Source organism: Cibotium barometz, chromosome 39, assembly GCF_041138505.1.
Source record: "Cibotium barometz isolate CiBa-2024 chromosome 39, ASM4113850v1, whole genome shotgun sequence".
NCBI lineage: Eukaryota > Viridiplantae > Streptophyta > Polypodiopsida > Cyatheales > Cibotiaceae > Cibotium > Cibotium barometz.
This window is the reverse complement of record NC_141084.1, coordinates 36,499,917-36,644,095: the sequence shown is the minus strand read 5'-3', so window position 1 is coordinate 36,644,095 and position 144,179 is coordinate 36,499,917. Positions and strand designations below refer to the sequence as shown.

Sequence of the window (144,179 nt, the reverse complement as noted above, 5' to 3'; positions counted from 1 at the left end):
CCAAAAAAGATGACGTTGAGTTATATTTTTCCAATAATATTGCTTTACTACCTAAATAACAATATGTCTGAGATGTTACTTTTGCTGGTGTTTGGACCTGTCATAAGGAACAACGACTCTTTTACAACATGTTGGTGAGTGAACATGCTCCGCACGTCACCGCCAATGGATGACTGGCGTCAATGTGCTGATAATTGCCGCATAATGAACTAGAGTTGATGGTCTTGGATTGTAAAAACCTTTTGTAATGGGTATGGTACTCGAATAAGAGAGGGGTGACTTGATCTCAAGAGAGTTTGAGCAAAGGCATACTGATAGCTTGTACTGTATTATTACTGAAGGAATTCATACCACTTTTGTGTTGAGTTGCATATGTGCGTTGTCCAAAAGATAATGATATATGTGGTGTGTGTGTTTCATGTAAAAAAGTTTGTTCATGGATGGCTTTGCTACCTAGTAGGCTCTTCTGATGCCTATTCATCACAAGCTTTCTGGATAGTACTACTGGCTCGTCTGGCCTAACCTCTAGAATGTTCCCATTGAATGTAGATAGATGCTAGGCTATTTTTTCCCACTCATGGCATTGGGCACATGATGGATAGCTTGGTGATGCCAGATAAGTGGTCAATAACCATTGAAGTGTTGAGACTATTGACTAGACAACGACATTTTTGGGCAATCTTGCTAGAGGGATCTGTTTGTTAGGATCTTTGCCACACAAAAGAATCAAAGTACCACAAGTGCTCGCATAAATCAAGAATTAGTAACCAACTCCATACAAATAAAAGATTCAAATGTATTAAGCATGGATATGAAAATAAACATGAGATAAAACCATAGACTTGAAAACATAGCGTAGACGACATCGCCATCAACAAAGGGTTGGGTTAAATCTCCCCCCCTCATGCGTGCTGGCTCCTTTCCGACATGAGTATTTTAATCATGTATTACCAAAATAGCCCTTGAGCCAACGTGAAGCTTTTGCCGAAAATAGGGCTCTTTACTTTTTACAAAAATGACCAATCCTTCTAGAGGATGTTCACACACATCTAGTGAGAACCAAAAATAATAGTGAAGCTCTAGTTCACACGCAATACACCCATGCACATCGGTGTACAAAAATATTCGAGTACAAATAAATGGCACGCGGCCAACCAAAAATAATGAAGTATAACTCATAAATGTCGAGGCGATGTAAATGCCCATGCACATGACAAAACCCATGCGACACCTCGTTCGGTGACCCTTGCACACTCATGCCTATGTGACACCTCATTCGGTGACCCTCGCACAAGTATGACGCCTCATTTAGCATCCTCGTACTCATCACCTATACTCAATAAGTCAACATGTTAGGTGAGGCAATCAAACACCAATATCAACAACACTAGCATGCGTACACATGGCATCACCCAATCACAGCATACATAGCATAGACCTGCAAAGCATATGCCAATCGCATCTTACAATGTAGTATTGTAAGATGCCAATCGTATCTTACAATGTAGTATTTATTATTATGATATCACTCACAATACTAATTGCAAGCATGGCACAATGGTCAGACGGGCATCCCCAATAGACCATAGAGGGTGAATTATGTAACATCCCTCTTGCTCGGGTTAGAAAACTCACCTTAGTTGCGTGTTTGATAGGAGTGGATTAAGTCAAGACATGTGCGGAAAAACCGCTCGGGCATCCAACGAGCATCTTCTCTCGGATGGTTATTGAAGGTCAAAAGATATTTATTATAAACATTGCTAGTTCTTGTAGTAGTCTGCTCTCATGGTCAATAATTGCATCAGGTACTAACTGCTCTTCATCATCAACTAGCTCTGGAGGTTCTTCATAAATAGGATGATTAGGTATTGGTCCTTTAAATGGTCTCAATAGACTAATATGAAAGGAGTTATGAATCCTCCAATGGGATGGAAGATCTAGTCTATAATAGCCTCTTTAACTTGATCATGAATAAAGTCTCTGGTAAATTCATCAGCAGCTTCTATAGTGCGGGAAAGACGAGTCATCGGAGTGGGAAGGGTCTTTCCATACACTATCTCAAACGGTGCCTTCTTAGTGGCAGAGTGAGGAGTGCTATTGTAGGCAAATTGGAGAATATATAAATATTTATCCCATTGCCTAGGTTGTGATGAAACATAGGTTCTAAGAAGGTCTACTATTGGTCACTTCAGTCTGGCCATTAGATTCAGGATGAAAAGTAGTAGAGAAATCTAATTTTGTGTCTAAATTATCAAACAATGTTATCCAAAAATCGCTACAAAATTTAGAATCTCTATCTAACATAATCTTTAGGCAAACCATGATGCACAAATATATATATGCTTTAAAAATAAATGAGCAGCTTGATGAGCAGTCAGTTTCTTTTTACATGTAATGAAATGAGCCTATTTGCTAAATCTATCAATGACCATACGGTGCTCGGGCTCTCGGTCGCCGAAGATACCCACACGTGCGTCGAGGAAGAAAATGGAACAAGGTGTTAGAGTTGTTTTCTGAACTCGGGCATGGATTTGGTTGATTGACCTTGCTGGTCCTCCAACGGATGAGTCCATGGCTCTTTTATATAGATCTGTTGGTTGATCTTGCTGATCTTCAATGGAGAGTCTATCTGGATTTTTATAAGTGAATATATTTCCGGGTACTATGAGCTAGGAACTATTGAAAAGGCCCCTGAGTGGAGAGGTGGTGAGCGTTCTGGTTGCCAATGATGCCATAGGTACACCGATGAAGGAATGATTGGAAATTAGAATTCAACCGGATATTTTGGAGGATTATGATCAGTGATACTATGGTTTCATAAAAAGATTGTTTTAAAGAGAGCTGAATCTATGAAAAAGGCAATTTCATATTGGGTGGGTAAGTGGTGTGACTATCTTGAAGTTTGCATGAAGCGCCGGCTAGGGGGTCTGGGAGCTCTTTTCTCCCTGGTACTCGGGACAAAACATTACCAAATTCCTAAATGGATCCTATCACTATAGTGGTTGGGTGGTTGGCTAACCCATGGGACTGGATGGGGTTAGGCTGGACTGATGGATCCCTAAAATGAGACTCAATTCTGTTATTGTACGATAGATGAAGTAAATCTCGAACAATCCTTGTTCTATGGAAAAGAATCAACGGCTGTGCCCCTTGATGAGGAAAAAAGCGTTGGTCTCTATGATCTAAGTGCAAGTCTTTTCCTTGATCTGACCATGTGACTTACCGGATCCGTTTGGTTAGTTAAGGCTCTTGACTACATTAGAATAAAAATATTCTGGAGGAATCGCCCGTGCTTTCTGGCCGAGGGAAGTTTTTCCGGTTGGGTTTTGGAAGAACCGAGGGATTAGTCTCTTGTCTGGATATCCTTGGGCGAGGCCCCGAGTGAGCGGATCTGCCCTGCCAAGAAGTGAGGGGCAGGGATCTTTCAGCTGGTATCAAGACGAATTGGCTAAAGTGGATCAACCGAGAAGCCAGAGATGTCAAAAATTTATGAAGTAGCAGTAAAAGGTTGTAATTGTGTGATGAAATTCATACAAATTGATATTCAGAATGAAGATTCATAAATAGGTAATTGGGTCTTCAGATGGAAGTACTGCAATTGTATGGAATCCCTGACTTGCTTGAGGACTAGACATGACCATGACTACCTGTATATACCAAGGGTATAACTGCAGCTCTTTACTAGCAGTATATAGGAGTAAATCTAAGAACTTGAAATTATAAGTAAAAATGCTATCTAGATGATGAATTCGAATGCTGGTTGATATGATTTTAAAATTTTGGTTGAGAATTGATGAGTTGATTTGGATTCTGATTGAAAGATGATAATTCTTGAATTCTAGTTGAAAGAAGATAATTCTTGAATTCTAGTTGAAAGAAGATAATTATTGAATTCTAGTTGAGAATTGATGAGTTGATTTGGATTCTAATTGAGAGATGATAATTCTTGAATTCTAGTTGAAAGAAGACAGTGAACAAAACCACAATGAGGATGAATGGGATGAATCCCAGTAATGATGTTAATTATTTGGAATGGCGATAATGACTTCAGCAAATCACTATGAGATTAGTGGATTGTGCTGAACAGATTACTGCTGTTAACACTTGACCCAGTGGATCAAGTTAAGGGATGACAAATTAAAAAACCTCCATAACTAAAATTCCCATGGAGGAATGTTCAGATATAATTTCCAATCTAATGGACCATTATTGTGTTAAGGATATGAATAATATATTCTGAATGAATTGTTATCTGATAATGAGTTTTATATGTTCTTCTTTAGAAGGGATCTTTATCCCAGGATTCTGTTGGGTGGACGAGACTATAAGGAACCCCAGAATAAGTTGGATCTTAAGGGAAAGAGTTGTCCTCCAGCTATGAGATGAGGAGATTTCGAGTTTTTTAAGTGGGGTAGGATGTAAGATTCCTCCCTCCAGCTTTTGAGGTGTAAAGGAGTAAGAACCTCCACTTTTGTTCTTGAAATTATTCCCCTCTCTGGAATAAAAGAAAGATCTTGTTCTACCCTGTTTTGACCTGAAGAGAGAAAATGTCTAGAGAGAGATAATCCAAAATTGAGATATTTTTGGATATAAAAATCCTCCTAGTGTCTAAAATGGTTTCCCCTAAAACAAAATTTCAAAAAGAACTTTCCAATGTGCATTTGGAATTAATTGAAAATGTGTATAAATGATCTTAGCCTAAGGGTCAAGATTTTCAGAAATTTTTGGATTATGGTCCAATTAAGGTTCTTATAAACCAAGTGGATTAATCCAAGTGTGGAGATGAGATAAATCCAAAGAATAAAAGAAAATACCCAAAAATGAGTAAATGCTCACATAAGATGGAGTTGACTGAGTACAAGGTTTATTAGTTAAAAACTATGCGATATTACTAAAAAAATGAGATATTTTGGTATAATGATACATTTTTGACACCTTGGTAAGGAGGGGGGAGACTTTAAGGAGGTGCCTATTTCACACATGTGAATGAGATTTTAAATAAAAAATATTAAGATATTTTTATCTCTCCTCTCTCCTGGATCAAACCAAATGAAAAAGGGAGCCAAACTGATCCAAATCTTGTCCAAATTCAGCCAAACTGAAACTGGAAAATTCTAGAACTTAGTTGGACTCAGTTAGTGGCCTCCCTCACCTATAAATAGATCCTCATTCTTTTGTATTCTCATATGTGAACTATACCATGCTAGTATTACATTAAAATAATGACATTTTTTATTATCCTTTAAAAATCCTCTACATTTTGCAGAGATTGGAGCTTCTCTCTCTCTTCAACCTTCCTTGGAGCTTTCCTCTCAACACACTGACCAATTGATTGGTTGGGGGCTTCTTCTAAGATAGAGAAGCAAGCAAAAACAAGAGGTAAAGTGTAATTTGATGGTTTTTTTCTACTATTCTCAATGTTTTCATTTCTCAACCCCTCTCAAGCTTGAGAAGTTTCTAGTTAAGTATTTATAATGCAAATCAAGCTTTTCTTAAGAGTTGTAATGAATAATTAAGAAAAGTTTATCTTTATGCTTAATTTAGGATATATTTTTTATGTATATCTCTCTCTCCCCAAAAGAATGGTCATTCCTATGTCCAATTCTCTATTCAAATGATGCTTCTCATTAATAAATTCTCAATTCACAAATCAAACTCTAGGCTTGTAAAGCTAGAGGTTAAGAAAGTGGTTTTTTATACTTTTATGCTTCCAAAATTATGATACTCTTATAATTTAAATCCATAAATTGGATTTAAGTTTAGAAGATAGTTATACTATCATAATTGTATTACTAAGTTTATTCTTTCCAAAAATATTAAAAATTATCAGTAATAACAGCAGCAGAGCTATGGTAAAATTTTTAAGAAATTGATACATAATTAATTCTTATGCATAATGTGAAAAGAGGGCTTCCTACCATATTCTAGGATTGGTCATCCTATGCTAAAAGAATGAGTTTCATCACATTCAATGGAAAACTAATTTTTAAGGTTTATGCATAATTAAATAATTAAGAAAAGAGAAAATTATGGTAATTTTATTTAAATAATAAAACAAGAATTCCCATGACATTTGGAATTCAATAATTTAAATGGGAAAAGTGGAATCCTTAGCATATTGGAATTAATGGATATTTTAATTAAATTTAAAGAGAAATTTTAGATAAATTTATTTTATGCATGAGAAAATATAAATGATAAAAGAGAAATTCCCATGACATTTGGAATTCAATCATTTAAATTGGAAAAGTGGAATTCTTAGCATATTGAAATAATGGATATTTTTATTAAAGAAAAGAGAAATTTTAGATAAATTTATTTGATGATAAAAGGGAAATTCCCATGACATTTAGAATTCAATCAATGAAATGTAAAAAGAGGAATTCCCATGATATTTGAGATCCAAGAAATTAATTGGGAAAAGAGGAATTTTTAGCATAATTCAAATTATGAGTATTTATCAAAAGTGGAGTTTTGAGCATTATTGGGAAATATAGGTAGAATTGATTTTTGTAAATCCCATGAATCTTTTACTCAAAAAGAATAATATTAAATATATTTCACTTGAGAAAATTAAGAAAGAATATGAAAATATCAGTTGAGAAAAAGAACCTTTACCTAGGCCAAGCAATTTGGCAGAAATATTAGAAAAGTCCATCGGTATAAAAAATAGAAAATGTTACTAAATGTGAAATGGATGTGGATGTGAAAGAAGAGATGAGAATGAGATGTGAGGATATGTGAAAGGATGTGATATAAATGAATGTGGATGTGAATGAAGAGATGCGAATGAGATGTGAGGATATGCGAAAGGATGTGATATAAATGGATGTGGGTGTGAATGAAGAGATGAGAATGAGATGTGAGGATATGTGAAAGGATGTGATATAAATGGATGTGGATGTGGATGTGGATGTGATAGGATGTGATGTGATGTAAATGAATGTGGATGTGAAAGGATGTGATGTGATGTAAATGGATGTGGATGTGGATGTGATAGGATGTGATATGATGTAAATGAATGTGGATGTGGATGTGGATGTGATAGGATGTAAATAAATGTGGATGTGGATGTGAAAGGATGTGCTGTGATGTAAATGGATTTGGATGTGGATGTGAAAGGAAGTGATGTGATGTAAATGCATGTGGATGTGGATGTGGATGTGATAAGATGTGATGTGATGTAAATGGATGTGGATGTGGATGTGATGTGATGTAAATGGATGTGGATGTGGATGTGAAACGATGTGATGTGATGTGATGTAAATAGATGTGGATGTGGATGAGATGTGATGTGGTGTAAAGGGATATGGATGTGAATGTGATGAGATGTGGATGAAATGTGATGTGATGTGAAATGTGATGTGATGTGAATATATGTGGATGTGGATGTGAATGTGAATGTATGGATGGATGTGGATAGACGTGCATGTGAATGTATGGATGGATGTGGATAGACGTGCATGTGAATGAATGAATGGATGTGGATGAATGAGATGGGAATGTGTATGGATGTGATGAGATATGGATGTGACGTAATGTGGATGGAATGAATAAGATATGATGTGGATGTGATGTAATGTGGATAGAATGTATGTGATGGTATGGGAATGCAATGAATGTGATGGATGTGAATAGATGCGATGAGATGTGAATGTGAGGTGATGTAAATAGATGTGAGTGGATGTGATGTGATGTGATATGAAATGGATGTGATGTGTTGTGATGTGAATGGATGAGATGTGATATGAATGGATGAGATGTGATGTGAATGGATGTGATGTAAATAGATGTGAATGGATGAGATGTGATGTGAATGGATGTGATGTGATGTGATTTTAATCGTGATAGATGTGAATGGATGAGATGTGATGTGGATGGATGTGATGCGAATCGGGATAGATGTGGATGGATGTGATGTGATGTGATGGGAATCGGGATAGATGTGGATGGATGTGATGTGATGTGATGCGAATCGGGATAGATGTGGATCGGGGTAGATGTGAATGGATGAGATGAGATGTGAATGGATGTGATGTGATGTGATGTGGATCGGGGTAGATGTGAATGGATGTGATGTGATGTGATGTGATGTGGGATATGGGTAGATGAGAATGGATGAGATATGATGAGGATAGATGTGGATAGATGTGATGAGATGTAATATGATGTGATTGGATGAGAATGGATGAAGGACGATGAGAATACATATGATTGGATGTGGATTAAGTAAAGTGAATTGATTTAGAATAATGTGGAATAACGAGAAATGATGTGGAACGATGTGAAAAGATGAGAGTTTGTTTGAAACTGTATATATGACCTGTTTTTAAATGACTGTTTTATGTCAAGAATGTTGGGGAAGCATTTTGACCGTCTTGTGAATCGTGGAGACCTAAGTGATAAAGTTGTAGAGTCAATGGAGGACGTCTTGCACATAGCAAGGTCGACCGAGGTTTTGAGTAGTTCGGTTCGATTTAAATGGTGAGCTTCCGATACGGTGGTAAGTGATAAAGTTAGAGTCAATGGAGGACGTCTTGCATAGCAGCCGAGGTCTTGACCAGCCTCAGTTTGATTTAAATGGTGAGCTTCCGGTACGGTGAATGAGGGACCAAGGAAGCGGCCTATGAGTGAAGCGCTAGGTGACCTGCGAAGGATCCTAGAGGGTACCGACCATATGATGCTGGGGCTCTGGGTCCTCAACGGATGAGTCCATGGCTCTTTTATATGGATCTGTTGGTTGATCTTACTGATCTTCAATGGAGAGTTCATCTAGATTTTTATAAGTGAATATATTTCCGGATACTATGAGCTAGGAACTATTGAAAAGGCCCCTGAGTGGACAGGTGGTGAGCATTCTGGTTGCCAATGACGCCATAGGTACACCAATGAAGGAATGATTGGAAATTAGAATTCAAGCGGATATTTTGGAGGATTATGATCAGTGATACTATGGTTTCATTAAAAGATTATTTTAAAGAGAGCTGAATCTGTGAAAAAGGCAATTTCATATTGGGTGTGTAAGTGGTGTGACTATCTTGAAGTTTGCATGAAGCACCGGCTAGGGGGCCTGGGAACTCTTTTCCCTAGTACTCGGGACAAAACATAACCAAATTCCTAAATGGATCCTATCACTACAGTGGTTGGGCGGTTGGCTAATCCATGGGACTGGATGGGCTTAGGCTGGATTGATGAATCCCTAAAATAAGACTCAATTCTGTTATAGATGAAGTGAATCCCCGGACAGTCCTTGTTCTATGGAAAAGAATCAACGGATGTGCCTCTCGATGAGGGAAGAAGCATTGGTCTCTATGATCTAAGTGCAAGTCTTTTCCTTGATCTGACCATGTGACTTACGGGTTTGGTCGGATCAGTTCGGCTAGTTAAGGCTCTTGACTACGTTAGAATAAAAATATCATGGAGGAATCGCTCGTGCTTTCTGGGCGAGGGAAGTTTTTCCGGGTTGGGTTTTGGAAGAACCGAGGGATTAGTCTCTTGTCCGGATATCCGTGGGTGAGGCCTTGAGTGAGAGGCTCTACCCTGCCAAGAAGTGCTACTTCCGTTTCCTAGCACCCTTGAATTCGTTGCGCATAGGGGGCAGGGATCTTTCAGCTGGTATCAGAGCGAATTGGCTAAAGTGGATCAACCCAGAAGCCAGAAATGTCAAAAATTTATGTAGTAGTAAAAGGTTGTAATGGTGTGATGAAATTCATACAAATTGATATTCAGAATGAAGATTCATAAATAGGTAATTGGGTCTTCAAATAGAAGTACCGCAATTGTATGGAATCCCTGACTTGCTTGAGGCCTAGACATGATGGTATTTACCGAATAATTCCAAGGACCGTGACTACCCGTATATACCGAGGGTATAACTGCAGCTCTTTACTGGCAGTATATACGAGTAAATCTAAAACCTTGAAATTATAAGTAAAAATGCTATCCAAATGATGAATTTGAATGCTGGGATTGATATGATTTTAAAATTCTGGTTGAGAATTGATGAGTTTATTTGGATTCTAATTGAAAGATGATGATTCCTGAATTCTAGTTGAAAGAAGATAAGTTGAACAAAACCACAATGAGGATGAATGGGACGAATCCCACTAATGATGTTAATAACTGGAATGGCGGTAATGACTTTAGCAAATCACTATGAGATTAGTGGATTGTGCTGAACAGATTATTGCTGTTAACACGACCCAGTGGATCAAGTTAAGGGATGACAAATTAAAAAACCTCCATAACTAAAATTCCCATGGAGGAATGTTCAGATGGAATTTTCAGTCTAATGGACCATAGGATATGAATAATATATTTTAAATGAATTGTTATCTGATAATGAGTTCTATTTGTTCTTCTTTTAGAAGGGATCTTTATCCCAGGATTCTGTTGGGTTGATGAGACTATAAGGAATCCCAGAATCAGTTGGATCTTAAGGGAAAGAGTTGTCCTCTAGCTACGAGATGAGGATATCTCGCATTTTTTTAGTGGGGTAGGATGTAAGATTCGTCCCTCCAGCTTTTGAGGTGTAAAGGAGTAAGAACCTCCCCTTCTGTTCTTGAAATTATTCCCCTCTCTGGAATAAAAGAAAGATCTTGTTTTACCTTGTTTTGACCTGGAGAGAGAAAATGTCTAGAGAGAGATAATCCAAAATTGAGATATTTTTGGATATAAAAATCCTCCTAGTGTCTAAAATGGTTCCCTTGAAACAGAATTTCAAAAAGAACTTTCCAATGTGCATTTGGAATTGATTGAAAATGTGTATAAAGGACCTTAGCCTAAGGGTTAAGATTTTCAGAAATTTCTAGATTATGGTCCAATTAAGGTTCCTATGGACCAATTGGATTAATCCAAGTGTGGGGATGAGATAAATCCAAAGAATAAAAGAAAATACCCAAAAATGAGTAAATGCTCACATAAGATGAAGAGTTGACTGAGTACAAGGTTTATTAGTTAAAAACTATGAGATATTACTAAAAAAATGAGATATTTTAGTATAATGATACATTTTTGACACCTTGGTAAGGAGGGGGGGAGACTTTAAGGAGGCACCTATTTCACACATGTGAATGAGTTTTTAAATAAAAAATATTAATATATTTTTATCTCTCCTCTCTCCTAGATTAAACCAAATAAAAAAGGGAGCCAAACTGATCCAAATCTTGTCCAAATTCAACCAAACTGAAGTTGGAAAATTTTATAACTTAGTTGGACTCAGTTAGTGGCCTCCCTCACCTATGAATAGACCCTCATTATTTTGTATTCTCATCTGGGAACTATACCATGCCAGTATTACATTCAAATAATGATATTTTCTATTATCCTTTAAAAATCCTCTACATTTTGCAGAGATTGGAGCTTCTCTCTCTCTCTTCAACCTTCCTTAGAGCTTTCCTCTCAACACACTAACCAATTGATTGTTTAGGGGCTTCTTCTGTAAAGTGTAATTTTATGGTTTTCTTTACTATTCTCAATGTTTTCATTAGCATATTGGAATTAATGGATATTTTAATTAAATTTAAAGAGAAATTTTAGATAAATTTATTTTATGCATGAGAAAATATAAATGATAAAAGAGGAATTCCCATGACCTTTGGAATTCAATCATTTAAATTGGAAAAGTGGAATTCTTAGCATATTGAATTAATGGATATTTTTATTAAAGAAAAGAGAAATTTTAGATAAATTTATTTGATGATAAAAGAGGAATTTCCATGACATTTAGAGTTCAATCAATCAAATGTAAAAAGAGGAATTCCCATGATATTTGAGATCCAAGAAATTAATTGGGAAAAGAGGAATTTTTAGTATTATTCAAATTATGAGTATTTATCAAAAGTGGATTTTTGAGCATTATTGGGAAATATGGGTAGAATTGATCTTTGTAAATCCCATGAATCTTTTACTAAAAAAGAAGAATATTGAATATATTTCACCTGAGAAAATTAAGAAAGAATATGAAAATATCCGTTGAGAAAAAGAACCTTTACTTAGGCCAAGCAATTGGCAGAAATATTAGAAAAGTCCCATCGGTATCAAAAATAGAAAATGTTACTAAATGTGAAATGGATGTGGATGCGAAAGAAGAGATGAGAATGAGATGTGAGGATATGTGAAAGGATGTGATATAAATGAATGTGGATGTGAATGAAGAGATGAGAATGAGATGTGAGGATATGTGAAAGGATGTGATATCAATGAATGTGGATGTGAATGAAGAGATGAGAATGAGATGTGAGGATATGTGAAAGGATGTGATATAAATGGATGTGGATATGAATGAAGAGATGAGAATGTGGATGTGATGTAAATGAATGTGGATGTGGATGTGATGTGATGTAAATAGATGTGGATGTGGATGTGGATGTGAAAGGATGTGATGTGATGTAAATGAATGTGGATGTGGATGTGATGTAAATGAATGTGGATGTGGATGTGAAAGGATGTGATGTGATGTAAATGGATGTGGATGTGGATGTGAAAAGATGTGATGTGATGTAAATGAATGTGGATGTGAAAAGATGTGATGTGATGTAAATGAATGTGGATGTGGATGTGAAAGGATATGATGTGATGTAAATGGATGTGGATATGGATGTGGATGTGAAAGGATGTGATGTGATATAAATAGATGTGGATGTGGATGTGGATGTGATGTGATGTGGTGTAAAGGGATTTGGATGTGAATGTGATGAGATGTGGATGAAATATGATGTGATGTGAATATATGTGGATGTGAATGTGAATGTGAATGTATGGATGGATGTGGATAGACGCGCATGTGAATGACTGAATAGATGTGGATGAATGAGATGGAATGTGTATGGATGTGATGTAATATGGATGGAATGAATGAGATATGATGTGGATAGACGTGGATGTGATGTAATGTGGATAGAATGTATGTGATGGGATGGGAATGCAATGAATGTGATGGATGTGAATAGATGTGATGAGATGTGAATGGATGTGAATGTGACATGATGTGAATAGATGTGATGTGAAACGGATGTGATATGTTGTGATGTGAATGGATGAGATGTGATATGAATGGATGAGATGTGATGTGAATGGATGTGAATAGATGTGAATGGATGAGATTTGATGTGAATGGATGTGATGTGAATCAGGATAGATGTGAATGGATGAGATGTGATGTGGATGGATGTGATGTGATGTGATGCGAATCGGGATAGATGTGAATAGATGAGATGTGATGAGAATGGATGTGATGTGAATTGGAATAGATGTGAATGGATGGGATGTGATGTGATGTGGTGATGTGGATCGGGGTAGATGTGAATGGATGAGATGAGATGTGAATGGATGTGATGTGATGTGATGTGGATATGGGTAGATGAGAATGAATGAGATTTGATGAGAGGATAGATAAGGATAGATGTGATGAGATGTAATATGATGTGATTGGATGAGAATGGATGAAGGACGATGAGAATACATATGATTGGATGTGGATTAAGTAAAGTGAATTGATTTAGAAGAATGTGGAATAACGAGAAATAATGTGGAACGATGTGAAAAGATGAGAGTTTGTTTGAAACTGTATTTATGACTTGTTTTTAAATGACTCTTACAACTTTATCACTTAGGTCTCCACGACCTCATTCACAAGATGGTCAATGGAGGACGTCTTGCGTAGCAAGGTCGGCCGAGGTCTTGACCAGCCTCGATTCGATTTAAATGGTGAGCTTCCGGTACGGTGGATGAGGGACCAAGGAAACGGCCTATGAGTGAAGCGCTACATGACTTGTGAAGAATCCTAGAGGGTGCTGACCATATGGTGCTCGGGCTCTGGGTCACCGAAGATACCCACGTGTGTGTTGAGGAAGAAAATGGAACAAGGTGTTAGAGTTGTTTTCTTAGCTCGGGCATGGATCTGGTTGATTGACCTTGCTGGTCCTCAATGGACGAGTCCTCAAACATTTAATGCACTATCCATATTGCTTCTCAACATATGCTTTAAAATCTCTGAACTTTCCAAATGCTTCACCTTTTTCCTTTAAGAAGTAGATCCATGTCATTCTACTATAATCATCAATGAAGGTGACAATATACTTGTAAATAGATCCATGTCATTCTACTATCATCAATGAAGGTAACATAATACCTTGCAACCATTTATGGATGGGGTTCTTTTGTAGACACCAAATATCACTATGAATGATTTCTAAAGGCCTCTTGCTCATTTGACCATCCTTTGGAAATGGAAGTCGTGCCTGCTTCCCAAACTGACATGCATCACATACATGATTGCTTCCATCATACTTGAATCTTGGCAAAACCATCAACAATCCCTTTGGTTTACATAGAATTTAGCTTTTGGATATTCACATGTCCAATCCTTTTATGCCACCTATCAATGTCTTGCACAATACCATGGCTATGTGAAAACATGTCTGATTTTATCTTCGGAATACCTGCATCCAAAGTGAATAATCTTCCTTCCTTTTTTCCCTTTGTGCAATGAGCTTACATCCATTCTTGAAGTCCTCAATGAAATAGTCATACTCATTGAACCTTACTTGCAATCCCTCCTCAACCATTAGACCCATGGATGTAAGATTCTTAGTGATTGATGGCACACCGACATTGTATTCACTCTCCCATCATAAATCTTAGTGATTGATGGTGCACACAATCCATCCGACATTGTATTCACTCTCCCATCATAAATCTTCAATGATACACTACCAGCATAAGTAATGAGATGTTGTGTGTATTATATGTCGTAACCACATATCCCCGTGTTTGTGTGGACTTCTTTCTATCAAATCATCACCATAACATGTCATATGGTTTGACGCACCAGCATCCATGTACCAAGTATCATCTCCTTCACTACGTCGTGAGTCATAGTGCTCATCACATGATTCATTGCAATCAAATGATCTTCATTCCCATGGCCTGCATTGCTAGAGGATGCATAGTTACCATGCTGATTTTTTCCACCTTGCAAATCATTTTTATTCTTGTTAAATTACTTGGCAATATGTCCACTTTTACCAAAATAGTGACACTCAATGCCACTTCCATATTGCTGTTGAGGTTTCCATCTACCTCTTTCTCTAGAATTTGATCTCCCTTTGCCTCGAGAATATCTCTCTACCTCCTTGTGCACCATATGAGGGCTGGAAATTCTATTATTGTTATGGTGGTTTATCATGCCAACCATCCCCACATATACATTCTCTAAATGAGGATCAATAGGCGAAATATGGACTCTCATTTTTTCCCCTTAAGGATTTCCACACCTCCTCTCTCTAGAAAAATGGGCTCATATGGTGGTGAAGTTCTTGCAAATCAAATCAAAAGTTGGCGGAGATTCTTCACCATGAGCCCATTTTTCTAGAGAGAGGAGGTGTGGAAATCCTTAAGGGGCAAAAATGAGAGTCCATATTTCACCTAATGCTCCCCTTACTTCTTGCACCTCTTTGTGTGTAAAATGCATGGTTCCTTGCATGCCCAATGCTACTCGATGATGTACCCAATACAAGCTTCAACTCTTCTACAATAAGTAGTAAAATCAACTCTTCAAAGTTTGGGGGGTGACACCACTTCTCACAATGATAGTGTCAAACGATTTGAACTCGTTGTCCAAGCCTTTCAATATAATAGTGACCAAAACCACCACCATCATCCATTGGTGCGTTGATAGATGCCAATGAATTTCCACATGCTTTGATCTCCTGCACATAATCATGCACAAGTCTATTGTTTTGTGTTATACTATGCATCTTTTTTTTTAAAATTGGATCTTCTTTACCTTTGTGTTCGTGCACATAATCATGCACACTTCTATTGTTCTGTGTTATACTATGTATCTTTCATTTTAACTGGATCTTCCTTGCCTTTGTGCTTGTGTCATACATCTTCACCAATGTATCCCATGTATCTCTGGGATTTTCGGCATTCTGGATATGATAAAACATCTCATTTGCCACTTAAATCGAGAAATAATGCAACACCTTGAATACTCTTTCTATCTAGTTCTTATGTGCTATAAGTTGTGCCAGAGTTACATTAACTGCAGTAATCCTTAGCTTCGTCTCTTCACCTATATCTGGAAGTTGTTGGTGTCAAGCTTTTCACCACCAAATTTATCTAGGCCATCATTCATCTTGGCCAAGCAAAATGCTTCAATAAGCACACTCAATCAATCAATGTAACCAATGTGGTACAATGCTAACCACTAATACATATACATGCACAAATCCTATCAAGATTTTCACCAAAAATTTTATATGGGCCATCACTCATCTCGACCAAACACAATGCTTCAGTAAGCACACTCAATCAATCAATGTAACCAATGTGGTACAATGCTAACTAGTAATACATATACATGCACAAATCTTATCAATGTAGTGTCACCACTTGTACATTCACTTGCTTAATGCAAAAGCATTCCTGAAATCATTCTCAAACCATGTACATGTCCACATTGCACTTGTATATGCTCATTTTCTCCATACATACACATATAATTGCATTAGGCATCAAAAGTAGAAGCCTAAAAATTATCTTGCCAAATTTCTGTAAGCTCCAAATCAATCCCCTCTTGCATTAAGCATCAAGTAGAAGCCTAAAAATTATCTTGCCAAATTTATATAAGCTCCAAATCAATCTCCTCTTGTAAAAGAACCTATAAATCAGCTTCTCAAGAGCCTTCCAATACCATGTAGCAATAGCAAATACTTTTACCAATCTAAATGTATACATTTCAATTTGTCAAGTTCAGCCTGTTGAGATATTGAGCTCAACTACTGCTACAGCAGTGGACATTGATGACTCGCCTGGGTGATAGCTTCCGCATCTACACCACTGGCATGGTTGGTGAGATTATGGGTGATATGCGGCCAGTGGGATGACAGGTTGTGTGACAGCCATTTTGGATTACTAGAGACTGGCACAGTTATAGCGCCAGCTCATTTAGTCTCTCCCTCTCCCCCACATTCTCTTTATGGTATCAGAGCCTGGTTCGTGTGAGAGCTAAGGAGGCAAGCAAGAGGCAAGAACAAGCAAGCAAGGAAGCGGTACTACACGAGTAAGAGCACCATCATCTCTTTCCCCTTCTTGGTTTAGGTACAACACCCCCTCAGTAGCTCTGGGAGCTACACATGTCCGATTGAGAGGAGCTATCTTCGAGGGAGCGGAGCTACAAGGTAGGTATACCATCCTGTCGGACGTCTTTTCATGGAAATTCACGTTTCGGGTCCCATTTTATCACTGTAGGGTATTTTTGACAGTTTCCTAAAGGTTCTGGTAGAGAACTGTTTCTGCTCGAAATCTGGTTATTGTAGTGGAGCAGTGCATTTTGAAAGTACAGACATAGTTTGCACATGTATTGTTGATACTAGGTGTATGTACATGTACTCTGGTCACATTTGGTGACACACAAGCTGTGCTAAAGTACTGCTGCTGCTGCTAGCAGTTATAGGAGATACTACTGCATTACAAGTTGCATACAGAAGTTGTCTATTTGTAGGTTATTTGATTGTGCAGGAAAACATGTCTGAGGAGGGAATTAATCAGATTGTTAGTGAGAATCTGGATAAGAATAACTTCCATGCCTGGAAGTTTAGAATGACCAATTTCCTAATGGGTTAAGGATTTTGGGATTATGTTGAAGGAGATAATGAGGAGCCTCTAGAGTTATTTAAGGAGAATGCCACTCCTGCAGATATAAAGGCATTCAAGAATTAGAATTAGGGTGCAAGAAAAGTCATGTACTGACTTTCAATTAGTGTAACAGACACTATGATAGGACACATATAGGATGCAAACACTCGAGCAGTTGCATGGCAGAATTTGGTTCATATATTCCAGACTAACACAAAGGCAAGGAAGTTGCAGTTAAAACAAGATTTGCATACTGTGGAAAAGAAAAGCATATCCATCAATGAATATGCCTTAAAGATCAAGGGCATTGTTGAATCCCTTGGGTCTATCAATGTATCAGTGGAGGATTATGATTTGGTGAGTGTCTATCTAAATGGGCTTGGCAAAAGAGTACAAGCCATTCAAGAACTCCATTGCAGTTAGGGAGAATATTCAAAACTTCTGGGACTTGATATCTATGTTGATCGTAGAAGAAAAGGCTTTAGGTGAGGATTCATCTTCACAAAGCAAGAACACATCGGAACATGCCTTCTACTCTAATTCAAGTAGATACAGAGGTAGAGGACAATGTGGTGGCCGACAAGGAAATCAGAATTCTGGACAACAACAGTCATTAGGGGAAGGTTGAGGTCTATGGGGGCCCTTTAAGCTTCCATATTATGTTTTTAAGTACTTTTGCTTAAGGACTCTAAGCATACTTTGACTAGGCCTGACAAGGAGATCTTTATGCAATCATTATTTGAATTTCTATTTTTTCAAATATATATTTGCTTGAGCTAAAATGGGGGTAACTTTTTGGTTTCCCCAAATTCAAAATGGCTGGAAAGCCTTCCCTCCTCTCTTCCCTCCACGTTTAGGTCCCCCCCACTTTCTCTCTCTACATTCTCTCTCTAAGACGCCCTCGTTTCTCTACCACTCTCTCTCTTCCCCTTTCTCACATTTGGGTGTGCCATGGCTCTGCATCTCTGATTAGTAAGCTTCCATAACCTCTGAACTTCCAAATGCAGATATCTCACACTCTCTCATCCTCCATGCCTCATCTTTTTATCATTTTCTGCTCTCTCTCTCTCTCTCTCTCTCTCTCTCATGTCTTTCTCCCATTGAAGTGCAAAAAATCCCTCTGTCAACCTCCATAGCTTCAAAGCTTACCATTTTCCATTCTTGCATTGTTTACCATACATATCCCCTACTTCTGTTTGCAATCTACATCTCTCTCTCTCTCTCTCTCTCTCTCTACTGCATTATGCTGCAAAACCTCAATCTACCATTTTCTATGCCTCTTGCCATCTTCCTTGTCCTTTCTCCTATTACCTAATCAGAAGATCTATGACCTTCTAATATTTTTAACAGCAAAACTTCATTGCACTCTCCTCAGAATACCCTATCCTCACTCTTGCATTGTGTTCTACAAGAAGCTCTTTTCAGCATTGCCTAACCCTAAAGAAAATGCCACTTGAAGATATATCTAACAGAGCACCAAAGTTCAGGTTACATGTAGATTTGGCTGCTGAGTATGCTACAATCCGCAGCACAAAATCAAGTGGTGTGACCGATGTGCCATTGGGTACTCTTCGATCACAAGGGCCAAAATGTATTGACCTCTGGACGAATGGATTCATATACCCTATTGACCCGCTCACCAATGCTCCACCTCATTTTGTTAATATCACTACATTTCTTAGTTATGTAGGTGATGGAGCTAATGGTCTATTTGGCTATTGTAGGAGGCTTTCTTTTGTTGCAGCTCAGGAATCGCATTCAAGACTGCATTTTCGAGGCTTATGGCTTGAGTTGCAAAAGCAACACAAGAAGGACATTGATAGGCTTGAAGAAGTGGTGAACAACTTGAAAACGCAGAATCAGGAGCTCCAGCAGAACAACTTTTTGCTTAAGCAGGCCTTTGATACTGAACGGGACAAGGTGAATGCAGCCAAACAGGATGCACGAAACAAGCAACGACATCTTGCAAGCCTGAAGAAGCTTCCAGTAGGCTTTCGACAAACGAAAAAGAAAGCGTCAGTCCCTAGAAACCTTGGCAATCCTAAGTGGAGCAAGAAAACGTCGTGTACGAGCAACAAGGTAACTTCTATTCTTGCCATTGTTTTGCAGGCCTTTCTGTTTTGTGAAACATATTGATGTTATTTTGTATTTATGTTCCATGTAGAGATATTGCTGGGGATATGATGGGATATGAAGGTGGTGCTGAGGAATGTAGAGCAGGCATATTGAAACATGTTGTTAAGTTATCAGACATATATAAGCTGCTAGAAGATCCCACATGCAAAATATCTAAGCAAATCCGAAACAGAATTTCTGGAGAGCTGCAAAATATGGTAAGCCCCATACAGATTATGGATGCATGTGATAGTGCTGGTGTCAGTAGGAAGGGATATGAAGCCATCTACAGGGTGTTTACACTAGGTCATCGTGCTAAAGGTTTTCTTCGACCCATGCTACCAACTCCATACAGTGTAACCATGGCAAGAAAAAGTGCAAACTCAGAAATTGCGACCATGTTAGGTGGCTACCGTCATGTGGAGGATGCTCTGCCTGTATGTACTATAAAGGTATTTGAATACAACAAGTACAACAATGTCTTTATTGATTTAAGGACCCTTCAAAGAGCTATGATTTCTTATTATGGTCTAAGCATTGAGGAGTGCCAAGGTCAGGCTGTGTTTGTGTTAAAGCTTGATGAGTGTCAAATTGTAAAAGGACGAAAATTAGAAAGAGTCAGCCTAACACTTATGAACAGGGCTATCAAAGGAAATATGGAACAGGATGATAATCTTCTTGACTGTAGTGCACAAGCCTCAAATTCCAACAAGGGAAGTCAATCTCAGGGAAAAGATTACTATGGAGTGCAATCAGAAAAGAATATATGGTGGTTGGCAGCATTTGAGCTTCCACAGGAGACGAATGATACATTGCGATGGTACCTTACCCGAACAGGCATCCCAAATGTCATATCATTGCAATCAAAAGGAGAAACTTTGCATGTGGAAGATGTAGGAACATTTACAGTTGAGTGGCACATGGCAGGTGATTTAAAGACATTGAAGTGTATGCTGGGATGCAAGCTAGGAGCAAATACTTTTTTTCCATGTATTTATTGCTGCCATTCAAAATCAGAGTATATTGATCGCGGCAAAGCTTCAGGCAAGGTTGCAGCCACCAAGACGACCAAATCTCATGCAAAGGGCAAGAAAAATGTACAACCAACTTCAATGAGTGCAACGCAAAACAAAGATCCAAAGAAACCTATGCAGTGGGTTAATGGCATCATGAATTGTAATACCAATTGTCCGCCTAATCGTGATCAAGAAGATATCTCATGGAGCCCTATATTAGAGATTCCACTTTCTCGTGTTCATATTTGCACGCTTCATGCTAGGTTACGCATAATGGAAAAATTACTGAAGTTACATATCAATTATGCATGGAATATGGAGCCTGAACATCTTCGCAACGAATGCATCAGTAAGCTGGAAGATGTCCTTTCAAGTGTGGAGCTTCATGGTGGTGCTGTAAAGTTGACTAAGGATACTAAAAAGTCAGGACCGGGTTAGGATAATCCAAACAAAATATGCATGGGTGGGTCCAAAGCAAGACACCTTCTCTCAAATTACGAGGGGTACAATAGTCACACAAAATATGAATTATGGAAGGCCATTTGTGAATGCACCACTTATCGTGGGAATAATGCAGAGCTTGGTCTCAAGCGGGCAAGGCTGTGGGAGTCACTTGACAAAATGATTCAATTGCTAGAAAAGGCTCCACTTGTTGCTGAGGAGATTGCAAACTTGAAGACTGCAATACATACATTTACTCAGCAAATGGTTGATGCATGGGGAGAAACACATATCACCCACTATATGGTATTTACCTTTCTATCTATTTACTGATATTAATCGCCAAATAGTAAAATTCTGATATGATCTTTGTTGCAGCACATTATATTTGTCCACGCACAGTTTTTTCTCGACGAATATGGTCCAATGGCAATTTGGAGCACCCAAGGAATGGAGCGCTCTCATTATCAAGCTAAGGCAGCATACTTTAAGAACACGTGACATGGTGGAGGTGGTAAGGAAAAAAGTAATGCCTTGCATGAGATGTTTAATTGGTTTTATCGCAGTTTGGGAGGTCGACGCCGACAGAAACCAAAAGGGCAGGTGTCATTATTACGAAGGGTTGTAAAAAATGTCAATCTGCAACGAGCAATTGCATGGCGAGCATCAAGTGCCGTGCATGGGATGCGTGAGTGGTTCGCTGCGCGGAGGCGTATGGGTCGAAAATGGGTTCCATATTAGAAAATTATAACCTTTTTTAAGTTAGAGCTTTTTTTATTAATGTCGAGATTTTTTTTATTAATAAGTTTTTTTTCAAAAACTATATAAACCTGTGAAAGTGAGTTTTAAAATTACATTTTCACGTTCATTCACTCGTGTAAGTCAATGGATGGCTAGAACTAAGCACACTGCACGCAAAACTGAGAACCCAAACGTACCGTCTGGTGCACACAACTTAATACACGCAGTAGCCGTGGCACAGGCATTTCAACAAGTGCAAAAACGTATCAAAAAGAAGCATACAAGCATGGACAGAGAGGTAGAGACCCGACAGGAAGATGTACAGCCGGATGTGTTCTCAGGACTGGACAATATTGAGGATGTCTCCAAGCAGCCTGGAGACACCGGCTCATTTAGAGCCACGCGTACACCATTCCCCCGACCTCTCTCAGAGGCTGAGCAGCAGGAGCGTGTGCTGGAAGAGCAACAACGCCAGATTGATGAGGAGGAGCATAGAAGAAGAGAGCAACAGCAAGCCCTATTCCCTCAGCAGCTACAAGAGGAGCTAAGGGTCGCATTTGAGGAAGACCAGGAAGCACTTCTGTGTATTGAGGAAGAGCAGTTTCAACAGGCTGCTGACTTCTATGAAGCAGAGGAAATAAGCCATCGTGAAGAGCTGGATAGGCTCTTAGCACAAACACTACATGAGGAACTTGAGAGGCGTCAGCCCCCGTCTCCACCTAAAAAACAAAGAATAAAGATTCGTGTCAAGAGAAAGAAGGAACGTGCAAACAGGCAGCAAGAGGTGGAGATGGAAGAGGAGGATCGACGACAAGTAGAGGAGCAAAGGGAGAGGGAAAGACTGGAGCAGGAGGAGCAAAGGGAGAGGGAAAGACTGGAGCAGGAGGTGCAAAGGGAGAGGGAAAGACGGGAACAAAGAATTCAAGAAGCACACAGATTAAAACAAGAACAAGAAAAGAAGAAGGCAGAAGCAAGTAAGAGAAGACTAAATCTAGATCCAGCCGAGCAAGAAAGGCGAAAAAAATTTAGAAATGATAGACAACCATGGGAAGAGAGGTCGCATCCACCACCACCGTCTGTAGCCAACAAGAAGAGAAGATGGAAACCAGGGACCGTGGCTCTGCGAGAAATCAGAAAGTACCAAAAGAGCACAGACCCCATCATGGCGAAGGCCCCCTTTGCAAGAGTTGTAAAAGAAGTCATCGACAAGTACAGTGATGACAGGGTCACTCGGGTACAGAGTACGGCACTGGGAGGCCCTCCAAGAGGCGTCAGAAACAATTTTGGTCTCTCTGTTTCAAGATTCGGTGCTGTGCCATGCTCACGCCAAAAGGGTGACCCTAAAGCCTGTTGACATGGCACTTGCACTACGTTTACGTCAAGATAAAGCGCTCCATAAGGAAGGCTTTATAGGATAGGATTAAGCTTTTAGGCGGCGGCCTTTGTGCCTTTTGTAATCTCGACATTGTAATACATTTTTTTGAATCTATAAGATATTGTCAATGACTCGTTAACCAACGTATTCATTTGTTTCAACTGTTATAAAAGCAGACATTTCATTTCTTGTACTGTTGTTTGAATGAGAGAAACTGTTGATCATGTATTAAGAGCCTTAGTTAAACAGGAACAAAATTTATATTACTGATAAGGTGATTGTGAAACATTATCTTGTTATACGTGGCATTGTTGTTGGCATTGAACAGAGGATCCTTACATAGTGCAGAAACAAAATTATATTGAATTTATTTTCGGTCCGAAAAAAAGGCTTAAAGCTCAATAAGGCCTAAGAAAAGCTCAGGGACAAAAAAAAAAGTTATTTGGGGCTCAAAATCACCTGGTGAAGTTTGGCATTAGATAGAACATTTTTTAAAAAAGCAACAGTTTTCTTTTTTTTTATGGTTCTAGGCAGAGTAATCATAAAAATAAAGTGCACACAATGCATTTTTGTGTGAAAAAATGATCAAAAAAAGGGCTCTGCGCTACGGCGCGAATTTAAGCCTTGAAAGGCTGAAATTCGCGCCGTAGCGCACAGCCCTTTTTTTTAAATTTTTTGACTCTATCCAGCATTATGTGCACTTTTTTGATGAAAAATATGCTTACAAATATCAAAAAACATAAAAAATTCTGATTTTTTAAAAATTGTTCAGATTTTGTACTGCTAGATTTCAGCTTGATGTTAAGTGACATTCAAAGAACAAATATTTGATCATTATCAATGAAATTTCCTACACATTCACATGCCTGCCAAAAGTTTAGAGGGCACAGTGCTGACACAACAAATAAACAAGAGAAATGGTTCAGACTTCTTAGAAACATTACAATTAAAAAAGTATACATTTTGTATTGATTTCGTAGAAAGAAAATTACAAGTTCCTGAGAAGATTTCTGAGAGCTTCTTTAGCTTCATCACTCTGTGTGGTTTTCTCACCTAGGCTATTAGCTATAATAATAGGATTGGTTACACCTTTGGAGATTGAAGTGGCACAGTGGCTTAGCACGTGGCCTGTGTAGTTGCCTGCAAATGTGTACATGGCTGCCTCCCTGCTAATAAGTATACATTTGTTTGCATTACTTGCTAGCCCATCTTCGGTGAGAACCCCACTTAGAGCTTTACACTTGATGAGCTCTGCTTGTGCCTCCTCAGAGTACTCTAAATGGATTACTCGAATAAATGATGGAGAGAGGCTAGGAAGGTAATGAATCAGGGAGGTGTCTCGTCCATCGGATTGCACACGAACTCCACCTCCACGTGCAGCAAACTTGTCAAAAATATAAGCTTTCTACAAGAGAAAAAAATCAGGTGTTAGTAATAACTCACTTATAAATATGAAGGCACAACTTTGATTTAAACCCACCTCAATGTCATCATCACATTGGCTAATGCGTGGGTTGCATATGTCTATACTGCTTCCACGCTGCTCAACTGATGTATCTACATGCAAGCGTTTTTGTGGTTGAAATGCGTCTTGAGGGACACTTTCATACTCTGCTGCTACATTTTCTATAGCAACAAGAGCATTGGAAACAGTTTCCTCAATTGTACGTTCTGTATCATAACCTTGGAATGCTAGCGCTTTGGTAAGATCATGGTCATCAAAATCAATCTGTACACCTGCAGTCTGTTGCTCAAGTGTGTCTTCTTTGCAGAAACCAGACCCAATTGCTAATATGCTTAAGGCCTCATCCTCCCTTAACCCCAAGGATTTACAAATGTCATCAAGGAAAAGAAATTCCTTGTTATCCATGATGATGGGATTCAAAGTGGTTACATCCAACTCAGGGATCTCTTCCACAATTTCATCCCCTTCGAGGTCACGATGAGGCTCTTCATCCTCAGTTGACCCTTGTTGGAGAAGCACCAAGGCCATGGACGCTTCAGCTTCTTCTGAGAAAACCTCTTCCACCTCGCCTTTGGATTCCTTCACAAGAGCTACTTCCTTTTTCACTGCCTTTCCCTTCTTTTTTTCTGTATCCCTGGCTTCTTGCAGAAACAGTGCTAACGTCATATCCCATGAAACACATGAGAATAAGGATTTTAGGGTTACATTTGACTCTTATAGGTGACTTGGCCGTTCACACTTGGGCGCCCATACATGGTCGGCCGACCCTAACCCTTATCCTACTGATATCCAAGGTGCACCTCTCATCGGCGATCACCCAATCCCTTCATCCTTAACATATGGTGCCGACAAGCCCGGCCCATGACTCAGAATATTTAAATTAATGACGTAAAATATAGTACGTCGCAATGTCCGCCATGGGTTAACATGCCCCCCTTCCTGATGTAGATTCCGTCCTCGGAAGCTATGGTATGGTAAGCTCGAGAGGGTTGTTGTGGTAGACCGTCTGCAAAACAGGGAAGTAGAGTGAATGTATGCTGGAATTCAAAAGATATAAAGTGATAAATTCAAGCATGTGAGACCACAATGGATGTTGCTATGAGAACTTAGTTTAAGGGTCACATGAGTGAGCTAGTGTAGCAAATTAATAGGAGTTTAAAATTATTGAAAGGAATTCAAGAGTTAGCAAGGTGTCAAAGGTTAATCAAGGTTTATAACTGGCCTAAGTCTAGGAAAATAACCAAGCTTAATAAATAAACAGATGACCACACTGTGTCTACTCTAAGAACAAGTTAATACCACGCGTCTAGGGACACAAGAAACATCAGAGTTACAGGAGCCTTTTGTCCTTTTTTTTTTAATGCACGTGATAATTTTTACACACAATGGCGACCTTCCTAAGGCAAGACTAACATCGATCCTGGTACCATGTTTAACACAAGGCATTATCCAGGAATCTATTAGCTCACTTTAGGCAAGGCTACCCCCTACTAACCAAGGCATCGGTTTGGAGTAGAATACTCCTCGCCTACCAAGTATCAATAAGGCGATAGGCCAACATTAAAGCACATCATAGACTTGTATTGCCATTTATTGTAGGCTTTTTTTTTAAAAATCTATTTCTTTTGATCTTTGCTCCTGAATTATAATTTGTCTTGCATCCTTTCGACAAAGGGGTAATAGCTATGTCCTAGAGGTCAACACACACATGGCCAGGTGTCAAACATTAAGATGGTTTGACCCTAGACCTAAGACAATCGTATTCCAAGGTTAACTAAAGATATCATGCTGCCTAGGAATATTTCCAATAAAGTTAAGCTCATTAATGATTTACACTAGCATGCAAGGAACTTCAAAAACTAAGTAGTACATTGACAATTTCCATGTGGTCATGCCTTATAGTTTATGAATTAATTGAATAGTAAAAACGAAAGAGAGTGGGTATGGAAGAATTACACCTGTAATTGGAGATCTCCTTGATTTGACAAGACAGCTTGCAATTTGATGCAGATATATTTTGATGAACGTTGCGGCAGTCTCACGACTTGAAAGCGAACCCACCTCAAACTTTTCAACCTGTTCAATCAACTAACAAGCACTATACCTCGAGAGGCACATCAGTGTGAAAATTTCAAGACTTGTTTAAGGAATCTAAACTAGAAAAAACTTGAAAACGCTAACCTACCTACCAGTCACCACACTACTACTGAGGATACGGTAAGAGGATGTTGTAGAGTCCTGGCTCTAGCCCTAAGGCTAAGCCTCTATCCGCATCATCCAAACAAATAAAGTCAACCTCAGTAGTGCCATGAGTTTCATCCGTACATTCGACATTGTCAGATATTTCCTTTTCATTTTCCCATCCACATAAACTCATCAAAAATGTAACCATGCGAGGATAGTCATCTTGTGGAAAAGGAAAGTATTGGGCTATCGGGGATATGTCCTCTACGGAGTAGGGGTCAGTCATGGTCAATAGGCAAATTAGCCATTCTAATTCCTCAACATTTTCCTCTCTGGCTAGTATATCTATATGATCCCATTCAGTTTCAATTACAGGATAGCACATGTGGAATATCTAAGAAAGGTACAAATAATACCTCTCACCAAAGGTAGGAGTGGATGAAGTGTATGATGATCGGGCATCTGCCATATCTACAAACACAGATATAGCATCAGTAGGTTTATGAGGACAGGACAATCTAGTTCTTGATTGTATACGGATATTTCTCTTGTTTTTGTGCTCTTGCTCTTTTTACTATTTTTGGTTTTTCTTTTCTTTCTTTGTTTGTTTGTTTTTTTACTTAGGATTCATTGGGTAGGGACGTTGCTGGACTGGTTTAGCAGTGCTAATCATTGGAATCGTGTGTTGCACCACCGAAGGTGGAACACCCTTCATATCATGATATGTCCAAGCAAATATATCCTTGAATTCTTTAAGAAGCTTCGTAAGTGCAGCTTCTTCCGCCTTGGTGAGGTCTTGAGCAATAAAAACTGGTTTAGACTCCTCACCCGGATCTGCTGAGTCTATCTCCTTAACTACCGCAGGGCCATCGTAGACACCGCTACTCCCATTGGTAGGCATTCGTCGTTGGGCTTTTGTGTAGACTACTTTACGTTCCCCTGTGGTGAATGATTTGAAATGCTCGGGTGCGGGGTGTAAGTCTGCTGGTTCTTGTTGTGCCCGATTTTTTTCTTTTAATTCCGCCTCCTTTTGTTGTTGAGCCAACTCTTGGTTTTGCCGCCTTCTTGCAGTACGACTTAGTTTTGGCTTCTCTTCGATTTCTAATTGGGCGACGTCATGAGGTTGCGGAATACACCACATGACACTTTGGAGGTATTGTCCCCAATTATCCGCTATCTTCCGATGAGCGTCAAATGGCTCCTACATAACTAAGCCATTATGAAGTGGATCTTTCCTTGTTTATTGCAGTGCGTACATTAGCTCGATAGCGTTGGCGCTTATGTCTCGTTTTCTTCTTACCAAGTTTTTGATTTTTGTTTCTATCAGATTCGGACTCACTTGGTCGATCTTCACTTTCGGATGAACTGCAGGAGGCCACTGTCCCAGGCCTTGAGCACCTTGCTTCCACATTTGTGTGAATATTTGATTCATTTTCCCCATCAGGCTCAGGGTCAGTTTCTTCTTGAGATTCATACTCAGAGTTGCACTGGTCAGAGTCTTTGCTACTTTCAGTGTCGGTGGAGTTTGCCACGTTCTCGCCATCAGGAGTCATGTGCATAACACCTATCATGTTTATTGGCACTAACGGTGGCATATCTTGCCCCTCAGGTGTTACCCAACTTGTGCCTCTATTTCCCCATGTGTCTATGGTTGCCGCTAGGTGTACCCAATCCACGTTATCCGACTCAGTCATACCCGGTAGGACATCCATGTAAGGAGAATCTTTCCCATCATCAGTCTCTTTTTTGCATGTATAGCAATACCTTAATGGGGTGGAATGAACAGTGGTATCCGATCGATTATCGATGATAACCTTGCTTCCTAAAGGATGTGCACGACCATTCTCAAGATCAACTCGAATGACAGAGTCCTGGAATTGTAGGTAGACATGGTTTTTCGACCAGTCATGTACCATTTGTGCTTCCCTCATGAAAGGACGTCCTAAGATCATTTGATATGACATAGGATGCTTTGGAGAAATCCATTACAATGAAGGTATGTTTTACCTTGTATCCTAGGACCTTGATCTTGAGGTCCCTTAACATTCCAATAGGTTTAGCTATGGTTCCGTTTGCCATCTTAACCACTATGTTTGTGACTTCGAGGTGAGGCCTTCCCATAGATTCCCAACAGTTTTTAGTCACAATGCTCACTCCAGCACCACCATCAAGGATTCCCTTTAGAGTTAATCCCTTGGTAGTAATGGGGAGGGTGGCATTAGATTCGTCACCTTCAAAGTACTGTCCCAACTTGTTCACAGGTATTTCCACGACCGAATCTTCATCAAAGTTGGGTTGTAGATCCCAATGCTCCCCTTCATCTTGAAGCGTGTCGGGTCTATCCATATTTGCAAATTGTGGTAGCCCTGCCTTTAGTTCTCCATTGAGAAATGCCCGAAGAGCTAAGAATAGCTCAGGATCTCCGTATAATTTGGATATGATCGTGGTTCTGATCTCAGAGGACATGAAATCCATTAGCTTAGACACATTCAACGGTACTTTTCGAGACATCGCCCCTTGACTAGGGACTGGTGAAGATGGAATCACTTCCTCTTCGATGGGGTCAGGCATTCCCTCACTAAACATTCTTTCAAGCAAAAAGGGTGTTTGCCCACTTCCTGATGTTCTATCCTCACTTTCTTCTCGAATGATACTCAGTATAGCTAACGGTTTATGGTTCCTGTGAGGCTGAACTTGCGTAGGAAACACTGTGTCTGGAATTTTGATTTTTCTCGGGTTTGTCTCCAGTTCTCTTTGTGTTTCTTCCACCAAATCCCTTAAGTGTTGCACTTGTTCAATCTCCTCAACTGGGTTTGGGTAAGTTCCAATCTTTTTCTTGAGGGTTTTTGGCCCACGTGGCTTGTCTTGGGTAGTCTCAGTCAGTTTGGGTGGTCGAGAGGGCATTAACTGACTTGGTTATGGGGCCGAGGAAGTTTCCTTCTGTTTCCCCTTATTTTTGTACTCGCTTGATTCTCCTTCATTGAGCTCCCGAGTGGGTTCCTCCCTTAAGGTAGTGGCTTTGGTCCCCATGGTTTCTATTGAATCAGAATCATCTTCAGGATCATTCATATACATGGGGTCGTCTCCTGTCCCTATGTTGGTCTTTGAATTGGGCTTGGAGCTCGTGGCATTAAGCGATCTCTTTCGTCGTGTTTTCTTTTTCTTTGCCTGAGCGATTGATGCAGTATCCCTCTCTTCAAGAATGTAGTTTTGATTTTGAAGCATTGACCGTGTAACTACATTCGCGGGTACAACAGGTGTGGTTCCTCATGCTTGGTTGGTGACCTCAACCAAATTCAATGGCGTAATCTTGGGTGCATTAGGATTATGTGGACATTGAGCGATCAAATGATCTATGCCACAACGATTACATGTAAGTACCGGCATTCCCGATGTGCTCCCTTGATTTGGTTGCGTTTGAGTGGCGATCTTCTGTAGCCTATTAGGGCACTCTGCTACACGATGCGGTCCACCACACTCGTAGCATTGAAGAGGTGGTCTCCTTGCCATGGTATTAAGGTTTTGCCCCCTTGTGGCGAGAGCAGCCGCTTGATATACAGGCTTAACTTGCCCGAAATGATCCTCCATGTAGTACTGGGAAATCATTTCAAACGTATCAATCCCGTATGGAACAGTGGGGTCTATCTCCTCTTCATAATCCCCACATGCACTATGTGACTCACAACCCATCTGGTTTACAGGGGTAATCCTTGGATGTGGAGGTTGTGGTCCTAGCACTGGCGGTGGTAACGGCACAGACTGGACTACATTCGGATTCCTTGGAACTATGTGCTGTGACGGTTGCTCGATAGGTTGTGCAGGCATTAGCGCGGGTACTTGAGGTGTGTTTGACCAAGCTAGTGGTGCCTGGTTTGCCAACATTCGCTTAAGTGTTAGGCAATCTTTAGATTGATGGCCATACTTACCACATGCATTGTAATTTCCATTGAATTTGACTCTAAATGTGGGACATTCACTCGTGCTATGTGGTCCTAAGCACACCGAACACCATTGTTGCTCTCTCATTGGGTACATATGGCTATTCTGAGGAGCTCGATTACCCCTAAAGTATTCTTGGAGAGCCTTAGTAAGGTCGGTCACAGACATTTCAGATATCTTGGGCTCCTTGGCAATAGGTTTTACCGTCATTGGCTCGTGCCCAGATACTTGCGAACTAACGGATTTTGTTTCTGAAGACACCTTTTTACCTGCAATCATCAAGTTGTCTTCTAACTGGATTGCATTGGCAGTGACTGCTTCCCACGTTGTAAGACCTCTAATGACTAGGCCATTGTAAATGTCCTTGTGGCGCAATCCTCGGATGAATCTATTGAGGAGTTGGTTGTTATTGAAGCGTTCATCGGGAGTGCAGCGAGAATTTAGATGCTTCAATCGACTTATAAAGTCTCTCACTGACTCCCCTTCCTCGCGTTCAGCTTTTTGGAGTTGAGATGCTACTCCCCAAAGCACACCCTCACGTATGTATTCTTTCAAGAACAATCTCTTGAGAGTGGGGTAGTGAGTGCGCTCTTCAACCCTTAAGGTTCGATACCAATCTCCAGCCTTCCCACTCAAGGTTAAGCCTAGGGCTTTACACTTATGCAGCTCATTGTGCTCTTCCAAGGAATCACACACGTGTTCAAAGACTTCAATGTGCTTCCTAACGTCCTCGTTACCACTGAAGTTTTGAGTGAGCTTAGCCACTTGTACTGCCTTGCTTCTAGGTTCTCTCTCAGGCATGCCCCGCATGTTTTCTGCAATGGATCGTCCGATCGTCTGAGCAAATGCTGCGAGATCACCTAAGTGAGCAGGCATAGTTGGTGGAGGCACTTCTGGGATAGCCTGGCTGATAGGAGTTGGCGTTGGTCTGAGTAGGTTGGCAAATGACGTAGGATATGATATGTGGCTAGGCCTAGCTCCTCTTGGATAAGGGTGGTGATAAGGCGGTCTTGGAGCATACGCCATTGGCATACTAGGAGGCGTAGGAGCTACATGGGCATGAGTAGCAATAGGTACATAAGGCCGATAGGCACTACCATGCACTGTTGTAGGTACTGTTCCACTAGGTAGTGGTGTTGTACTAACTACAGTGGTAACAGGTGCACTTTCTGTCATGCTCATCATTGGGGTAGGCATTGTGGATTCCCTAATGGAAAGTTGAGCCAAGGTTGGAAAGGTAAAGTTACTGCTCGTGGGCTCAACCTGCATTGAGACTCCAGGTGAAACAACATATGAAGGGTCTATGGGACTCACCGAGGGAGTCTCCAATTGTGATAGGGTTGGTTGTTTGGCCTTGCCCATATCCAAAAACCTCATAGGGCCAGTGGAAACTAGGTCCACTCCTCTATTTTGCCTCTCAATTTGGATAATTCAATGAATAACATCACATATCATTTGCTGTTGCTCCTCTAGATTAGTGGTGCTAGATGTGGATCGTAGGACTTCCAACCAACCTACATGGTATGTGTAACCCGTGTATAGGTCCGTTAGAGTCTCTGTGTGTAGATCATATTTCCAATTTTCATTGAGAAATATCCCATCTAGACTTGGTGTGCCAAACGGTTCTCTTGAAGTGGACGCAATGTCACTTCTTATGGATTGGCTTCTAGGGGCCTCTACTTTAGGAAGAGCATCGGAATGTGGTAGCTCAGTAGGGCCCTCATTAAACGAAGTGGGTAGAATATCCACATGGACACTCTTTGGGAGGGTAGGGTCTACATAAGATGTGAATGGCGAATCTACTACCCCTCCTTCCTCATTTACTTCGCTTGTCGCATGTTTAGAGCGTGTAGCTCTACTAAAGGTCTCTATTAGACGACTAAACATGCTAGATCCGGGTTGTGGAGCCCACACTGGCATGTTTTGGCTTGTCTCCTCAGGGTTCTTGGTAGGGTGCTCTTCCATGGCTTCTGAGTCAGAAGAGGATGAGTCACTATCCACTATTCGTGGATCTTGGGTTGCACTCCCTTGGGTTCCAGCCGAAGGCCAAGATGCCAACGTGGAGGGATGGTGTGAGCCTGCGTAGACTGAAACGCTTTCTAGTGGTTCAGGCTCTAGCACCCGACCAGAGCGTAGATGCATGTGACGTGGGTACCCTACGTGCGTTGGTAACTACCCTTGAAACTCACACAAGTGGTTTCTTAGGTGTTTCGCACCCCGTTTTTACTTGTTTTTGTGTTGTTTTTAACCCGTTTTTGACCCCCTTATCTACGGTCGAACTTGGACTAGGGCGTGTGATAGCTCGAAACGAGCGTATCGTTCAAAGGGTCCTAGTGTGCTTTAGAGCACCGTGTTTGCCTATCCAGAGCTCCTGTAGTCCTCAAAACAGTCCGTTTCCTTTGGGTCTCTCTCTCTCTCTCACACTCGCAGGAGAAGGAAACCAAAGAGATAAGGCAAGAGCACTCTTGTATTCACAACACATGAGAATAAGGATTTTAGGGTTACATTTGACTCTTATAGGTGACTTGGCTGTTCACACTTGGGCGCCCATACATGGCCGGCCGACCCTAACCCTTATCCTACTGATATCCAAGGTGCGCCTCTCATCGGCGATCACCCAATCCCTTCATCCTTAACATATGGTGCCGACAAGCCTGGCCCATGACTCAGAATATTTAAATTAATGACGTAAAATATAGTACGTCGCAATGTCCGCCATGGGTTAACAATTATCCATACCATTATCCATATCTTCAAGTGCGTATGTCTACTCAGCCATATTAGCATCACCAACATCTACATCATCATAAAAAAGTTAATTCTATCAGACCCTCCATGTCACACTCTACTACATCATCAAACAATCCTGCGCCAACTCCATCGTGGCACCCTTAGAGATGAAGCAACCTTCACCTTTGGCTCTCCTGTAATACTTCCAGCACACTTGGGACCATCTACCTCTCCATAGTAGATTCTTCAACAACTGAGCAATTCATCATCCCCTCACCAACATCTCTTACCTGCATCTTTGGATCCATAGTTATACTAGATGCATTCTCTTCAACTTCACAACACACTGTTCCACTACCTCAGTAGCTTTTGACAGAAGAACGATCTACAACTTGCACACTGACTCTAGCAAGACACATATCAATCAAATCAAACATAGCAATTCTACCTAGCCTAGTGGGTGGCATACCAACCTTTTGTCTCATCTTCCTCTTTTGGTACAAAGCAGTCTTCATGGCTTCAACAAACGTACATGGGTCTTTTAACTCCACCTCCTCTTTGATTCTCTTAGTCAGTAGTTCAATAAACTTGTCCTTCTTCAAAAAGTTAGGAGGTACCTGGTTCTCTCCTACGCTTCAACATCCTCCTCCAAGCAGCTCCATATGTCCACAAAATCTGACACCTCTTCATTCTCTCCTTGGGTCAACCTACCCAACTCCTTCCACAAGTCCTTAGGGCTGCCAACTTTATCAAATTTCCTCTTTAGGGATTCCCTTAGACCATCCTAGCTTCCTATATCAGCATCTGTGAGGTCATACTCAAACTAATCCCTAGTTGCATCTTCTAATAGCAAAATCACCAACTTAAGCTTTTAGGCATCCTCATCTCTGTTGTTCCTCAGAGCAACCAACTCAACACTCCTCAAAAACTAGGTGACATCCTCACCATTTTGACCTCTAAACCATCATGAACAAAACAAGCCATTGGCCCTAAGTTGATTAGCAAACTAGGTGACATCCTCATCATTTTGACCTCTAAACACATCATGAACAAAACAAGCCATTGGCCCTAAGTTGATTAGCAAATGGACTCCAACCTTTTGACCAAAGCCCTTAACAAAAGCCTTCTAATCCTTAGTGGGGGAACCAAACAATGTGTGGTGGGGTGATGGCCTCTACTACACCACTAGTAGGCATACAAGAAGAACACACAGTGGGATCAAAACTGGGGGACACCCAAATCCCAGCTCCAAAGGGCACTAATTAGACCTGCACTTGTCTCTTCAGCCCTCCAATTGACTGAACAAGTCACTTCTACACCCTCCCAACCTCCATGTTTGGCACCTTTGCCTCCTCCAGCTGTCCTCCCACATCAACACTGACCTCAAAGATTCTCTACTCTCCTTCAAGGTCAGTTGAAGTTGACCTTACATCCATAGCCCCAATACCTTCCTGGTCACTATGCTGACCTCCTTCTCACCCTTCTTTGAATGAAATAGATTGGGTTCTGCCTCAACAATCTCACACAGAATCGACTGACTCAAACCCTTCAACTAAACAAGAATCTTCTCCATGTATCCTTTGACATCCCGCAGGCCCTCAGGCACTTCTAAAGTTAATCTCACAATGCATTGCCTAATTATCTTCTTCTCAAGGTAAGAGGACTTGTGTAAGGTTCCTCCTTAGTCCCTAAATATATATAAGTTCTTCTCTCAGTCCCCTGTAATCATCCCCTATTTCAGAATGCAAGAAAATATTATTTTTCTTTGTTCTTAGCCTAGAGAGAGAAAATATTCTAGAGAGAGGTAATACAGTTTTGAGATATTTTTGGATATAAAGTTATCCCTTAAATTTAAGATGAATTCCCCTGAAACAAAAGTTTAAAAGGATTTTTTCTAATATGCATTAGAAACTAATTAAATATGTGCATTAGACACCTTAGCCTAAGGGTACCCATTTTCAAAAAATTATGGATTAAGGTCCAATGGGGTTAATCCAAGTGTTCTAAAGGGCCAATGGGGTTAATCAAAGTGTTGGAATAAGAAAAATGGAAGAACAAAAGAAAATCTACCAAGAATGAATTAAAAAAAATCCTTTATGCATCTTTCTATGCACAAAATCAAAATTAATGAGAATAACTCTTTTCAAATAAAAATAAATTCCTTTACGCCTCTTTCTATCCATAAAATCAAAATTAATGAGAATAACGTTTTTGAAATTAAAATAAATTCCTTTATGCATCTAACTAACACAAGAAGATACCTGAGCACACTCCAAGTTCTTCAAACCAACCCAACTGACAACTCCAAACGTCCTCCCAGGTCAGCTCTAACATCCCATAGCTTGGATCTTTACTTATAAACCTTTAGCTTCCCTTAGCTAACTACACAACTGACTGAACCTATCTAAAAATGCATATTACAAATATTTTTATTATAAAAGTGTTATTTTCATTAGAATTAATTTCTATGCATCAAAAGATGCATATTGAAAATATTTTTATTATAAAAGTATTATTTTCATTAGAATTAATTTCTATGCATAGAAAGATGCATATCAAAATTTTTTTATCATAAAAGTGTTGTTTTCATTTAATTTTGATTTTATGCATAGAAAGATGCACAAAGGAATTTATTTTTAATTCAAAAGTGTTATTCTCATTAATTTTGATTTCATGTATAAAAAGAAGCATAAAGGAATTTATTTTTATTTCAAAAGTGTTATTCTCATTAATTTTGATTTCATGCATAGATTTGATTTTATGCATAGAAAGATGCATAAAGGAATTTATTTTTAACTCAAAAGTGCTATTCTCATTAATTTATATTTTATGCATAGAAAGAGGCATAAAGGAATTTTTTTAATTTCAAAAGAGTTATTCTCATTAATTTTGATTTTATGCATAGAAAGAGGCATAAAGAATTTTTTTTAAATTCAAAAGTGTTATTTTCATTAATTTTGATTTTATGCACAGAAAGATGCATAAAGATTTTTTTTATTTCAAAAGAGTTATTCTCATTAATATTGATTTTATGCATAGAAAGATGCATAAAGGGAATTTGTTTTTATTTCAAAAGTGTTATTCTCATTAGTTTGGATTTTATGCATAAAAAGATGCATAAAGGATTTATTATTAAAAGAAAGAAATTTCTATCGTTTTATATTCACCGCGATTGTAAAAAGAAAATTCAGGAGATATATGGAGATTGAAATATTCAGATAAATGATAAATTTATTTCTCATTGAAATTTTGTAATTAATTTAGAAATCAGTTAAGTGAATTTTCAAAGAAAGAAATTTGGTAAAATAGTAACTGGATTATCAAGCCTTTCCGAGGCTAGTTCAGGAAAAATCCTATCAGACTCGAACCTTGAATCAGACTATGATGAAGACCAAACTATTTTAAGACCAATTTAGAAAAAATACTCTCAAAACCCTCGCTAAATCTGAAACTAAGTTGAGACCCTTCGAAATGATATGTGGATGTATGTGAAAGAATATATGTGGATGTGAAGTGATGGATATGAATATAATGTGATGTGATGGATGTGAATGGATGGAGGTGATGTGATGTAAAAGAATTTAAATAAAATATCCAATAATCCCAATATGCTAGGAATTTCTCTTTTTCCATCTAAATGATTGAATTCCAATTGTCATAGGAATTCCTCTTTATCATTTCAATATTTCTCATAGATAAAATAAATTTATCTAAAATTCATCTTTGAATTTAAATAAAATATCCAATAATCCCAATATGCTAGGAATTTCTCTTTTCCCATCTAAATGATTGAATTCCAATTGTCATAGGAATTCCTCTTTTGCCATTTAAATATTTCTCATAGATAAAATAAATTTATCTAAAATTCATCTTTGAATTTAAATAAAATATCAAATAATTTCAATATGCTAGGAATTTCTCTTTTCCCATCTAAATGATTGAATTACAATTGTCATAGGAATTCCTCTTTTACCATTTAAATATAATTACCATAATTTTCTCCTTTCTTAATTATTTAATTACACATAAACTTAAAACTTAGTTTTCCATTGAATATGACAAAAATCATTCTTTTAACCTAGGATATTCAATCCTAGAATTTGATAGGAAGTCCTCTTTTCACGTTATGCATAAGAATGAATTATGTATCCATTTTTTAAAAATTTTACCATAGCTCCGCTTATTACTGGTAATTTTTAATTTTTATGAAAAGAATAAGACATAGTAAAATAGTTATGATAGTATAACTATCTTTTAGCATTAAATATAATTTATGAATTTATCCCATAATATTATCATATTTTTCAAGCATATAAGTATAAAAACCATTTTCTTAAAACCTCTAGCGTCACAAGCCTAGAGTTTGATTTGTGAATAGAGAATTTCTCCATGAGAAGCATTAATTGAATATAGAATAGGTCATAGGAATGACCATTCTTTGGGAGAGAGAGAGATATGCTTAAAAAACATTTTAAATGAAAACTTTATGTGTTTTATTACTAAAATCCATTAGAGAGCTTGAATTGCATTAAAGAGCCATTCAATTGAATACTTCTCAAGCTTGAGAGGGAATGAGAAGTGAGAAACATTTAGAGATTAAGAAAAAGACTATAAATCACACTTTACCTCTTATTTTGGTTGATTCTTTAGTCTAAGGAGAGGCCCATAACCAATCAATTGGTTTAGTATTTTGATGAAGACTCCAAAGAAGGTTGAAGAGAGAGAGAAACTCCATTCTCTCCAAATTGTAGAGGATTTTTAGAGGATAATAGATAATATCATTATTTCAGTATAATACTGGCATAGTGTAGTTCACATATTTTTTTACAAAGGACTAAGGGTCTATTTATAGGTGAGAGAGCACTCTAACCAAGTCCAACTAGTTTCTAGAATTTTCCAGGACAAGATTTGGACCTAGTTTGGCTCCCTTTTGATTTGGTTTGATCCAGGAGAGAGAAGAGATAAAAATATCTTATTATTTTTGAGTTTAAAACTCCTCCACAGATGTGAAATAGGTGCCTCCTTGAAGAGCCCCCTTCTCCTTACCAAGGTGTCAAAAATGTATCATTATACCCAAAATATCTCATTTTTTTAGTAATATTTATAGTTTTTTTACTAATAAGCATTGTACTCAATCAACTCTTTATCTTATGTGGGCATTTACTCATTTTTGGGTATTTTTGTTTTATAAATTGGATTTATCTCCTCCCCACACTTGGATTGATCCTATTGGCCCATAAGAACCTTAATTGGACCATAATCCAAAACTTTATGAAAATCTAGAGGCTAAGGTCCTTTATACCTATTTTCAACTAATTCCAATTGCACATTGAAAAGTTCTTTTTGAATTTTTGTTTTAGGGAAAACCATTTTAGACACTAGAAGGATTTTTATATCCAAAAATATCTCAATTTTGGATTACCTCCCTGTAGACATTTTCTCAAATTTGGATTACCTCCCTGTAGACATTTTCTCTCTCCAGGCCAAAACAGGGTAAAATAGGATCTTTCTTTTATTTCAGAGAGGGGAATAATTATAAGATCAGGAGGGGAGGTTCTTACACATGTACACCTCAAAAGCTGGAGGGAGGAATCTTACATCCTACCCCACTTAAAAAAGGCGAGATGTCCTCATCTCGCAAACTAGAGGTCAACTCTTTCCCTTAAGATCCAACTGATTCTGGGTTCCTTATAGCCTGGTCAACCCAACAGAATCCTGGGATAAGGATCCCTTATATAGAACTCATCATCAGATAACAATTCATTCAGATCATATCATTCATATCATTAACACAATAATGGTCCATTAGACCAAAATTTCCATTTGAGCATTCCTCCATGGGAATTTCAATTATACAGGTTTTTAATTTGTCATCCCTTAACCTTATCCGATGGGTCAAGTGTTAATAGTAGCAATCTGTCAACATAATCCACTAATCTCATAGTGAGTTGCTGAAGTCATTATCGTCATTCTAGTTACGAACATCATCACAGGGACTTGTCCCATTCATCCTCATTGTGGTTTTGCTCAGCTTATCGCTTTTCAACAAAAATTCAAGAATCATCATTTTTCAATCAAAATCCAAATCAACTCATCAGTTCTCAACCAGAATTTTAAAATCATATCAACCACATTCGAATTTATCATTTGGATAGCATTTTTACTTATAATTTCAAGGTCTTAGATTTACTCGTATATATATTGCCAGTAAAGAGCTGCAGTTATACCCTTGGTATATATGGGTAGTCATGGTCCTTGGAATCATAAGGTAAATACCATCATGTCTAGGCCTCAAGCAAGTCAGGGATTCCATACAATTGCGGTACTTCCATTTAAAGACCCAATTACCTATTTATGAATCTCCATTCTGAAGATCAATTTGTATGAATTTCATCACACAATTACAACCTTTTACTGCTACTTTATAAATTTTTGACATTTCTGGTTTCTCGGTTGATACATTTTAGCCAATTCGCTCTGATACCAACTGAAAGATCCCAGTCCCCTCCTCGTAACGAATTTTGGGGTGCTAGCAGACAGCGAAAGTAGCACTTCTTGCACGAGACAGGATCCCTCACTTCTTGCACGAATTTTGAGGTGCTAGCACTTCTTGCACGAGACAGGATCCCTCACTCAGGGCCTCGCCCACGGATATCCGGATAAGAGACTAATCCCTTGGTTCTTCCAAAACCAAACTCGGAAAAACATCCCTCGCCCAGAAAGCACAGGCGATTCCTCTAGGATATTTTTACTCTAATGTAGTCAAGGTCCTCACTAACCAAATGGATCCGATCGAACGTGTAAAGACACTCGGTCAGATCAAGAAAGAAACTTGCACTTAGATCATAGAGACCAACATGTTTTTCCTCATTGAGAGGCACAGCCGTTGATTCTTTTCCATAGAACAAATTTTATCCAGGATTTACTTCATCTATCGTGCCATAATAGAATTGAGTCTCATTTTAGGGATCCATAAGTCCAGCCTAACCCCATCCAGTCCCATGGATCAACCAACTGCCCAACTACTATAGTGATGGGATCCAATTGGGAATTTGGTTAGGTTTTGTCCTAGGTACCAGGGAATAGAGTTCCCAAGCCCCCTAGCTGGATACTCATGCAAACTTAAAGCTAGTCACACCACTTACACACCCAATATGAAATTGTCATTTTCACATATTCAGCTGACTTTAAAACAATCTTTTAATGAAACCATAGTATCACTGATCATAATCCTCCAAAATATCTTGTTGAATTCTCATTTCCAATCATTACTTCATCGGTGTACCTATGGCATCATTGGTAACTAGAATGCTCACCACCTGTCCACTCAGAGGCCTTTTCGATAGTTCCTAGCTCATAGTACCAGACAATATATTCACTTATAAAAATCAAAATGGAATCTCCGTTGAAGATCAGCAAGATCAACCAACAGATTCATATATAAAAGAGCCATGGACTCATCTATTCACGACCAGCAAGGCGAATCAACCAAATCCATGCCCGGTTTTAGAAAACAACTCTTACTTCTTGTTCCAATATCTTCCCTGACGCACGTGTGGGTATGTTTGGTGACCCAGAGCCTGAGCACCATATGGTTAGCACCCTCTAGGATCCTTCGCAGATCACCTAGCGCTTCACTCATAGGCCGCTTCCTTGGTCCCTCATCCACCGTACTGGAAGCTCACCATTTAAATCGAACCGAGGCTGGTCATCAGGACCTCGGTCGACCTTGTTATGCGAGACGTCCTCCGTTGACTCTCCCTTAGCTATTGCAACTTTATCAGTTAGGTCTCCACGACCTCATTCACAAGACAATCAAAATACTTCCCCAACATTCTTGACATAAAACAGTCATTTTAAAAACATGTCATAAATACAGTTTCTATAACAAACTCTTGTCTTTCCACATTGTTCCACATCAATCCACATTACTTAATCCACATTCATTTCATATGTATTCCCATTCTCAACACATCATTTTCCATCTCATCACATCTTTCTTCATTTATCCTCATCAGACCACCTCATCCACTCGCATCTACCCATATCCACATCTCATCACATCATATTTATTCACATAACATATCATCCATTTCACATCACATCTCATTCATTCACATCCCGATTTCACATCACATCACATCTCATCCATTCACATCCCATAATATTCATTCACATATGACATCACATCTCATTCATTCATATCTCGATTCACATCACATCACATCTATTCACATCCATCACATTCATTTACATCACATCCATTTACATCCATCACATCACATTCATTCATATCCATCACATTCATTCTCATCACCATCCCATTGTGAGGTGAAAAAAAGAAAGAAAACCCTGCCTCTATAGCTCTTCCACCTCCCAAACTTGGAAAAACTACCACGAACGGGGCACCACCAGCCACCGGCTGGAACACTCTCTCAACATTCGCCACCCACCCACACCATAAGACAGCCCTGAACCATGAAGGACAGATGATCATTCAGCAAAAAACATATACAACATCAACCATGTACAAACACAGCAAATAACCCAAAGACCAGGACTCTGGCCAGGATTTACTGCCAAGGGAATACACCCTTACGTCTGACGACCAAGCCTCTGTCTCCCGGTCCCTGTAATCTCCAGAGGGCGCCCACACCAGCAACCCTTCTTCACTTCCTCTATAGCCCGGCTACTCTCTGTCTGCTGCTACCTGCCAATTGTCGTAGGCGAGCCCCACTGTCTCCAGCCCACACATCAGCACCACTTGCATCCAACACACAATACCCAAGGCTCCCTCTCTGGTCAGCATCCACGCACTGCCTGCAATCATCGCCCACACAAGACCAGCTACTCTCACCAGAAGGCGCCCACACCAGCTAACCTTCACTCAGCAGCTCCCACTCTCTGTATGTCATGACCAGCAGTCTCACCAACCCCAGAGCCTCGCACAATCCTTAACACCACAACCCACTACTCACCGCAGCATCCTAGATACCTAGCCCAAGCCACATCTCATGTACCCTTCCTCACAGTAGCCCTCTCTGCTGCTCCAATCAGATGCCCACACTAGACATCACCCAAGAGACCTGCAGCCTCTTTCTCTATTCACCCGCTGTACTCCAGCCCACTTATAACCAACACACAAGGCCCACACCAGCCTTTGCTTCTGCATCCATCAACCAAGTGGCCTTCACACCTTTCTTTGCAGTCTAAACTGGGCACCTTCTCTTTCGTTAACAACCAGTCGCCCACACCAGCAACTAGCCCTTCCTCTTACTCAATCATTAGGCGGCTGTTTTCCAGCCCGTCTGTTCCAGGCGCCTCCAGCTCTTAGCTGCTTCTTTCCATCTGTACGTTGGCCCCACTGAGCCCTTCTACGCCAGCTTGTCTCCTCTCACCCTTGATCACCAGGTCGCCAGCCTCTATGGCCCTCTCTGTTGCTCCAGTTACCAGGCGGACCTACTGCTACAGCCACTTCGCAAGGCCACTCGTCCTCTCTGCGCCTCTCACTGTCCAGCGACCTTGGCACTAGGCGGCCACTTCACAAGGTGGTCCTCGAAGCGATCTCTGCAGCGCCTCTTCTTTTACCCAGTCGGCTGCGCCTCTCTACAGACCTGCGGCTGCTCTAGCCCTTGTACTTTGACGCCGGCACTTCACACACACAGCAGCCGCTCGGCTCTCCCCTGGCGTCCTTTTTCTGCAAGGCCTCGACCCCTTTCTGCAGCCAGGCTCTCCACAAGCTTCTCGAAGCGGCCACACCTCCACGTTCTGACAAGCTGGCCGCCACCTTACGATTCCAAGTGGGTTATCTTCATTGGCCAAGTTATATATATTTTATTTTATTTTTAAAAGCCTCCAAACCACCAAGTAATGGCCACCACTACTATTACAAGAGCCCCTTCCCCTTATACTTTTCCAGAAAATACCACCGCGCCGAATCTTCCAAAAAATGCGAGAGTTGCCTGCATTCTCGTCAGCTGCATCATTAACTTGCTAAACACGATGATTACCCATCAATTTCTAATCTCGATGCTCTGCATTTAGCAACCACCGGCACACTACATTATTGCCATAAAACTCCGGATCTCCAGCGTCTGCTCCGGAAAATAAAACACGTGCATAATCCAGCGTTCAACAAAATCACCCAGCCTGTACACTTGCCAGGGCATTCAGGGCAAATTTTATTCACACACCACACGCACCATATGTACACTGACCAAAAAACCCTCTCAGATTTTAGCCTGACATACTTTGCCCAACCCCTAGCCTGCTGAATCATTTATGATCAGCAGAAAGCATATAACCACGTTTCCTCCGATGACCACGTTTACCTCTGTCAATTCTCTGAGCATCATACAGTGTAATCAGCACATCTCTGTTCCAGGTGATCCAAGAAACACCGTCATCTTCCACAGGCATAATCTTCCATCCCACATCCCACAACACAACACCAGAGCTTCTGGAGACAAAGCTCTTGACATACACACCATCCCGTCTCATCTCAAACCCAAAATCACTGATACGATCAGCACCAATATCGGAGAACCAATGCAGCAACTCTTGCTGAGGGTAAAAATTGATGAAAGCCTCATCAAAAAAGACCTGTTGTACCATAACACTTTCCTGTCCATCCACAAGAGAAGCCTCTTCACCATCAAAACCGGCCACCACAGGCAAAACAAACTCCTCTTCCACAGGCACCATTGCCAAAGCATCCACCTCAGTTCCTGTATCCTCATCTTCATCAAAACCACCAAGAGATTCATCCATTACAGCATCCCTCTCATCCATAGCAGCAGCATCATTCAAAGTCTTCTGGTGTTTCTCTTTCTTCATAGCCTCAATTCTGATCATGGCTTTTTTAATATTAATGCACATTTCATCATCGAGCTTCAATTCAGGTTCATCATCCTGTAGACTGTCTATTTCCCACTCATCCCACACAGGTTCATTATCCAAAGACTTAAAAGCAAGCTCTCTCATATCACATGCATACCTTTGTTCATGATCCACTTGTACCTCTTCGCATTCCTCATGTATGGCTTCTTCCTGTTCAGCAACCTCATCACCAAGCACTTCTCCATCAATAACCACAGCATCCATCTCTGCATCTTCCTCACTGGATGAAGTATCCTCTGTTCCTTCACTAGTAGTGGTGCTATTAGTTGTATCATCACTCGAATCAGCTTCACTCTCTTCTTCATCATTGACAGGCTTCTGGTTATCCATGTTAAATTGCTTCTTATCCCCTCTCCTGTCATATAGAGTAATAACCCCTTTCCTCCAGTCCTGAACAGCCTTCACTGCTCTCAGCCATGGTCTTCCCAAAATAATGGGGAATGCACCCATTCCTGCAGGCATAACATGACAATCCACAAGCACCTTCACATCAAAAGCTTCCAATTCCAATTCCTTAACCATACCTAAGCATTTGACCTTCTGATGATTTGCCAGCAGAATTCGGAATCCAGATGCTTCAGTGAAATCAAGACCAAGCCTCTCCACAGCTGCCAATGTGATCACACAAATCTGTGCTCCACCATCTATGTATGCCTCTCCCAGATTCTTCCCTTTATACCACACATTCACCATAGGACATATGTCAGGTAACTCCTGAACGGATAGAACAGTCACTATCCCTTTGGCCGGCTCCTTCTCTCTCGGGTTCACAAGTCTTTTCCACTGACGCTTCAAATTGGGAGCTAACTCTATCAATTGCCCAAAAGTAATGTTAGCCTTCCTTTCAGCCATATCCTCCTGTAAACTGTAGCTCTCCTGCCCACCCCCTAGTGGAAAATCAGTTACCTGAAACTTCCTACGAGACCTCCTCTTCTGCTTGACCTTCACATCTTCTCCTTCCTTCACTTTTCCTTTCTTCTTGCTGGGCCCTGCAGCATCCTTGCTTTCCCTTTCCTGTGGCATCCGTTTTCCCAAAGGCATCACATCTACTTCTGCCTCCTTCGTCTTCTCAAGGGTGACCACATCTATCACCTTAGTTTTTCCCTTCTCCTCAGCTGTAATTCCACTCGGACCTACTTGATCCCTGATATCAATACCATAATCATTCGACCTATCCGGTAACTGTGAAGGTAGTGGGTACATGTCACCACCCATACGTTGAGGCTTATCACAATCTGTACGACCAAGCTCACCACAATTCCAGCATGTAGGGATGAAATGACGGCCCCTACCGCGACCACGTCCATACCCTGCTTGTCCATCTCCCCCTTCAGGAAAATTACCTCGGCCTCTACCACGTCCACCACCTGTACTTCCCATTAAATTTAAGCTCAAATTCTTCATAAGATCAACCATCTGTTTCATATCCTGCCGCAATCCCTCATCAGAACCTGCAGGAACCATAGGTACTCCCTGACTAGCTTGAGGCATCATCTGCATAGCTTGGGCTTCAGTGGGCTTCATCCTCTCAATCACTGCACTCATGGGTGTAGCCTCCACTCTCCGAATCTCCGGCTGTGCTACAACTGGAATCATCCCCAGCTGATTCATCCGCTGCAATTTCCAATCTTTTGACTTAGCAATCTCCACCGCATCCTCAAAGGACCTGGGCTTCTTCAGTTCCACTTTCCAGCGAATACTCCTCTTAAGTCTAGCTACAAACTTGTTCTTCTTCATCATATCAGGCGGCACCTGATCTTCTCCCAAAGCCCTGCATAGAGTCTCCCATAGCAAAGAAAATTTCTTCATATAATCATCTATTGATTCAAACTCACCTTGTGTCAGAGCTTGCACCTCATGCCAAACCTTGTCGGGGTCTTCTACTTTCTTGAATCTGTTGCTAAGTGCTGTCTTTAATCCATCCTCGCTCATCTCAATGCGTGGAACAGCATCCCGTAATGACTCCTCATAAGCCCTGTACCAGGTCCTTGCATCCCCTTTCAAACAGATACTCAATAGCCGCAACACCTGTACCTGCTCACTAATATGGTTGCTTATACATGCAACCTCCATCCTTTCCAAGAAATCTGCCACATCCTCATTCGGACCACCATAAAACTCTGGGTAAGACATCATCTTAACCCCAAACTTCACTTCCAATCCCAAGCAAAAACCCAAAAACACCTTCCTTCAATCTCTCACTCTGGGGCATACACCCTCGTAAGAGAAATCCCTGAGCTATCCTCTGTACTGAGCCACTCCTCAGTCACACAACGCCAGAGCCACTCCTCAGTGGGGGCACCAGAAGGATGTGAGGTGAAAAAAAGAAAGAAAACCCTGCCTCTATAGCTCTTCCACCTCCCAAACTTGGAAAAACTACCACAAACGGGGCACCACCAGCCACCGGCTGGAACACTCTCTCAACATTCGCCACCCACCCACACCATAAGACAGCCCTGAACCATGAAGGACAGATGATCATTCAGCAAAAAACATATACAACATCAACCATGTACAAACACAGCAAATAACCCAAAGACCAGGACTCTGGCCAGGATTTACTGCCAAGGGAATACACCCTTGCGTCTGACGACCAAGCCTCTGTCTCCCGGTCCCTGTAATCTCCAGAGGGCGCCCACACCAGCAACCCTTCTTCACTTCCTCTATAGCCCGGCTACTCTCTGTCTGCTGCTACCTGCCAATTGTCGTAGGCGAGCCCCACTGTCTCCAGCCCACACATCAGCACCACTTGCATCCAACACACAATACCCAAGGCTCCCTCTCTGGTCAGCATCCACGCACTGCCTGCAATCATCGCCCACACAAGACCAGCTACTCTCACCAGAAGGCGCCCACACCAGCTAACCTTCACTCAGCAGCTCCCACTCTCTATATGTCATGACCAGCAGTCTCACCAACCCCAGAGCCTCGCACAATCCTCAACACCACAACCCACTGCTCACCGTAGCATCCCAGATACCTAGCCCAAGCCACATCTCATGTACCCTTCCTCACAGCAGCCCTCTCTGCTGCTCCGATCAGATGCCCACACTAGACATCACCCAAGAGACCTGCAGCCTCTTTCTCTGTTCACCCGGCTGTACTCCAGCCCACTTATAACCAACACACAAGGCCCACACCAGCCTTCGCTTCTGCATCCATCAACCAAGTGGCCTTCACACCTTTCTTTGCAGTCTAAACTGGGCACCTTCTCTTTCGTTAACAACCAGTCGCCCACACCAGCAACTAGCCCTTCCTCTTACTCAATCATTAGGCGGCTGTTTTCCAGCCCGTCTGTTCCAGGTGCCTCCAGCTCTTAGCTGCTTCTTTCCATCTGTACGTTGGCCCCACTGAGCCCTTCTACGCCAGCTTGTCTCCTCTCACCCTTGATCACCAGGTCGCCAGCCTCTATGGCCCTCTCTGTTGCTCCAGTTACCAGGCGGACCTACTGCTACAGCCACTTCGCAAGGCCACTCGTCCTCTCTGCGCCTCTCACTGTCCACCAGCGACCTTGGCACTAGGCGGCCACTTCACAAGGTGGTCCTCGAAGCGATCTCTGCAGCGCCTCTTCTTTTACCCAGTCGGCTGCGCCTCTCTACAGACCTGCGGCTGCTCCAGCCCTTGTACTTTGACGCCGGCACTTCACACACACAGCAGCCGCTCGGCTCTCCCCTGGCGTCCTTTTTCTGCAAGGCCTCGACCCCTTTCTGCAGCCAGGCTCTCCACAAGCTTCTCGAAGCCGCCACACCTCCACGTTCTGACAAGCTGGCCGCCACCTTACTATTCCAAGTGGGTTATCTTCATTGGCCAAGTTATATATATTTTATTTTATTTTTAAAAGCCTCCAAACCACCAAGTAATGGCCACCACTACTATTACAAGAGCCCCTTTCCCTTATACTTTTCCAGAAAATACCACCGCGCCGAATCTTCCAAAAAATGCGAGAGTTGCCTGCATTCTCGTCAGCTGCATCATTAACTTGCTAAACACGATGATTACCCATCAATTTCTAATCTCGATGCTCTGCATTTAGCAACCACCGGCACACTACATTATTGCCATAAAACTCCGGATCTCCAGCGTCTGCTCCGGAAAATAAAACACGTGCATAATCCAGCGTTCAACAAAACCACCCAGCCTGTACACTTGCCAGGGCATTCAGGGCAAATTTTATTCACACACCACACGCACCATATGTACACTGACCAAAAAACCCTCTCAGATTTTAGCCTGACACCCATCACATACATTCTATCCACATTACATCACATCACACCTATCCACATCATATCTCATTCATCCACATTACATCACATCCACATTTCATACACATCTCATCTCATTCATCCACATCCAGTCTTTCACATACACATGCACATCCCTTCTTTCACATATACATATACATCCACATCCACATCCATTCTTTCACATACACATGCACATCCATTCTTTCACATACACATGCACAGCCCTTCTTTCACATACACATCCACATCCATTCTTTTACATACACATCCACATCCACATCCATCCTTTCACATACACATACACATCCATTCTTTCACATACACATCCACATCCGTTCTTTCACATACACATCCACACCCACATCCATGTACACCCTTTCATATATCCTCTCATCTCATTCTCATATCATCATTCACATCCAGATCCATTTTATTACATCACAGCTTATCACATCCTATTTACATCTTATCACATCCATTCACATCCTATCACATCCCATTTATATCTTATCACATCCATTCACATCCTATCGCATCCCATTTACATCTTATCACATCCATTAACATCCCATTTATATCTTATCACATCGCATTTACATCTTATCACATCCCAATTGTATTTTATCACATCCCATTTACATCTTATCACATTCGTTCCACATTCTCTTCCCATTTAGTAGTTTTTACTACCTTAGTACCGATAATGGGACTTTTTCTAAATTTTTGCCAATTGCTTGGCCTAGATAAAGGTTCTTTTTCTCGACAACTATTTCCATATTCCTTCTCAATTCCTCAATTGAATTATATTCAATATTCCTCTTTTGAATAAAAGAATTCATGGGATTTACAAAAATCAATTCTACCCATATTTTCACTTTTGATGAATAATCATAAATTGAATTATACTAAAAATTTCTCTTCTTCCCATTTGATTACATGGATCTCAAATACCATGGGAATTCCTCTTTTTGCATTTAATTATTTGCATGTCAATGTCATGGGAATTCCTCTTTTATCATCAAATATTTCTCATAAAATAAATTCATCTAAAATAAAATACCCATTAAAACACCATATTGGGGAATATGGAAATTTCCCACAAGTTTGGGACACGTGGTCAAAAGTTTGGATTAACCATAACTTGAATACCACTAATCCAAAATGAGCGCTTTATAGCTCTTTAGATTCCATTTTTCAAGCGCTTTCCAACGATAGGTCATATGATAGGGTTTTGAGAAACTTACAAACATGTTATCCATGTCTCCTTTTTTAAGTATTCAAAAATGAGAATTGGGAAATTCCCAAATTCACTAATATGGTGTTTTAATTGAATATGCTAGGAATTTCTCTTTCACATTTAAATGATTGAATTCTAAATTTCATAAGAATTTCTCTTTTATCATTTAAATATTTCTCATAGATAAAATAACTTTATCTAAAATGCATCTTTGAATTTAAATAAAATATCCATTAATTCCAATATGCTAGGAATTTCTCTTTTTCCATCTAAATGATTGAATTCCAAATGTCATAGAAATTCTTCTTTTACCATTTAAATATTTCTCATAAATAAAATAAATTTATCTAAAATTAATCTTTGAATTTAAATAAAATATCCAATAATTCCAATATGTTAGGAATTTCTCTTTCTCCATCTAAATGATTGAATTCCAAATGTCATAGGAATTCTTCTTTTATCATTTAAATATTTCTCATAGATAAAAAATATTATCTAAAATTTATCTTTGAATTTAAATAAAAAATTCAATAATCCCAATATTCTAGGAATTTCTCTTTTCCCATCTAAATGATTGAATTCCAGTTGTCATAGGAATTCCTCTTTTACCATTTAAATATTTTTCAACAAAGGGATAAGGGTCTATTGATAGGTGAGGGAGGCCTCTAACCAAGTCCAACTAGTTTCTAGAATTTTCGAGGTTCAATTTGGCTGAATTTAGACAAGATTTAGACCTAGTTTGGCTCTCTTTTGATTTGGTTTGATCCACGAGAGATAAAAATATCTTATTATTTTTTAGTTTAAAAATTTTCGACACATGTGAAATAGGCACCTCCTTGAGGAGCCCACTTCTCCCTACCAAAGTGTCAAAAATGTATCATTATACCCAAAAAAATCTTATTTTTAAGTAATATTCATATTTTTTAAACCAATAAACCTTGTACTCAGTCAACTCTTCATCTTATGTGGGCATTTACTCATTTTTGAGTATTTTTCTTTTATAAATTGGATTTCTCTCCTCTCCACACTTGGTTTGATCCTATTGGCCCATAAGAACCTTAATTGGACCATAATCTATTTTTTTTTGAAAATCTAGACTCTTAGGCTAAGGTCCTTTTTACCTATTTTCAATTAATTCCAATTGCACGTTGGAAAGTTTTTTTTGAATTTCTGTTTCAAGGGAAACCATTTTAGACACTAGGAGGATTTTTATATCCAAAAATATCTCAATTTTGGATTACCTCCCTCTAGACATTTTCTCTCTCCAGGCCAAAACAGGGTAAAATAGGATCTTTCTTTTATTTTAGAGAGGGGAATAATTATAAGATCAGAAGGGGAGGTTCTTACACCTGTACACCTCAAAAGCTGGAGGGAGGAATCTTACAAATTGAGTCAAATTGAACCTAGAAAATTCTAGAACCCAGTTGGACTTGGTTAGTGGCCTCCCTCACCTATAAATAGACCCTTAGTCCTTGTAAAAAATCCTATGAACTATACCATGCCAATATTACATTAAAATAATGATATTTTCTATTATCCCTTAAAAATCCTCTACTTTTGGGGTGGAGAGCTTGGAGCTTCTCTCTCTCTCTCTTCAACAACTCTTGGAGCTTTCTTCTCAACTTACTAAACCAATTGATTGGTTGGGGGCTTCACTTCTAGATAAAGAAGCAAGCCAAACCTAGAGGTAAGAAGTAATTTCATGGTTTTTGTTAATATTCTCAAATGATTTCACTTCTCAACCCCTCTCAAGCTTGAGAAGTTTCTAATTAGCTGTTTTAATGCAAATCAAGCTTTCTCTAAGAACTTTAATGATTAATCACAAAAACATTAATCTTTATGCTTATTTTGAATGCTTTTTATGTATACCTCTCTCTCCTAAAAGAATAGTCATTCCTATGGCTCATTCTTTAGAAAAAGAATGCTTCTCATTGATAAATTCTTAAAAGAATGCTTCTCATTGATAAATTCTTAAAAGAATGCTTCTCATTGATAAATTCTTAATTCAAAACCAAACTCTAAGCTTGTTAAGCTAGAGGTTAAGAAAATAATATTTTTATGCTTTTATGTTAATAAAATTATGGTAAATTTATGATTTAATTCCATAATTTGGATGTAAGTTTAAGGATCGTTCTTCTATCATAATTGTACAAAGTCTTATTCTTTTCTAGAAAATTTGAAAATTACCTGTAATAGCAGCAAAGCTATGGTAAAATTTTTAGAAATTAACACATATCTTATTTTTATGCATAATGCTAAAAGAGGACTTCCTACCATATTGTAGGATTAGACATCCCATGCAAAAATAATAATTTTTATCATATTCATGAGAAATAATTTTTTTATAATTATGCTTAATTAATGGATTAAGAGAAAAGAGTAATTTTTGAAAAATTTATTTTTATGCAAAAAGAGAAATTTCCATGATATTTAAGAATCAAGTAATTAAATGGAAAAAGAGAAACTTTTGGTGAATTTATTTTATGCAAAAAGAGGAATTTCCATGATAATTGAGATCCAAGAAATTAAATGGTAAAAGAGGAATTTTTGGCATAATTCAAATTATGAGTATTTATCAAAAGTGAAATTTTGAGCATTATTAAATTTACTGGAAAATATGGGTAGAATTGATTTTTGTAAATCCCATGAATCTTTTACTCAAAAAAGAAGAATATTGAATATATTTCACTCGAGAAATCTGAGAAAGAACATGAAAATATCCATCGAGAAAAAGTACCTTTAACTAGGCCAAGCAGTTGGCAGAAACTTAAAAAAGTCCCATCGATATATCGAAAGTAGAAAACCGTACTAAAAGTGATGTGATAAGATGGAATGTGGATGTGAAGAGATCTGGGTGGGATGTGATGTGATGTAAATGGATGTGGATGTGGATGGAATGTGATGTGATGTAAATGGATACGGATGTGAATGTGATGAGATGAGATTTAGATGTGAATGGATGCGGATGTGAATGTGATGAGATGAGATTTAGATGTGATGATATGTGAAAGGATGTGATGTGATGTAAATGGATGTGGATGTGGATGTGAAGAGATGTAGATGGGATGTGATGTGATGTAAATGGTTATGGATATGAATGCGATGAGATGCGATGAGATGAGATTGAGATGTGATGATATGTGACAAGATGTGATGTGATGTAAATGGATGAGAATAAGATGTGGATGTGATGTAATATGGTGGAATGAATGTGATGTGATGTGGATGCAATGAATGTGATGGATGTGAATGGGTGTGATGGATGTGACGAGATGTGAATGGATGAGATGTGATGTGAATGGATGTGAATGTGATGTGATGATATCTAAATGCATGTGATGCGATGTGAATATGATATGATGAGATGTAAATGGATGTGAGTATGATGTGATGTGACGTGAATGGATGAGATGTGATGTGGATGGATGTGATGTGATGAGATGTGGATCTGAATGAATATAAATAAATGTGATGTAATGTGAATGGATGGATGAGATGTAAGGTGGATGAATGTGATATGATGTGGACATAGGTAGATGTGAATGGATGTGAATGGATGAGATGTGGACATAGGTAGATGTGAATGGATGTGAATGGATGTGATGTGGACATAGGTAGATGTGAATGGATGTGATGTGGATATGGGTAGATGTGAATGGATGAGATGTGATGAGGATAGATGTGATGAGATGTGATTGGATGAGAATGGATGAAGGATGATGGGAATACATATGATTGGATGTGGAATAAGCAATAAGAATTGATCTAGAAGAATGTGGAATAACGAGAAATGATGTGGAACAATGTGGAAAGATGAGAGTTTGTTAGAAATTGTATTTATGAAACCTGTTTTTAAATCACTATTTTATGTCAAGAATGGTGGGAAAGCATTTTGACCATCTTGTGAATAAGGTCATGGAGACCTAATTGATAAAGTTGCAACAGTTGACGGAGAGTCAATGGAGGACGTCTCGCATAGCAAGGTTGACCGAGGTCTTGACAAACCTCGGTTCGATTTAAATGGTAAGCTTCTGGTACGGTGGATGAGGGACCAAGGAAGAGGCTTATGAGTGAAGCGCTAGGTGACCTACAAAGGAGCCTAGAGGGTGCTGACCATATGGTGCTCGGGCTTTGGGTCGCTAAAGATACCCACGCGTGCATCGAGGAAGAAAATGGAACAAGGAGTTAGAGTTGTTTTCTGAACTGGGGTATGGATCTAGTTGATTGTCCTTGTTGGTCTTCAACAGATGAGTCCATGACTCTTTTATATGGATCTATTGGTTGATCTTGCTGATCTTCAATGGAGAGTCCATCTGGATTTTTATAAGTGAATATATTTTCGGGTATTATGGGCTAGGAACTATTGAAAAGGCCCCTGAGTGGACAGGTGGTGAGCGTTCTAGTTGCCAATGATGCCATAGGTACACCGATGAAGGAATGATTGGAAATTAGAATTAAACCAGATATTTTCGAGAATTATGATCAGTGATACTATGGTTTCATTAAAAGATTGTTTTAAAGAAAACTGAATCTGTGAAACATGCAATTTCATGTGTAAGTGGTGTGACTATCTTCTTGAAGTTTGCTTGAAGCACCGGCTAGGGGGCCTCGAAGCTCTTTTCCCTGGTACCCAGGATAAAACATAACCAAATTTCTAAATGGATCCTATCACTACAGTGGTTGGGCGGCTCGCTAACCCATGGGATTGGATGGGGTTAGGCTAGACTGATGGATCCCTAAAATGAGACTCAATTTTGTTAAGTACGATAGTTGAAGTAAATCCCGGATAACCCTTGCTCTATGGAAAAGAATCAACGGCTGTGCCTCTTGATGATGAGGAAAAAAGCGTTGGACTCCATGATCTAAGTGCAAGTCTTTTCCTTGATCTGACCATGAGACGCACGGGTTCCGTCGGATTAGTTTGGTTTTAGTGATGACCGACTATGTTAGAATAAAATTATCCTAGAGGAATCGCCTATGTCTGCTGGGCGAGGGAAGTTTTTCTGGGTTCGGTTTTGGAAGAACCGAGGGGTTAGTCTCTTGTCTGGATATCCATGGGGGAGGCCCCAAGTGAGAGGCTCTGCCTTGGGCAAGAAGTGCTACTTCCACTGCTAGAACCCCCGGAATTTGTTGCACGGAGGGGGCACGAATCTTTCAACCCCAGCATTCTCAACGGCTGTGTAGAGTAGCTTCTGTGATGGCCTAGTCGACTGCCAATGCTGGTAGGTAGAATGAAGGAAAAAGAACACCCCCACAGGTAAGAACCTCACTTGGGTTGCCAATCTACTAGTCGCCCCTAGTTATGCAAAGAAGACAAAGAAGCAGCTAAGGTTATAATAACCACCACACCTTAGGAAGTCGATGGCCTACAGATCAGGTTACCATACAGATGCTTAGCAAAGGTTCCCATGACATTGTCCAAGTGAGCACACTTTAGCTGTAGTGCAAGCCCAAATGGTTAGCAAGTGCCCACAGTCCTATCATCGTAGTCGCCAGTAACGGCGCAACCCATTATCGAGGGTAAATTTTGATATTGTGATGGCAATGTGTCGACAAAGTCACCACAAAGAGAAGTCATTGTCACCTTTAGTCATGCAATTTACTGTGAGAATGTGATTTGACATGGGTCACCTTGATGTGGTCATGTGTGCATAGTTGTGCATGACAAGATTAAACATGAGTTTTACTATGTGCGATGGATGTGTGTAACCGTGGAGTTTCACATAAGTTCCGTGGTGAAAGCTTCTCGTGTGTGTGTAGCCACACATGGTGAGATTTTTGCAATGATGATTAGACGTTCCTCGAAAAGGCATCAATTGATACCACATTTGGGGCATTGTTCCCATGCAATTTGCATGCTATTGTACGTAATAGACAACATGCATTGACATAGTATTTGCATGCTCTTACCCCTTATGCACATATCCATTAACATACAAGAAAGTTTGCACCATCTTTGGGGACGAGTAGTTCGTCAATGATGACTTTGGCAGATAAAAAATTGGTTGAATTGTGGGTTTGAATTCAATTTTTATAAACTTTTACAAGTTTTCCCGTGCAAATGTTAGATTCCATTCTTGGGATGATTGTCATCTCAACCCATTGCACGTTTTGGTCTCTTTTAGTTGGTTTTGATTTATTGGGCCAAGGAGCTGTTTTTGCTTGGCCACACTACATTATGGTTGTTTGGCCATCCTTCTTTGGAGATTGTTTTACAAAGGGATATTGTATCTCGAATGCGTTTACTTGTTTTGCCCAGTTTGTTGAAACAAAATTTAGACCAACTTACAATGTGCATTGATCCATCGCAGTGTGACCGAGACCAAAGTAAGATCTTTGTTTGTATCACAAAGAACAAGAACTAATGAAATATCAGGTGAATTTTCTCGTGTTATTTTTGTAACTCCATAAAATTTGGAATTGGACTCACATGTAGTGCAAGATTTATTAGATTAATCTATAAGTATACTCTGAAGTGAGTATTGTAGAGTTTTGAGATTAGAATTTTAATCCCCTAAATGATGAAGACATGGTTAAAATTTGTGTGATATTTCGCATTTTTGAATTAAAAACCCTTCCACATGTGTGAAATAGGCGCCTACCTCAAGATTCTCCCTCTTCTTACCAAGGTGTCAAAAATGCATCATTATTCTAAAATATCTCATTTTTTTGATAATATCTCTTATTTTTAACTAATAAACCTTGTACTCAGTCAACTCTTCATCTTATGTGAGCATTTACTCATTTTAGGGTATTTTCTTTTATTCTTTGGATTTATCTCATCCCAACACTTGGATTAATCCTATTGGTCCATAGGAACCTTAATTGGACCATAATCCAAAAATTTCAAAAAATGTAGATCCTTAGGCTAAGGTCCTTTATACAGACTTTCAATTAATTCCAAATGCACGTTGGAAAGTTCATTTTGAATTTCTGTTTCAGGGGAATCCATTTTAGACACTAGGAGAATTTTTATATCCAAAGATATCTTAATTTTGGATTATCTCTCTCTAGGCCAAAACAGGGTAAAACAAGACCTTTCTCCTATTTCAGAGAGGGGAATAATTTCAAGAATAGAAGGGAAGGTTCTTACACCTTTACACCTCAAACGTTGGAGGGAGGAATCTTACAGGGGTCGGCACGCAATCTACAGGAGTTGTCGCGGAGTTGTCGCGGAGGCTACACAGCTGAGGAGGGCAATGGAAACTTGGCCATCACCGTGTTGCCTTTGTTGTGGCACACCGAAAGCTATGGAGGTTGCTTAGCTAGGCCTAGCTCACTACATTGGCAGCACCATCCCTCTCTGCCCACCTCGTAGCCCACAGGCGGGGCTGGCAGCAGAAGCAAATGTTTAAACGCCAGCCCAAGTGATAAACTAGGCAACCCAAAGTAAATTAAATTTTTTTAAATAATTATAATTTCTGCTTCCCAATTCTCCTTCCATGAACAAAGAGAGATGCGACTCTACAATGGTTTTTTTCTCTTCTGTGTTGAGGTTTCTCTACACACAGTATTTAGTTAAAATACTTGTGAGAGCTCTTTGCTATTCAATTCTTCTCTTTTGTGTGTGCACACACTCTATTGTGCACACATACGACAATGTCCTTCTCAAAACACACAAAAAACTTTGCAACATAGAAAAATGAGAGAGGGAGAGCTGTTTAAGATCAAAGGGAAGAAACCTTAACTTTTTGGGGTCTGCTTCACATGTGAAGAGAGAACGACAGAGAGAGCACCATGCACATACGTGAGCGAAAAAAGAGAATAACGCTACCTTTGATACTAATATTACATCGTGGTAGCCACTACCATAGCTAAAGAGTGAGCTCTGGTCACCACCCAACCATAGAGGAATGTGGATAAGTGTCCATTGTTGGCTTATATAGTGGCCTGCCTGCCCACACTATCCCGGTTGCCCACGATCCTCTTACACGGGCGCCTCACCCCTAAACCCCGAACCCACTCACCACATGTGCTACACTCACGCATGCCATTACAAGCTACATGGCACTCTACCTCTCAATCATTCCAATTTTAAAATAGGTTTGGCAACCTCCGAACATCATGCATGTCTGATTTGTGGACCATCACTTGTTTCAAAAATACCCTCTACACTAAAGAAGGTGGTGTATGAAAAACATCATCATTTTCTCTCTCCACATCCCACGTATGTGCCACATGATGTCTCACTACTTCTCATAATGAGAGGTAAAGATTGGTTTAAGGCATGGAGAAGCACCCCCAATCCACCACCCAATGGGATATCTAGACACTCAATCTTCTTTTGACTTCCATATTGGTGTGAGTTTAAAGATCAATCATCTCTTAGATCCCATGCTTATCTTCAAGAATATGGCAACAAATATTTGGGACCAATTAATTGGTAAAAGAGATACAGAGGGTGCAAGGGATAACTTACAAAATATTGGATGCCTTCAAAGCGCATGGCCAATTGTAGGTGAGAGTGGTAACATGGTCCTACCAAAGGCACCATCATGGGTATTAACCAAGAAGGAGTATAATAAGGTGAAAAGTGTGATTGCCTCTTTTCGTACACCAACGGGATTAATGCATTCATTAAAGGGTACCTTCACAAAGATCAAAAATAAAGGAGAGGTACAATTATATTATCTATGTAGAAATATGATGAAACTTTCTCTTTTTGATACCAAAATTTATTATGCATTTTCCTATTTAAAGATACGATGAAAATTCCTCTTTTGATAAATAAAAATACCCATGTATATACACACCATGAATATACATTTTAAAATATAAGAAAAATTCCTCTTTTTAGCATTTAGACATTTATGCATACATCCTATAAATTGTATTTTCCAAAAATGTAACAAAAATCCTTCTTTTAGAATTTAAAATGTTTATGCATAGAATATGATGAAAATTCCTCTTTTGCATTATCAAATTTATGCATAAACATAATTACATAAAAATATGGTAAGACTTCCTCTTTTAATATAAAAATTCTTTATGTATAAACCTAAGCATAAATATAAGCATAATTACATCTAAGCATCTTGTTTATTTAAAACAATTGTCCATATATAACTTCCATATGAAAACAATTACATGAATGTTATCCTAAGCTCTCTTTCATCTTGAAATGAATAAATATGAATTTTTTTAATATAAAAACAAGCTTAAATGAATTAATCTCACTTTTAAGTAGATTAAAAATCATAAAAATATTTATCCTCCATATCTAGCTTATTAGGCATAGAGTTTTGAGTAAGAAAATGAGATTAGAATTAGACCTTATCCTTCCAAGAAGGATTTAACCATAAAAGTGAGTATTCTTTCAAAAAGAGAGATTTACAAATCAAAAACAATACAATTAACCACAAGAGGTTAACATTAATTCATCAAAACAACATAAATCAATAAGGGCATGGTTTTAAGAAGAAACCATGAATTAGAATGTTTCCCAAGCATGTAGAGAGGTTGGGAAGAAGATTACCATCCAAGAAGAGAGTAAAACATCATTGTTTTTTGGCTTACCCTTTGTTTTTGGCTTGATTCTTTAGGGAGATGTGAAGCCCTCAAAGAAGAAGCTTAGCCACCAAAAAGAAGAGGGTAATCTCCAAGAGAAGAAGAGGATTAGGGAAGCTCCAAAGCTTCACAATGGAGAGACAAGGTAGAGGGATAATGGAATTACACTAAATTCAAAATTACATTAGCATGTAAATACACTAAGATGAAAATACAAAGGAATGGGGTTCTATTTATAGGAGAGGGAGGCCACCAACCAAGTCCAATTGGGATCTAGAGGCTTCCAGCTTCAATTTGATCCAATTTGGACAAGTTTTAGACTAGTTAGGCTCACTTTTCTGATCTAGTTTGAAAGAGGAGAGATGAAATATCTCATTTTTTGATTAAAAAATTAGGAGAAATGATGAGATTATAGGCACCTCATTCATGAACTCCACTCACCCTCCTGAGGTGTCAAAATTCCATTTTTTTACTAATAAATCCCAGTACTAGTCAACTCTTCATCTTAGAGTCACTGATCATAAACCTCAAAATCTCCAGTTGAATCCTTAATTCCAATCATTCCTTCATCGATGCACCTATGACATCATTGGCAACAAGAACACTCACCACCTATCCACTCAAGGGCCTTTTCGATAGTTCTTAGCTCATAGTAACCGGCAATATATTCACATATCAAAAATGGATTCTTCGTTGAAGATCAGCAAGATCAACCAACGGATCCATATAAAGGAGCCATGGACTCATCCGTTGAGGATTAGCAAGGTCAATCAACCAGATCCATGCTCGAATTCAGAAAACAACTCTTACTCCATGTTCCAATATCTTTCCCGCCGTACGTGTGGGTATCTTCGGCGACCCAGAGCCCGAGCACTATATGGTCAGCACCCTCTAGGATCCTTCACAGGTCACCTAGCGCTTCACTCTTAGGCCGCTTCTTTGGTTCCTTATCCATCATACCGGGAAGCTCACCATTTAAATCAAACCAAGGCTGGTCAAGACCTCGGCCGACCTTGCTACACGAGACGTCCTTCGGTCAGCTGTTTCAACTCTATCAGCTAGGTCTCCACTACGACCTCATTCACAAGACGATCAAAATGCTTCCCTAGCATTCTTGACATAAAACAGTCATTTAAAAATAGGTCATAAATACAATTTTTATTAACGAACTCTTGTCTTTCCACATCAATCTACATTAATTAATCCACATTTATTTCATATGCATTCCCATTCTCATCCAATCACATCATTTTCCATCTCAACACTTCTTTCCTCAATTAACCTCATCAGAACTCATTCACTCGCATTTACCCATACATTTCTTCACATCACATACATTAACATCTATCCAGTTTACATCGCATCTTATCACATCCATTTCACATCACATCTCATTCATTCACATCACATCACATCCATTCACATCCCATATCATTCATTCACATCCCGATTCACACGACATCACATCCATTTACATCCCGATTCACATGCCATCACATTCATTTACATCCTTCCTTTCACATACATCTACATCCATTCTTCACATACATCCACATCCATTCTTTCACATACATCCACATCCATTCACATCCCATATCATTCATTCACATTTATCTGATTCACATGACATTACATCACATCTCATTCATTCACATCTATCCATTACATCACATCTCATTCATTCACATCTATCCATTTTACATCACATCACCTCCATCCATTCACATCCATCACATCACATTCAATTCATATCCATCACTTCACATCCACATATATTCTTTCACATACATCCACATATCATTTCGAAGGGTCTCAACTTAGTTTTAGATTTAGGGTGGGTTTTGAGAGTATTTTTCTAAATTGGTCACACCTTCTTTCCTTAAAAGAGTTTGGTCTTGGTCATAGTCTGATTCAAGGTTCAAGTCTGATAAGATTTTTCCAGAACTAGCTTTCTCAGAAAGGCTTGATAATCCAGTTACTATTTTACCAAATTTCTTTCTTTGAAAATTCACTTAACAGTTTTTCTAAATTAATTACGAATTCCAATGAGGAATAAATTTATCATTTATCTGAATATTTCAATCTCAATAGATCTCCTGAATTTCCTTTTTACAATCCCGGTGAATATAAAACGATAGAAATTAATGAGAATAACACTTTTGAAATAAAAATAAATTCCTTTATGCATCTCTCTATGCATAAAATCAAAATTAATGAGAATAACTCTTTTGAAATAAAAATAAATTCCTTTATGCATCCTTCTATGCATAAAATCAAAATTAATGAGAATACCTCTTTTGAAAAAAAAAATCCTTTATGCATCTTTTGATGCATAAAATTAAAATTCATGAGAATAACTCTTTTGAAATAAAAATAAATTCCTTTATGCCTCTTTCTATGCATAACATAAAAAAAACAAATTCCTTTATGAATCTTTCTATATGCATAAAATCAAAATTAATGAGAATAACACTTTTGAATTAAAAATAAATTCCTTTATGCATCTTTCTATGCATAGAATCAAAATTAAGGAGAACAACTCTTTTGAAATAAGAATAAATTCCTTTATGCCTCTTTCTATGCATAAAATCAGAATTAATGAGAATAACTCTTTTGAAAAAAAATAAATTCCTTTATGCATCTTTTTATGCATAAAATCAAAATTAATGAGAATAACTCTTTTAAAATAAAAATAAATTCCTTTAAGCCCCTCAACGCTCCACGCCAACATTACCAGCTGGCGACGTTTATCCTCCTTTTTATTCTTTCTTTATTTTGAAAAATGGCCACTATATTACTTTCACACCAATGCAAAGGCTCATGGCTCCCTTTTCTATTATTGCCCTCATGCTCCACACACACTTCAATACAACCTCGAGTGGCCGCTTATCCTTGGAGACGCATACACATATCCAGACATCCGAGCAGCTAACATCATCTCCATCATCTGACCTCTCACCCGGACAAGCTCAAGCCAATACCGTCAACCCTTAACACCTGGCGACGCCCTTAAAAGCAAAACCCTCCACACGCCATACATCCCATATGTACACAGGCACTTAATCCATGCATCTGGATTTGCATTTAATAGCCTCACATGCATGGTTTCACACCATAGACGTGCTGTGGCACGACATCCACCCCCTCTAAACCTGCACATCCTCTGGTATGTGCCACACAGGTCTTGTATCTTAGCAATCACATTTGAATGGTTCTGCTTTCCCACCTGGATCAAATACCAATCTCTTTTGGCATATGTGCCATATCCTTTGCTCATATGAAGCCCTATCCTCACTTAAATTCCCTGCATATGCATGATTACCCTCATCATTCAAAGTGGGATGCTCTTCAAAATGATTTGCTTCAAAATTTTCCTCAGGCCATGTTTGAAGCCTTTGCACCACATATTGTATGGCCACACCAAGTAACAACTGCATTAACAGCATGGAACACACACTTGGTAACATCCCATCCAAATCTACCGTGCCCGGATCCAGCTCACCCACTGACAAACATTCATTATTCTCATCCAAAGACGGAAAAGCATCAACACATACAAAGTCCAACAAGGCATCATCGAGAATAGCCTCCAGATCTGAATCAATCTCATCACAATCATTTGGCTTACATAACACCTGCTCATCCTCACTTGCAACCAACAGCTGACTAGCATCAAGCATAGAAGAGCTCAAAGCTGATGGGGATCTATTATATACCATGAAATCATCCAATGCATCATCTAAGATAGCATCCAATCCAGGATCAATCGCATTGAAGCCATTATCATCTTGCAATCCCACATGTTGATTATCATGAACATTCATACCCCCATAACTATATCCATTTGGTTGCTCATATGCAGCCTCTTGAGGCTCTGTGACCACACTTTGCATATCCTGCATGTTATCTCCCAGTATTTCTTGATACCTGTCTGCAGATGGGCTTAGATTTATGGGTCCCTCACCCGAGTACCCTTGAATCTGTATGTCATTGAACCCTGTATGATCCAAAAAGACAGATTCAATTTCCCTCTCCAAATCATCATCATAAACAGGCTTCCAAGCTCGAGATTGTTGCTCACAAATGTGGTTGCAAGGTAACCCTGACACTGATGACATAGCATCACCCTGTTTATTGTTGGAACACCCTGTTAGCATTCCAGAATAACCCAAATCCAAAGAACCTTGGCAACCAGCTTCAGAAGCAACATCACTGTTGGAATCACCCATATCACTCACCCCCTCTAAATCAATCACACATACTTGTGGCCCGTCTGCATATTCATGTACATCATCCTGCTTATAAGCATCATAACCAGATAAGAATGCAGTAATGATAGCATCTTCTTCTTGTCTTAGATCTTCAAACTCTGCAATCATGCTTTCAGCAAGAAGCATTGGTTCCTGCTGTTCTTCACACATATGATACGACACCTGAGGAATACCCTTCAAATGAGCACTTTCGTCATGAGAATCCTCAAGTTTACACAGCTTACATGCTTCACAGCCCAAGAGGAAACTATTAGCGATGTCCTCTTCCTCGTGTATTGGGTCTTGAGCACCTGTCCTGAATCTCTCTGAATCAAGTGTCTCCTCAAGCATAGGCATACACACATCATTTGGTATGATCATAGGACCCTGTATGTCTGCACCCTCAAACAAGGAAGACAGATTATACTTGCTGAGTTCACCCATTGCATCTTTATGAGGCTGTAGCAAAGCATCGCTTTTGGCACTGTGAAGGTCTTGATGCTCACTAATGGCTTTTTGTAGTCCCAATTTAGCATAAACAGCCTCCACAATCTCTGTATCAGCCTTGAATAGCAATTGATTGTCCTCCATAAGACATGCATCGACAATCGCTTCTAAATTGGCTCGAACTGTTGCTGGAACACTATCACAGCTCACATTATACCTGGAACTCGCATAAATAAGTGCATCTGCAAAATCACTCCATCGTTTGGAGTGATACTCTGCTAGTTCCAGCACTTCATCTTTTAAATCAGGACTTATAAGGTATGCAAAAGATGCAATCATCATATTTTCTGGAACCCCTTGATTCTCCATCTCTGTCTCGTAACACCTTAGATAGCTTTCTGGATCATAACCATCAAATATATTGACCCTGTCATATACCAATTGCACCGCAATTTCCACCGCTTCCTGATTTCGCTTTTCTTCTTCAATCTTCCTGAACCGCTCTTCAAGCTCTTTCATCTCTGCATATAAATGCTCCATTTTGCTAGCCATCTCTACGTACTCTCACCCCAGCGGTTTCACGTCGGGTTCACCAAAGCTGTCGTGACGTGGGCGGTGTCGCTGGGAAAGTGCGAGACTTCTGGCTGTGAGAGTAGCTTCCAATCCCAAGCATTAAATGTCTTCTTAGCTTGGTATTATCTCAATCTCTTGTCTCAGGCATACATTCAATGGGATTGTCTCCACAACTCATACAAGACACACCATCAAAGCTTCATCATCATGAAAGATCTTCACATAACATATGCTATATGTTTGTACAAAATGTTTGACATGCAACACCACTCATGTGACAAAACAAATAAAACTCACAAGACATCATCAAATACAAAGGTATACATATCTTCAGCATATGCATGTCGACAGCCCATAGCTTAGCTTTAGCAGAACTTGATATCTTCCACAAGAAAGAGACAGAGCTTCTTCGAGCCTCTTCATACATTACCACTCGCAACTCATATCTTTTCAATATCTACTACCCATAAACCTCAGCATCTTTTGATATGCCTTCGCCTTCTCACAAACTCTCAGCCCTTCCTCATTGTGCCTGAAGCGCTGTGTGGGCTCCCTGACCCGCCGGGCAGTCCGGAATCTTACACGCACAACATGAGAGTGGATTGCACAGGAGATACAATATTCCATCTTTGCATAAAGCTTAGGAAGAGTGTATCCATCACAAACATAAGCTTCTTGAACATCACGCACAGCAGCTTGCTCCCCAAAGTTCCTCACAGTTCGACCCCAGGCGTTTCACTCTTACCCAGGCACACCCCTCTGTCAGCAGAGCTGTGCTGCTGTTCACCTTTCTCTTTTTCTACACTTCTCGATCAGAGTCCCCCTTGTATACCTGGAGCTGCGCGCTTCCCTCTGTCGTTTGAGAAACCCCCAGCAGCTCCACACGGCCGCCCGCTTCAGAATGACCAGCCTCCCTTTCAACACACGGCCTCTTCACCTCTCTTCTCCAGCTGCGCCTAGCTGCACTTTACACGGCGGCAATCTTGCTCCTATGGCTGCAGCTAGCCATACAAAAAACACACATTTCCCCCCCCGTATTGTCTTGCGCTCTTTCCACGTCTGCTACGTCAGAGAGCTCCCCAGCAGCTCCACACGGCCGCCCAAAAACACACCTTCTATTCGGCGCACCCCTTTGACAGCTACTGCAAACACTGCTCCTCGGTGACCTTCCAGCCCGCCACCTACTTGCTCCAGATACCCCCAGAGAAGCCCCTCACGTCTGCACCTGAGAACCCCCACACTCTCCTTTCTGCAGCGCCTGTACCAGGCAGCTAACCCCTTCACAGTCGACGTCCTTCGTCAGGCCTTCCTCTGCAGATGGCTGTGGCTACGTCCCTCCCAGAACCTCCCCACTACCACACACTCTTGGCTGCACACGCCACACCTCGGCGGCGGCTCCCACACGCAATCCAGTTGCGCCGACCAGCTTCCAGAAGCATGCGTTGGCAGCCCCTCAACGCTCCACGCCAACATTACCAGCTGGCGACGTTTATCCTCCTTTTTATTCTTTCTTTATTTTGAAAAATGGCCACTATATTACTTTCACACCAATGCAAAGGCTCATGGCTCCCTTTTCTATTATTGCCCTCATGCTCCACACACACTTCAATACAACCTCGAGTGGCCGCTTATCCTTGGAGACGCATACACATATCCAGACATCCGAGCAGCTAACATCATCTCCATCATCTGACCTCTCACCCGGACAAGCTCAAGACAATACCGTCAACCCTTAACACCTGGCGACGCCCTTAAAAGCAAAACCCTCCACACGCCATACATCCCATATGTACACAGGCACTTAATCCATGCATCTGGATTTGCATTTAATAGCCTCACATGCATGGTTTCACACCATAGACGTGCTGTGGCACGACAACGTGAGACCTCCACCTCTACCTCATATAGGATACCTTATGCCAAGAGTGCATGTGTGTGTCCTGAGATAATGTTAGACCACAGCTTATAGATGACACCAACTGTACACTTACCTTATATATCCACTGAGTTCTTTTTTTATATAAAATCACCATCCACCTTGTCTTCTTAAAAACCCGCTCAGCAAATATGGCCCACTTCATAGGACTAATGTAAACCCGGAAGACATATCCTAGGGTAAATTCAAGGCCCACAAAATTGTTTGACGTTGTAGTTTCGTAAACCTATTTATATGTCTAGTGTATACAAAGGTAGGTAGTGCTGATGCTTTGCCGTTTGCAACATCACCTTCTTGTCTTTCTCGGGGATATCTGAAAACACTCTTAGCCAATGCTTTGGTGGAACCTCATTGGGAGTTATTAGACACCTTGCATCCTTCTCCTTAATATTGAGACCATACACTCTAGAAAACTCCTCTGTAAGCCCTAAAAGGTTCATTCAATGGCTTTGTCTCTAATTTTGGGTGGCAAAACTTGGTGGGTGCCCACTTCTAACATGCAGAAAACATTGGTTAAACAAGAAAACACAATCTCCTTGTCTCTTATATATTGACCTCAAGACCACCAACATCTGTGGAGCTCAATTAGCAGGTTGATGAGTGGGAGGATCAAAATGAAATTAGCTCTAGTTGCCTAGAAGAGAGATTTATGAGGGATCCCATGTTGTGGGTAGTTGACCACATGCACACAGACACATACAAAATAGACACAGACATGTGTACACCTTTGTGAGGGGTCCTATTCTGTGTGTGTGCGTGTGTGTGTGTGTGTGTGTGTGTGAGAGAGAGAGAGAGAGAGAGAGAGAGAGAGAGAGAGAGAAGGGTCATCTTTATATCTTTGGCGCTGCCCTTCGAGTTAGCCATTGCCAAAGATGCAGACATTTTCTCAAGCAGTTATCAGTGGGTCAGAGTAAGTGGGAGAGGAAGAGAGAGGAGATCTGCTGACTCTGAGTTTTTTGAATGAGACAATGCACGTAGAGAATGCATGCGAAAAATAATAATTACCACTTTCAGTTATCCCCCACTGTCTTTATAGTTATGTACCACTCGAGTTTCTTTTCTTATTTTCAAATTATTTTCATTTTTTTCCAATTCAAAGTTCATTTATAAATTGCAAACCACATCCCAAAAACCACTATTTCTACTGGTCCAAAGTGTACCACCTTACCATGCAGCCACCCAGGCATCCAAATGAATTTATGGTGATCCACTCCACAAAATTTTGGGAAATAGAGAGAGGCACACATTTGTGCTACACCTCACCATTGTGAATAAGTAAATTATATCTATAAGATTTTATTATATCATCCTTATGCATGTTTAATTTACACTCATGTGTTTCTTCTTACAAGGTTGTGCTTCACACGGATATAAATGACAAGAATTGGTGGTATGTTATATAAGTTGCTCCTTATTCAAAGAGTATTTTTCAAGATAGGGATGTTGAAGAGCTCATGGATGATGTGGTAGTAAAAAATAAACATGCAGAGTGTTTCTTCTTATAAGGTTGTGCTTCACACGGATATAAATGACAAGAATTGGTGGTATGTTATATAAGTTGCTCCTTATTCAAAGAGTATTTTTCAAGATAGGGATGTTGAAGAGCTCATGGATGATGTGGTAGTAAAAAATAAACATGCAGAGTGTCAAGTACACGATGAAGAACATGAGATACCACCAACTAATCAAGATGAAGTTGTCCTATCCAAGATAATGAGGAAGGAATTGAATTCGAGCATAATGATGATGATGATGATGATGATGATGAGTCCACTGCTAGTGGGATAGATCTTTTTGTTGATCAAGGGGGTTTAGAGCAGTGAGTCTATATTCCCATGCACCTATGCTTAGGTAGGTTGGTGAGAAATAACCCTTCCTTCGGTGAAGTGATCTCTTTAGATGCTCCTTCGCAAATCAGATCGGACCCATCGGTAAATACCACGTGGAGACAAATGGTGCTTGTCTTTGACAATACCAGTGAGAGTGAGGACCTCCCCAGTAGTCGTTGAGGGACCCCCCAAACCCAGAGATGAGAGAGCTTGAACCACAGTGCATGGACAGACCATCTATCAACAGGAACCTGCTTCTATCTCTCCAACTCATTCTCAGAAAAGCCTTGAATCAAGGCTTCGTAATTTTATCCTGGGAAACACACAGTCTGTAGAACCACAACCTAGGGTGAGAAATATGGATTAACCTCAAGAAAGTGGGCCCACTCCACCTCTGGACGCTATATTGGAAGATGGCTAAGGCGGGAGCCATCAAACCTAGATCCAGCTACCACACTAGAGAGCCATTCCCATCTTGGGGGCGACAGACTCATTCAGAGATTCAGAAACCTTTCCAAAGCAAGAACCACGTCCATCTTCCCAAATGCCTTAGACATCGTACTAGAGATAATGGGTCTACCCATGCCCATCACCACAATAGGGCCCTCGAGCCTATCACCACAATAGGGCCCTCCAGCCTATCAACGGTACCCACCTCAAGGGGTACACCCAGTGTACCAAAAGCAAGACCCCATGGGACACAACTTGGTCCTTCCAGAGGGCAAGGACTCCCACTTGTCTACTATCTGCCCGATCCCGCTCCTCCACCACGTCCTATTCCTCAGCTTGCGCCACAGCGTGCACCCTCCATGACAAGGTTGACACTTGAAATGTTAAGGATTGCCATGGAAATATGGAGGGGGGTAGCCACTGGCATTAATCCCCCTGCACCAGTTAAACCTAGGCAAGGAACAAGCCAAACTAGCAAACATCTCGAAGTTGATCACAAAGTTTGATGGGACAGGTAATCCCATTACTCACCTGGAGTGTTTAATCAGATCTGCAAAGCATTTGGCCATATAGACGATTAGACCAAGATAATTACCTTTGGCCTCACCTCAGATAGCAAAGCTAGCCAACGGTTCATATCTCTGAAAGTGGAAGATAAAACTTCCTTTGAGACTTTAAAAGAGCCTTCATGACTCGGGGGGGCGGGGGAGGGGGGTCACTCATAAATATGTAAGCGTAGCACATGGGTTCAATAGAAGGGGTTTTTTTTAACACATTTTTTACATACAAAATTACTATTTTACAGATTAAATAGAAAAAGGGTGTGTTTTATTCATGAAAAAATTACAGTTAAGGGGTTTTTAAATTAGGCCTTAAATGCATGTGATATAGAGAGTTTACATATAATGAACCCCTATGCTTCAAGATAGGGTACTCTCGTCAAGGTACCCGAGGGAGCTGTGTTGAATAGCTCAATAATGTCAAACAGATTGAGGGAAAAACCATTAGAGATTAAATAAACAGAGTCAGATATCTCCACTCACGTTGTAATATTGTAGACAAGTTCTCTGATGAGAGACTAATTGGGTGATTTTTGGAGGGACTCAAAGATACTCCTCGACACAACTCCTTATTTGCTTTGTGTCATACCTCCTTTAAACAATGCTGTAGGAGTGCTTTGAAGTTTGAGGATAACTTCAAGGGAACACGTTCTCAACGACCACTCCATAAAGGTGCATCAAAAGCCTCCTTCAAGACCACCAGCATATCTTCTTCTCTTTTATCATTTAAATATTTCTCATAGATAAAATAACTTTATCTAAAATGCATCTTTGAATTTAAATAAAATATCCATTAACTCCAATATGCTAGGAATTTCTCTTTTTCCATCTAAATGATTGAATTCCAAATGTCATAGGAATTCTTCTTTTACCATTTAAATATTTCTCATAAATAAAATAAATTTATCTAAAATTAATCTTTGAATTTAAATAAAATATCCAATAATTCTAATATGTTAGGAATTTCTCTTTTTCCATCTAAATGATTGAATTTCAAATTTCATAGGAATTCTTCTTTTATCATTTAAATATTTCTCATAGATAAAAAATATTATCTAAAATTTATCTTTGAATTTAAATAAAAAATTCAATTATCCCAATATTCTAGGAATTTCTCTTTTCCCATCTAAATGATTGAATTCCAGTTGTCATAGGAATTCCTCTTTTACCATTTAAATATTTTTCAACAAAGGGATAAGGGTCTATTGATAGGTGAGGGAGGCCTCTAACCAAGTCCAACTAGTTTCTAGAATTTTCGAGGTTCAATTTGGCTGAATTTAGACAAGATTTAGACCTAGTTTGGCTCTCTTTTGATTTGGTTTGATCCACGAGAGATAAAAATATCTTATTATTTTTTAGTTTAAAAATTTTCGACACATGTGAAATAGGCACCTCCTTGAGGAGCCCACTTCTCCCTACCAAGGTGTCAAAAATGTATCATTATACCCAAAAAAAATCTTATTTTTAAGTAATATTCATATTTTTTAAACCAATAAACCTTGTACTCAGTCAACTCTTCATCTTATGTGGGCATTTACTCATTTTTGAGTATTTTTCTTTTATAAATTGGATTTCTCTCCTCTCCACACTTGGTTTGATCCTATTGGCCCATAAGAACCTTAATTGGACCATAATCTATTTTTTTTGAAAATCTAGACTCTTAGGCTAAGGTCCTTTTTACCTATTTTCAATTAATTCCAATTGCACGTTGGAAAGTTTTTTTTGAATTTCTGTTTCAAGGGAAACCATTTTAGACACTAGGAGGATTTTTATATCCAAAAATATCTCAATTTTGGATTACCTCCCTCTAGACATTTTCTCTCTCCAGGCCAAAACAGGGTAAAATAGGATCTTTCTTTTATTTCAGAGAGGGGAATAATTATAAGATCAGAAGGGGAGGTTCTTACACCTGTACACCTCAAAAGCTGGAGGGAGGAATCTTACAAATTGAGTCAAATTGAACCTAGAAAATTCTAGAACCCAGTTGGACTTGGTTAGTGGCCTCCCTCACCTATAAATAGACCCTTAGTCCTTGTAAAAAAATCTATGAACTATACCATGCCAATATTACATTAAAATAATGATATTTTCTATTATCCCTTAAAAATCCTCTACTTTTGGGGTGGAGAGCTTGGAGCTTCTCTCTCTCTCTCTTCAACAACTCTTGGAGCTTTCTTCTCAACTTACTAAACCAATTGATTGGTTGGGGGCTTCACTTCTAGATAAAGAAGCAAGCCAAACCTAGAGGTAAGAAGTAATTTCATGGTTTTTGTTAATATTCTCAAATGATTTCACTTCTCAACCCCTCTCAAGCTTGAGAAGTTTCTAATTAGCTGTTTTAATGCAAATCAAGCTTTCTCTAAGAACTTTAATGATTAATCACAAAAACATTAATCTTTATGCTTATTTTGAATGCTTTTTATGTATACCTCTCTCTCCTAAAAGAATAGTCATTCCTATGGCTCATTCTTTAGAAAAAGAATGCTTCTCATTGATAAATTCTTAAAAGAATGCTTCTCATTGATAAATTCTTAAAAGAATGCTTCTCATTGATAAATTCTTAATTCAAAACCAAACTCTAAGCTTGTTAAGCTAGAGGTTAAGAAAATAATATTTTTATGCTTTTATGTTAATAAAATTATGGTAAATTTATGATTTAATTCCATAATTTGGATTTAAGTTTAAGGATCGTTCTTCTATCATAATTGTATTACAAAGTCTTATTCTTTTCTAGAAAATTTGAAAATTACCTGTAATAGCAGCAAAGCTATGGTAAAATTTTTAGAAATTAACACATCTCTTATTTTTATGCATAATGCTAAAAGAGGACTTCCTACCATATTGTAGGATTAGACATCCCATGCAAAAATAATAATTTTTATCATATTCATGAGAAATAATTTTTTTATAATTATGCTTAATTAATGGATTAAGAGAAAAGAGTAATTTTTGATAAAAATATTTTTATGCAAAAAGAGAAATTTCCATGATATTTAAGAATCAAGTAATTAAATGGAAAAAGAGAAACTTTTGGTGAATTTATTTTATGCAAAAAGAGGAATTCCCATGATAATTGAGATCCAAGAAATTAAATGGTAAAAGAGGAATTTTTGGCATAATTCAAATTATGAGTATTTATCAAAAGTGAAATTTTGAGCATTATTAAATTTACTGGAAAATATGGGTAGAATTGATTTTTGTAAATCCCATGAATCTTTTACTCAAAAAAGAAGAATATTGAATATATTTCACTCGAGAAATCTGAGAAAGAACATGAAAATATCCATCGAGAAAAAGTACCTTTAACTAGGCCAAGCAGTTGGCAGAAACTTAAAAAAGTCCCATCGATATATCGAAAGTAGAAAACCGTACTAAAAGTGATGTGATAAGATGGAATGTGGATGTGAAGAGATCTGGGTGGGATGTGATGTGATGTAAATGGATGTGGATGTGGATGGAATGTGATGTGATGTAAATGGATACGGATGTGAATGTGATGAGATGAGATTTAGATGTGAATGGATGCGGATGTGAATGTGATGAGATGAGATTTAGATGTGATGATATGTGAAAGGATGTGATGTGATGTAAATGGATGTGGATGTGGATGTGAATTGATGTAGATGGGATGTGATGTGATGTGATGTAAATGGTTATGGATATGAATGCGATGAGATGCGATGAGATGAGATTGAGATGTGATGATATGTGACAAGATGTGATGTGATGTAAATGGATGAGAATAAGATGTGGATGTGATGTAATATGGTGGAATGAATGTGATGTGATGTGGATGCAATGAATGTGATGAATGTGAATGGGTGTGATGGATGTGACGAGATGTGAATGGATGAGATGTGATGTGAATGGATGTGAATGTGATGTGATGATATCTAAATGCATGTGATGCGATGTGAATATGATATGATGAGATGTAAATGGATGTGAGTATGATGTGATGTGACGTGAATGGATGAGATGTGATGTGGATGGATGTGATGTGATGAGATGTGGATCTGAATGAATATAAATAAATGTGATGTAATGTGAATGGATGGATGAGATGTAAGGTGGATGAATGTGATATGATGTGGACATAGGTAGATGTGAATGGATGTGATGTGGATATGGGTAGATGTGAATGGATGAGATGTGATGAGATGTGATTGGATGAGAATGGATGAAGGACGATGGGAATACATATGATTGGATGTGGAATAAGCAATAAGAATTGATGTAGAAGAATGTGGAATAACGAGAAATGATGTGGAACAATGTGGAAAGATGAGAGTTTGTTAGAAATTGTATTTATGAAACCTGTTTTTAAATCACTATTTTATGTCAAGAATGGTGGGAAAGCATTTTGACCATCTTGTGAATAAGGTCATCGAGACCTAATTGATAAAGTTGCAACAGTTGACGGAGAGTCAACGGAGGACGTCTCGCATAGCAAGGTTGACCGAGGTCTTGACCAACCTTGGTTCGATTTAAATGGTAAGCTTCTGGTACGGTGGATGAGGGACCAAGGAAGAGGCTTATGAGTGAAGCGCTAGGTGACCTACAAAGGAGCCTAGAGGGTGCTGACCATATGGTGCTCGGGCTCTGGGTCGCTAAAGATACCCACGCGTGCATCGAGGAAGAAAATGGAACAAGGAGTTAGAGTTGTTTTCTGAACTGGGGTATGGATCTAGTTGATTGTCCTTGTTGGTCTTCAACAGATGAGTCCATGACTCTTTTATATGGATCTATTGGTTGATCTTGCTGATCTTCAATGGAGAGTCCATCTGAATTTTTATAAGTGAATATATTTTCGGGTATTATGGGCTAGGAACTATTGAAAAGGCCCCTGAGTGGACAGGTGGTGAGCGTTCTAGTTGCCAATGATGCCATAGGTACACCGATGAAGGAATGATTGGAAATTAGAATTAAACCAGATATTTTCGAGAATTATGATCAGTGATACTATGGTTTCATTAAAAGATTGTTTTAAAGAAAACTGAATCTGTGAAACATGCAATTTCATGTGTAAGTGGTGTGACTATCTTCTTGAAGTTTGCTTGAAGCACCGGCTAGGGGGCCTCGAAGCTCTTTTCCCTGGTACCCGGGATAAAACATAACCAAATTTCTAAATGGATCCTATCACTACAGTGGTTGGGCGGCTCGCTAACCCATGGGATTGGATGGGGTTAGGCTAGACTGATGGATCCCTAAAATGAGACTCAATTTTGTTAAGTACGATAGTTGAAGTAAATCCCGAATAACCCTTGCTCTATGGAAAAGAATCAACGGCTGTGCCTCTTGATGATGAGGAAAAAAGCGTTGGACTCCATGATCCAAGTGCAAGTCTTTTCCTTGATCTGACCGTGAGACGCACGGGTTCCGTCGGACTAGTTTGGTTTTAGTGATGACCGACTATGTTAGAATAAAATTATCCTAGAGGAATCGCCTATGTCTGCTGGGCGAGGGAAGTTTTTCTGGGTTCGGTTTTGGAAGAACCGAGGGGTTAGTCTCTTGTCTGGATATCCATGGGGGAGGCCCCAAGTGAGAGGCTCTGCCTTGGGCAAGAAGTACTACTTCCACTGATAGAACCCCCGGAATTTGTTGCACGGAGGGGGCACGAATCTTTCAACCCCAGCATTCTCAACGGCTGTGTAGAGTAGCTTCTGTGATGGCCTAGTCAGCTGCCAATGCTGGTAGGTAGAATGAAGGAAAAAGAACACCCCCACAGGTAAGAACCTCACTTGGGTTGCCAATCTACTAGTCGCCCCTAGTTATGCAAAGAAGACAAAGAAGCAGCTAAGGTTATAATAACCACCACACCTTAGGAAGTCGATGGCCTACAGATCAGGTTACCATACAGATGCTTAGCAAAGGTTCCCATGACATTGTCCAAGTGAGCACACTTTAGCTGTAGTGCAAGCCCAAATGGTTAGCAAGTGCCCACAGTCCTATCATCGTAGTCGCCAGTAACGGCGCAACCCATTATCGAGGGTAAATTTTGATATTGTGATGGCAATGTGTCGACAAAGTCACCACAAAGAGAAGTCATTGTCACCTTTAGTCATGCAATTTACTGTGAGAATGTGATTTGACATGGGTCACCTTGATGTGGTCATGTGTGCATAGTTGTGCATGACAAGATTAAACATGAGTTTTACTATGTGCGATGGATGTGTGTAACCGTGGAGTTTCACATAAGTTCCGTGGTGAAAGCTTCTCGTGTGTGTGTAGCCACACATGGTGAGATTTTTGCAATGATGATTAGACGTTCCTCGAAAAGGCATCAATTGATACCACATTTGGGGCATTGTTCCCATGCAATTTGCATGCTATTGTACGTAATAGACAACATGCATTGACATAGTATTTGCATGCTCTTACCCCTTATGCACATATCCATTAACATACAAGAAAGTTTGCACCATCTTTGGGGACGAGTAGTTCGTCAATGATGACTTTGGCAGATAAAAAATTGGTTGAATTGTGGGTTTGAATTCAATTTTTATAAACTTTTACAAGTTTTCCCGTGCAAATGTTAGATTCCATTCTTGGGATGATTGTCATCTCAACCCATTGCACGTTTTGGTCTCTTTTAGTTGGTTTTGATTTATTGGGCCAAGGAGCTGTTTTTGCTTGGCCACACTACATTATGGTTGTTTGGCCATCCTTCTTTGGAGATTGTTTTACAAAGGGATATTGTATCTCGAATGCGTTTACTTGTTTTGCCCAGTTTGTTGAAACAAAATTTAGACCAACTTACAATGTGCATTGATCCATCGCAGTGTGACCGAGACCAAAGTAAGATCTTTGTTTGTATCACAAAGAACAAGAACTAATGAAATATCAGGTGAATTTTCTCGTGTTATTTTTGTAACTCCATAAAATTTGGAATTGGACTCACATGTAGTGCAAGATTTATTAGATTAATCTATAAGTATACTCTGAAGTGAGTATTGTAGAGTTTTGAGATTAGAATTTTAATCCCCTAAATGATGAAGACATGGTTAAAATTTGTGTGATATTTCGCATTTTTGAATTAAAAACCCTTCCACATGTGTGAAATAGGCGCCTACCTCAAGAGTCTCCCTCTTCTTACCAAGGTGTCAAAAATGCATCATTATTCTAAAATATCTCATTTTTTTGATAATATCTCTTTTTTTTAACTAATAAACCTTGTACTCAGTCAACTCTTCATCTTATGTGAGCATTTACTCATTTTAGGGTATTTTCTTTTATTCTTTGGATTTATCTCATCCCAACACTTGGATTAATCCTATTGGTCCATAGGAACCTTAATTGGACCATAATCCAAAAATTTCTGAAAATGTAGACCCTTAGGCTAAGGTCCTTTATACACACTTTCAATTAATTCCAAATGCACGTTGGAAAGTTCATTTTGAATTTCTGTTTCAGGGGAATCCATTTTAGACACTAGGAGAATTTTTATATCCAAAGATATCTTAATTTTGGATTATCTCTCTCTAGGCCAAAACAGGGTAAAACAAGACCTTTCTCCTATTTCAGAGAGGGGAATAATTTCAAGAATAGAAGGGAAGGTTCTTACACCTTTACACCTCAAACGTTGGAGGGAGGAATCTTACAGGGGCACTACAGGAGCTTGAGGACATACCGACGCTAAAATACCGACGCAAATGTCGAACGTCGGTATGTCCGTCGTCATGTTGGAGGAGACAAGCATGGCGGGGTTTTTTTAAATTTTCGTGTCCCGTCGCGTATACCGACGCCTATACCGACGCTTATTCCGACGCATATTCCGTAGCATATACCGACGTATATTCCGACGCATATTCCGTAGCATATACCGGCGCTCGTAAGTTTTTCACAGCCGAGAGCCTATTTTCTGGTTTTTTCGCAGAGGAAGCGCAAGTACAAGCGAAGAAGGTGCTTTCTCTCCCTCTTCTCTTTCTCTCTCTCTCCTCTTTTTTCCTCTCTCCTCTTTTCTCCTTCTTTCTTCTTTTCTCCTCTTCTCCTTCTCCTAACATGTTATTGCAATTGCTTTTAGTTTTTAATTTAAGAATTAGGACGTTTAGGGTTTTGTGTTTTTTTGGCTCTCTATGCATGTTGAGAGCTCTCTATGTATGCATAGATCTCCTAATGCATGCATAGAGATTTTAGGGTTTTGTATTAGTTCTTTTTCTTGTGTTTAATTTACTAATTAGTTTGTTTAATATTTTGTTTTGCAGCTCTTTCACCTCACCAATCTTTCACCAATCCTCTCCTTCAGCTTTGCAAAAAAGAGGTAGATCCTCTTTCGATTTTTCTTGTTTATGCTATTTTCTATGAATTTTTGCATCCCTGTTTTATGGTTTAGGGTTAGTTTTAGGTTCTTGTAAGCTTACACATAGGATTAATTTAATATCTATGCATAAAACCTATAATAAGCTTGCAATCTCTATTATCCATGTATGTAAAACAAGATCATGTTTATTACACCATTGGGTGATGGGATTAAGGGTTAGCATAGTGCATAAGGCATATAGCATAGAGCTTATGCATAGAGCTTATGCATAAGTCTTGCATAGAGCGTATGCAAGAGACTTATGCATAGAGCGTATGCATAAGACTTATGCATATGACTTATGCATAGAGTTTATGCATATGGCTTATGCATAGAGCGTACGCATAAGACTTATGCATATGGCTTATGCATAGAGCTTATGCATAAGGCTTATGCATAGAGCGTGTGCATAAGGCTTATGCATAGAGCGTAATTGCATAGAGCGTGTGCATAAGGCTTATGTGAAAGGGATTAAGGGTTAGCATAATAGTGCATAAGGCATATAGCATAGAGCTTATGCATAGAGCTTATGCATAAGTCTTGCATAGAGCGTATGCATAAGACTTATGCATAGAGCATATGCATAAGACTTATGCATATGACTTATGCATATGGCTTATGCATAGAGCGTACGCAGGTAGACTTATGCATATGGCTTATGCATAAGGCTTATGCATAGAGCGTGTGCATAAGGCTTATGCATAGAGCGTAATTGCATAGAGCGTAATTGCATAGAGCGTGTGCATAAGGCTTATGTGAAAGGGATTAAGGGTTAGCATAGTGCATAAGGCATATAGCATAGAGCTTATGCATAGAGCTTATGCATAAGTCTTGCATAGAGCGTATGCATAAGACTTATGCATATGACTTATGCATATGACTTATGCATATGGCTTATGCATAGAGCGTACGCATATGGCTTATGCATATGGCTTATGCATAGAGCTTATGCATAAGGCTTATGCATAGAGCGTGTGCATAAGTCTTATGCATAGAGCGTAATTGCATAGAGCGTAATTGCATAGAGCATGTGCATAAGGCTTATGTGAAAGGGATTGTTCAAATGCAATTGCAAATGCCTTGATTGTGGTTAACAAATGCTTATGCAAATGCCATGGTGAGGGCATTGTGAATTGTGTGTTTGTGTTGGAGCTTTTGGATGATGGATTGAGGCATGAGTCCATGCTTTATTGATGAGTTCTAAATTGTAAAAGGGCATGAGTCATGCTCAATACTTGTAAGCCAACAAACTTGTTCTATCATTTGATATTATCCACATCATTTTGTACCTACACTCACCATTGCAACCACTTCAAGTTTCTATAGAATCTAGCAATGTGTGAGGGTACCTTGGCATTGGTTGGAGAGGCCAAGGGGAGAATGGCTTGAACTCTTTGTGCCGTGATCGCTTGGTAAAGCGGTACGAAGGGGGATTAGGTACACCGGTGTGAAGAAATGGCCTCAACCTTCACCTTGGAGGAAAACTCGGTGAAGGGGTGAGAAGAGCTTGGCCGGGAGATCGGCAAGCTTCAACGCGCGTCCTCAACAATCCTCACCATCGACTTTGTGGATGCATTTGGGCAATGGGGCCCCTTTTCCGTCATATTGTGTGGATATTGCAAATGCATATGATCTTTCATGACATTGTGGGATACAAAGAGTATTGCGTACAAGTTTTAAGAAGTTGCATTTTCATTTGAGATTTGGTTCCAATTACAAAGGAGACTCTGGCGGAATTTACAAAACCGTAATTCAGTCCTAGGGTTTTTGGGATTAGGTCCGAGCTTATGGCTTATGCATAAGACTTGTGCATAAAGCGTGTGAATATGGCTTATGCATAAGACTTATGCATAAAGCGTGTGCATAAGACTTATGCATATGGCTTATGCATAGAGCTTATGCATAAGACTTATGCATAAGGCTTATGCATAGAGCTTATGCATAAGTCTTGCAGCCTTATTATGCAAGCTTATACTTATAATATGCATTTAGATTATTGCATAAGGCCTTTATAAACAGCTATTTATGAATAGAGATAGCTTCTCTCTCCATCCTTGTTCAAATTCTATTTAATTTTGTATGGAGAGGAGATAAGCTGATTTGTGTTTAATGAGCTGCATATACATGTTATCCTGCTAGATGGAGCCTCTCAATCTTGAAGAGAGAATAGCGTGTCCATGCATGCGATGTAAGTACCAAATCTTTCGAAAACGAAGGATTTGCAACGAGCATGTTCATGACGCTGGCATATTTCCAATGGAGCGCTTGCAAAATTTACGGTTTCAATCGTACAACCAAGCAAGTGTGCAGCCGCATCTTGATAACATTGCGCCTGTGAATTCTCGTCCCCAACAAAGGATGAGGATATCGCAGGAGGGAGTGACAGATGGAGCTCAATTAACAGCACCCGAGGGAATGGAAGAAGGTCAGGAAATGGAAGAAGGTCCAATGGAAGAAATGTTGGATGCCTTCATCGAGCAACAAGAAGCTCTCTTCGAGGAGCATGAACATGAAGATCATCAACCACAACATTCTCAACGGTCAAATTATGAACCAGAGGAAGAGGCCATGCGTAAACTTGCACGCCTTCCATTATACAATGGTGCCAACATATCTGTATTGCGTGCATCTCTTACGATGCTAAATTTGCAGTCAGTTTTTGGATGGTCTAATACAAGTGTCACTGAACTATTCAAGTAAGGTCTTTTTTTGGAGATTACACCTACTATTGAAATGTTAAATTATCAACTTGTATTTGAGAAAATCTTAATAGTAACGATCAGATATTGCCATACTTGCAGGCTTTTGAAAGATCAAATATTGCCCCCTGGCAACGAGATGCCTCCATCTCGTGCAGATGCGAAGAAGTTATTGAAATCCATAGGCATGGATTACAATAATATTCATGCTTGTCGCAATGATTGTTGCCTCTTCCGCCATGAATATGAGCATTTGCAAGAATGTCCCCATTGTGGCTCTAACAGATATAGAGAAGATGTTCAGGGGGAAGCTGTCCCGGTAAAGGTTCTCAGGCACTTTCCAATCATCCCAAGGATAAAAAGCATGTTCAGGTGCAAATCAATAGCAAGCTTGATGACATGGCATGCCACAACTCGATCCACAGATGAAGTGATGCGTGTGCCTGCTGACTCACCCGCATGGAGACACATTGAAGAGAAATGGCCGGCTTTTAAGGAAGAACTTAGAAACCTCCGTCTTGGCCTAGCAATGGATGGTGTAAACCCTTTTGGTTTAAGGAGCTCTTCATGGAGCACATGGCCTGTTTGCCTTGTGAATTATAATCTTCCGCCATGGTTAGCAATAAAGAAAGGTCATCTGTTGCTCTCATTAATAGTTCCAGGAAAGTACAAGGTGAAGAACATGGATGTATATTTGGCACCACTTATTGATGAGTTACGCACCTTGTGGAACGGAATTGAAGTGAAGGACATGTCAAAGCAGCAGAGTGGCCAAAGACTTACAACTGTGCAAGGTATTCTCATGTGGACAATGCATGATTGGCCTGGCTATGGAGAATGCTCAGGTTTGTCTATATCGGGTTACAATGCATGTCCTGTATGTGGTCCTCGACTTGATTCAAGATACTCAAAAGCATTACGAAAGAATGTCTACCAAGGACATGTTAGGTATCTTCCAGAAAATCATGAATTGCGGGATGGTAATCTAGGAAGACCTCCTCCAAGTGCATTGAAGGCAAGCGATTGGAAGATCAAATGGGAGGAATGTGGCAACTTGGCATGTCCTGGGATGAAGAGGCTCTCTATCTTTCACCAACTTCCCTATTGGGGTGATCTCCTTATAAACCATTTGCTTGACCCGACGCATATTTTCAAGAATGTAGCTGACATTCTGTGGAAGACCATGACAGGAAAAAAGGATACTAAAGGCCAAAGGGATGACTTGGAAGAGATTGGTTGTATGCAAGAGTTGTGGGCTCGCACTAGACCCAATGGAAAGGTGCTACTTCCAAGAGCCCCATGGGTTTTTAGCAAGATGGAGGAACAACAAGTCAAGAGGACAATTTCAGAGTTTCGGACTCCTACAGGTTGTATGCATTGCTTGAAAAGTGCATTTACAAAGGATGATGATCTTAGTGGTCTCAAGAGTCATGATTGGCACAAGTTTCTACAATTTGTGCTACCCATAGCAATAAAAGATTGCCTCACTGAAGACATTAGAGCTACTATCTATAAGATTGGCACATTGGTGCGCTGGATTTCTTCAAAAGAGATAAAGAGAGACACTTTGGAGACAGCGCGTTTAAACTCCATAGAGGCAGTCTGCATGGTAGAGAAGTTTTTCCCTACAAGTTTATTAACAATCCAGATGCATCTGCTAGTTCATGTTGTAGATGAGGTTGCAGTTGCTGGAACAGTCCATTCAAGATGGATGTTCTTTTTGGAGAGGTTTATGAAGACATTAAAGGGATTTGTTTGCCAAATGGCTTGCCCAGAGGGTAGTATGTCAGAAGGGTGGCTGATACAAGAGTCCCTTGTTTACATCACTGAATATTTAAGTTCCTCAGATCCATAGATACCTCGACTATGGTCTCAAGAGTCCAACAGGCGAGTCATTGGTGAGGAACCTCAAGGCCAAGGCATTAAGAGAAAGATGGATAACACTTTGAGAGAAAAAATCAACAAATTTTGCATCTTGAACTCTCATGTAATGGAGAAGTGGATTGAGACATATGAAGCTCTCAAGCGACAGCGAGTACAAGATCGTTTAAGTTTCAGAAGGAATCGCACTACAAGAAATCTCCCATATCCAGAAGGTATGCAAGCTCTTCCGGACTTTCCCACAGGTAGATGGCTAGAAGCTACAATTTTAGAAGCCAAACGTGCTGGTTTACCTATAACAGAGGAGGAGGAGGAGCTTACAAAAGGATGCGATTGGCATGTAAGTGTTTAAGTTCTACATGTCTCTCATTTTTTTCTCTACATGTCTCTGTGTTTGATTCTCCATCAACAAACTTTTTGTGCTATTTGTAGTATCACAAATATGGGGCGTTTTGGTCACATGGACGTCATTTTCGAGTAGAACGAATAGACCAAAGAAGAGCAACCTTTGATTGTGGTGTCACAGCACAGTTTGTTCAAGAAAGTCGTGCAAGTGCAAGTGATGATAACACAATTACTGGAATGCTTGATTACTTTGGAACCATTCAAGATATATTAAAGGTTGGCTTCAGAAGTTTTGAGTTGTTTATCTTTGATGTGAAGTGGTTCAAGGTAATCATGAATGGGCCACATGCAACTGTACGTAGAGACAAGAGTGGCCTCATCCAAGTGGACTCCACAAAGGTATGGACCGATCAGCAAGATACTTTTGTGCGGCCAGAGCATTGTGAGCAGGTTGTCTTTAAAGCGGATCCAAAAGATCCACGCTGGCTGTTTGTGGTTCAAGTCGCCCCCCGCAGTAAGCAAATTTTTGAAGAATTTGAGCTACAACAAGGTGATGTGGATGCACAGGGTAATGGAGAGCAGCAAGAACAAGCCGATATCAACAATGAAGAGGAGCAAGCAAATGAAGAGGAGCAACTAGAGCAAGATCCAAATGAAGAGGTGCAAACCAAGGAAGCTGAAAAACAAGTTGAGGAAGAAGACATAGATGATGAAGACATCCTTCATCAAGGGACTTTTAATGATGAGGATGCTGAAATGTACATAGACATAGATCTCTTTGGGGCTACTGATCTTAATGAGGATGATAGAATAGATAATGATTTTTAAAATGATGTATCTTAATGATTATGCAAATAGTTATGACATATTTGTAATGGTTTTATGACATTGAAGGTCCATTCATTGTTTACCATTGTTAATGTTTACCATCATAATCACTACTGTAGGAGCAAGTTGATATAGTTTTACCAATGTTGTTTATCATTGTTAATGTTTATCTTATGGTTCTTTCATTCATTGTTTACCATGTAATTTTCATTCCGTACAAGTTTGTCATATGGTTTTTTGTCCAACAGGCCATGGGTGACTCACCGCCCTACGACTACAGTCCAGATTTCTCATTTAATCCTACACCGCAGGGCATGAGTCCCCAGCAGTTATATGGTTTTCTTTCGTCCATGACTCCAGAGCAGAGAGCCATGGCTCAGAGTTATTGGGGTTCTGGAGCAGGGACATCTGCCTCACCATCTGGCTTCCCGACGCCAGTTCCCACACCCGTGGGTACGACAGACAGCTCCCACACCTCATACCACACAGCCTTCCACTCCTCTTACAGCTCGATCTACCACCTCTTCACATAGACGGCGCTCACGTAGTAGGTCTTCAGGGGGAGGTTGTTGTGGTGGTAGTGCCACAGATGCTGTGACACCACCACCACGTGAGCGTCGTCCTTCGCTCTCATCTGTTGATAGCACACCCATAGGGTCACCTTCCACTCCCTGGGGTGCACATGACCATGACAACAGCAAGATTTACACAATTAGGGATGGGGCACCAATAATGGATAGTGCAGGGAAGGCAATGAAGACACGCATTCGACAATTGTGCACTATACAGTTTCATGACTCTGTCATGACTAAATGGGATCAGCAAGACAAGGGGAAGAAAAATTATATAAACACAAAGATAAAGCAAGAGTTCCAGCCATCTGACCCTATGAATGTCGTCTCTAATGAGTGGATACAGTATACAGCTCGCATTTTGATGGGGCATCGTAGGTCAGAGGCGAGGGACGCATTCAGAGAGGGGAAGGAGAAACCTGTTTGGCTAGATGACAGGGAGTGGGCAGCCATTGCTCAGGAGCTCACCGAGACACCAGACAGGTTTCAACAACAAAGAGAGGCGGCAAGGGCAAGACTCCAAACAGTAGGGGCTTCTCATCTCGGGAGTGGTGGTTACGAAACCATGCGCCATGAATTCGTAAGTGTTTGTAGCAATTTTATTTATTTAAATGTATGTATGTGGGCTAAATGTTGATTTCTAAAAGTTATAATTGTTAATCGTGTGTGCAGGAGTTGGCCATGAATCGCCCACCAAGTAGGCGAGAGGAGAAGTACGCTCACAAACATGGCCTTGTGGCCTTGTTTGAGATGCTTGAAGAAGAAGGAGAGACCGTCAATTGGGAGGCATTACCATGATGTAAGATGACCTTCAAACTAATGAAATATGATCAAAACATTCTTGAGTATTAATGTTTAATTAAATTTCTTGTTTGTCGATCAGGAAAATATGCAAACGAGCACGGTTGTTTTTGTGCTCTATTGTAGACAAAATGGTGCTGTCTGTTTGCTGTTGTTGACCCTGCTCATTGCAGGCAGCTAGGCAACAGCCAGGCAGCACTATTCTGCCCAAAAAAAAATTTCTGCTACAGCGTCGGTATATGCCCCGATACCAAAGTTGGTATATACATTGGTATAGATGCCGGTTTACGCCTCGGTATATAATCCGGTATAGACGCCGGTTTATCCGTCGGTATATAAACCGGTATAGATGCCGGTTTAAGCGTCGGTATTACCCCCGGTGAGCGTCTGTATAGGCGCCGTTATATGCGCCGGTATTAACACCCGACACTTATACCGACGCTACGGTTCCGGCGCTTATACCGACGCTTATACCGATGACGAGGCTTTTTTAGACCCCGTTAAATAGCACCGGTACAAGCCCCGGTATTAGGCTAATATGTAGTAGTGGGGTCGGCACGCAATCTACAGGAGTTGTCGCGGAGTTGTCGCGGAGGCTACACAGCTGAGGAGGGCAATGGAAACTTGGCCATCACCGTGTTGCCTTTGTTGTGGCACACCGAAAGCTATGGAGGTTGCTTAGCTAGGCCTAGCTCACTACATTGGCAGCACCATCCCTCTCTGCCCACCTCGTAGCCCACAGGCGGGGCTGGCAGCAGAAGCAAATGTTTAAACGCCAGCCCAAGTGATAAACTAGGCAACCCAAAGTAAATTAAATTTTTTTAAATAATTATAATTTCTGCTTCCCAATTCTCCTTCCATGAACAAAGAGAGATGCGACTCTACAATGGTTTTTTTCTCTTCTGTGTTGAGGTTTCTCTACACACAGTATTTAGTTAAAATACTTGTGAGAGCTCTTTGCTATTCAATTCTTCTCTTTTGTGTGTGCACACACTCTATTGTGCACACATACGACAATGTCCTTCTCAAAACACACAAAAAACTTTGCAACATAGAAAAATGAGAGAGGGAGAGCTGTTTAAGATCAAAGGGAAGAAACCTTAACTTTTTGGGGTCTGCTTCACATGTGAAGAGAGAACGACAGAGAGAGCACCATGCACATACGTGAGCGAAAAAAGAGAATAACGCTACCTTTGATACCAATATTACATCGTGGTAGCCACTACCATAGCTAAAGAGTGAGCTCTGGTCACCACCCAACCATAGAGGAATGTGGATAAGTGTCCATTGTTGGCTTATATAGTGGCCTGCCTGCCCACACTATCCCGGTTGCCCACGGTCCTCTTACACGGGCGCCTCACCCCTAAACCCCGAACCCACTCACCACATGTGCTACACTCACGCATGCCATTACAAGCTACATGGCACTCTACCTCTCAATCATTCCAATTTTAAAATAGGTTTGGCAACCTCCGAACATCATGCATGTCTGATTTGTGGACCATCACTTGTTTCAAAAATACCCTCTACACTAAAGAAGGTGGTGTATGAAAAACATCATCATTTTCTCTCTCCACATCCCACGTATGTGCCACATGATGTCTCACTACTTCTCATAATGAGAGGTAAAGATTGGTTTAAGGCATGGAGAAGCACCCCCAATCCACCACCCAATGGGATATCTAGACACTCAATCTTCTTTTGACTTCCATATTGGTGTGAGTTTAAAGATCAATCATCTCTTAGATCCCATGCTTATCTTCAAGAATATGGCAACAAATATTTGGGACCAATTAATTGGTAAAAGAGATACAGAGGGTGCAAGGGATAACTTACAAAATATTGGATGCCTTCAAAGCGCATGGCCAATTGTAGGTGAGAGTGGTAACATGGTCCTACCAAAGGCACCATCATGGGTATTAACCAAGAAGGAGTATAATAAGGTGAAAAGTGTGATTGCCTCTTTTCGTACACCAACGGGATTAATGCATTCATTAAAGGGTACCTTCACAAAGATCAAAAATAAAGGAGAGGTACAATTATATTATCTATGTAGAAATATGATGAAACTTTCTCTTTTTGATACCAAAATTTATTATGCATTTTCCTATTTAAAGATACGATGAAAATTCCTCTTTTGATAAATAAAAATACCCATGTATATACACACCATGAATATACATTTTAAAATATAAGAAAAATTCCTCTTTTTAGCATTTAGACATTTATGCATACATCCTATAAATTGTATTTTTCAAAAATGTAACAAAAATCCTTCTTTTAGAATTTAAAATGTTTATGCATAGAATATGATGAAAATTCCTCTTTTGCATTATCAAATTTATGCATAAACATAATTACATAAAAATATGGTAAGACTTCCTCTTTTAATATAAAAATTCTTTATGTATAAACCTAAGCATAAATATAAGCATAATTACATCTAAGCATCTTGTTTATTTAAAACAATTGTCCATATATAACTTCCATATGAAAACAATTACATGAATGTTATCCTAAGCTCTCTTTCATCTTGAAATGAATAAATATGATTTTTTTAATATAAAAACAAGCTTAAATGAATTAATCTCATTTTTAAGTAGATTAAAAATCATAAAAATGTTTATCCTCCATATCTAGCTTATTAGGCATAGAGTTTTGAGTAAGAAAATGAGATTAGAATTAGACCTTATCCTTCCAAGAAGGATTTAACCATAAAAGTGAGTATTCTTTCAAAAAGAGAGATTTACAAATCAAAAACAATACATTTAAGCACAAGAGGTTAACATTAATTCATAAAAAAAAAATCAATAAGGGCATGGTTTTAAGAAGAAACCATGAATTAGAATGTTTCCCAAGCATGTAGAGAGGTTGGGAAGAAGATTACCATCCAAGAAGAGAGTAAAACATCATTGTTTTTTGGCTTACCCTTTGTTTTTGGCTTGATTCTTTAGGGAGATGTGAAGCCCTCAAAGAAGAAGCTTAGCCACCAAAAAGAAGAGGGTAATCTCCAAGAGAAGAAGAGGATTAGGGAAGCTCCAAAGCTTCACAATGGAGAGACAAGGTAGAGGGATAATGGAATTACACTAAATTCAAAATTACATTAGCATGTAAATACACTAAGATGAAAATACAAAGGAATGGGGTTCTATTTATAGGAGAGGGAGGCCACCAACCAAGTCCAATTGGGATCTAGAGGCTTCCAGCTTCAATTTGATCCAATTTGGACAAGTTTTAGACTAGTTAGGCTCACTTTTCTGATCTAGTTTGAAAGAGGAGAGATGAAATATCTCATTTTTTGATTAAAAAATTAGGGGAAATGATGAGATTATAGGCACCTCATTCATGAACTCCACTCACCCTCCTGAGGTGTCAAAATTCCATTTTTTTACTAATAAATCCCAGTACTAGTCAACTCTTCATCTTAGAGTCACTGATCATAAACCTCAAAATCTCCAGTTGAATCCTTAATTCCAATCATTCCTTCATCGATGCACCTATGGCATCATTGGCAACAAGAACACTCACCACCTATCCACTCAAGGGCCTTTTCGATAGTTCTTAGCTCATAGTAACCGGCAATATATTCACATATCAAAAATGGATTCTTCGTTGAAGATCAGCAAGATCAACCAACGGATCCATATAAAGGAGCCATGGACTCATCCGTTGAGGACTAGCAAGGTCAATCAACCAGATCCATGCTCGAATTCAGAAAACAACTCTTACTCCATGTTCCAATATCTTTCCCGCCGTACGTGTGGGTATCTTCGGCGACCCAGAGCCCGAGCACTGTATGGTCAGCACCCTCTAGGATCCTTCACAGGTCACCTAGCGCTTCACTCTTAGGCCGCTTCTTTGGTTCCTCATCCATCATACCGGAAGCTCACCATTTAAATCAAACCAAGGCTGGTCAAGATCTCGGCCAACCTTGCTACACGAGACGTCCTTCGGTCAGCTGTTTCAACTCTATCAGCTAGGTCTCCACTACGACCTCATTCACAAGACGATCAAAATGCTTCCCTAGCATTCTTGACATAAAACAGTCATTTAAAAATAGGTCATAAATACAATTTTTATTAACGAACTCTTGTCTTTCCACATCAATCTACATTAATTAATCCACATTTATTTCATATGCATTCCCATTCTCATCCAATCACATCATTTTCCATCTCAACACTTCTTTCCTCAATTAACCTCATCAGAACTCATTCACTCGCATTTACCCATACATTTCTTCACATCACATACATTAACATCTATCCAGTTTACATCGCATCTTATCACATCCATTTCACATCACATCTCATTCATTCACATCACATCACATCCATTCACATCCCATATCATTCATTCACATCCCGATTCACACGACATCACATCCATTTACATCCCGATTCACATGCCATCACATTCATTTACATCCTTCCTTTCACATACATCTACATCCATTCTTCACATACATCCACATCCATTCTTTCACATACATCCACATCCATTCACATCCCATATCATTCATTCACATTTATCTGATTCACATGACATTACATCACATCTCATTCATTCACATCTATCCATTACATCACATCTCATTCATTCACATCTATCCATTTTACATCACATCACCTCCATCCATTCACATCCATCACATCACATTCAATTCATATCATCACTTCACATCCACATATATTCTTTCACATACATCCACATATCATTTCGAAGGGTCTCAACTTAGTTTTAGATTTAGGGTGGGTTTTGAGAGTATTTTTCTAAATTGGTCACACCTTCTTTCCTTAAAAGAGTTTGGTCTTGGTCATAGTCTGATTCAAGGTTTGAGTCTGATAAGATTTTTCCAGAACTAGCTTTCTCGGAAAGGCTTGATAATCCAGTTACTATTTTACCAAATTTCTTTCTTTGAAAATTCACTTAACAGTTTTTCTAAATTAATTACGAATTCCAATGAGGAATAAATTTATCATTTATCTGAATATTTCAATCTCAAAAGATCTCCTGAATTTCCTTTTTACAATCCCGGTGAATATAAAACGATAGAAATTTCTTTCTTTTAATAATAAATCCTTTATGCATAAAATCAAACGATAGAAATTTCTTTCTTTTAATAATAAATCCTTTATGCATAAAATCAAAACTAATGAGAATAACATTTTTGAAATAAAAATAAATTCCTTTATGCATGTTTCTATGCATAAAATCAAAATTAATGAGAATAACACTTTTGAAATAAAAATAAATTCCTTTATGCATCTCTCTATGCATAAAATCAAAATTAATGAGAATAACTCTTTTGAAATAAAAATAAATTCCTTTATGCATCCTTCTATGCATAAAATCAAAATTAATGACAATACCTCTTTTGAAATAAAAAAAAATCCTTTATGCATCTTTTGATGCATAAAATTAAAATTCATGAGAATAACTCTTTTGAAATAAAAATAAATTCCTTTATGCCTCTTTCTATGCATAACATAAAAAAAACAAATTACTTTATGAATCTTTCTATATGCATAAAATCAAAATTAATGAGAATAACACTTTTGAATTAAAAATAAATTCCTTTATGCATCTTTCTATGCATAGAATCAAAATTAAGGAGAACAACTCTTTTGAAATAAGAATAAATTCCTTTATGCCTCTTTCTATGCATAAAATCAGAATTAATGAGAATAACTCTTTTGAAAAAAAATAAATTCCTTTATGCATCTTTTTATGCATAAAATCAAAATTAATGAGAATAACTCTTTTAAAATAAAAATAAATTCTTTTATGCATCTTTCTATGCATAAAATCAGAATTAATGAGAATAACACTTTTGAATTAAAAATAAATTCCTTTATGCATCTTTCTATGTATAAAATCATTATTAATGAGAATAACTCTTTTGAAATAAAAATAAATTCCTTTATGCATCTTTCTATGCATAAAATCAAAATTAATGAGAATAACTCTTTTGAAATAAAAATAAATTTCTTTATGCATCTTTCTATGCATAAAATCAAAATTAATGAGAGTACAACTTTTGAAATAAAAATAAAATTCTTTATGCATCTTTCTATGAGCCAAACTAGCAAACATCTCGAAGTTGATCACAAAGTTTGATGGGACAGGTAATCCCATTACTCACCTGGAGTGTTTAATCAGATCTGCAAAGCATTTGGCCATATAGACGATTAGACCAAGATAATTACCTTTGGCCTCACCTCAGATAGCAAAGCTAGCCAACGGTTCATATCTCTGAAAGTGGAAGATAAAACTTCCTTTGAGACTTTAAAAGAGCCTTCATGACTCGGGGGGGCGGGGGAGGGGGGTCACTCATAAATATGTAAGCGTAGCACATGGGTTCAATAGAAGGGGTTTTTTTTAACACATTTTTTACATACAAAATTACTATTTTACAGATTAAATAGAAAAAGGGTGTGTTTTATTCATGAAAAAATTACAGTTAAGGGGTTTTTAAATTAGGCCTTAAATGCATGTGATATAGAGAGTTTACATATAGTGAACCCCTATGCTTCAAGATAGGGTACTCTCGTCAAGGTACCCGAGGGAGCTGTGTTGAATAGCTCAATAATGTCAAACAGATTGAGGGAAAAACCATTAGAGATTACATAAACAGAGTCAGATATCTCCACTCACGTTGTAATATTGTAGACAAGTTCTCTGATGAGAGACTAATTGGGTGATTTTTGGAGGGACTCAAAGATACTCCTCGACACAACTCCTTATTTGCTTTGTGTCATACCTCCTTTAAACAATGCTGTAGGAGTGCTTTGAAGTTTGAGGATAACTTCAAGGGAACACGTTCTCGACGACCACTCCATAAAGGTGCATCAAAAGCCTCCTTCAAGACCACCAGCACTAAAAGCCTCACGAAAAGGGCAAAGGAGTCCACTTCTGGACAAAGTGTAGAGCAACTAACTGCCGCCTTAATGCAACATATGACCTAGTAATGGAGAATCAACCAAGGCCAGGATTGAGGGGACCATCCACATCTTTATCCTAGAAGGGAACTCGTATGGTGCCCGATTGTCGAGAAAACCATACTGGAACCAAATGTCCTCATTTGAGACCCCACCCAAGCCTCTATTGTACCTACTGTTTAAAATGGGGAAATCACGCGATCTCTAATTGTTACCATCACAAGGCTACCTTGGCTCAAGCTATGCCTCAACAAGTACTACCCACAAACCCCAAGCAACTACTGTCATTTCCAGCCCCTACACATCACAACGCTCCCCAACCTGGCCAAGAAGTGGCCCAAAGAGGAATCCTTAGGATCCCTGAGATGCCCCTACCACCCCCAGTTCTCCCACCACAGCCCCTGTTACCCAAAGTTGCACACCAATTCTTCAAATAACCCTGATAGTACTCTTTGAGGATGGGAATAAGGGAGAAATCCTAGAGACTCCCACTTATGAAACCCAAGAGCCCATGAGCCCGCCCTTACAAATTCTAAGTTTCATTATGTTACGGAGGGTGATCAAATGTACCCTGTGTACTTAGTAGCGCAAATATTGCAGGCTAGGGATATTCATTGAACAAAAAAAATACCACCCATACAGTGTTATGATTATGGTGGACCTCATCGAGTGGTTTGAGTGTCCCAATAGGAATATGGCAGGGTGAGTGCCCCAGCAAGCGCTCCAGCCTTGACTCCACTGTGCATTAGATGTGGCATCGACCATATGTACAAAGATTGCTTGCTAAGACTAGGAATAACAGGAAAGGCTCACAAAGCTAATCCCAGCACCAGCCTTAATCTGCTGAGTGTTAGAGATGGTTTCATTTGAGAAACCCCCAAAAACGCAATAACTACGCAGTACTAGGCTGCAAAACAAGCAAAGGGCCGTGACACATGCTGATTGCAGAGGCATCAACCTCTCAAAACCAGGACCAAGCAAGAGCCCCTGAACAAGCCCGAGTAGCTTTGCGCTCTCATGAAAGAAAGCCACCAAGGTTGGGAAGGGAGAAAGCCGAGTGATCATCAAAAGCGGTTTTGACTCAAGCACAACAACTCACCCTCCGACTACTTCATCTAAAGAAGAAGATATGCTACGTGCAGTTTCTTGTGCCCAAGAACCCATTGACCCCCATCACCTATCCAAAAAGCTTAAGGAATATCCAAATCCTATTGGTGTGAGGAAAAAGAGAGGCTCCTAGCCGTCCAATAGTTAGTACGTGAGTGCCAAGCTTAGATGGAAGATGATCCTCCTACTATCTACCTTGAACCATGCCCGTCAGTCTCAAACCAAAGACCTACGAATGATGCTCAGGTTTATCCTTGCAAGCTTCTAGACCAACCACTCTAGCAAGATTACAATAACTTGGTGGCCATCAAAAGTTATCGACAAGGCTGCATTAGTTTCATCGCCTTCACTCAAATGGTAGGAGTCCCTTTTACCTTAAGAGGTATGTGGAATTATTCTCCCTTAGATTCATCAGAGCTATCGGGCTCCATGGTTACTGAGTCCTCTGCAAATGGTATGCCACTCATGGGGTGCACTTTCTATGTGTGTAGATTGATCTTGAAGGTAAAATCTTTTCTCCGTATGTAGATATGGTCAATATCCCAATCATGGATCATCTTGGATTCTCTCATAAAGGGGTTGCAAGGATGCAGTCATATGAAACTAGGGCTAACGTCCAAAATTCATCACCACAAAGGTGTGGCGATAGGTGGTTCCCAGAATCTTAATTTTAAGATCCTTCGATAGACCAATGGGTCTAGCAGTGGCTCCATCATCTCAGCGAGTTTAACTAGCAATCAAGTGTTGTCCAAGGCAGGTACTCTCCATTTTTCCCAGCATTATTTGGTCACAATCCTCACTCCGGCTCCTCTATCCAAGATTACAATAACTTTATGCTAGACATGCCATAAAACACTAGAAGATGAAAAGGAGAGTGAGGATCGTGCACCACTCCCAGAGCTGGAAGACTCTAAGAGCTGGATGCATATCCTCGCTACATTGGACATCGTGCCTAGAAAAACTAGTACGAGATTTGCCACGGTGAATGGGTAAGAGCTTACATCATTATATATGCTTAGTTCAGCACATCTTCCCACCATATCCATGCAAGAGCTAGATTAGGTTGTTCGAGCTAAGCTATCGAGGACTACATGCTCACATAAAACTCACCAGCCCAAAGGATTCCCTGGGCCAGAGCGGTACATCTTCCCAGACAACTTTGAAGCCCATTGGTTGAAATATGTGGAAGTCATGGAAGCCCATTAGCATTTCAATGAAGTATGGAAAAAAGAGTTTACAACCAACTCTCTTTTGGTCCACACTACTGTCCCACAACCAGTTGAACCCATTCAACCAGAACCAGTCTTTGAAAAGCTTTGCTGCTCTGCACACGCAAGGTATGCAACAAAAAGTTAGCACTCATAGAAAAAGAATCAAAAAGCCTAATTGATGAGGAAAGTGCTAAAGAGCTGAAGAAACACGGTAGGTTCCCAAACACTTTAAGACCTTTCAAATGGCCGACCGCTTGGTTCAATATGATTCGGCTCAAAGGTCTAATAATGGGCAACCTGGGACCTCATGTGAGGGTCCAACAAGGAAGTGAACTTGGCAAGCCTGGGTGAAGAAATGAACCCCAAATATTCCAAGATGGTCTGTGGAGAGATTGAAAGACTTATCGACATTGGATTCATCTATGAAATTGAACATACAGAATGGGTATCACCAATCGTGATGATAGTGCCCCAAGAAAAATGGAAAAGTAAGGGTGTGCATTATCGACCTCAAAAATGTAAATGTTGCTACCATAAGGGACCACTATCCTTTACCATTCACTGAACACGTGTTAGAAAGGGTAGCGGGAAAGGAAGCCCAAAGCTTCCTAGATGGATTCTCAAGATACAACTAGGTGCTGATCGACCTAAGGACGACCAGCACAAAATTGCTTTTGCCTAAATGGGGTACTTACGCATACAAAGTCATTCCCTTTGGGTTGACATGCCCCTGGAACCTTCCAACGTTTAATGTGTATAGCTTACAAGGAATATCTCTGAAAATTCCTAGAAGTCTTATAGGGACGACCTATGTGTCAATTCTTCTTGGAAGGAGCACCTTGCATGTTTGCGTAAGGTGTTAGAGCGATGCAGACTATATCACATCTCGCTAAACCCTCTTAAATGCCAATTCTAGTTTTGAAACGGAGTGATCCTGGGACACATCATCTCTAGGAAAGGAATATCGACTGAACAGCAAAGTGCAGCTCATTCTTGAGCTGCCACCACCTACGAACTTTAAGGGCATCCCAGTGCTTCATGAGGCATGTCAGCTATTATCTCACCGATTCATTTTTATGTATGTTGATATTGTTAGACCCCTTTACGGACTCCTTATAGTTTTTGAGTGGACAAAAGAATGCCACATAACTTACACTACACTCAAAAAAGCCTTGCTCCAATCCTTAGATCCTCCAACTGGGATCTCGTCTTCCATGTCCATATTGATGCCTCAACATTTGCTATAGGGTTACAACCTGGCAAACACAAGATGGACTTCCCCATTAGTTTTTCCAGCTGCCAACTCAACAAAGCTGAGAGGAATTACACTACAATTGAGAGAGAAGGGTTAGCTATGGTTTACCTGTTTAAGAAGTTTTTCCATTATCTTTTGGCGACCAAGTTGTCTTCTTTGTAGACCATCAAGCCCTCTTGTACCTGGTTAATAAGCCCTGTATGATAGGCAGAATCACCAGGTGGTTTCTTATCTTGCTAAAGTTTGATTTCACTATTGGCGGTGAGAAAAGGCTCTCAGCATGTTCTAGTAGACCACATGTCAAGGATCCCCAATGGCGAATTGCCAGTGGGAGTAGACAATGATTTACTAGATGTATCTCTATTTCAACTTTTCTTTATTCTTGAATGTGGCAAAGAAGTGGCTCACTTTTTAGCCACCACTATCTTACGAGTTGATCCTCTCCTCAAGAAGGATCACGCCATTGCTTAATCAAAAAAGCAGCCCCATACCAACAACTGATCGCGGGTTAACTTTACAAGCAGGGTAAGGACAAAATCCTAAGATGTGTTCGGGAAGACGAATATGTCTTCTTCCTTGAATAGGATCACCTGCTTGTGCTGGTGGACACTTTGCTGTAGACATCGCTGCTCGTAAGGTTTTCACAGGCAGCTGGATTATGGTGGCCCACTTTGCTGTAGACATCGCTGCTCGTAAGGTTTTCACAGGCAGCTGGATTATGGTGGCCCACTTTGATGGCTGATGCTGTTGAGTATGTCAAACAATGTAATGAATTCAACGCATATCAATCCCTCGTTTCAAGGATCACATGCCCCTAAACCCCATCGCGTCCTTACAGCCATTTGAAAAATGGGGCATAGACTTCATAGGACCCATCAATCCGGTAGACAAATACACTCAAGCCAGATATATAGTTGCCGCCACCACGGACTACTGCACCAAGTGGGTAGAAGCTCGTGCAACCCGCAAAGTTGATGCTCCATCAACGGCCAAATTTCTCTATGAGTCCGTAATCACATGCTTCAGGTATCCTCTCAAGCTTGTTAGCAACAATGGAATAGATTTCATCAACAAAGTAATCAAATTCCTTTTATAAGAGTTCCTTCTCACCCCCATAGGAAGTCCTCCCCTTACTATCCTCAAGCGAATGGCCAAGCCGAAAGTACAAACAAAATCCTGTGTGCCATTCTGACCAAAACAGTGGGAGGCCAGCCCGCCAACAACTGGGAACAGAAATTGCCAGCTACGCGTTTTTCTTATTGAACTTCATATAAGGCAGAAACTAATGCTACCCCCTTTAGTTTAACCTATGGCACTGAAGCAGTTATGCCCATGGAGTTCTGAGTCATGAGCCTACGTGTCGTGGTGCACAAAATACTCACCAGAAATGCTTTAAGATGTCACTTGTTCAAACTTGAAAAGCTCAATGAAACCCGCCTCCTTGGAGTCTATAGCATGATTTTCAAAAATCTAAAGCGTAAATAGTGGTTTGACGACCAGCTCAAGTACCACAGTTGTGCCGACTCTCAATCCAAAAGGCCTCGACCATTCCCAGTTTAGAACGACTGCTCCCTCTCCTGCACACTACCACGGTCGTGCCGACTCTCAATCCAAAAGGCCTTGACCATTCCAACTAGTCCTGTGAGCTTGCGGCGGCTGTTCGATCATCTTGCCATGCCTGTTCGCTTGTAGCCTAACTTGCCATGCCCGTAGGCTTACAGTTGCATGCCCATTCCCTGAACTTTTGCCACGACCGTGTCTTCTTCCATTTTCTCACTTTTCACTCTCAGCCTAGCCAAACTCTTGCAAAAGTTTTCCACAAACCCTTACCCTCACAAATAACCTTCAAGATGTCTGAAGCTTCAGATTCTTCCTTGGAGGTACTCCACCATACTTCCCTGAGGCAAAAGAGACCTACCAGTGGGGACACTTTGAAGCGTACACAAAGCACCCAACCCAGCTCTCCCATCTAGGTGAAGTATTGATGAAGCAGGTGAATCGACAAACTATCCATTCCCTGATGAAGAACCATCATAAAGTTGAGTACAAGCTCCTTTACTACACAGGGCTGTGCTATAGAGCTATTGCAGCTGACCTAGCTGTTGTAGCTGACCCAGCTATGGTCTAGAAGTTGAAGCTACTCGGATTAGGCCAACTACCTACACTCGAGCCTTGGGGGCTAGAATTATACAATGCATTACATTTCACAAAGACCTATGATACAAATCAGCACACATGTATTATTTTGGATGTATCTAAAATTTCAAAAAAATCTTGACCCTCAAGATAAGGCCTCTTGAACAGATTATACTTGATTTCTAATGCACCTTCTGAAAATCTTTTTGAGCTTTTGTTTCGGGGGAGCTTATTGTAATAAGAAGAGATATTTTTCCATCCAAAAATATTTAAAAACTGAATTACCACTCTCTAGAAGATTTTCTCTCTCTAGGCTAAAACTGGAAGAAACAAGATCCTTTATATTTCTGAAGAGGAATTTGACTACAGGGGAAGATACTGGACATCCTGAGAGGCTCGGGAGGAATCTTACATAGACATGCATAGGTTGACACCTTCTTCTATTATGGATTTAGTTTTTCCTTAATATCCCTAAACGAAACAAGGAGCGTAGATATGTTGACATATTCTTCTATTATGAATTAATAATGTTTATATGTCTTTGAGACTTAAGAGTGACCATATAAGGCTTATGTGAATGGTATGTTGTTTCTCATTATGGTTTTGGAATTGTGACACATTCATTAGGCTATATTAGTATAATATTGGGCTTCTTAATTAGGGTCAAGGGTGTTTGCCATCGCTAGGGTTTTTGCATGCATCCAACCCGCTTCCAACATCTTCTCCAATCGATTTGTAGGACCGCTCCCTTTGCTATGACAATGTTTTCTTTGCCTAATATTAATTCATTTAGTCCCTCCCTTTCAAGGGCTTTTCACACCTTCATCCTTAAGGGGAAGCCATCACTTTTATTTGTGAATGTGATTTGTACAATGTAAAGCCTTATGATAAAAAGATCTTAACTCCCTAACTATAGACCATGGTTGTTGTTGAATTAAACCCACGAATTGTGTGGAATCACAGGAGCCTATTCAAGTCTAGGGGGGTTGTGATCCTCTTCATAGGGAGATTACCTGCCATATGGGAATTGTTGTAAGAGTTTATGATAGTCCAAATAGTAGAGAAGTATTGGTTATAACCAAGAGGAATCTTTAAAATGCCTAACACACCTCCTCCCATTTTGGAACCTCAACCTACTGGCCTTGGGGTGCAACCATGAGGAATATGGAAGTTGGGCCTCTCGTTGAAGATGTCACCGACACTTTTGTGCCAGCTTGAGCCTCTAGAAATACCATTTGAATATCATTCCTATTGTATACCATTTCCAACCCTTGCTATAGCTTATGGCCATGTTCTCTTAGTATAGCCTTGATATCCCTAAGTGAAACAAGAAGTGTAGATATGCATAGGTTGTACAAGACAACCCTTGCTATAGCTTATGGCCATGTTCTCTTAGTATAGCCTTGATATCCCTAAGTGAAACAAGAAGTGTAGATATGCATAGGTTGACACCTTCTTCTATTATGAATTGAGTTTAGCCTTGATATCTCTAAATGAAACAAGAAGCGTGGAGATGCATAGGTTGACATAGTTTAAGAAGAGATGCATGACTAATTGAGAATGTTGCGCTAAGGTTTTTCCCTCCTCCTTGGGTTTCAAGATCCTTATTCTCAATGCTAAAATGTTGATCCTGTTGTAAATACTCTCCATCTTGCTCTGTCTCTCTCTCGTGTCTCACTATTATAACAAGGATATATATATATATCTGATCTCTCTCTCTCTTAGTAGACAATGAAGCACTCATGGCAATCCAAATGATAACTTCATGGCAGGATAATGACAAACCCTAATGTAATACTACTACATACACTAATCATGCTAATCACTTGCTAATGAAAAGCCCTAACAGGCTCTCAAAGGAAAACTTTCTACACCTAGGGAGAGTGAAAGCAAGTAGCTATGAAGCTTCTCATTAAAAAATAAGACTAATGAACACAATAAAAAAGTAAGCTAACCACATTTACAAGACTCAACGAACTATCTAGATCTCACCCACTTGATTGATTTCCTTTTATAATCACCAAAAAATTCAACCTTTGACACAATTCTCATTTGGTATAAAAGGCCTTTTATTGATGTTACCGAATTGGCATTATTGTTTGTCAATGCCTAAAGACCTCAAAACCCAATAGCATATGGGAATCCATTTCTCACTTGGAGCTTTAATAAAATGGGTATTTTTAATATTAGGTAATTGTGTACACAGATAAATGAAGTTCTATATGTCATTTTCTCTACACTCATTACACTTTCACATGCCCATTATAGCTTTGACCTCTTTTCCTCTTGTGTGTGCTTCTCACTACTCTCATTGATGCATTTCTTATTCCATAGTAGTTGTGAATTCTCTAGCTCTCATATGAGCTCATAATAATAGTTTTTTCATGGATTTATGGGATTTCTTACGATTTGAGACATGCTTGAGTGTGGAAAGCTTCCATAGGTATGAAGGAGAAACTCGCTAAAATATGATATTTGGGTGGAGTGAAGCTTGAGCATTAAAAGTAGTAAGAGAAGAGTACAATGAGAATTTGAAAGGAAGAGGAGAACACATGAATGATCTAAGTAAGAAAGGATTATGGAAAGTGTTCTAATAATTTATGATAGTCCACATGGTAAAGAAATCTTGGTTATAGCCAAAAACAATCCTTAAACTGCTTAACACACCTCCTCCCATTTTGGGACCTCAAACTACTGCCCTTGGTGTGGCACCCATGAGGAATATGGAAGTTGGGCTTCTCATTGAAGATGTCATCGATACTTTTGTACCACAACTTGAACCTCTATTAATACCATTTGAATATCATTCTTAGTCTGTACCATTTCCAAAACTTGATGTAGAGTACAAGATGACCCTTGCTGATGCTTATGGCTACGTTCTTTTAGTATATCCCTAAATGAAACAAGAAGCCTATATATGCATAGGTTGACACCTTCTTCTATTATAAATTTAGTAGAGTCTTGATATCCCTAAACAAAACAAGAAGCGTAGATATGCATAGGCTGACACCTTCTATTATGAATTAAGAATGTTGATATCTCTTTAAGACTAGAGAGTGACCATGTAGGGCTTTAGTGAATGGTATATTGTTTCTTACTAGTACTCAACCCACGCGTTGTTACGGTATGTAAGCAGCCAGAATACAAAGGGTATATTGTTTCTTATTACTAGTACTCAACCCATGCGTTGTTGCGGTGTGTAAAAGACATTAAGCAGTAAAATCGGGTATGGAAGCCAGAATACAAACTTGGGTCAAATCGAAAGGATTTTTTGCTCTTAATTTTTATAACTCTAGGATTTCTTTTTTGTCTCCTCCTTGTGCCTTGGTTGTCCATGGTAAATATGTAATAGATAGATACATACATGGATAGAAGGTTTTGAAATTGTGACACGTTCATTAGTCTATGTTAGTGTAATATTGGGCTTGTTAAACAGGGTCGAGAGTGCATGCCATCACTAGGGTTTCTTCGTGGGTCGAATCCTCTTCCAATGTCTTCTCCAATCGATTTGCAAGTCCACTCCCTTTGCTCTGACAATGTCTTCTTTGCTTGATGAAAGTTTGATTAGTCTCGCCCTTTCGAGGTCTTTTCACGTTAATCATCAGGAGGCGGGAAACCCTTTTCTTAGTGAATCTTATTTGTACAAGACAAAGCCTTACGATGAAAGACCGTGACTAAAACTCCGCATGATGCCTTGACTGTATACCTTAAAGGAGATAGGGTTCTTGAATTAAACCTGCAGATTGTCTAGAATTACATGAGCCTATTCACGTCTAGGGGGGTTGTGATCCTCTTCACAGGAAGATCACCCGCCATACACGACACTGCCAGAGGTATTGATCAGGATTTTAAACACATCATAGTAGATAAAATCTATTATTCAGGTCATGGTCTCTTCAAGGTGCTATTCAACATGGAAGCTGATATGAAAATTTTTAGTAGTACCACCACCATTTTATTGCACCACCATAGTGTGTGTGTCTTCCCTTAGCAGTTAGTTAGGTTAATTAAAGAATACCTCTCCTCTAATTGCCCAATTTGAGTGGACCTTATTGATCTACCTTCATTTTTTACGGTCTAGTATTAAAGATATAGCTGCCTCTCTAGCAGGGTTTTATTTAGCCCTAGATTAACTCTCCAAACTGCAACAGAGTGTGCATATTGTGGACAGCAACAGATGAAAAACTCGCTGCTGAGACTCTACAGATCAATATAGGGGCTGGAAGGGTTGTTATATACTTGGGGTGGGGTAATCTTGTTATCATTGTGGGAAGTTAGGCCATTTTAGTAAATCATTCCCTACCTTGATCAATTCATTAGAGTTGATCCCCAGCTACCCAGGCAGTAAAAACGTTGTCCCCAAAGAACAAACCTTTGGGAAACCCAGAACACGTGCAGCTCCTCTTGACTTGGGTGCCCCTGGTCATCCTAAACCTCTTGTTAAATCAAATACAACAACTCATATTCCTACAAAGGTGCATTTAAGAAAATCCCCTATTTAGAATACTCTTAGGGCTGTGACTGTGCATGAAACTGCCTCTTCTTGGAACACGGGTAATAAATTGGCTAACAAGGGTAAGAGACCCATTTACATTGATAGTTTCAACACTAATTCTAAAGGGATCTAAAACCTAAATTTGCATCTTGGTTTACTAATACCAAAAGATTTGATATATTGAAAAAACCCCTATCCGCCGTTGAATCTCTTCACCATCTTCAGTGGCTGGTGCATGTTGAGGCCTTAGAAGCTGACATTTCATTAGAGATTTCTATGAATGATGCACACGATAAAGAAGGTGTTGATAATGAAGTTATACCCCAATAAACCTCTTAATCAATGAAAAATTGCTCATTTAATGTCTAGGGTGTTAACTGCCAAAACAAGTATGTTCATTAATGGCAATGGATTATGCTGAATGATTTAAATATTGTATGTGCACAAGAACATAAGATGCATGCTAAAGCTACCACCATAAAGCATTATAAAGACTATTCCAAACAACTACTCAAGCACCTTAACTATTATGAAATCTGATGTGTCTCTAACCATACTTCTCGTAGAGGCCTTATTGTTGTCCTCCATTTTGAGTTTCGCCCTATATGCATTGGAAATGTCTATGGTTTTACTAGTAGTAGACCAAGGTCTATGTTGTGGGCATGACTCCTCTCTTTGTAGTTAAAAACTGACATTATTGTAGGGACATTTAATATAGTATGGAATGTTATTCACTCAGTCACTGTTTCAAAGTTTTGTCCTACTAGTGCTGAACTAGATATTTGGCTAGATCTATGTTACACTCACTCCCTACTCGATCTATGTTACACTCACTCCCTCTACTGGATCTATGGGAACATACTCATCCTAGTGAAAGAGGGTTCACTTACCATTCATTAGGAAACCTTAGGACATTTTTTGGGCCCTTTTCTAATGACATTCATTAGAATAGCAATGGACTAATAGGAAGACAGGATTGTGCACATTTGGTCTCCTCCAAAAGCAGGGGGCAGCTAGGCTTGTCTCCCTCAGTACATTGGTGGGCTTCAAAAAGTAGGGAGTGGCCTTCATAAATTAGGGAGGTGGAATGCAAAATGTAGGAGGGTGCCATAAGGTAAGGGGGTAACTTCTAAAACATAGGGAGCTCCACAAATTTCAGCCCCATCAATCTCGTGGGTCAAAAAACCCTTAAAATTAAAAGGTTTCTAAAAAAAAGTGCATTTTTCCCTCTTAAAACCCAACCCAAACCATATTATATCAAAAAACTTCTTTTTTTCACCTCAAATTTCTCTCCCTACACATTATTCTTCCCTCCAACATCATCCTCTTCAACCCAAACCTCAATCTCCATAACTCATTCTCTCTCTATTGTGCAACCTTTCCTCTCTCTCTCTCTCTCTCTCTCTCTCTCTGTCTCTCTCTGTCTATGGTTTTACTAGTAGTAGACCAAGGTCTATGTTGTGGGAATGACTCCTCTCTTTGTAGTTAAAAACTGACATTATTGTAGGGACATTTAATATAGTATGCAATGTTTTTCACTCAGTCACTGTTTCAAAGTTTTGTCCTACTACTGCTGAACTAGATATTTGGCTAGATATATGTTACACTCACTCCCTACTGGATCTATGGGAACATACTCATCCTGGTGAAAGAGGGTTCACATACCATTCATTAGGAAACCTTTGGACATTTTTTGGGCCCTTTTCTAATGACATTCATTAGCAATGGACTAATAGGAAGACAGGAGTGTGCACATTTGGTCTCCTCCAAAAGCAGGGGGCAACTAGGCTTGTCTCCCTCAGTACTACATTGGTGGGCTTCAAAAAGTAGGGAGTAGCCTTCATAAATTACGGAGGTGGAATGCAAAATGTAGGAGGGTGCCATAAAGAAAGGGGGTAACTTCTAAAACATAGGGAGCTCCACAAATTTCAGCCCCATCAAGCTCGTGGGTCAAAAAACCCTTTAAAAAAAGGTTTCTAAATAAAAAAGTGCATTTTTCCCTCTTAAAACCCAACCCAAACCATATTATATCAAAAAACTTCTTTTTTTCACCTCAAATTTCTCTCCCTACCAGGGATTTCATTAATGTCTTCACAATTTCGTGATCACGTTAACAAAACCTGTTGTTAACATAAAAATTCTTGTGATCACAATGTATATTCACGGGCATTTTTTATGACCTGCAAAAACCTTCTCTGCCAGTAATCCCGCCGGGAAAATGTACATTTCCCGACGGGCCCGCCGGGAAAACCCATTTTCCCGGCGGGCAAAATAAAAAAATAAAAAAAATAAAAAAATAAAAAAATAAAAAAATCATGTTCACAGTCATTCTTACCATTTTTGGGCCTTCTGGACTCATTCATGATGTCAAAAGTTCAAAATTCTTGGCACAAAAAAAGTTTTGTATAATTTGCTGGTCTTAAGTTCAATTGACACACCAATTAAATCTAACTATACTTACATCAATTGACTCAATTGTCCATGACATCATTGCACTCAATTGAGCCCAATTGGACTCAATTACACTTGATTTACACTCAATTGATATTAATTGGGTGTCAATTGATGTCAATTGTGCCTAATTCGACGTAATTGAGCCCAATTTACACCCAATTTGCATAAATTGGGTGTAAACTAAGTATCAATTGAGTCGAATTGGACTCAATTGATAATAATTGGATGTTAATTGATATTAATTAAGCCCAATTGACTTTAATTGGGTGTTAATTTATTACAATTAATGTCAATTAAGCTCAATTGAGCTCAGTTGATATCAATTGGGTGTCAATTGATATCAATTAAGCTCAATTGAGCTCAGTTGACATCAATTGGGTGTCAATTGATATCAATTGAGCTCAATTGGGCTCAATTGCACTCAATTGACACTCAATTGGGTGTTAATTGCATCCTATTGTGCTCAATTGAGCCCAATAGGATGCAATTAACATCAATCGGGTGTCAATTGATATCAATTGGGCTCAATTGCACTCAATTGTGTGATCAATTGTGTGTCAATTGATGTCAATTGAGCCTAATATGATACAATTGAGCTCAATTCACACCCAATTGGATGTAAATTGAGTGTCAATTGAGCCGAATTAGACTCAATTGATAGCAATTGGGTGTTAATTGATATCAATTAATATCCAATTAACATAATTGAAGTCAATTAAGTCTAATTGACTTCAATTAGATAATTTGGGTGTCAATTGAGCTCAATTGGACGTAAATGACATCAATTGGGGGTCAATTAACATCAATTGAACCTTATTGACATCAATTGGGTGCCAATTAACATCAATTGGACTCAATTGACATCAGTTGGGTTTCAATTGAGCCAAATTGGATGCAACTAACATCAATTGGGTGTCAATTGATTACAACTGAGCTGAATTGGGCTCAATTGCACTCAATTGATATTAATTGGGTGTCAGTTAAACCTAATTCCATGCAATTGAGCTCAATTGACATCAATTCACATCAATTGATATTAATTGGGTGTCAATTGATGTCAATTGAGTCTAATTCGATGCAATTGAGCTCAATTCACATCAGTTCACATCAATTGGGTGTCAATTGATGTCAATTGAGTAAAATTTAGTCTAATTGGGTGTCAATTGAGTCAAATTGAGTATAATTGGGTGTCAATTGATATCAATTGAGCCAAATTAAGTCTAATTGAGTCCAATTAGACTTAATTAAGCCAAATTGAGTCTAATTGGGTGTCAATTGATGTCAATTGAGTCAAATTGAGTCTAATTGGGTGTCAATGGAGCCTAATTGACATCAATTGGGTGTCAATTGATGTCAATTGAGCCCAATTGAAGCTAATTGTGTATCAATTGACACACAATTGATGTCAATTGGGCTTAATTGACATCAATTGGATTCAATTGATACACAATTGATGTCACATGGGCTCAATTGACATCAAAGGATGTCAATTAATATCAATTGGGTATCAATTGATTATAATTGATGCTAAATTGAATGAATTGAGTCCAATTGACATCAATTAAGTCTAATTGGATATTAATTGATCAATTGGGCTCAATTGATATCAATTGACACCCAATTGGACTCAATTGACATCAATTGGACTTAAAAGGGTGTTAACTGATGTTAATTGAGCCCAATTGACATCAATTGGGTGTTAATTGAGCTCAATTGGATACAATTAACAATAATTGGATATGAATTGAACTCAATTGACATCAATTAGGTGTCAATTGAGCCTAATTGCATCCAATTGAACTCAATTGACATCAATTGGGCAAATTACATCCAATTTAATTCAATTGATATCAATTAAGCTTAATTGCATCCAATTTAATCCAATTGGACTCAATTGACATCAGTTAGGTGTCAATTGAGCCTAATTGTATCTATTTGGACTTAATTGACATCAATTGGGTGTCAATTAAACCCAATTGGAGTCAATTGATATCAATTGGGTGTTTATTGATATTAATTGAGTTTAATTGACATCAATTGGGTGTTTATTGATGTCAATCGAGTCCAATTAGATGCAATTGGACTCAATTGGGTGTGAATTAGACTCAATTAATATCAATTGGGCTCAATTGATATCAATTAGGTGTGAATTGATGTCAATTGAGCCCAATTCGATGCAATTGATATCACTTGGGTGTCAATTAGACTCAATTGGCACCCAATTGATGTCAATTGAGTCCAAGTGGATGTCAATTGATATCAATTGAGCCCAATTGATCAATTGACATCCAATTAGACTTAATTGATATCAATTTAACTCAATTAGGTGTTAATTGATATCAATTAGACTCAATTGGATGCTAATTGATATTAATTGAGCTCAATTAGACTCAATTGATATCAATTAGGTATTAATTGAGTGTAATTGATGTCCATTAAGCCCAATTTGGCTTAATTGACATCAATTGGGTATCAATTGACTACAATTGATGTCAATTGAGCTCAATTGACATCAATTGGGTGTTAATTAATGTCAATCGAGTCCAATTAATATTAATTAGGTATCAATTAAGCCAAATTGATATCAATTGGGTGTCAATTGAGCCAATTGGGTGTAAATTGAACCTAATTGGACTCAATTAACATCAATTAGGTGTGAATTGATGTCAATTGACTCCACTTGGATGCAATTGATATCAATTTGGTGTCAATTGGACTCAATTGGCAGCCAATTGATGTCAATTGAGTCCACTTGGATGTCCATTGATATCAATTGAGCCCAATTGATCAATTGACACCCAATCAGACTTAATTGATATAAATTTGACTCAATTGGGTATTAATTGATGTCAATTAAACTCAATTGGATGTTAATTGATGTTAATTGATTCTCAATTGACATCAATTGGGTGCCAATTGAGTGTAATTGATGTCAATTAAGCCCAATTTGGCTCAATTAACATCAATTGGGTGTCAATTAACTACGATTGATGTCAATTGAGCTGAATTGACATCAATTGGGTGTTAATTGATGTTAATTGAGTTTAATTAACATCAATTGGGTGTTAATTGATGTCACTTGAGTCCAATTAGATGTAATTAGACTCAATTGGGTTTGAATTAGACTCAATTGATATCAATTGGGCTGAGTTAATTGGGTGTCAATTGAGCCCAATTGACATCAATTGGGTGTGAATTGAACGTGATTGGACTCAATTGACATTAATTAGGTGTGAATTGATGTCAATTGAGCCCAATTGGATGCAATGGATATCAATTGGGTGTCACTTGGACTCAATTGGCACCCAATTGATGTCAATTGAGTCCAATTGGATGTCAATTGGTACCAATTGAGCCCAATTGATCAATTGACATCCAATTAGACTTAATTGATATCAATTTGACTCAATTAGATATTAATTGATATCAATTAGACTTAATTGGGTGTTAATTGATGTTAATTGAGTCTAATCAGACTCAATTGATATCAATTGGGTGCCAATTGAGTGTAATTAATATCAATTAAGCTCAATTCGGCTCAATTGGCATCAATTAGGTGTCAATTGACTACGATTGATGTCAATTGAGCTCAATTGACATCAATTGGGTGTTAATTGATGTCAATTGAGTCCAATTAACATCAATTGGATGTCAATTGAGCCCAATTGACATCAATTGGGTGTGAATTGAACCAGATTGGACTCAATTGACATCAATTAGGTGTGAATTGATGTCAATTAAGCCCAATTGGATGCAATTGATATTAATTGGGTGTCACTTGGACTCAATTGGCACCCAATTGATGTCAATTGAGTCCAATTGGATGTCAATTGATATCAGTTGAGTCGAATTGATTAATTGACACCCAATTATACTTAATTGATATCAATTTGACTCAATTGGGTATTAGTTGATGTCAATTGGACTCAATTGGGTGTTAATTGATGTTAATTGAGGACTCAATTGACATCAATTGGGTACCAATTGAGTGCAATTGGTGTCAATTCGGCTCAATTGGCATCAATTGGATATCAATTGACTAGGATTGATGTCAATTGAGCTCAATTGACATCAATTGGGTGTTAATCGATATCAATTGAGTCCAATTAAGCCCAGTTGTGTCCAATTGGGTGTCAATTGATTGAATCCAATTAAGTCCAATTAAGCCCAATTGAGTCCAATGGGGTGTCAATTGATGTCAATTGAGCCCAATCGATCAATTGACACCCAATTAGACTTAATTGATATCAATTGGACTCAATTGGATATTAATTGATGTCAATTAGACTCAATTGGAAGTATAATAAGATCTAATTGATGATAATCAAGCTTAAGGTGATAAATTTAGAGATAACTTTTTTTGTACAAAGAATTTTGAACTTTTGACATCATAAATGAGTCCAGAAGGCCCAAAAATGGTAGGAATGACTGTGAACATGAATATATTTTGACCATTTTTTTTAACTTTTTTTCCCGCCGAAAAAATAGATTTTCCCGACGGGCCCGCCGGGAAAACAAAAAGCCCGGCGGGCTTCGGCAGGTCACTGGTAACCTGCTATTTTGAGAACATGAAAACATGTGAACATGTGAATAACATGTTCACAAGTGTTATTAACAAAAAAAATCTTGTGATCACGTGAATATAAAATCCCTGCTCCCTACACATTATTCTTCCCTCCAGCATCATCCTCTTCAACCCAAACCTCAATCTCCATAACTCATTCTCTCTCTACTATGCAACCTTTCCTATCTCTCTCTCTCTCTCTCTCTACATATGGTTTTTCTAGTAGTAGACCAAGGTCTATGTTGTGGGAATGACTCCTCTCTTTGTAGTTAAAAACTGACATTATTGTAGGGACATTTAATATAGTATGCCATGTTATTCACTCAGTCCCTGTTTCAAAGTTTTGTCCTACTACTGCTGAACTAGATATTTGGCTAGATCTATGTTACACTCACTCCCTACTGGATCTATGGATACATACTCATCCTGGTGAAAGAGAGTTCACTTACCATTCATTAGGAAACCTTTGGACATTTTTTGGGCCCTTTTCTAATGACATTCATTAGCAATGGACTAATAGGAAGACACGAGTGTGCACATGTGGTCTCCTCCAAAAGCAGGGGGCAACTAGGCTTGTCTCCCTCGGGCCTCAGTACTACATTGGTGGGCTTTAAAAAGTAGGGAGTGGCCTTCATAAATTAGGTGGAATGCAAAATGTAGGAGGGTGCCATAAAGCAAGGGGGTAACTTCTAAAACATAGGGAGCTCCACAAATTTCAGCCCCATCAATCTTGTGGTTCAAATAAAAAAAGGTTTCAAAAAAAAAGTGCATTTCTCTCTCTTAAAACCCAACCCAAACCATATTATATCAAAAAACTTCTTTTTTTCACCTCAAATTTCTCTCCCTACACATTATTCTTCCCTCCAACATCATGCTCTTCAACCCAAACCTCAATCTCCATAACTCATTCTCTCTCTACTGTGCAACCTTTCCTCTCTCTCTCTCTCTCTCTCTCTCTCTCTCTCTCTCTCTCTCTCTGTCTATGGTTTTACTAGTAGTAGACCAAGGTCTATGTTGTGGGAATGACATTATTGTAGGGACATTTAACATAGTATGCAATGTTATTCACTCAGTCACTGTTTCAAAGTTTTGTCCTACTACTGATGAACTAGATATTTGGCTAGATCTATGTTACACTCACTCCCTATTGGATCTATGGGAACATACTCATCCTACTGAAAGAGGGTTCACTTGCCATTCATTAGGAAACCTTTGGACATTTATTGGGCCCTTTTCTAATAACATTCATTAGCAATGGACTAATAGGAAGACATGAGTGTGCACATTTGGTCTCCTCCAAAAGCAGGGGGCAACTAGGCTTGTCTCCCTCAGTACTACATTGGTGGGCTTTAAAGAGTAGGGAGTGGCCTTCATAAATTAGGGAGGTGGAATGCAAAATGTAGGAGGGTGCCATAAAGTAAGGGGGTAACTTCTAAAACATAGGGAGCTCCACAAATTTCAGCCCCATCAATCTCGTGGGTCAAATAAAAAAAGATTTCTAAAAAAAATGTGCATTTTTTCCTCTTAAAACCCAACCCAAACCATTTTATATAAAAAACTTCCTTTTTTCACCTCAAATTTTTGTCCCTACACATTATTTCTCCCAAAATTGCTAACTTTTAGGTGAATTTTGTGGCAGTTTTATAGTCTTGTAGTAAAATTCTCATAACGTTTCGCTCGATTGCCCGTTTTTGAAAGTTTTTATATAGGCACGAAGGTCTCTTCAAGCTCTACGTACCTATGTTATCCTCTTTTGTACAATCTTTATGGATTTAAAATTGCAATTCTCTATGTATCTCTGTTTTTATAGACTTTTGGCCATTATTTCTTCTTAATAATGATTAATTCCTCTTAATCTCTAAGTATCAAAAAGCAAATCCCATGTATCTTATTGTCTTGTAAGTGATTGCTATATTCTTTTACTTTAAGATGTTTCATCCAAATCGCCCAATTCGAACGGATCAACCTTACCAACATTCCCCGTATGTTTTCGTTCACATAATATCCTGAGTCGGAAGATTTTCTTCCAACAAAGAATTGCCATCTTCTTTAGAGATGCAAGACTCGTAGAAATTCTTGCTTCTCCTGAGCCTTTCATCTTTCCTTCCATGAATTATGAAATCTCACCTTTGTTGTGTTTATCTTTATCTTAACCTAGGGAGAGCAAGGGAGGTGAGGAGGCTATGAGGTTTCATACAAGTGTGTTTTGATTCTAAGAAGTGACCAAAGTCAAAACCCCAACTTTCTGTCACACAGTAGAATGAAATCTTAAATTCACCTAACGAGTACGCCACTGGTGCATTGGATTCGTTGCTGCTTCCACCTCCCCCTTGAGAAACTTGATGTATTGTATGGCCTCCTCGAGCATGGAAGCGGTGTCCATGGTGGCTGTGCCGGGCACCAGACTCCTCAGATCCCGCAGCTTCTCACGAATCCGGCTACGGTGCTGGCGTGCTGCCACGCTCTGCGGGTTGTTAGATATCCTCTGCAAGGTCTTGGGCTTCATGCAGGAAGATTGATGCTGCCCCTTCAGATGGGAGTGATTGTGATGAACATCCACCATCGTGTTTGACAAGGGCTGCATGGCTGCTTCCAAGTACAACATATCTTTTGAAGAGTAGGCATGCCGGCTGCTAGGTGAGACAACCACTAGCGATGGAGCCAAATTACACCCTTTCATTGAGGAGCTGAAGTAGTGTCGTTGGGTAAAGCTTGTATCGTCCTCCACTACGACTCCATGTTGCATGATCAACCCAGTCTCCATGGTTATGCCTTCGTTGAGAACAAACCATCCTCAGGTGGTTGACAGGGGGCGCAGCTTGAGAGAGCTGAGCTGCATGTCCAGCTCTGGCACAGCTTGTGATCAACTCCGAAAGCTACATTGGCGAGGTCAGTCCATATTTAGCAGATTGTTTGGTATTCAAATAGGAGCTTTCGACATCTCTCTCGAATAGGCCTAGTTGGCCATGGAGAGTAGCGATTGTGTTTGTATCGACCACTGCGACTTCATCTAATGTAGTGATATAAAGCCGATTGTTGAGCTGTGAGTTCTCGTTATTACTGGATGATCGGGGTGTTGGTGCATTGCTGCTCGGGGCTCGGGGAGTAACACAGTTAAGGTGCCCATTACCTGCAGCGGTAGTCATTTGCATTGGTGAAATTGGCGGAGGGCCAACCACTTAGAAGACGGAGGATCCTTCGGTGTAAAAATCAGAGAGTAGTAGCTGAAGGAGAACATAGTGCGACCAAGCAGAGAGAGCGCAGCTGTACACGAACACAGACCTTAGTCTGCCACTCAACGAGAGAGAGCGTGCCAGGTTTTGCGTCTGCCACCCGACGAGACTACAAATGACCATTAGTGAGAATTCCTCTTGGACAATGACATTTAGAAGAGTCCTCTTTCTTTGAACTCTAATTATTAGAGGAAGAACTGCTAGAGCCTTTATAAATTTTTGGAAGGCCGTAAATGTTTTACGTGATAATGTTTTAGTGAAAACATCTACCACATTGTCATGTGTACTGCAAACTAATCAAATTGATCTCACTTGTATGGAGATCTTTCTGACATAGTGATAATGCACTTCAATGTGCTTGTCCATAGCATAAAGGGTAGGATTCTTTGCAAGTTCCATTGTGCTCTGACTATCAGTGAGAGTAGGACTAAGGGTGTTGGAAGGGACAAAAGATCCTCCATCAGTCTTCTCAACTATACACATTCAATTATCACAATAAATGTTTCTTTATATTTAGCGTCATAGGACGATGTTGCCACAGTTGGTTGCTTCTTACTTAGCCAAGATATGCACAAATTTCCAAGAAACAAGTACTTTCTAGATGTTGACCATCATGTATCATAACTGATTGGCCGAGTCCTAATCATTAAAGACCGGCTATAGTTGTTTCTTACTTTGCCACAATTGGTTGCTTCTTACTTAGCACGAATTGCCAAGAAAGAAGTACTTTATGGATGTGGACCATCATGTATCACAACTGACTAGCCGAGTCCGAATCATTAAAGACCTACAGTTGTAGATCTCTCCCTTCACAAAGAACACTCCAAGATCTTGAGAGCCTTGTAAGTATCTAAAGATACATTTAACTACCTGTGCCAATGCTTAGTGCCTAGGTAATGCATCTAAAGATACATTTAACTACCTGTGCCAATGCTTAGTGCCTAGGTAATGCATGAACTTTGAAAGATTTTTCACACCATATTGGATGTTTGGCTGTGATCTACACAAATAGATTAGGCATTCAATAGCTTGATCATAAGTGGTTATGTCAAATGGCTTAACCAGCATCTTATAGACTAAGCTTTACATTAGGTTTTATTGGTGTAGAGATTAGTTTGTTACTTTCCATATTGAACCTCTTGAGTAGTGACTTGATGTACTTTGACTGCTTATGATTATTCCATCATCTTGCTATTTAAATTGTATACCTAAGTAGTAGTGCAAAATAGTCGCTCGGAGGGGGGTGGGGGTCACTCATAAATATGTAAGCATAGCACGTGAGTTCAACAGAAGGGGTTTTTAATAACCCTTTTTACACATTTTTAACATACATAAGGGTATCATTTAATGAAGGTATTCACAAATTGAATAGAAAAAGGACGTTATTTATTCATGAAAAAGTCACAGATAAGGGATTTCTAAAATAGGTCTTAAACACACGTGATATAGAGTGTTAACATATAGTGACCCCCCTGAGGCAAAATACCAAGATCTAACATCTCAAAATTTGAGATCAAGTCAGCCCAAAAAGCTATAAGGAGGTCCTTAAATTGGTGACTATTACCTGCATGTCATCTACACCGAGAATGAGAATAAGCAAATCTTGTTTGTCCTTTATCACATATAGATTTCTTTCTATAGGACTATTTTCAAATCCTTGTTCACTCAAATAGGCATGAACCTTCTGGGTGTACCAAGCGGGAACTCATTTTAAACCATATAAAGCCTTATTTTAAGCTTGCATATCTTTTGTTATTGATCAACTTAGGCAAATCTAGCTAGTTGACTCACATAAACTTCTTCGTGCAAGTCACCATTTAAGAACATTGTTTTGATGTCTAATTAGTGTACTTTCCATCTATGATGGCTTGCCAAAGTAATAACAAATTAAATAGTGGCCACACGGGAAGTAACAGAAAATGTTTCATTATAATGAGTCCCTTTCTACTGGGCATAACCTTTAACAATAAGTCTAGCCTTGAATTTGTCATCAACAACGAATCCATCTCCCTTTCTCTTAACTTTGAAAATCCACTTAGTACACCAATAGAATTCTTGCTAAGTGGTAACAAAAATAGATCTATTTCTCTCCCATTCTGCCCCCCCTTTTTTGGCATAGACTATAGCATAGCTACGCCGTGGCTATATGCATAGTTATGCCTGTGACTATATGCGTAGATCTCGCCGAGTACAAAGCCACACTAAAGAAATTTGAAACGCTAAATTTCTTCGTATGCAATGCAATAGTGGGTCCAGCTATGCATGCATGTTCTTGTAGTTGGGGGAGGCGGGGAAGAGAACCTCATAGGATATAGGAGCCATGAAAGCTTGATAGCTTGTAATCTTGATTAGTATGAGTTAATTGTGATTAGTAATTTCCCATTGGCCTATATACCATGGCTCCTTTTCACACACACTTATTATTGCCCACCCTCCTTGGCCTTTGGCCCATAAGCCTATTTCCCGCACTTAACGAGCTTGGGTAGATCTACTTTCCAAGTCACCATTTAAGAACGTTGTTTTGATGTCTAATTAGTGTAGTTTCCATCTATGATTGCTTGCCAAAGTAGTAACAAATTGAACAGTGGCCATACTGGAAATGAGATCAGAAGTTTCATCATAATGAGTCCCTTTCTACTGGGCATGACCTTTTACAGTAAGTCTAGCCTTGAATCTATCAACGAATCCATTTCTCTTTCTCTTAACTTTGAATATCCACGTAGAACCAATAGCTTTCTTGCTAAGTGGTAGAGAAACATATATATTTATCTCCCATTCTGTGCCCCCCTCCCCCTATTTTTTTGCCTCACGACTGCTACACAGGTCACTTTGGCTTATCTTCTCTTCATCTTGTCTGGTATGGTCCCTGGTTCCTGTCTGTATGTCGTTCCTCTTCTCTGCAACTCTTGGGCTATGGGAGAGCGGTATGTTTACTGTTGCATGTTGATTGCTTCTATAAGAGCTCTATCCTTGGATAGGATGAGTAGAATCTTATCTCTGGTTTTTTCTATTTTTTCCAAGGTGTAGTCTGAAGCTCTCTTTTGGAGTTTGAGCAATAACCTTCTCTCCAGACTGAAGAGGGCTTGGGTTTGTTTAGTCCAGTACCTGTTGCATGTAGTGATTAAACAAACTGTGAGAGGGGGACCCTTGATTTCAGAGTTGTTGAATGTAGCTGATAACCTCTGCAGCCAAGCGTGCCAAAAATATTCACATCTGATAACATTCCAGAGTGCTGTTGAACATCCTATGTTTTCCCCTAGCATTAGATTCTTCCAGTTGACATCCTTACCCCACATCAGAATGGTGGAGTGCAGCTCTTTGAATGTGCTGGAAATGTGCGTACATTGAATGAAGATGTGGAGGTCATCCTCCGGTAGGCCGCATCTTGCACATTGATCAGCGGAGATGTGAAATTTTGCTGCTTTGCCCTGAGTCCATATGGCTCTATAGACTGTCAGCCATGCTAGGCATGATTTCTTGGGGTCGATATGTGTGCTCCACAGCTCACTGAGGATGTTATACCATTTTTTCCTATCCTAGGTGGTGTTCCATCGGCGGTTGAGAGTGACGTGGATTGCAGGAGCTCTTTTGAAATTAGGGATTGGGAGTATAGGTTTGTTCTCTACCCATTGAAAAGCTGAGATCTTGAAGGTTGGAGGTCTGCTAATTTTCCAAATTTCCTGTTGGTTCCATTGAACTGCTCTGCTTTGGAATAGATCCAACTCGGGTGTTCTACTATCAAATTTGGCTACAAGTTCAGCTCTTGTAAGCCAGGTTCCTTTGTGGTGGTTGAATATATCTGCCCAGGTTGCTAATCCTTTTTTGTACAGATTTAGAGCTATCTTCCCTTCCTCTGGTTCAAGGGGGGTCAGGGGGAGGAAAGACCACCAGCAAGAATCGTTGGCAAAAATTCCTTCTGCTTTGTTGTCCTTGGGTATAATGGTTAGGAAACTCTTGATTCTGAACCAGGCTTTCCATATGGATGCTACTAGTTGACTCCCTTTGGGGGTTATAGGGTGCTTGGATGCCATGATGGTGCTGATGGGAAGATTGCACCATTTATTGTGACCTGTGAGATAGTGAACCTGGGGGTGTCTTTGAGCAGCAACTGTGCCCAATCTTCTCTGAAGTTCTCTAAGGCTCTGGTGATCCATTTTGAGGCCATTCTCTCAGCATAATGCCTGATATCTTTAATCCCCAGCCCTCCCTTGGATTTGGGGACGGTACATGTGTCCCATTTTACTTTAGGTCTACTCTTGTTCCATGGGTCCCCTCCCCATAGGTAATTTCTGCATAGCTTGGTGAAGTCTTTGATGTCGGGGTCTGGGGGCCTCCAGCAGAGCTGAGAAAGTAGATCGTAGATGGGATGATGAAGTGATTCAGCACGATGATTCTTCCTGCCTAGTGATAGTTGCTCTCTTTTCCATCTTAGAAGCTTTTTGCTTTCAATTTTCTCCATTACCCATTGCCATTTCTGTTTCAATGTCACCTTGAAACCCATGGGGATACCAAGGAGCCTGAATATCTCACCATCCTGAATGATGTTACACCCTGTCTCCAGAAACCAGGAAGGGGGGGTTCAATGAGGGTTTTGACTCCTATCTTGTTGTGATTAATTTTGGAGCCAGAGGCTTCACAGTAGGTTTGGAGGCATCTCCAGAGTGCCTTGACATTCTCTTCATCATTTGCTATTAGGGTTAGTGTCATCAGCAAACATCTGAGTGCACATTTGTTCTCCATTGGGTAAAGTGATTCCAATCAATTCTCCTTTACTGATCTTGTCCTTGATTAGCCAATTTAGTCCATCTGCAGCTATTGCATACAGCAGGGGTGCTAGAGGGCATCCTTGTTTGATACTCTTTTCTAAGGGGAAGGGGTCTGATAGTTCTCCATTAATGATAATTTTGGCTTTGGCATTTCCAAATAAGGTTTTCACCATGTGGGTGAATTGGGGGCCCAGTCCCATATCTCTGAGTGATTGGAGGATGTAGTCCCACTGTATTCTATCATAAGCTTTATCAAAGTCAATCTTAATAAACATGAAATCCTGATTGGTTTTTTCTGCATATTCAATCCCTTCCCATAAGGCAATGATGGAGTCCAGGATATACCTGCCTTTGATAAACCCTTTTTGTTCCTTGGTTATCCAGAGTTTCATGTGTTTAGTTAATTTGAGGGCTAATGCTTTGGCAATGATTTTATACACACTGTTGAGCATTGTAAGGGGTCTCCAGTTGCCCATGTTCTCTCTGGGTCCTTTTTTGTGGATGAGCTTGATATGTCCTTCATTGATTTTTGAAGGAAGGGCACCATATTTCACAGATTCTTGCCACACTTGTAGTATTGGTCCTGTTAGCAAGTCACAAAAGGTTTGAAAAAATTCACAAGGTAGTCCATCCTCACCTGGGCTCTTATTGGTTTTGAGAGAGAAGATGACATCTTTGATTTCATCTTGAGTGATGTCCTGTTCCAGTACGGTGGCTAAATTGGCAGGTACAGTGTTGGGTCTGGCTACTTTGATAGCCTCCATTGCAGCAGTTTTGGTTGGGCAGGGAGGACCATCTTCCTGAAAGATGTTGAGAAAGTAGTCAGTGAGGAGTTTTTTGTTTTCCTCATGGTTGGTAACCTGGAATCCATCATTGTTTTTAAGCAAGGTAATATGTTCTTGCCTTTGCTTGACCTTCAGTATTTTAAACATTTCAGGGCAAGGCCTGTCTGTTTTTCTTGCCCACCATTCCGTGGTGAAGAGCTGGTATGTTGGAGGGCAATTTCTTCTTCTCTTTTAATTTTGGCTCTGAGCTGATTGACATTATTAGGGACAGTGGAGGATTCCTGTTCTTGAAGCTGCTCTTGGAGTTTTTTTAATCTACTGATTCTGTGAGCTGTAACTTCCTTTCTGACCTGCTTGAGCAAGTTTTGGGTTGACTTAACTGATAGACTCCAAGCTTTAGCTGGGGAAAGATTGTTGCTGAAGAAGAAATTCCATATGTGTTTGGTTTCTTCTTGTACTAGAGGCAGCTTGAATAGTTCAGGGTCTGTGTGGAACCAGCTAGATTTGTGTCTGTTGTCATGATCATCCATGGTAGTGATGATGGGGTAGTGATCTGATATGCAGATAGTAATGTCGACTGAGCATTCACACCTATTGTATTTAGTAAATATTTCACCACTTGCATAAGATCTATCTAATCTGGCTTTTCTGGTGCTCTCCCAGAAGAGTAGTTTTGCCATGTGAAGCTTCCTTCTTGCCCCAAGTCTTGCAGATTGAACTTGTGTTTAACTTTTTTCCAAGTTTGTTTCTCTGTTCCAAACAAGGTTTGACCTTTGGAGTTAAATCTATCCTTGAGGGTTTCAACCATGTTGAAGTTCCCCATAATCAAAACAGGTGCTTGAAGCCTTAGAAGAGAGTTCCATGTTCTAATCCTCTGTTTCTGTGGACCATGAGCATATACTCCTACATAGGTGAAGTTGTTCATGAGCACTACTATCCATTGATTGTTGTTGTCTATGTGAAAGTCTTCTAGGTCTTGGATGCAGTCATTATGGATGCCCATTGCTAGGCCTCCACTTCCATGAGTATGTAGTGAGTGTATCCAAAAGTGATCAGGGGAGATGGAGTATAGCCTTCTGTTTAGCTCCTCTCCTGTAGTCTTTATCTCCACTAGAGTGATGAGATCCAGATGACCTTTAGATTTAGACCATTGTCTGACTAGTTGGGCTTTCTTTGGGTTAGTCCTTTGACATTGAAGCTTGTGAATTTCATTATCTTTTGTTGGGGGGTTTGTTGTGACCTCCTTTAGTGGCTGACTGGGGTGACTAGGGGGTGGAGGTACCTAGGTGGGCTCTGCCCCTCTTGACTGGGGTGACTAGGGGGTGGAGGTACCTAGGTGGGCTCTGCCCCTCTTGAGTTCTTTGCTTATCTCCATATCTTTGGAGTTACCTGCTTGTGGTTTGGAGCTTTTTTCAGGAGCTGGTATGACTGAGGTGTCCATGTCAGCTGAGTCCAGGTTGTCAACTTCCTTCTCTAATCTCTGTTTGATTATAGGGGTGCTTTCTACACATTCATTTTCTTCTTCTGTATCCTCTGGGTCTGGTATAGAGGCTGAGACCTGTTGGGCTTGAGAAAGGTCTGAGGGGGTTTGGGTTTGTTAGGAGGTCTTCTTCTGTTGACTTGGACGAACTCTGTTTCTTTTTTTGGGTTTTCATTAGAAGGCTGAGGGCCAGGGGCTTGGCTAGGGTTAGGGGGGATTTTCTTTCAGGAACTTGGGGTAGGATAATCTGAGGGTATTTGATGGGGCAGTTTCTGATAAGGTGACCTTGTTTTCCACAATGGAAGCAGGAGTTGGGAAGGTGCTTGTAAAGAACTGGCTGAATATGGGAGAACTCACCACACCCTATAGCAATCTCATCTGGGAGAGGGAGAGAAAGGTCAAGCTCTACTAGAACTTGAGGGTGCCAAGCAGGGTTGTAGTCAGAGACAGCTTTGGTGCCAAGGACTTGACCTAGGGGTGATAATATGGTTTTGATCCATGGGGTCAGGTGAATGGGGAGGTTAGGGAGTTCTACCCACACAGGATAAGCTGAGGATTTGGGGCCAAGTCCTTTGTTCGTCTCATGAAACAGAAAGGGAGATGCCTATACATCCATTGCCCTGAGCTAATAACCTTCATTGCCATACTTGATTCTTTGAATAAGAATAAGTAGTAGCCTTTTGCAAGAGCTTGGGTTAGGGTGACCTCTATTCCCAGGGGTGTCCAGCTTTCCTTTATCCATGCTCTCATTGATTCCTTAGATGTTCTTGGTCCAAAAAGTAGTCCAACCAAGCATCTTTCTGAGTAGTCTTCAACCTTGCTTCTGACCTGATCTATTGGTAAGTTTACATGCACAGTGTTGGGAGAGGAAATACCCGGTGGGGTGTTATTGGTTGTTGCTTGGTGATGGGCTGCTGCTGAAGGTTGGGTATGTTCTAATGCTGGCATGAGGGAGGGCTCTTTGACTTGTTCCTGGCTCTTCATGAGTTGAAGTTGGTCTTTGGCTTCTTTTAGTTCCTGAGTCAACCTGGAGTTTTCATCCATTACTGCGTCAATGATGACTTCTCCTCTCCATTGTTCTTCTGAATTGGGTTTCCAAGGGTTTGAGTGAGGGATTAGGACTTGATGGGAGGCTGAAGGTAAAGCTAAGGGAATGTGACTGCTGAGCATTTGATTTGATCTTGCAGGTGAAGCTGAAGATGTCTGAGGTCTGATAAGGGACGGACTCCTCCACTCAGTGCCCATGCACTTGGGAGGGCAACCACCCGAGGAGAAGGAAAGTCTTCGATGCAGGTTTAAAGAGAGGCGGGAAACTGGGAAAGATGAAGCTTGATCCGAGCTCAGAGATACTTTCAACCTCAAAGACCAAAATAGCACCACGCTCAGAGATACTTTTAACCTCAAAGACCAAAATAGCCTTATTTTAAGCTTGCATATCTTTTGTTATTGACCAACTTAGGCGAATCTAGCTGGTTGACTCACATAAACTTCTTCATGCAAGTCACCATTTAAGAACATTGTTTTGATGTCAGTGTACTTTCCATCTATGATGGCTTGCCAAAGTAATAACAAATTAAATAGTGGCCATAGGGGAAGTAACAGAAAATGTTTCATTATAATGAGTCCCTTTCTACTGGGCATAATCTTTAACAATAAGTCTAGCCTTGAATTTGTCATCAACGAATCCATCTCCCTTTCTCTTAACTTTGAAAATCCACTTAGTACACCAATAGCTTTCTTGCTAAGTGGTAACAAAAATAGATCTATTTCTCTCCCATTCTGCCCGCCCCCCCCTTTTTTGGCATAGACTATAGCATAGCTACGCCGTGGCTATATGCATAGTTATGCCCGTACTATATGTGTAGATCTCGCCGAGTACAAAGCCACACTAAAGAAATTTGAAACGCTAAATTTCTTCGTATGCAATGCGATATATGCAATGCGATAGTGGGTCCAGCTATGCATGCATGTTCTTGTAGTTGGGGGAGGCGGGGAAGAGAACCTCATAGGACGTAGGAGCCATGAAAGCTTGATAGCTTGTAATCTTGATTAGTATGAGTTAATTGTGATTAGTAATTTCCCATTGGCCTATATACCATGGCTCCTTTTCACACACACTTATTATTGCCCACCCTCCTTGGCCTTTGGCCCATAAGCCTATTTCCCGCACTTAACGAGCTTGGGTAGATCTACTTTCCAAGTCACCATTTAAGAACGTTGTTTTGATGTCTAATTAGTGTAGTTTCCATCTATGATGGCTTGTCAAAGTAGTAACAAATTGAACAGTGGCCATACGGGAAATGAGATAAGAAGTTTCATCATAATGAGTCCCTTTCTACTGGGCATGACCTTTTACAGGAAGTCTAGCCTTGAATCTATCAACGAATCCATTTCTCTTTCTCTTAACTTTGAATATCAACGTAGAACCAATAGCTTTCTTGCTAAGTGGTAGAGAAACAGATATATTTATCTCCCATTCTGTGCCCCCCTCCCCCTATTTTTAGGCATAGACTACAAACGTGGCTATATGCATTTGCTAAATACGACCTAATATAAGAGTGGCTATTGACAAACACTCCTAGGGCGTAGTTTCGCTAATGGAGATTAATTTGCGGGCTGAGCACAAGAGTAAGTGCACACGACACGTGGAGCATCGTCACCGGCACGCCACCTGAAGCCGGGCGTCTGGAGCTCCAGCAGAAACCCGATCCGACAGCTGCCTCTTTTACTTTTCCAGTCTCCGCACGAGCAGCGAGGTGGGCACCCACGTAGCGCCATAAGAACGCTGCCCAGCAATCTTGACACGACCATCGCCAAACGTATAAATTGAGGGGCGCTCGCTCTCTTCCCTCCTCGTCGCAAAACCTAGCGCTCTCTATCTCCCTCTCTCGTCGGCGAGTGGCAGACTCAACACCTCCTTCTCTCTCCTCTTTTTCTTTGGTTGCAAAACCTAGCGCTCTCTCTGTCGTTGAGTGGCAGACGCAGAACCTAGCGCGCGCTCTCTCGTCGAGTGGCAGACTAAGGTCTGTGTTCGCGTACAGCTGCGCTCTCTCTGCTTGGTCGCTCCGTGTTCTCCTTCAGCTACTCTCTGATTTTTACACCGGAGGATCCTCCGTCTTCTAAGTGGTTGGCCCTCCGAGATGTTGAGGTTCATAGGGTCAAGTAAGAGTATTGTGGCCTCATGTGAGCCAACTTCACCAGTGCAAATGACTACCGCTGCTGGTCATGGGCACCTTAACTGTGTTACTCCCGAGCAGCAACGCGCCAACACGCCGGTCATCAGTCACGAGATCTCACAGCTCAACCATCGGCCTTATATCACTACATTAGATGAAGCAGTCGCAGGGGTCGATGCAAGCACAACCGCTACTCTCCACGGCCAACTGGGCCTATTCGAGGGAGATGTCGAAAGCTCCTATTTGAATACCAAACTATCTGCTAATTATGGACCGACCCCGCCAATGCAGCTTCCGGAGTTGATCACAAGCTGCGCAAGAGCTGCACATGCAGCTCTGCTCTCTCAAGCTGCGCCCCCTGTCACCGCTGAGGATGGTCTGTTCAACGAAGGCATAACCATTGAGACTGGGTTGATCATGCAACATGGAGTCCTAGTGGAGGACGATACAAGCTTTACCCAACGACACTACTTCAGCTCCTCAATGAAAGGGTGTAATTTGGCTCCGCCGCTAGCGGTTGTCTCACCTAGCGGCCGGCACGCCTACTCTTCACAAGAGATGCTGTACTTGGAAGCAGCCATGCAGCCCTTGTCAAACACGATGGTGGATGTTCATCACAATCACTCCCATCTGAAGGGGCAGCATCAATCTTCCTGCATGAAGCCCAAGACCTTGCAGAGGATATCTAACAACCCGCAGAGCGTGGCAGCACGCCAGCGCCGTAGCCGGATTCGCGAGAAGCTGCGGGATCTGAGGAGTCTGGTGCCCGGCACAGCCACCATGGACACCGCTTCCATGCTCGAGGAGGCCATACAATACATCAAGTTTCTCAAGGGGGAGGTGGAAGCCGCAACGAATCCAATGCGCCAGTGGCGTACTCGTTAGGTGAATTAGAGATTTCATTCTACTCTCCTTCAACTGACTCTAGTATGTCAGTCAGCTTTAGTCAGCGTTGTTCATTTTTATCGCTTTGATACAATCGCACATGACATTGTCTATAAAGAATTAATTAATTTTATATTAATATCTGCCATGAAGTTATTCGGTGCACTCACATGATGTATTCCGATACGCACACATATTCACTAAAATGTATGTCCAGAACCCTTTTACGTGAGTATACATCTATTTGTAGTACTGGAATTTTGAAAACTCAAGTTTCACAAGAAAGCCGACTTTTACTGCTAATGCGGATGGTTCTAGAAGTGAGCTGTATGCATAGCTACACTACTATTATAACAAGGACATCTCTCTCTCTCTCACACACACGCACACAAACACTCTTACAACAAGGATCTCTCTCTCTCTCTCTTATGGATAGGTCTATTATGAATTTAGTATAGCCTTGATATCCCTAAACAAAACAAGAAGCGTAGATATGCATAGGTTGACACCTTCTTCTATTATGAAGCGTAGAATGTTGATATCTCTTTAAGACCATGTAGGGCTTTCATGAATGGTATGTTGTTTCTCATTATGTTTTTGCAATTGTGACACATTCATTAGGCTAGGTTAGTGTAATATTGGGCTAGGTTCGAGGGTGCGTGCCACCACTAGGGTTTCTGTCTACGTGAAATCCGCTTCCAGCGTCTTCTCCAATCGATATATAGGTCTACTCCACTTGCTCTAACAATGTCTTCTTTTCTTGATGTAAGTTTGATTAGTCTTGTCTTTTCGAGGGCTTTTCACAAAGGCGGCAAACCCTTTTTTTAGTGAATCTGATTTGTACAAGGCAAAGCCTTGTTAGATGAAAAGATCTTCACTAAAACCCCCTTAAAAAGAATAGGGTTGTTGAGTTAAACCCGGAGATTGTTTGGAATCACATGAGCCTATTCAAGTCTAGGGGGGCTGTGATCCTCTTCATACGGAGATTACCCGCCATACATGACGTTGCCAGAGGTATTGACTAGGGTTTTAAACATATCGCAGTAGATAGAATCTATTATGCGGGTCCTAGTCTCTTTGAGTTACTCCCACTATTTTTAGCATGGAAGCTTATATGAAAAATGTTAGTGGTACTCCCACTATTTTATTGAACCACCATTTTGTATGTCTTCCCTTGGCAGCCAGTTAGTATGATTAAAGAAGACCTCCTCTAATTACGTGGACCTTTTTGCCCTACCTTCATTTTTATGGCCTAGGATTAAAGATATAGCTGGCTCTCTGGGTAGGGTTTTATTTAGCCCTAGACTTAACTCTCCAAACTGCAAGAGAGTGTGCATATTGTAGAAAACATATGAAAAAATCCCTAAGACTCTAGAGATGAATATAGGGATTGGAAGGGTTGTTATCTACTTGAAGTGGGTAATCTTATCGGCTCTTCATGACATTGTCTATAAACCTTTAATTAATTTTATATTTATATCTTGCCATGTGATGATTTGGTGCACTCACATGATATGTTCCGATATGCACACATATTTGCTAAGAGAAGTTTCCCAAAATGTATGTCCAGAACCTATAACATCTTCTTCAAACCCTTTTACATGAGTATAAATCTATATGTACTGGAATTTTGAAAACTTAAGTTTCACAAGAAAGCCAACTTTTACTGCTATATGTGGATTGTTCTAGAATTGAGTTGTATGCATAGCTAAATGCTTTGCTTCAATAAGTTTTCAGAGAGACGCATGACTATTTGAGAGTGTTGCACTAAGTTCTTTCCCTCCTCCTATTATTTCAAGTTTCTTCTTCTCAATGCAAAATTGCTAATCCTATTTTAGATACTCTCCCTCTTTCTCTGTCTCTAGTGTCTCACTACTATTATAACAAGGAAATCTCTCTCTCTCTCTCTCTCTCTCTCTCTCTCTCTCTCTCACACACACACACACACACACACACACGACAATAAAGCACTCATGGTAGCCCTAATGACAACTTTATGGTAGGAGAATGACAAACCATAATGTAATACCACTACGTACTCTAATCATGCTAATCACTTCCTAATGAAAATCCGTAAAAGGCTCTCATAGCAAAACTTTCTACACCTAGGGAGAGTTAAAGCAAGTAGCTGTGAAGTGCCTCATTAGAAAATAATTATATTGAACACAATAAAAAAGTAAGTTTAAGCAAGGTAATGAATCAATTAATGATAATTCCCCTTAATATAAGAGCTAAAGTCTATCCATATTTACAACTCAAACAATCTATACAAGCTTAAACAAAGATGTGAGCTGACCAAAATGTGTATGTACAAGGGGAAAGACATGGGCAAGGCCACTCTATGCGAAGCCCTCACTTAGGATCAGGCATTGGTCCCTACAAAAACCATTCAAAACGCTTTTTTTGGTATACCAAAACAACGATCTAACATGACAAGGCAAAGCAAGTATACAAATCATAAGGTTAAGGCTTGCCACACTTACCATATCTACAGTGCGCCCCCAATCGAGGTTGGCACCTTCTCGCTTAAGCTTCTCACAACAAGATAAGCGTTGATACAATAAAGTAGACATAACATCAAATGAAACATACAAGATAAATGTTGATACTTACAAAGTAGACATGGAATGGGTGCCAACCGCCGCTTCCAAGGTGAGAGCTTCCTACGCTCTCCATTCAGGCTTTGGCCGCATTCTCTTGTTGCTTGTAGCGTTGGGGATTTCGAGCATGCTTTTGCTTCTCCTCATTCCAATCCTCGGTGCTCATGTACCAAGGCTTGTCACCCCCTGCCTTCACTCTCCTAGTCACATCTCCTTGCCAATGTTTCATGATGTCCACCATGTGGTCCTTTATCCACCTTATGGGGACAACATCACTACCACCGGCCGGCTTGTACTTATCCTTGATTTGATTTATGATTGTATCTTTCTTGTCTATACACGCATAAATTGAATTGTATATGTCATTTTCTTTACACATTACACTTTCACATGCCATTTTTAGCTTTGGCTTATTTTCCTCTTAAGTGTGCTTCTCACTACTCTCCTTGATGTATTTCTTATTCAATTGTAGTTGTGAATAGCTCTCATATGAGCTCATCATAATAAAATTTCCAAGGGTTTATGGGTTTTCTTATGATTTGAGACTTTTTTGAGTGTACACTTTCACATGCCATTTTTAGCTTTGGCATGCTTTCCTCTTAAGTGTGCGTCTCACTACCCTCCTTGATGCATTTCTTATTCAATGGTAGTTGTGAATGCTCTAGCTCTCATTTGAGCTCATCATTTTTTTTTTGAAGGGTTTTTGGGTTTTCTTGAGAGACTTGTTTTCAAGAGTGGAAATCTTCCATAGGTGTGAAGGAACAAGCTCGTGGCTAAAATATGATATTTGGGTGGAGTGAAGTATGAGTATTAAACCTAGTAAGAGAAGAGGAAGATGATATTGTGAAAGGAAGCAGAGAACACATGAATGATCTAACTAGTAAGAAAGGATTGTGGAAAGAGTTTATGATAGTCCAAATAGTTGAGAAATCTTGGTTATAACCAAGAGGAAAGGATTGTGGAAAGAGTTTATGATAGTCCAAATAGTTGAGAAATCTTGGTTATAACCAAGAGGAATCCTTAAAATGCATGACACACCTCCTCCTAGTTTGGGACCTTAACCTCCTCCCAGTTTGGGACCTTAACCTCCCACCCTTGATGTGGCACCCATGAGGAAATGGAAGTTGGGCCTCTCTTTGAAGACGTCACTGACACTTTTGTGCCACAGTGTGAGCCTTTAGAAATACCATTTGAATATCATTCCTATTTTGTACCATTTCCAAAATGTGATATAGAACTTGTACAAGACGACCCTTGCTAAAGCTTATGGTCACATTCTTTTAGTATAGTCTTGATATCCCTAAGTGAAACAAGAAGCATAGATATGCATAGGGAGCGGACTTGCAGATCGATTGGAGAAGACATTGGAAGAGGATTTGACCCGCGAAGAAACCCTAGTGATGGCACGCACTCTCGACCCTATTTAAGAAGCCCAATATTACACTAACATAGCCTAATGAATGTGTCACAATTTCATAACCATCTATCTATGTATCTATCTATCTATTACATATTAACCATGGACAACGAGTGCACAAGGAGAGGAGACAAAAAAGAAATCATGGAGTTCTAAAAATTAAGAGCAAAAAATCCCTTCGATTTGACCCTTTGTATTCCGCCTTCCATTCCTGCTGCTTCTCCACCCACATCTTGATACTATTAAGATACCTTGATTGTGGTTGTCGTGGTGGAGTTTTCTTTTGGGTTGATGTGGAAGGTTTTGGGCCGTTTTTGACTTTGGTTGGCGCTGAGGCTGTAGGTTTGAGACTCATGGGAATTGTTGATGATGATAAGGCTAGATTCTCTTATGGAGTGGCTGTCGATGATCTCCCATTTGTTACCTGGGATTTGCAAAGGATGCAACAACCCAGCCTGTCTAAAGCGTTCAGCTTTATTAGGATGACAATTTCTTAACGGGGAGAGAATGTAACATACCTCTGAGATTAACCAAGTTATGCTAGATAATCCTAAGTTCTGGATGCTATGGATTTCATGCATCTCTCTTGAAACTTATTGAACCAAAGCATTTAGCTATGCATACAGCTCACTTCTAGAACCATCGGCATTAGTACTAAAAGTCGGCTTTCTTGTGAAATGTGAGTTTTCAAAATTCCAGTACATATAGATATATACTCACGTAAAAGGGTTTGAAGAAAATGTTATAGTTTTGGACATACATTGTGGGTAACCTATATGTGTGCATATTGGAACACGTGCACCGAATCATTGCATGGCATATATTAATATAGAATTAGTTAATTCTTTCTAGACAATGTCCTGTGTGATTGTATACAATTCCATCATTGCTTCAGCAAAATTAGTATGCATCCCATATACGTATCTTGAATGGAGCGGGCCTAAGCCAACGTGTGAAGGCCAAGAACCTAGGGCCAAAGCAATAAAAATGAACAACGCTGACTAAAGCTGACTGACATACTAAAGTCAGTATCCATTGAAGGAGAGTAGAATGAAATCTCGAAGTCACCTAACTAAAGCTGACTGACACTGGCACATTGGATTCGTTGCGGCTTGCATGGAAACTTGATGTATTGGCTGTGCCGGGCACCAGACTCCTCAGATCTCGCAGCTTCTCTCGTGAATCCGGCTGCGGCGCTGGCATGCGACCACGCCATGTTGATGCTTCATGCAGGAAGATTGATGCTGCCCCTTTAGATGGGAGTGATTGTGATGAACATCCACCATCGTGTTTGACAAGGGCTGCATGGCTGCTTCCATATGTACAGCATCTCTTTTGAAGAGTAGGCGTGCCGGCCGCTCCCTGAGACAACCGCTAGTGGCGGAGCCAAATTACATCCTTTCATCGAGGAGCTGAAGTAGTGTTGTTGGGTAAAGCTTGTATCGTCTTCCACTAGGAGTCCATGTTGCATGATCAACCCAGTCTCCATGATTATGCCTTCATTAAACAGACCATTTTTAGCGATGACAGGGAGCGCACCTTGAGAGAGCTGAGCTGGAGCTGCATGTCCAGCTCTTGTGCAGCTTGTGATCAACTCTGGAAGCTGCATTGGCGGGCCCAGTTGGCCGTGGAGAGTAGTGATTGTGCTTGCATTGACTGCTTCATCTAATGCAGTGATCTAAGGCCGATTGTTGAGCTGTGAGATCTCGTGAATGATGACCGGTGCGTTGGTGCGTTGTTGCTCGTCGGGAGTAACATAGTTAAGGTGCCCATTACCTGCAATCATTTGCACTGGTGAAATTGTGGCTCACATGTGACCACAATACTCTTACTTGACCCTATGAACCTCAACAGCTCGGAGGGCCAACCACTTAGAAGACGGAGGATCCTCCGGTGTACAAATCAGAGAGTAGCTGAAGGAAAACTCAGAGCAACCAAGCAGAGAGAGCGCAGTTGTACGAGAACACAGACCTTAGTCTGCCACTCGACGAGAGAGACAGAGAGCTCTAGGTTTTACGTTTGCCACTCGACAAGAGAGAGAGTGCGCTAGGTTTTGCAACCAAAGAAAAAGAGGAGAGAGAAGGAGGTTTTGCGTCGGCCACGCGTCGACGAGAGAGATAGAGAGCGCTAGGTTTTGCGACCAAAGAAAACGAGGAGGGAAGAGAGCGAGCGTGCCTCAATTTATAGGTTTGGCGATGGAGACTCGGCTCGTGTCAAAATTGTTGGGCCTACGTGGGTGCTCCCCTCGCTGCGTGTGCGGAGACTGGAGAAGTAAAAGAGGCGACCTTAGACACGGCGTCTGGGATTGCTGCTGGGGCCTCCAGACGCCCGGCTTTAGGTGGCATGCCGGTGACGATGGTCCACGTGTCGTCTGCACTTCCAATTAGACAGCGCGGCACTCTTGTGCTTAGCGCATCTACGACTCTCTTATATTAGGTTGCATGGCTTTGCATGGTGGTAACGTAAATCTAACTTTTTTTTGGTAAGTCTCCATGTGTGCAAAGTCTATATTGTGTCTCTTTCTCTCGTGTCTCTTTCTCTTGCTCCTACGTTCCTATGAGGTTCTCTTCCCTGCCTCCCCCCAACTACAGGAGTTAGTCGTAGACATAACCATGCATATAGCCATGTGCATAGCTGCGCTGTAGTCTATACAAAAAAAAGGGGGGGGACGGAATGGGAGAGAAATATATCTGTTTCTCTTCCACTTAGCAAGAGAGCTATTGGTTCTATGTGGATATTCAAAGTCAAGAGATTAAAGAGAAATGGATTCGTTTGATAGATTCAAGGCTACACTTATTGTAAAAGGCCATGCCCATTAGAAAGGGACTTATTATGATGAAACTTCTGATCTCATTTTCCGTATGGCCGCTGTTCAATTTGTTACTACTTTGGCAAGCTATCATAGATGGAAACTACACTAATTAGACATCAAAACAATGTTCTTAAATGGTGACTTGGAAAAAGTAGATCTACCCAAGCTGGTTGTAATGAAGCGGTGGACACACGAGTGTGAACGCATGGGAAGTGTACATAGTAGGCCAAGGGCCAAGCACAAGTGTGAATAGGCCAAGGGGCCAAGAGTAAGTGCGGGAAATAGGCTTATGGGCCAAAGCCCAAGGAGGGTGGGTAATAATAATGTGTGTGAAAAGGAGCCATGGTATATAGGCCAATGGTAAATTACTAATCACAATTAACTCATACTAATCAAGATTACAAGCTATCAAGCTTTCATGGCAACCTTAAAGCCCTTCTCTTTGCCCATGGATGGTGCTCCTACACCCATGTTGTCACTCCATGCTTTGAGTGGCCAACCCTAATTCATTGCAGTGGTATCAGAGCTTTTTATCAATCTAAGTTTCCCCAAATTTGGCCATGGACAGCTCCAGAAATTATAGCCTTATGTTTGCTTCAAGAGAACCTTAAAATCTCAAGAGTTTCTCAACAAATCTTGCTCAAGCTTCACATACCAGATCCCTAGCACCTAGTCATGGTGTTTTCTACAAACTTTAGACCTTTATTCTCATTAGCCATGGTGTTTTCACAAGCTTGCATACTCTATTGTCATGAGCCACGGTATTTTCTACAAACTTCAAGCATTTTAGAGCTCTATTTCATGAGTAATAAAGGCTACCATGGACTCTCCAATAAGTTGCAAATTTGTCTTTACGTTTTTCATCATGGGAGTGGCATTTCTTCATCAAGACTCAATCTTTGAGGCTCCATGGTAATCTTTGAGCAATTGCTAAACACTTTCTTGCATCAATATTGCTTTCTTAAATCTCTTGAATCAAGATTTAGGGATTTCTTCGAAGAAACCCTAATTTCTCATTGTTGGCCATTAATACATGTAATTAGCATTGCCTAATCATCATTAGAACCAATTAATGGTGATATTAGGTAAATCTCTTCACCATATGGGCCATTTGACCATTGCTCTGTTACGTATAAATCATTTGCATTCTCTTGAAGAGTCTTGTGCTGGTTAATTGCAAGCTTGTGGAAGCACTAATTGCCTTGCTATTGATTAATGGATGCTACAAATGCTTGTAAATTGTATGCCAAATGTGCAAAATCTTGGCAAAATCCTATGCCATGCTCGGGGGGTTCACCTAAAAATATGAAAGTATAGCATGTGAGTTCAAATGAAGGGGTTTCTTAATTTAAAATTTTAAGGTAAATTTATAGAAATACATTTATAGAAGGAGTTTTTTTAATTCAGTTTGAAAAAAAAAACATAACAAAAAAAGAGGTCATTTTATTCATGAAAAATTCATAGGTAAGGGATTTTTTAAATACCCCCTTAAACGCACGTGATACATAGGGTTTCTTTGTAGTACATCCCCCGAGATGCTATGAAGGGCACTGAAGAGCATTATTGGTGTGCATCAAGGCAAAGGCAGTGGAAATTTGGTTCTAATCGCTATTGGATGCCATTTTGGATGTGTTGAATAATTGGAGGTGCTTAATGGAGCATGAGTACATACTTGAATGTATGAACAATTGTAAGAGCATGAGTTATGCCTAAACCCTAAGCCTATTGCATAAACCCTATCCATAAGGGCTAACGCATAAGCCTAATGCAAGAAGGGCTAATGTAAGAAGCCTATGCAAGAAGCTTTATGTAAGCATGCAAGAAGCTTTATGTAAGCATGCAAGAAGCCTATGCATAGAGCTTGCAAGCTTGCATAAGCTTCATTCAAGATTGCGAGAAGCCTATGCAAGCTCTTTACATGCTCTATTCATAAGCTTCATACAAGCTTGCAACAAGAAGCCTACAACATGCTTTATCTACCCACCTCCCCATCTCCAGTGGGCCTCTTGTATACAAGTAAAAAAAGAAAACAAACAATAAAAGCAGAGGGTTTCTTGATCCATAGCTAGAAGTGAAGAGCTTGCAAAAAGATAGGCAAACTTGCAAATACACATAACACAAGCAAAGCAACAAGTAAATCAAACCCTATTTCATAAACCATAAGCAATAAGGGCTTATGCAAGAAGCCTAAGGTGAAGGGATAATGCATAAGACAAACACAAGATGCCTATGCATAAGGGCTAATGCAAGAAGCCTATGCGTAAGGGGGCTAAGTCATAAGGGCTATTGCATAAGAGCTTATGGATAAGCCTATATGCATAAAGGCTTATGGATAAGCCTATACGCATAAAGGCTATGTATAAGCCTAAACCCTAAGCCTATTGCATAAACCCTAAACCATAAGGCTTATGCAAGAAGCCTAAGGTGAAGGGCTAATGCATAAGGCTAACGTAAGAAGCCTATGCATAAGGGTGGATATTGCAAGAAGCCTATGCATAAGGCACTACAAGAATGGTCTATACATAGCGACCCTCATATAAATATGAAGAAAATAGCGGGGGTCGCTTTTGTGGATGCTTATGCGACGTTTAAATTGCGGTTGTGTATGCCACCATTGTAGCGACCCTTGCAAACTGGAAATGAGTGGTTTATGCATCGGACTTGCGATGCATAAGCCACCTTTTTTTTTTGGGTCGTTTATGCATCGCGAATTTTTAAAAAAACTAAAATGTGTTCATTTTCTTCGCCCGTTTCGCGCGAACTGTTGAGCAGCTTCAAACTTTGATTCCACGCTGCGCGCAGTTCGTCTCTTAATCCAAGCTCACGGCGGCCAAGTAAGGTGTCTTGACTCACAATTTTGTCCCTCCTCTGTTGGCTGAATCAACTTGGAGATATGTTTTACAAGAATGGTGCTGTTGCGTATGTGCTTTCGGGCATGTATGGTGATGTGAGGGATTTGGGTGTGCTGTTACATCCAACCGACAGGATGCTACTTCAGCCGACCAACATTTATACTATTTTTGGCATAATATATTCAGTCGTGGGCTTTTGCATCTGGCCGACTGCAGCCAGGCTGGCCGACCAGCCCCCCTCACCCATATATATAGAGACCTCAGCATTCAGTTCAGCACATCATCATCATCTGTCATCAGTGCATCTTAACGCATCTCAGATAGCAGCATTCAGCAGGGTGTTCTCCAACGCATCTCAGATAGCAGCATTCAGCAGGTGTTCTCCAGCCAACAGCCTTCTGGACTGGCCGACCAGCTCCCTTCCTCACATTGTGGCAGCCTTGCAAGTAGATCACGTGGCCTTGAGGCACACAATTGAAATCTCCAAGAAGATGATAGGTAATCTAGATATCAATATCTTTTGATTCCTTTTACCACTATATCTCCCTATAAAACTCTAATTTTATAAAGAGCACTTCCTGCAAGTTTTTGAGGATGGATTCATTGTCAGCCCTAGATACCCTCATCGGAAGATCACATGCCATATTATCATCGGCCAATAAAGAGTATCATCCCACTATGTGTAGATTGAATCAGATTGAATTTGGTAGAGCAAAGGGCATTACTTGAGAGGCATAGTTATGCAAGGTACACAGTTAGGGAGGTGCAGATTGAGAAGCATTATATGTTCAGATGCCCACCCTATTATTTGATTCAAGGGAGATTCCATTGTCTCAAGATTGATTCAACCCTCTCGAGCATAGGTTATACACTATAAGGAAAAGATGTGCTTGGGTCTGTACTTACTAGAGATTTAACACCATCATGAGGTTGTACTAGGATAGTACCTATGGAGTTAGATCCAATGAGATGCTTCTCATGTTTCCATTACATACGTCTTTCAATTATATATGCTTTGTCATTGGTTGTCAACCAGGCTCCATAAGGATAGAGGAGTCATAGAGATCATCAACTACATACTCGATCGTAGACTCCTTTAGCCTCCACTTGTGCAGGTAGTTCTTACTCCTCTTTTGGCACCACTAACAATGTCGCACCATAAGAGGCTCAAAATGTTTTTGATACTCTGAAAGAGGACTTCCATCAATCTCGCTAGGATTGGAGCAAGCCTATTCCTCAGGTTACTTATAAATTGCAGCTACCATCTCTGGTACAACCAGTCTATCCTTGGTGGCTCTTTTGTGGAGGGGGTGTACTTTGCCTCCTGTGGGTTTTATGAAGTTCACCTCACCGATGCCTTGCAGAAGCAGCGTGTGCTTGAATTTTCTCCTTTATTTTATGGTAGGAAAATGGTACATGCTATGCCATGGTTCCCCAATAAGGACTATCAAAGTCTCATACATTGTCCTGTCTGGGTGGAGGTGGTTAATTTCCCAGACTATATGCGAGAAGAATTGCCAGGATTGGCCGCTGCACTGGGCCAAGTTATCTGCCCCCCTCGCCCTGCTGGGAATTGTAATAGATTTTGTTTTGTGGGACACAGATACCCCTACCCTCCCCTCCATTGCAGTCGAGGTTGAATGTTTGCCAATGGGCCAAAAGTTATCTGCCCCCCTCGCCCTGCTGGGAATCGTAATAGATTTTGTTTTGTGGGACACAGATACCCCTACCCTCCCCTCCATTGCAGTCGAGGTTGAATGTTTGCCAATGGGCCAAAAGTACTTTGAATTGAAATGGGAAATTTTTGCAGGTGCTTGTTTTTCATGCCATAAGTACGGGCATCTGGCCTCTGAATGCCCTACTGTCTTGCATCCCCCTCTAGCCACTGCTATACCTTCTCCCCTGGTTCAGCCCACTCATAACCAAGAGACTAATGGGTCCAAGAATTTGGATAAAAATGCCTCCAAAGTTGGGAAAGTGGCTTCGCAAATGCTAGCCATAGCTAAAGGCAAGGACAAAGGTAAAGAGAAAGAGAAGGCCCCTGATAATGATGGTTTTTTACAGCCCAAGAGGGTGTTGAGGCAAAGACCCTTTCAATCTCGCCACTAGGATGCATCTACTTCTACTCCAGGCCAAGCCTCTACCTCAACCACTCCCCCGATTGGGTTAGAGTTCTCAAAAAACACATTCCTGTTTGTGAGTCTGAGGAAGGGCTATCCTTTGACCCAGGGAAGGAAGGGCTGCAGCCCATGATGGCTGATGCTTAAGCACTCCTTGGTTGTATATTCTTGGTCTCCTCCTTTGTATATATCCTCATGCTTGACAAACTCCATTGTGTCACTCTTAATGTACAGGGCCTCTGCAATCCTTCTAAAGTGGAGGCTAGTGTGGAATTATGTTTTAACTAGGCAGCCAGACATTCTCTGTTTGCAAGAACATAACCAACATTCTATGGCTGGCCAGGCTGGCTATTTTGGGGGCTATGATATCCACTATGCAGGTACTAAGCATTTCTCGGGTATTTGCATATTGGTCAGACATGAACTGCAGCCCCAGCTTGCCTTCAATGATTGTGATGGCAGATGGATGGTGATTCAATGTGATGTCAATGGTGATATTTGGGAATTTGCCTCTATTTATGCCTTGCAAACTTCTGCTTCCAGAGCTTCCATGTGGCATGCCATTGCTTCTTACCCATGGCGATCTTGTGCTCTTCTTGGCGGAGACTTTAATAACTCTCCCATGCCATCAGACAACACTACTCATAGATCTCATATGATCCCTTCTGAAAAGCGATCATGGGAGGAGTTACTTACCACGACACATGCACAAGATTTATGGACAGCTATGCACACTGGAATAGTGGGCTACACCTATCATCATAATGCCTTTACTAACTACTGGGCTCGCTTGGATAGATGGTATTTACTACATGCTCAACAATATACAGATTTCAGTCTTCATATCGAGGTTGATCACTCTCTTGGTCTCTCCGACCATGCTCCTTTATGGCTGAATATTCAGTTTGGCAGCCCTGGGATGACATGCCTTTACATTCCATTCGGATGAAACATAACAATAAAGGATACCTGCAGCATGCACAATTTCAACAATTGATCCGATATGCCATAATTCCTCTTACAGCCCATGTCCATTATGACTGTAATTTTGCATGGCAACGCCTTGTGGACAGGCTTCAGCATGCTATTCATGAATATGGGAGTAATTTCATGCCTGACTGGAGACCTAAAGTTCAGCATGCCAAAGCAGTAGTTCAGTCCTTGACTGCACATTCCCAATTGCAGCCCCTCTCCTCTCAACAAATGGACACTCTCTCTTAGTCACAACAGCTCTCTTGCAAGCTAATGACCGATGGAAATTGGCCAAGTGGCAGGTTCGGGCAAGGTGACTCAATTCATGGATAAAGGCTGCTCTTCAAAATCTTTCTTTCAAGGGTTACATGCTTTCAGGAGGAAGACCTCTTGCCTCAGAGTCCGTAAACTGGATGGTGAATGGACTCTATCTTTCTCAGAGCTCCAACATGAATGCTTTTCTTATTTTGAGAAACTGTTTGCACCCCCTGTTACTACTACCACTTCTTTGCACGAATTACAAGCTCAGGATACTCTTTTACATCATGTTCTTCCCATTCTCAACCCACAGGAAGCTCTCAAACTTGATATGCCTGTCACTGATGATGCCTTGTCCCATCTCAGCACTGGTAAGGCACCAAGGTATGATGGCCTCACGGTGGAATTTTTCTTACACTTTTGGGAAGACCTTAAAGGTGTTATCCTGCAAATGATTAATGAGGCTTGGCATACAGGAGTACTCCCCCAATCATGGAAGCATGGCATAGTTAAACTCATCCCCAAGCGGAATTTGTGTGAGCATCTCATGGATTGGAGGCCCATCACATTGATGCCTGTTGTTGCAAGTGCTTTATGAGGGTCTGCATCCCTTGTAATATGGCTTTGTTCCTAGGCGGCAGATCCATGATAATATTGGCAATGCTCTCATGGCTATTGAATATGCAAAATATTCTGACCAAGATGTTTTTATTATGCAAGTGGACTTTGCTAAAGCTTTTGACACGGTCAACTGGGATTTTATCTCACAGACAATGGCTCAGATGGGATTTGGGCCAAAAATGGCTAATGTCATCTACTGCTTGTATGCTGACTCTATAGCCCAATGCATCCTTGGCAATCATCTTTCTCAATCTTGGTCCTTGGGTCATTCGGTCAGACAAGGGTGTCCACTCAGTGCCCTCTTATATGCCATTGCCACTCACCCACTTCTCGAATACTTGGATCATCTTACCGCGCAGGACCTTCTCATTGGTCTTCAGATTCCTGGAGCCCCTCCCTTTATGGCTCAGGCATATGCAGATGACTCCTTCTTTATGCAGCATAATTCTCCACAGCAATTGAAGACTCTTATGGACACTCTCTCTATATATGGCATGGCTGCTGGCTTGCATGTTCTTTTATGGCCCGAATCTAGCCTCATACCTCTACATTTATATGATTGGCATGTTCTTTTATGGCCCGAACACATTATGTAACCCTATGATGTGGTCCGCCATCTTGGTTACCCTATTGGCTGGTACATCACTAGGAAACAACAGTTAAAGTGGATTTTTGACAAAATTCATGCCAAGCTCCACTACTACTGGTGGAAGCTCTCCACTTGGCCACTCCATCTTAGGCTCCGGATTGTCCAGTCGATTATCATGGCCTATGTTCAGTACTATTTGCCTTTGATACATTGGACCTCTCAGGACACTTCTGCTTTCATGTCTCAGGCTATGGAGCTGTTATGGAAAACAAAGTCTTCTGTGCTAAAGCTTTAAGACTTATGCAGATGGCAAAAGTTTGTTCCCCGAGGATGCATGGCAGATTGAATGTGCTGAATATTGCGCATCATGTCTTGGCAAGGAAAATTCCTCTCCTACCTTTTTTCGTCAGACGCAGCCATGGACTCATATGCTTGCAACCATGTGCACGGCCTTACGCACTTCTAGACATGGTGCATGGATCACTGATCACTGGGAGGTCATTTTGGGTAGATTTGTAGGTTCTATCCCGTGCTGCCCTTTTGCCACTTCACTTATTTTGCGATTGGAAACAGGTCCTTTCGCATGCTCATTGGGCACCCTTCCTTTTGTCTCATGTCAATTCCCTTGGCAGGAAAGCATTTAATGGAGTGCTGTTTTTGATTCTCCATTGGCCCTGCAAGAGCCGATTCGGGCATACAATCTCAGCAAATTGGGGATTAGGTGCATAAATGATGTTGTTGATGCTACTGGTCAAATGCTTTCCTTCCCTTGGGCTATGGCTTCCTATCCACTAGCCATGCATCACAGGTTCATTTGGAGGAGAATTGCTGACTTGCTGTAGCCTTTTCTTCCCATCCCTCCTTTATCTAACAAGGACAGATTAGAGGATTGGCAGTTACTGCATTGCATTGACACATATTTGTCTATCTCTTAAACATCATTAAGTGTAGTTTAGTTAGACTAAGGTTGTGATTACTACGGTCGAAGCCTCACATGCCACATTGGTATCAGAGCATTACAGGGTAACCAGCCTTAGATCATGTTCATTCCATCAGTCATTCAGTCAGACATTATGTTAATTGCTTCCACACAGTTAAACCCAATTCTCAAAATCTTACAGGCCACCCTTAGGGATTTTCCCTTAGGTATGCATTAGTAACCCATCCATCTGCATTCTTGCACAGCATATAGGGTTGCACATGGTTTGCATAGCAGATATCTTAGCAGTCATCTTAGCAGTCCATCTTGCATCTGCAAGGCATACATGTTTGCCCATGAACTCTCTGGGAAAGAATGACATCCATCATCAAAGGAGGACATAAGTTTTGGGCTTCAACTGGCAGCAGGGGGTTTCTCTTCCACACAGAAGACGGAAGTTTGCTGCAACATCGCCTCAAGAGGTTCAGAGCTTCAGGAACGACGGAGATGGTAGGTGAAAGGTTTCCACAGGCAGGTCAGGGGTGACTCAGGTATTTCCAAGCAGTTTTAGTAGTTTTAGCAGCATTTGCCATTCAGTTCCCGCAATATATAGAGTCTTGGCTCAAAGGATTTCACTCCTCAGACGACCTCAGTCCCGACAGCAGACAGAAGGGGGCAGCGGTTCGGAGGAGAAGGATCACAAAGGAGTCGAAGGTTGCCAGGTATACCACCCAGCAACAGTTTAGCAGAGGGGAATGTCACGTGCACACCATTCAGGTGTACAGTTACATGGCATTATTTTATGGCATGGCATCATCAGGCATTTAATCAAGATTTATGACATTTAAATGAATGTTTTCAGCATGTACCACATGGTATGGGTTGGATTCAGCATTGTAGCATCATATTAACCATCTAGACAAAAGCATTGGGGCTTGTGGAGGCAGCCGACAGCATTCAAGTCAGCCGACCAGCCTTTAAAGCATTTATGGCATTTAAATGGCAGTCGTGAGCATATTCAGAGCTGGTCGCCGACTGCAGCCAAGCTGGCCGACCAGCACCAATTCCCCATATATAAACAAATGCATCATTTCAGCATAGACATCTGGATCTCTTCAGTGTTTTCCTTCCTAGGAGCAAAGGGGGATACAGTTCAGCATCCAACAGTGTGTTCCTTCAGCGTTTCTACACCAAGAGGGCTGGGAACAGCAGCGCATCCACGCATCAGCATATTCAGCCATCTTCCCAACTCCTACATAGAGGGATACCAGCATACAAGTGGTGGAACTCAGCATTGGAGTCAGGACAGCCATCTTTCAGCCATCCTTCATCATTATTCAGCATGTTTCCCTCTCTTCCAGGGGTAGACATCATCTAGGACAACATAGATGCCTTTGGATCTCATTGTAACCGCATTCATCATCTAATATAGCTGCATTGCATTGACACATATTTGTCTATCTCTTAAACATCATTAAGTGTAGTTTAGTTAGACTAAGGTTGTGATTACTACGGTCTAAGCCTCACATGCCACATTGGTATCAGAGCGTTACAGGGTAACCAGCCTTAGATCATGTTCATTCCATCAGTCATTCAGTCAGACATCATGTTAATCGCTTCCACACAGTTAAACCCAGTTCTCAAAATCTTGCAGGCCACCCTTAGGGATTTTCCCTTCGGTATGCATTAGTAACCCATCCATCTGCATTCTTGCACAGCATATAGGGTTGCACATGGTTTGCATAGCAGATATCTTAGCAGTCATCTTAGCAGTCCATCTTGCATTTGCAAGGCATACATGTTTGCCCATGAACTCTCTGGGAAAGAATGACATCCATCATCAAAGGAGGACATAAGTTTTGGGCTTCAACTGGCAGCAGCAGGGGGTTTCTCTTCCACAGAAGACAGAAGTTTGCTCCAACATTGCCTCAAGAGGTTCAGAGCTTCAAGAGGACATAAGTTTTGGGCTTCAACTGGCAGTAGGGGGTTTCTCTTCCACAGAAGACGGAAGTTTGCTCCAACATCGCCTCAGGAGGTTCAGAGCTTCACGACAGAGATGGTGGGTGAAAGGTTTCCATAGGCAGGTCAGGGGTGACTCAGGTATTTCGAAGCAGTTTTAGCAGCATTTGCCGTTCAGTTCCCGTAGTATATAGAGTCTTGGCTCAAAGGATTTCATGCCATCAGACAACACTAAGACAAATTTAGGAATTTTGGAAATTATTCAAGTCCCATTTCTTATAGGATTGGTTGGAAACTCGGTATTTTTGTGTAGTTTGAGCTAACATCTATTTGTTGGTACACTCTTTGTGCCAATAGATTATATCTTGACACAACTATTTGGCGTATTTGTTTGTAGTTGTATAGATACATACGTGACACTAAACTTAATTGAGATTATACAATACCTTTCATATGAAGAAGATAATGTTAAATACTATCTCCACTTTGAGACATTGAAGTAAAAACATGGGGTTTATTTAATTTGTCAAAAGAATTCTAAATATCATTATAAAAAGGAACCTTAAAAATGAGAGATCTCTAAAGGGTGTGGTGTTAGAAACAACAAAACAAAAAGTAAATCTCAATGACAGTAACAATATGCTAAGTTTACGATTGATCCACAGATAAAAACCCATCTTAGACACTATATCAAGATTATAAATCATGATATATATGCTCAAATTTGAGGGACATTGAAGTAAAAACATGGGATGATAATGCCAAAGAACACTTGTTACATTCAATGAGATTGTTACATTCAAGTTTACAATTTATCCGAAGACAAAAATCCTTCGTCAAGATAATAATTGAGTACAAATTGTATCTCAAACATAGCGTTTTCTCATGTATTGCTCCAATACATACAAAGTTTCTCTATCATAAGCTGCTTCATTTACTAAAGTGTTGCAAGTATACTCCTGTTTGTTCTTTGCATAAATCCAACCAAGTAACCATGCGCTGATTGTTGTCTCCAAAAAACTTTGAAGCTCCTCTATATTTTGATTCCACATCTTTGGAAAAATCAAGTAGGTTCCGGGCATATTCCACATTACATTGTAGAGGGTATCATCAAAAATTAGTGTGTTATTTCCATCCAGGTCATGAAAAATTCTCCATGCTACATCTAAGTTTTTGTGGTATACAAATCGATATCCAATAAGAAGATCCGTCTTTTGACATGCTGCATGCCCTGCTACGACCTTAAACTTTTGATGGTGCCGAGGAAAGCACAACTCAAGAATGCGTCGAGTCCTTTGTAGTCTATTAGTACTCCAGATCCATACCTCAAACCATTGCATACAAAAATCAAGGAAAGTGAATGCATCTTTGCGAATCAAATGCCAAACACTTGTATTCTCTTCCACAAGATGCATATGTTTGGCCCAGTCTGGACATACATCACCATGTTGCATCTCAATGGTCTTAAGTAAAACACCATTGAGTTCAAGTATCAATACTCTTCTTTGTTTCCTTATTGTATCTGGGGGTGGTGGAACTCTTTTGCCTCTAGGTACATAAGTCACCAATGATTGGTGCCACCTCAATAGTAAGTTTTCTGTACACTTGAAATCAAAGCTATATGCTTCAACATATCCTGTTGAAAACAAAATGTTTGGTTAATGTACATTCAAAATTTTGAATAAATATATTATGTGCCAACAACATAAATTCATCCATGATATGGATGGTCTTAAACCTTCATAGACAAATGCTCCAATACCTCATTAGTTCAACCAAAAAAATAAAAGAGCGAGTATATTGTCAATGCTAAATATCATCAAATTTATTGAATATGATGTATAAAAAATTTTCACTATTGAGATAATTGAGTCTATCCAAATTAAATTATTATGATATTCATAGCCTTACACCTTGACAAGGCAATATATTCAATAAAAAACAAACACATCTTTATTGCAATCGAATTGCAAATATTGACAAAAGAGATAATCAAATGACAGTAAGTTTGAAGGCATTTGATTTCTTGATACAATAGTGTAAAGATTTGGCTCGTACAATCCAAAAATTAAACCCATCTAAGTACATTGTTTTGGCCAAAGCTTAAGTCTATCTTATGGGCTTTTAGGTACAAAATGGCTCCAAACATTCTGCACCCAACAAGTCTTGATATTTGTACAGATCTCATACTTCAAACTGCACGTTTAGACCTCAGAAATGGTTTCCTTCGACCTGCACAGCAATAACTAGTTTGGGTTAGGTTGGAATCTGATTATATTGTCACTCAATGTTTAATGAAACCAGACATTATCCTACCCATAAGCTCAAGTAAGCCTTTTGTAGCCTTGATATGTATGCTTTTTCTGCAACTCCACTTATGAGATGACCACGATCATATCCCAAGCGAGTAGCATAAGCAATAGCGTGTTGATCACTCAAAATCCTTCTTTTGTAACACACTTTTAACAAGCTTAGCTGGTCTTTGGATAGTAATGGTACTCCAGCTTTGGATGCCAACATTGCTAGATCCTTGCTTATAGATTCTACTTCTCTTTTTTCCCCTCTTGATTGGACATACTTTAGCTTATCACCATATAATGGTAAGTGTGAAGATGCAGAAGATGAGTTTTCCACTTCTTCTCGCAAAAATAGGGAGGTGAATTGAAGCCATTCTTCCAGTACATCTTGAAAATTGATAAATAAATTATGGCCATGTGTGATAGGAGATTGACCTAGCCGATTAAGCAAAATAATAGACCTAATGTCATTTGTATTATTTAGATTTAAAAGGTAGGGTAGAAGGTCATTGCACAGTACGTAGTCGTGCCCTCCTTGAAAACTTTCAGGGAAGAGACAGTTGTCTTTTGGATTAACACATCCCTTGAAAGGGCTATCATCAATAAGCAATGTATTCTTCTTATTGCAAATATCTTGGAACTGATTCCAAACCTTGAGTAAAGGTTTAAACATAGCCTCAACAGTAGGCTTATCTGGCCTATACACTTTTCGAAGATTATGGATATAACATTCTTCTTGTCCCCACACCATAAAGAAATGATATTTCTTATGTGCATACTGTTCAAGAGTGTTTACATAGGCACAAACATTCTTGTGTAGCATGGTGGACCAAATACCAACATGAAAGTACTGGCAAATCTCATCCAAAAATTCAAAACACCCGGGGCGAATAACAACTGTGGTGCGACCAATATCAATTCGAATACAATTTGTTTGTGGATGCCTCTTCTCTTCCTTGTTGAGTAAAACTCCATTAAGATCAAGTATAAGTGCATGTTTCTTTATGGTGATTGCACGAGGAATATTTTCTGCATACAATACAGAAGAATGATAACACTTTAATGTGTTTACATACTTAACAATATTAAAACAAGTGATCCTATATTATCAATGAGAGCTAATTACAACAAAACATCCACAAGTTTACTTTCGTTTCATGCTCCCATATTCATCTATGACGATGGCTCCTAGACGTGATTGCATTTCCCTATTGATTGGTGAAGATTGAAATACTAATCTATCTCCATCTCTCTCAAAAGAATATA

The 144,179-nt window shown here is 40.0% G+C and overlaps 1 protein-coding gene across 1 annotated transcript; it reads left to right on the top strand.

Annotated features, from left to right (window-relative positions):
- Positions 1 to 122,576: 122,576 nt before the first annotated feature.
- On the top strand, positions 122,577 to 123,557 carry LOC147616036 (uncharacterized). The gene has a single exon (XM_086777922.1). It carries the CDS (start codon positions 122,577 to 122,579, stop codon positions 123,495 to 123,497), a length of 921 nt encoding a protein of 306 aa, XP_086634048.1. The 3' UTR covers positions 123,498 to 123,557.
- Positions 123,558 to 144,179: the final 20,622 nt, after the last annotated feature.

Coding starts and splice junctions, on each gene's coding strand:
- LOC147616036 (XM_086777922.1), top strand. CDS start 122,577: ATGTTGAGGTTCATAGGGTCAAGTAAGAGTATTGTGGCCTCATGTGAG.